This window comes from Silurus aristotelis (assembly GCF_946808225.1).
Source record: "Silurus aristotelis genome assembly, chromosome: 4".
NCBI classification, from domain to species: domain Eukaryota; kingdom Metazoa; phylum Chordata; class Actinopteri; order Siluriformes; family Siluridae; genus Silurus; species Silurus aristotelis.
The window spans coordinates 24186761-24313577 of NC_139577.1; the positions used below are offsets into that span (position 1 = coordinate 24186761).

Here is a 126817-nt window from a genome sequence, read left to right on the forward strand (position 1 = left end):
CTCAGCAATATGTGTATTAATAATAACGTCAAATGTATATATAAGCAATAACTAAAGGGATTGTTTCTGGACAGACATTTTGCCTATATGTCAAGTCAAGTTTATTTCTATAGCGCTTTTCACAACGGACATTGTTTTGAAGCATCTTTATAGAATTTAAGAGTTAAGGTGTTTATCCCTGATGAGCAGCCGTGGCAACTGTGGCAAGGAAAAACTCCCTTAGATGTTATGAGGAAGAAACCTTGAGAGGAACCAGACTCAAAAGGGGAACCCATCCTCATATGGGTGACATCAAGAGTGTGATTATAGTCTTTAAAACAATACAGAACACTGGAGAGTGAGAACTAACACCAGAATGTAAGATTGCGAGTAATGTCCCTTCTACAGTCTTATACAGTCATTTAAGGTTATGGAACTAGGAGCTACTGAGCAACTCAGAAAATAGCTCAACATTTGCGACCATCAAAGATCCAACACCAGCTTCTCCATGCCAGAGCCTTTAAACACTCAAAGAGGTTCAATGTCCAAATTCCACATGAAGTGGGATCCAAATGGCACTGGTACGTCTCTAGATGGTTCGGGATGTTTGCGGGGTCGGCATCTACTTCTTTAAAGGTCCACAATCTTCATGAGGTGGGACGTGACTGGAGCTGGAGCAACCTCAGAATGCCTCAGGGTGGGTAAAGAAAGAGAAGCAGTGGAGAGGAATTAGCGTAGCTGCTTTTAATGATAATAACAAGCACTAGTTGATAAAGCGCACGTGATCAGATGTAATGAAGCACAAAGTTATGATGTGATGAATGTTATGCTTCAAAGATATGTTTTTAATCAGCACTTAAACTGGGAGAGTGTGTCTAAACCACAAACACTGTCAGAAACTATTCCAAAGTTTAGGAGCTAAATGTGAGAATGCTTTACCACCTTTAGTGGACTTTGCTATTCTAGAAACTACTAGAAGTCCAGAGTAATGGAAGTGAAAGTTGACCAAAACTTTACTAAATAATTGTTTAGGGTCAAAAGTTATAAAAAGGAAACAACTGAGACAGCAGGCGCACATTACGCAATACCACCAGCAGCCCACTAGGGGGAACCAACGGCGCAACACCAACTAGTTAGAAAAAGAAGAAGAGGCGGTAACATTCCATTGGATAATTTTTCAATAACTACAAATCTCTTATATAAGTGCACTACTTAGAGTGTAAGAGGAATAGATTTTTACGGCATATCTAGTGCACTACATGCTAAATTGAGATTGTGCCTTTGATTTCTGTATAAATGCTTTGGCAGTATGGTGGCGCTTTAGGAGGCGTTTATGGCGAAAGATATAGACTTTTTTGTTTTTTCATTTTTTGTGAATTTCCATATAAGAAATATCTCAGACGCGGCCGTCGAGTCAATTAGGTAGCTATAACTATGTTAAGAGTAGTATAACTAAAATATTTTGTAATTACTTTGTAATTATATTTACTATTTAGATTATTTTACCCCGGGCGCGAGCTGAGCGGAAGGGAAGTCAGCATGGGGCCGTGGCTAATTAGTAATTAATTAATGAGTGTGCAGTTGATCATCTTCAGCTTTACCCTGGTTGAGACCTGAAGCGGACACCGGACATGGCGTCTGACACTCAGCTGATGTTGAGCGTAGGGTTGATCGGTGAGAAGCAGTTTCTCTATAATACAAACGGACAGATGCTTTAATTGCACGGTTATATCTGATGATTGACTGATTGCCTCTTCCTTAGAGAAGGACGTGAACGCAGACACGCTGTGGGTTTGGTGTTTCCCAGCGGTCAGCGCCGAGCTCCGGGATCTGCTGATGCGGAAGTGCTGTTTGTCGCGTGACTCCGAGGAGCTGCACGCTTTCGTGTTCGGGCAGTACCAGCGCACCTGGTACTACCTCACCTCCACCGAGGTCCAGGAGCCCAGCGCCCTCAATAAGGTATATAATTCACTTTACGGCAGTCTGTTCCGAGTTACACGAAAATGTCGCAATATACAAGACCGTAAATTTGTTGCACAAAGCCGCGTCAGTACCGAAGAATTGATTCCATTCGTCCAACTCTTCAGTTGAATCGATTCGAAAGAGTCGAACTTCTCCATTTTTTCCCCTTTTCTGTAGTGATAAATTATATTTGGACATGCACAGAGTGCATTTCGTCTGTATTTAAATACAGCGTAATTGAGATGTTATTGCAGAAAATGCAAATAGCCGTAGAGGTAAAGACGAATCGATACCATTCGTACGACTCTTAAATTGAATCGATTCGAAAGAGTCGAACTTCTCTCTTTTTTACCTTTTCTATAGTAATAAATTCTATTTGGACATGCACAGAGTGCATTTCGTCTGTATTTAAATACAGCGTAATTGAGATGTTATTGCAGAAAATGCAAATAGCCGCAGAGGTAAAGATGAATCGATACCATTAGTACGACTCTTTAATTGAATCGATTCGAATGAGTCGAACGTCTTTTTTATTAAATACAGTGTGCTTATGAGAGTAGCAGTTAAATTTGTTTGTGAAATATTTGGCTGCATTCAGAGGGTCCCGTTGAATTTTTTTTTTTTTTGTGAGAATGTGCCCAACTACCATAAATATTACCACTCTCACGGGTTGTGTGATTTCAAATGATGCCTAAGCAGAGTAGGTTTAGATTCCTGTTTGGGTACCCAATGTTGAAGCACATTTACCTCAAGGATCTATTTGTTGTGCATTCTGAGATGTTTCTTTTCACCAAAGTTGTGAAAAGTGCCTACTTTTCAATACGTATAATAGCCATGTCTCTGTCAACCATTCATGCAATTCTCCTCTTATTTTCCTCATCATTAAAGTATTTGCACTTAAATAACTGATGCTCACTTATTGCTCTTTGTTTTTCACAACTTTGCTTTTAAACTGTAGAGACTGTTGTGTAAAAAATCAAGATCAGCATTTTCAAAAGAACAGCTTTCAAATCTACATGCTTCTACTGATCAGGATTGCTACCAATCAATTTAGCAAGGATTTGGGGCCGGGCAGGCCATTACATAATAGATAACAGTCCAGACTTCTGTTTACTCTCTAAATAATGCTTACAGGGCTTCGAAATATGCATCAGGTCATTGTCTTGCTGTATGGTGAAGTATTGGCTGCATTTCATGGGGAATTACATGGTGTTGAAAATGGAATTGCATTGTGTTTAATCCGTCTCTAACCTTCCCTGTTCTAAAGCAACCCCAAAATATTTAAGTTTTCACCTCCATGTTTGACTGTGGATGTGAGCCACTCTGCTGACATCTTACATCGGTCTTAAATAATCTTTTTGTTAGAGCTAAAGACTCATTTGTGTTTTTGCCTTTTACCTAATTTGTTGCATATAAGCAAATGGAAAATGCATGTGTCTACAAAAACAAACAACCTATAAAATATTAGGTGTTTTCAAACTTTTGACAGGCTTTTGATTGTACTGATGTATTAAATATGATTTTGTTTTTGCCATAGGTTACACATTTCTGTATAGTTATTACAGCAAAGGATTTTAACCCAGAAAAGTATGCTGCATTCAGCCGAGTTCTGCGTAGGTAAGCTGTATGATTTGGATAAAACAATTATTTAAAATATACTTACACAAATTTGGTTAGTAATATTTTGCCAATCACATTCGTTTGCAAAACATATACATTCATCAGGGTGTACATGAAGCATGGCACTCCAGTGAAGATGATGGAAGGCTACATTGCAGTTCTAACAAAGGGCATTTGTCAGAGCGATGAGAACGGCTCCTTCCTCATCAAGGACTATGATGTTAGGAAAGCCTATTTGGCTGGATCCATTAAAGGTAGATATGAGCACATCTCAACCTAATAGGAAATCTAGTATTTTTGAAGTATACCACATTACTACTTCTTCTTTCGACTTTTCCCATTAGGGGTCTCCACAGCGGATCATCCGTCTCCATACCCCCCTGTCCTCTACATCTGCCTTTTTCAACCCGACTGCATATCATCCTCACCACATCCACGAGCCTTCTTGTCCTTCCTCTTTTCCTTTTTCCTGGCAGCTCCATCCTCAGCATTCTCCTACTGATATATCCCAGGTCCCTCCTTTGCACATGTCCAAACCATCTCAATCTTGCCTCCCTCACCTTGTTTCCAAAACATCCTACATGCGCTGTCCCTCTAATAAACTCATTTCTAATCCTGTCCATCCTCGTCACTCCCAATAAAAATTTCAGCATCTTCAGATCTAGCTCCACCTTCTGTCGTTTAGTCAAAGTATACATTACTATTATTACATATTCTCATTATTCTCTTCTCTTATGATTTATAAGACTCTAAATGTAGATTAGATTTACACCACAATTATTTATTCAGAACATGCAAGATAAGGTTTAGAAAAATGTGTTAAAGTCAGAGAAATTATTTGTTGTTTTGTGTCTAGATGTTGTGTCTCAGTTTGGAATGGAGACCATTATCCTGTACACAGCGCTGATGCTGAAGAAAAGGATTGTGATTTACCATCCTCGTGTCGAGGCTCTGCTAGAGTTTACAAGGTGCTCATTATGATGATTGGGCTACATTTCATTCTAAATTAAATGTATATTAATGTGTTAAAATTACATAATAGGTGTGTAACAGTACACTTGTTCATATCGAACCGTTTCGGTACAGGACTGTAGAGTGTACGAATTCGATTTTTGTTTTACATGCAGAACATTGTTAAAACATTGTAAAAATGTTCCCTTGCAAACATATTAAGTGGCAAGTTTTTTAGCCTTCTAGCACTTGCAAGAATAAAATATATAAAATAGAATAAATCAAATTAATGCAATGCAGTTTATACAAGTTGAATAATTTTATTTAATAAATATAATATATCGCTAGACATTCGTAAAAACTTTGGCAATGACAGGAGTTTTCTCACGCACAGAAAAATTGTTTCCGTTAAGGACCAAGTAGAGCAGTGTCCCTGTCTTGTGGTATGGATATTTATTCTCAATTTAATATTATTAAAAAAATTTAAATGAATCATTAATTTGATTTATTAAATTAGATTTTTATATTTTTTTAAACAAAGCAGGGATTTTTTTTTTTTAAATTGCTTTAAAAAAAAAACCTGTTAATGTTCACAAATGTTAATAATAATAAACAACTTTAATAAAAAAAATAAATAAAAAAAAAAAGACGAGCAATTTTACGTTTTGCATTTCTTCCCCCCTCACTATACCGAAATTAAACCAAACTGTGACTTAAAAACCGAGGTACCTAGCGAAACCGTGGATTTTGTATATTGTTACACCCCTATGTCATATTATCATCCAAGGATTTATTTGTGATGATTAGTGATATTAGATATTTAGAATTGATTCTGCTTTTTCTGGAAATAGAAATGACAATATCCAGTATGCAGCAAAATAAGGGTGTTTGGCAAAAAATAGTTCTTGTTAGAGGGTGTGTAAAACTGCAGTATTCCTAACCTTTACATGAGATTCAAGATTCGTGTGCCTACAGATATGCAGACTAGAGAAGTTGTTCCTCTTCTCTGAGGTGAAATATATAGTTTATATTTGTACTTTTTAACACCAGAGCACTTCCAACCCTGACATGGCATCGGAAAGACTGGTCTATTATCCACCCTTATGTCCATCTGGAGGACAGAGAGTTGGACAACCTCAGATCATGTACAGGTAAGATATGGAAAAACCTCACAGCAGAAAAATGTTTGACATATCGTATCTTTCATGTATTATTCATACACTCCAATGCTCATGGTAGTTATAATCACACTCTATCATCCAAATGAGGATGGGTTCACCTTTTAAGTCTGGTTCCTCTCAAGGTTTCTTCCTCATAAGTTTTTCTTCACCACAGTCGCCCCAGGCTGCTCATTAGGGACAAACGCACATAATTCACTTGTATAAAGATTTTTTGATTCTTACGTTCTGTAAAGTTGCTGAGACAATCCGATAATCATCTTGCCTCCTGTTTCTTGATATGCTTTCAGGATATGTGGCAGGCTTTGTTGATCCTGAGGTCATCAACAGATCAGATCTCTTTGATGTTTTTGTGAGTCTTCCAGACAGCGAAATCACCGTAGCTCAACATGCAAAAGGTAAGACCTTAAAAAATGAGCCTGCTACTAATAACATATACTGTTTAATTAATTCCAATATGAAATAAAAGGGCAATTGAAATGCTCTTTGTTACACTAAATGATTTTTTCCCCCCCTTTATTTTCAGAGGCCATGGCTATGGGGAAACTGCATAAGGAAATTGGCAACTTGATTGTCCAGTCTGCAGAAGATGCTGATCGCACAGACGCTCAAGTTACCAAGGTAAATTTGGATTTAGAGAGAACACTAAGGGAAAAGAAACTGGTAGTTATTCAATATTAAGTCATTCTGTCTTTGACATTAGGATATCTCTGTAAAGACAAAGGAGATCCTTAACAACTTGGCGTCTCTCGCTGAGGAAGGGGACGACACAAAGCTCACGTTGGACTCGCTGAAGCGACGTCATCTTCCTCCAGCGACCGAGAACTTCCTCTTCCACTTGGCTGCAGCTGAGCAGCTCCTGAAGATCTAAATAATCCAGTTCCCTATGAACCAACGAGATCGAGGCAAGCCTAATGAAGGAAATCACCATGTGATCATATGACTTGTAAATGCTTGCAAGGACGAATTCGCAAAACAAGTTTTATAGCGATTTTATGATGTTCTATTCACATTCAGTGACCAAGACCATGGTTGTACATGTACACATTTTTACAGGGTCAATCTAAACTTGAACACGGTCTACATGGAGAGTATTTTGTGGTAGCACTTCATTAAATAGTTTATATAGATTTTTATGCCAATACAAATACAATTGTTTAAAAAAAGGTACCAGGAAGCTAATAATAAAGATAATAGTGATCATCTGTTTCTCACAGCCTTGACAAGCTCTTTATTTTTACCCAAAACCGTTTTTTTTTTTTTTTTTTTCCTTGCCCGACATCTGCCTAAAAGAGCACTTGTGCCAAAAATATTCCTTATGCACTTTCCATATATGTAATTGTTTTCTTAAATGATACTAGTGTCTTTTCAAACAATGAATGTTCTAATGGCGTTAAAATAAAAGCCCGGTGTAAAGGTCTCTAAAGATATTTCAGTGTGAAATTAACAATGTACCAATAGCAATATTTTGTAAAAACCCATTCTGTCTAAAATGCTATTAAATTCAAACATGAATCTGTACCAATTCCCAAAAGTTATGGTTTTATTATGTACTGCTTGTTTGACATTAATTGAGAATATGGCTGTAGACGAGCAGTGCTGCATTAGTGATCGCAGTTCATCTACAGTGCCGAGAACAGTGCAGACCAAACTACCAGCGCAGTCCTGATTAAAAGCTGCTGCGCTTTCAGCAATTCCACTAAACTTTGTATACGCCACTGAAAGTGTAGTGGGGTGTTAAATGTGTTCAGATGAATTGCATGTGCAAAGGCAGCAATCAGTATCCGTACTCTGTGTAATCAGTACTACTTTCAAAATAGTATGTGTGTTTGTCCCTCTCGTGGATTTCTACCACACAGTTTCTTTTTCAGTCAGGTTTCCATACAGAAGCTCATTAGGAATCTAATAATCCTTGATGAACACTTGATATGATATAAATGAGGTGAGTGCTGGTCTTTAAGGTCAGTTAGAGTCCTCTGTGGTAAAACAGCTCCCCATCATCTGTTAAGCTTTGCAGCTCTTTTTCTACGTGCTCCTTTTTAATCTGAAAACAGCAGAAACAAAATGACATTTAACACAGAAAAACAAAACCAGTAATTACTATTGTAATTGTTATTCTAAGGTACTACATATGTGACTAGGATCATGTGGGCACCAGAGGTCAGATATGAAGTTTATGAGTCAACGAATGTTATATAACAAAGCGCATAAAGGCTGATTAGGGTCATCAAGGGTTTAAAAGACTAATTAGTTGTTATTTTGGGAAATAATTTAGGTTCGTTTGGATATCTCTGTTAACCACAGTTGTTAATCTGGTTTGTGATTTATCTGAATTGATTTAGGATATATAATGCAGAATGGTGTAACAACTACCAAGACGGTTTGATGTACTTTACCTTGCCAAGTTGTGGAAACAGACTGAAAGACGCCGGGATCATCAAGCCAAGGACAACTGCAGTGCTGATGTGTCTAACTGGAGCAAGCATCAGTGTGTTTCTCTGGGTCAACTTTGTCCTGAGACAAAACAAACATATATTCACACAGATTGTAGTGTATAAAATACACTACATGGGCAAAATTTTGTGGACACCTGACCATTGCACTTACATGTGATGTTTTTGTATGTTGTAACATTTCTATCTGCTTTTACTTTAACGAAGAGGCTTAAAGCAGTTCCAGCATGACCATGTGCACTAGAGCAAGTTACATAGGAGATTGTTTGACAAATCTAATGTGAAAAAACTTGAGCAGCCTGCACAGAGCCCTAGCCTCGACAACCACTGAACACCTATGAGATAAACTGCGGCTACAAACCAGATACCCTTGCCGATCATCGGTACCTGACCTCATATATGCTCTTGTGGCTGAATGAGATGAAAACTAATGGTGCACATATGTTTATGGCCATATCGTGTAATGACTGAAATAAAAGTATTGAAGTGATCATCACCTCTTGAGAATGAGGACAAGTAGATTAGGAACAACTGCAGTGGTACCAAAAAGAGTTGCTCGAGATATAGCTGTCTCCTTTACGGCCTGAGGCAGAGGAAAGTGGGAAAATAACAGTAGAGTGCACAGTAAGATTTTCAGTCAGACACTTCTAGTTAGCAGTATTATGTATGCCTGAGAGTGTTTTGTATAGGCCAAGTCAAACAGTGAAGTTAATTTACTATTTTACTATATATACTTAAAAAAAAAAAAACGTAATTCCTGATTACAATATTCCCACCTTAAATCCAGCTTCCTTTGAGATTCCAACTGCATTTCCATTGCAGTCATAGACTTTTATACCATTCTCTGATTCCTCACTTCTCACCACGAAGACACTAAAGGCAGCCAAACAAGCTAGAAAGAAAGAAAAATCTATGTTATAAATACCTTATGAATGTTTTAACTGGATGCTTACATTTAAAAACTGAATGTCGTGTCGTCAACCAATCCGATGAACAAAAAAGAAAAAGAAAAAATTAAACAATAAATTGTTTCTTTTTTAATATATATATATATATATTGGGCCTCTTAACATTCATTACCAACCTTGATTCAATGCAATATACTGACATAACATGGTATAATGTTTACATGGCCATTGATCTGTTAAACTGCTGAAATACAATAATGGATGCACTATGGGGTTTGGATGTAAATATACTTACAGGCCACTTTAATAAGAACACCTGCAATTATTCATGCAATTGTGCAATCTGCCAATCATGTTACAGCAGCACAATAGGTTAAATTTTGCAGATACATGTAAAGAAAATATACAAATAATGGTTTACATAAAACATCAGAATGAAGGGAAACTGACTTTGACTATGGTAAATGAATGTATATTATAAATGGTTAATAGGTCATTTAGAACGAAACGAGTTTCACAGAAGATGAAAATTAGAAAGCACCATGATTAAATGTTAGTATAACACAGAAAATTAAGAAAGCACATCAGACAGCTTTACTGACCTGACAGAGGAACAGGCAGCACTGACCTACAGAAGGCCTGAGCTGAACGACTGCTGACTGCCAGGCGCTGGATTAAAATTTGAGGAAGAGCCTACCAAGATACCATTAAAATACTGTTCACGTATGAATCAGAGGGTAGGGTTTTTGGGACTGTTAAAACAGATTATATTGTAAAATGTTTCAATTTAATAAATAAAGAAAGTCTCACCCCTGCAAGTGTTGAATACGCCACTGTTCCAGTGATCAGAAGAGCCTGTTTCATTGAGGGCTTATTGTCCTTAACAAAATCAAAAGACTCTTTATGTTTTTGCTCTTTATGTTCAATGCCCAAATAAGTCATTCCAATGTATGCTGAAAGACCTGACCAAAATTTAGTTTAGGTATGTAATAGATATAATGATTATTATAGATCATAGTGATAGTGATTGACGCAGAGAAATAACATTCTGGATTACCGGCGAGGCTGTTGCATTTCTGTTAGCCTGGTTGAAACCTGCACAGTAGCTCTGTAGCATAAACTGCAAATGGAGAATGAAAAAATATTCTCAGTTACAAAAAAAAAAAAAAATCTTCAAATAATCATAGACAGTAAGTAATGAAATTGCATTACCTGCCAAAACAAGGCAGGTGTCACTCCTTTATGTGGCAAAAAGCTTGCTATGACCTACAGGTTAGGAAAAGAAAGCAAGAATTATTCATTGAATAATATGTTAACAGAGAAAAGTGACATTAAACAGAACATGTTATGTGACAAGTTAGTTTTAATTTTCCCTGATGAAAGAGATACCACTTAAGTGATATATTCAACCAGTTTAGTGGTCATTTCAGAAAATTTATATTAACAATACTGTGTATCATTACTCACCAAAGGTGCCGCTACAGGCAGAAAAGCTGCAAAACAATATGACTGTTATCATAAGATCATGAGTGAGATTCAGGAAAGATACAAAAACAGTTTAGAATAAAAATAAAAAAATTTACAGCGCGAAGTACTACTAACAAGTAAGAGTAACTGTTACCTTGTGGACGAAACACAACGGAAATCGGCTCTCCAGTATCAGCATGCACAGAGCTCTAAAAAGGACAACATATATTTTAGTATTTTTTTTTTTTTTTTTATAAAACAATTGCATTTCTTTCATTGTGGATGATAAAGTACTTGACTTCTGTAAGAGATTACTAACATTATGGTAGTATAGCACTGCTACAGCCACTTACAAGAGAAAGCTTCAAGGCACTGGAGACCTAGAAAACAGACAAAGAAAAATCATGTAAAAAAACAAACAAAAAAAATAAATAAAAAAGAGTAGAATAATATTACTGAATTCCTATACCAAAAAGGCTATACATACCTTTTCATTGTTCTGCTGATTCCCTTCTCTTCTGATCAGAGAACGAGCGTTTTCAATTTGAGCCTAAGAGCAAAAACACGTGTAAAACAGTTGGATGTATAATACTTCACATTTTGATTATAGTCAATTATTTGTAGTTCAACATTTGTCAGAGATTTTTTATCCAATGCAGCTTTATGGTTCTGCAGGTTTATGGTTCTTGCACAAGGGTCCAACCGTGGAGTTTTGCTGGAATTAAAACTTACAATCTTCAGATCAATAGCCCAAAGCAGCTTTATAGAGAATTATACATTTTAAACCTACACATGTGGCATTTCAAAGCAACAAAATCAGTACCAGTTCTGACATTCTGAATATCAAGCAATTTACCCATATAAATATCTCCAATATCTTCCATGCATTATTCTAGACATTATACGTTTTGAAAAGTGTAACACAAAAGCCTTTTTACAACATGGCTGTACTGGAAAAGTCCACGAAGCACAGTCTACAGAGATCAACAGGAACAAGGAAGAGCTCAAGTCAAGTCAAGTTGATCTCTGTAGACTGTGCTTTGTGGACTTTTTCCAAGATCTAGGATTGTACACATGTCCTTAAACATGTTATTTTTGTATTTGCTGCCAACATGACATGTCATCTGTTTAATCTAGAAAACTGATCAGTGTACAGTACATTAGTTGTTGAGTGTGCTATGTGTTTTGTGGGATTTTTTCCCCCCTGTATTACATTTTTAATCTTTGTTCTTATATGATGATTCAATCAGTGAGCGTTCCTGTGCTCAATGTCATAGAGATTCGCCTTCTTCATCACCTACTACGGAGAAATGCGGTTACACCCTTGCTATACAATTCATTCACAAAAATAGTCATTATTTTGCAACCTTTGAGATTTTCAATGGTTTACACCTCACTATGAATGAGCTATGCCTTCCCTGATTGTAGGCTCACACCTGAAGTGAGACTCAGTTGGTGTATTGATGAATTCTTCACTATTCATTCTATATTGATTGTGTGCTGGTTTTATTTGGGAAACACAGAACACTGATTGTAAAGTGTTGTACACTTTAATACACAAGAAATACATTTTATTCCACTGTACAAATGCACATCGATGAGACAACGATTAAATCCTACCTGACATGACCTGACTAGACCTAAATGGGATTCTGGGATAACAATCTAAGATTTAAATTGTGAAAGAATGGTGGATTAGACTGATTTTTGTTTTGAATTGAAAAACCTCTCTCTCTCTCTCTCTCTCTCTCTATATATATATATATATATATATATATATATATATATATATATATATATATATATATATATATATATATGCCAGTTAGAAGTTGTCATATGTTCAAAAGGAGACACTGAGTGGATCCTATACTCACATCAGAGGACAGGAGAGAGCTGGGGTCAAGAATATTCAACCAGATGCGCAGTCTGCTTAGGAAAGACTGAAAAATATTGCATGATTGCACAGAAGTTACAAAACAATCGTATGCAAGTTATAATACAGTCCATAATATCGCTGTATGCACATGTAAATCACCTTCCCGTTGTGATGCCAGTATTCTAAATTTGGGTCCATTTTTTTTAACAACATTACTGATTTATTTTAAGCTTAAAACCAAACTGCCTGCAGAAGAAAAACGTAAAAAGTCGAAAACATATAGCGATGGAGGTCATTCAGGCTACACATGTCTACATCCAGTGGGAGAGCGCTAAAGACTTCCGTGAGTGTGTCACGTGACGCGACGCGCCAGCAGGACTGCGTAGCCAGCGCGCACTTTTGACGCTCAAACTGCAGCGCACTTTTGCACACTTTCAACATGGCCGCCACCATTGGAAGACTTTTCCGGACTTCTGTGAGTGTTTATTTTGGCAAAAATTTGCTTGTTTAGACCGCTTGCATAGTTTGCACTCGAATCGTTTGCGATATTTCTGCATTTTCAGTATGATCTCATTATTAGTGCAGTTTTATATGACGTAGTAAAGGGTGATGGAAATCGCAGCACTCGGCTGAAGTTTAACCTTCCTCGGTCACTGCAGCAGCGCTTTCTGTCAACTGCGCAATTAGTTCATTATAATTATAACAGGTGGCCTTTGTATTTATTACATCGCTAGATTTATTTTTTTCCTTTATCGGAGTTTTAAGAGAATGACCACAGCTTTGGCTGCTTCCTATTCGTATTGAGGGAGAATGATACAGCGAAGAATGCGGATTAAATTTCACTATGATGTATATAGAAATTCAGGGCAGTTGCTATAAAAACATGTGGGTTAATTGTAGGTTTAAATAAAACTCCGATTTACTATCATTAAAAAAAACCTACGTTTATATCTTGCATGATTTTCCAAAATCTCCTTCCTTTTACCATGATTCAGATTTACAGTCATTTAACATTTCTTCAATTTTACTGAGTATATATAGTAAGTGATTGGATAGTAATAATAATAGTAATGCATATTATAAATTATTAGGTTTTAAACATATTTCTTAAACATTTTTAATCTTAGATAAATGCATTTAATTATATGATCAAATTAGAAACAATAAATATTTATTTTCTTGAATTTTTGATTGCTTTTGCCAGTAATTAAACACACACAAAAATCCCAAGATCCTGATTTATTGTTATATTGTTTAAAGAACCGTAACTGGTGCTTAGACCTACAGGTTATTTCTTGACACAATGCAATTATAAATGTATATACTTAAACTTTAACCCTATTCAAATACAAAGATTTTTTTTCATGTCACACTTCAGTACAAGAAGATTAAACAATGCCAAGGTTTAATTAAGCATTACTCAGATGTCCTCAAAATCCACAAAAATATAATACTAGACTTTCCTCAATAATTAAAATCAAACTTTTTAAAAAAGAAATAGGCAGACATAGTAAAAATCTACTTTATTTGGATATTTAATTTTTGAACTGAATGTCAAACTGGCTCTTTGCTGTTAAATTTGTAGGCATTTGAAGACATTTTGCAAGTCATAATGACATAATACCTCCCACCCCTCCAGTAAGTTACGCCCTTGAATGCAAGCACAGATAAAGCTGAGGTGCTGTTGTTGAGGGTCAATGATGACACATCAGGATCAGATTTACCCAAAATCTCAATGACCAGGCACTGAATCTTTCAACGCTTTCATGTGGCATATAAACATGAACTGAACTTGACAGTGGTGAGTGGAGTCACATTTTTGTGCTTGAGTAATAGTGCAAATCCACTGCTTAAAAATGACTCCAGTCAAACTATTTTCCAAAAGTACATGCCATTGGATGCACAAAAGTGTCAAGTAAAAGTACTGCTAAAAACTATATTAAAATTATTCATGCCATCCAATGTTAAATTTTATGCATTCACTTCATTTAGCGATTACACATTAAAATGTAGTAAAGGAAGGTTTCCTAAAATGGAAATGTACAGTAAAAAAACAATCTTGCTACTGTCTAGAAAAGGTACAGATTATTCAGTGCCCCCCAACCCCCTTCCTAATCACTGAACTTTGCACCTTGTTTGTTTGGAGTTCAACATGGAGATCAGCTCAGTCTTTCCTTGATTTATTTTTCTGCAGGCAGCCAGAGCAGCAGTGAGCACACTGAGGAGTGGAACTCCGTCTGGCATCCGAGCTGCTGCACCGAGAGCCTGCTTTTCTATCAGTACGTAAAATACATTTTGTGCACACACTTTTCGAAGAACTAAAATACATATAATGTTAGCTGGTTTATGTACTTCAAACTGCAGGTACTTCTAAATGGGCTCCAGCGGTTACGCAGCATGCCCCACACTTCAAGGGTACCGCTGTCCATAATGGAGAATTCAAAGAGATCAGCCTTGACAACTACAACGGAAAATATCTGGTTCTGTTTTTCTACCCGCTTGATTTGTAAGTGAATTGGTAAAAATAGTAGTCTTGTTGATTGTCGGTTTTAGTTCCCATTTGATTATAACGGTCATATTTAAATGTTATTTGAAGGTTTGTGAAGTTTTGTGTTGCATTGTTCAGACCCCGGTATAAACAGTGTTAAATATGTGAATGATTTTCTTTATGCTATTTTGTATTACTGTGTGATTTTATGTAAGAGTCAAGTAAGAAAAAAATCAAAAATGGGTTAGTTTGAGATTCCTTTAATTGCATTTTCCTCTAAAATTCTACAAACAATACCACATAATGACAATGTGAAAGTTTATTTGAAATCTTTGCAAATGTACAAAAATAAATAAATAAATGCAACAAAAAAAACAATCACATGTACATACGTTTGCACAGCCTTTGCCATGACAAAAAATCGATCTCCGGTACATCCTGTTTCCACTGATCAACCTTGAACGTTTCTTGAATGTTTCTACAACTTGATTGGAGTCCACCTGTGGTAAATCCAGTTGATTGGACATGATTCAAAAAGGCACACACCTGTCTATAAAAGGTCCCATAGTTAACAGTGCATGTCAGAGCACCTACAAAGCCATGAAGTCAAAGAAATTGTCTGTAGAGCTCAGAGACAGGATTGTATCATGGCACAGATCTGGGGAAGGGTACAAAAACATTTCTGCAGCATTGAAGGTCCCAAAGAGCACAGAGCCTCCATCATTTGTAAATAGGAGAAGTTTGAAATCACCAGGACTTTTTCTAGAGCGGGTCACCCAGCCTTAGTCAGGGAGGTGACCAAGAACCTGTTGGTCACTCTGAAAGAGCTCTGGCATTTCTCTGTGGAAAGAGGAGAACCCTTCAGAAGAACAACCATCTCTGCAGCTCTTCATCAATCAGGCCTGTATGGTAGAGTGGCCAGACGGAAGCCACTCCTCAGTAAAATGCACATGACGTCCTCCACCTATAGTTTGCCAAAAGGCACCTGAAGGACTCTCAGACCATGACAAACAAAAGTTTAACTCTTTTTGACTTTGAATGCCAAGAGTCATGTCTGGAGGAAACCAGGCACCACCTAATCACCTGGCAAATACCATCCCTACAGTGAAGCATGGTGGTAGCAGCATCATGCTGTGGGGATGTTTTTTCAGCGGCAGGAACTGGGAGACTCGTCAGGATCGAGGAAAAGGTGAATGCAGCAATGTACAGAGAAATCCCTCAGCACACAGCCTAGATATCAAAGGAATTGCTACGGGACAACTCTGTGAATAACCTTGAGTGGCCCAGCCAAGCTTGTAGCATCATACTCAAAAAGACTTGAGGCTGTAATTGGTGCTAAAGGTGCTTCAAATAAGTATTACACAAAGGCTGTCAATGCTTTATGTACATCTGATTTTTTCTTTTCATTTATACATTTGCAAAGATTTAAAACACAATTCTTTTACGTTGTCATTATGGGGTATTGTATGTAGAATTTCGAGGAAAATAATTAATCCATTTTGAAATAAGGCTATAGCCTAACAAAATGTGGAAAAATCGTTTTACCTTGTATGTGGTTGATAATGATACAAAATGTTCATTAGACAAATTGGTTGCTGTTATTATGTAGAAATGGTCAGTTCCTTATTTGCTTCAAATATGGAGTGTATGCCATACAAGTCCCATTTTTATCTTTTTATTTTTTATTATTACTATAGAGATTCAAACATATGATTTAATACAAAACTGAAAACTACAGTCAGAACCGTGCATTTGAAGAATAAAACCTTCTGTATCTGAATCAAAAAAATCACCAGCTATGTGTAGTATAAGTAAATGCGCATAAACATTCAATATGTGTTAGAGTAGTAATAATTTTAGCACTTATTTATTTATTTATTTATTTATTTATTTATTTCAGTGTCTTGTTTTCATTATCAAGGCAGAACTCCTGTCTGTGTTCTCTGTAGAAGAATAGGGGGATTTCATTAGCAAATGGGCACACAATGTTTTCATTCCTCTTTTTTTGCAGCACATTTGTCTGCCCTACAGAAATCATCGCGTTCAGTGACAAGGCTAATGAATTCCATGATATCAATTGCGAGGTGGTGGGCGTGTCTGTGGACTCGCACTTTACTCACTTGGCCTGGATCAACACCCCTCGAAAGGTATAAACATACACTAATAATGAACAGTGCACTTTTCATATGAACACTTGTTTCGTGTTAAATGGGCTTTAGGACAGAACTAGCAGATCCAAATGATGATCTTCAGGTTAAACTTTGGTGTTCTTTTTTCCTTGTAGAGTGGAGGATTGGGACAAATCCACTTCCCCTTGCTGGCTGATCTCAACAAGCAGGTTTCCAGAGACTATGGAGTTTTACTGGAGGGGCCTGGAATAGCACTGAGGTATTTTATAGTCCATATTTTACAGAATACAGTGAAAGTAACAAGAATTTGGTTTCGTTTTTGTTATTTAAATGCAGTATAAGGACATAAATATTGGAACACCTGATTTTTTTTTTCATCCATATGTAGTTCTCCCTGAACCTTTACCACAGAGTTGGAAGCACACAATTGTATAGAATGTCTTCGGATGTGGTAGCATAAATCTTTTCCTTCATTTTAACTAGAAGACCTGAACATGTTCCAGCATGACCATGCTCCCTTGTACAAATCAAGCAGAAGATATATAATTTGCATGGGTTGAAGTGAAAGATCTTGAGTGGCCTGCTATAGATCTCTGACTCCCAAATAAAGACCTTTTGAGATGAATGTGAAAGGTGATTGAACCCTGACCTTACATTAGGGTTGAAAGGCTCTGGCATGGGGAAGCTGGTGTCTCAATTGTTGAGCTATTTTCTGAGTTGCTCAGTAGCTTCTGGTTCCATAACCTCAAATGACTGTATAAGACTGTAGAAGGGACATTACTCAATCATACATTCCAGTGCTCATGTTAGTTCTCACTCTCTGGTGTTCTGTATTGTCTAAAGATTTATAATCACTCTCTTGATGTCACCCAAATGAGGATGGGTTCCCCTTTTGAGTCTGGTTCCTCTCAAGCTTTCTTCCTCATAACATCTAAGGAAGTTTTTCCTTGCCACAGTCATCCCAGGTTGCTCATCATGGATAAAAACCAGTGCTCACCTTAACTCTTAAATTCTGTAAAGCTGGTTTGAGACAATGTACGTTGTAAAGAGCACTAGAGATAAACTTGACATTAATCCTTGACTTTACTAACACCCATGTGGCTGAATGAGCACAAATCTCCACAAGCACACTCCAAAATCTGGTGAATTATCGCAGAGAAGTGGAGGTTCTTATAAGAGCAAAAGGGACCACAAAACGTGATGTCCATACAGTGTTTTCAGTACATATATCCACGTTTAATGTACACAAAAAATGTCATTAAACTAAACAAAATAATATGAACAAAAAAAGTATATGGTGATCCCCAAGTTGCTTTTGTCTGTTAAGGACTTTGAACTGCATTGTTATAAATTTCATTGTTCTTTCAGAGAATTGCCACACATTTTAAATTGTCTTTGTCTTTTAAATTGCAAGTTCTTTAGTAACCACATCTATCCTCATGTAGGGGGCTGTTTATTATCGATCCCAATGGTGTCATCAAACACATGAGCATTAACGACCTTCCAGTAGGCCGCTCTGTTGAAGAGACGCTGCGCCTTGTTAAGGCTTTCCAGTTTGTGGAGAGCCATGGAGAGGTATGCCCGGCCAGCTGGACCCCAAAATCACCTACGGTAAACATTTTGTATTAAATAAAACTGTCAAGTTTTTTTTAATTGCTCCTTAAATGTGTTTGTGTGTAATATATATATATTTTTTTGTATTTCAGATCAAACCGACTCCAGAAGGGTCTAAGGAATACTTTCAAAAAGTCAATTGAAAGGAACTATGTTAAATTTGCTTCTAGTAGATCGCACAAAACAATGCACATCATTTTTAGGTCGATGTGGAATTGCACTACCCTGATGTTTCAACAGAAAATAATTTCAGTGATCTGTAAAAAAAAAAAAAAAAGAAAGGAAAAAAAGTATGCTCGTTTGTGTTGCTGTGTTTACCAAATAAACAATACTGTGTGGTGTTGGTGAGCCACTACTACTTTTTTTTTTTTTTACACCAAATAGTGGTTTCTTGTTATACAGTATGTCCCAAAAGTCTCCAGACAGAGGAAATTAACACTATTTGGCAAAATGTAACTTAACAAAATAGAGTATATGCTTCCTGCTTAATTCCATCACAATCTTGTCTGCTTCCTGATCCAACCGTGGCAGTGATTTCCACATGCTGCTCTTTTGTCAAAGGCTTAAATTTCTTAAAGCCTGTCAGAAAAAAAAATCCAAGGCATTTTGCTAGTGATACTTTCCTCTTTGGAATACTTTATACCTTCTAGTCAGAAGACACTAAAATAAACCCTATATGCCATATTGCCAATTTAGAACAGTCCAGTTCTTCAGAGCATTAGCGTTACATTACATTTTTGAGGTGACCGGAGTGATAACCTGTTGTGTTGTAGTAGCCACCACAGGATTCTGTGCTAATCACAACTATAAAGAGTTTTGACCTCTTTTAGTCTGAACCAGTCTGGTCACTCTCATCTAACCTTTCATTAACAAGATTCTGCCAAGCAAAAGTTTATATCTGGAGTGTCTGAAACACCCAAAGCAGCCCTTTTGATACCAGCAACCAAGCCCGTGTCAAAGAGCTTGCCTAGATCACATTTGGCCCAAAATTCTGATGTTTGTTTTGAGCATTAGCCAAAAGTCTTGACATGCATTAGCTGGAATATATGCAGTGATTAACTGAATGGATAACTGAATGCAAGTGGACAGTGTTTGTGAATTATTCGAAAGTAGAGCAGAGGATGTATGCCATTTTTTAAAATTTGGTTCCTTAACTTGAGGGCTAGAAGCAAGACTTCACGTTCAGAATTCAAACCATGCCTATATAACCTCTGTACATAAACATCGTTTATTTTTTTTCTCCTTTTTACAACAAGTATAGCATGTTTAAAATGTCTTTTTTAGACATCACAAGGTTCATGACATGAGGGGCCAGTAAGTATCCGGCGTCAGAGGGGGATTAGAAAAAAAAAAGGCTTTGCCACATCTCAGACATCTTTAGTTACATACTGTATACAGCAGAACGAAAAAACACGAGCTATGCCGGAGTGCTCCTGGGGCACTTCCTGTAGTTAGGAAAAAAATTTTTAAAAAAAGTACAAGAACGTCACCCTTTACAGTATGCTTGCAGAAACTCCGCATGTGTCAGACATTCACAATGCTGCTTCTGGTAATGGATGGGGAAATTAGCATGAGGGAGGTGGCTGGTCAGCACATGGAGAGCTGCTTAAAGCTTTAAATCATAAATATAAAAAATGTTTATGATGGGTTATTATTTCCTCTACAAGCAGCTAAAAAGTCAGTGAAGCACTCCAGGTGGTGTTTTTTCTTTCTTTCTTTTTTTCTTTCTTTCTTTGTACAGTTCTACAAAACCGAGGATGTGTTAGGAATCACAGAGCAAAGGGAAAAAAAAGGCAAAAAAAGCAGATAACAAACAGAATTGGTTTATGCAGCAAGATGAAGAGTCATGCACCAACAGGCAAGATGTAACAGTGCCACCCACTCCAAGCTCACAAAATAAAAAGGTGGAAAAAGACAAAAAAAAAAAAAAAAAAAAAAAAAAAAACCTGTACAACCAAAATACATTTTAAAAACTACTTCTACAGTTACATTATTAAGGTTATATACAGGTTTACCCCCATCCATTTATCTTCACACTCAGACTTCATTTAAATCCCAACATTAAAAAGTAAGACTAACCTGGAAACAAAAAAACCCACTCTGAAATAACCTAATTTAAAAACATCCGCACTTGTCACATATGACCGGACTGTATGCGAATTCAAGATGTGAATCAAGATCTTGGCAATTATGCCTCATTTCTATCCTGTATAAGAACTGGAACTATGCAGTGTAAAGTGAAAAATGGTGGTTTGTTAAGTCTGGTGGCAGAAAAGCTAGTAACCAACATTTTTTTCCCCTCCTCAATCGATTGAAAAAGTTAAACTATGCCCTGGTTGACTGCAAACAAAACGTTTAAAACAATACAACAACATTGCTCAACTCGACAATACAAAACTAACAGTAGGAGCATGGACACAATCGCAACCCTCCAACATTCTCCTACAACAGAACAAAGGCTCTCCATACACTTCGGCCTCTTCACTGAAGAGAGCTAGACTACTCCATCGATAAAGGTCTATTTTCACTCATGCTGGATGGGATAGAATTATTGGAGGAGAACCCAAATTTTCTTGTCACACGGCAAATTAAAAAAAGTCTACGCGTTTGCTCCAGAGAAAAGAAATGAAACAGTTAATTAAAAATAAAAAATAAAAATAAAACGTGTTTATTTAATCTTCCATTATATACCTGTGTGTGTACACAATCTTGCAACCTTGAATTTGTTGAGAAAATGGAAAACTAGATTTATACAAGATAAGATCACAATCTCTTCTTGCAACCAAAAAAAAAAAAAGGAACAAAGACTCGTGTTCGCTGGGAAACGTCAGCCGATTGCACCGGAGAGTCGCTAGTCAATCTTCACGTTTGTGTAGATCTTTCTCACAAAGGCACTTGTTCCCATGTAACCGACAGCCCCTGAAAGAACAAAGGACATAATTCAAATAAATAGAAAAAATAAAACAGCTAAAAGATGAAAAATCGTCTAAACAATTGGATAGTAATACACACCACACATTATACCCAGAGCGGTACTGAACACAGCCATGTAGCCGAAATAGAACGATGTTTGAAACAAACCATACATCCTGCAGAGGAAAGAAAGACAACGTTCATCAATTAAATGGCTGTTTATGGTGAAAGTATGATTATCACCACATCACAATGTTTATTTATTCATTTATTTTTTTTTTTATCAAATTTCAGTTTTTAGGAGCTAGCAACCATTGAGCTGAAGTGAAATGAAGTTAAACTTACTTCGTTTTGAAGAAATAGTAGTAAAAGGAATACATGTAAACATAAACTGCAGTGGAAGCAGCAGAAAGAAAGCTTGTCCACTGCCTGTAAAAGAATGGAAAAATACAGTCAGATTTTGAATGTTCTACTTCAGGACAAATAGAATTTGTATTTGTTTACTGAACTGTAAATGGTGCAAAGGTGCTAGGGATGGCTTGATACCATAATTTTGGCTTCTGTATGATACCAGAATGTAATACTTAGATATCGATACCATAAGTGACAAAGATCCAGCCTCCGAACTAAGTAACTGAAGTAATACAATGAAAATATATTCACATCTTATCTTTGTCACGTTTAAAGGTTTCGCAGCAATTTAGGAAGTACTGCCATCTACAGGTACATTTTGAAACAGCAGCATATGAAATACCGAATTCAGCAAAATTATGATATCGCTCCATTTAAAACATAATATATATCGGTATTTTTCCAGTACCGGTATACCGGGCATCCCTAAAAGGTGGCAATGTTACAAAGAAAAAAAGAATAAAAACCTGCTCAATCGTTCTATCTACATTACATGGACAAAAGTTTGTTTGCGCTATTATAATAACCTCCAATCTCTAGGAAGATGTTTTACTAGATTGTAAAATATGTTTGTGGATATTTGTGCTCATTCAGCCACAAGGACTTTAGTAAAGTCAGGAACTGATGTAGGGTGAAGAGGCCTAAGGTGGAGTCAGTGTTCTAATTAATCCCAAATGTGTTTAATTGGGTTGAGGTTACAGATCTACAGCAGGCCACTCAAAAACTTTACTCCAACACATTTAAACTATATGTTCATGAAGCATACTTTGTGCAGAGGGGCACTGTCTTGAGCATTGCCAGCCTCAAAAATTAAACCCATCCACATCACACGAAGTGCAATTATAAAGATCTTTGCTTCTAAGTCCTATATGACCCAAAAATGCAATTGTTTAACCTGAAAATAAATTTTTTTGCCTGAATTCTATTTCTGAAGTCATTAACTGTTCACTGATAAAAACTTCATCTTCATGGTTTTTAGGTACACAAGATGTTAGCTTCCCTGACAGGTAGCTGTTGCATGATAACGTTAAGCTGGCAATTAAATTTGAATTGGCAGGGTACTACACTGGATAAAAAAAAAAATAGGAAAATTTCCAAACAACCACCTGTAAAACATCGTGCCTACACCAATAAAAAAAAAACTAGTGAATTTTTAACAAAAAAAAAAGTTGTTAAACAGTTTCCAGGTATTCTCCATAATTCCCTAGCAAGGGGACAAAAATATCCCATACTGAAGCTAAAATAAAAATGTCACCTCTACTAAGGGTTCTCATTCAAACTAACAAATCTATCATATTGAAACATCATCTCAAATATAGTAAATAATCCCCCTCACCATCTGTAGTCTTCAGCATTAAGGAGGAAGTAGGTGCAAACGATGGTCACGCACACGGTCACAATGCACAAGATCACCAGCACGAGCATCATGAATCCGTACACGTAATAAATCTTATACGCCCAGAATGACGTGAAAATAAAATACCTAAAAAGAGAAAGCAGGTAAATCAAGTGAAATTACTGGAATTGTGCATCCAAATTGTACTAAGAAAAAATGGAGCTTGGAGGCATTACTTACATCTCAATGAATATAGAACCAAATGGCAGGATGCCCCCCAGGCACACAATGACTGCAGGTTCCATGAACCTGATAAGCAAAGCAAAAGAAAAAAATCAATCAATCAATACTAAAGATTTACTTAAGTACAGCCTATAATTAATAAGTTACATTCTATCCTCACACAATACTGATGTTTAATAAGAAAAGTAGGGTACTTCTAGGGCGTACCATTTTTTCTCAGGGATGGGCCTGGGTACGGCGTTGACCCTGCAGGGAAAATTGGGCTGCCCTGAAAGATTCCGACCCAGGATCGTCCCTACCAGGTTAAGAGGCAGGATAACAAAGAAGCAGATGCAGCACACTGCAACCTGATAAAAGAAATCAAACACAGAGAACGCATATTCAGATTTTTCTACTCCATACTCTACATATGTATATCCAGACCACTTATTTCACAAGTTTCAAAAGGCACCCGGTTCAAAACCGGCATAACGAATTGTAAATGATGCGGCGTATACAAGAAAAATACAACCGGAAAAAAAAATCATTTACTTAGAAAGTTTACTATATGATGCCTTTAGGGCACTCAATTGTTGTGGGCAGATAAAAGAAAGCATCTGTTTGTAAATGTTCAACAATTTAACATTTATCTTTAAGCGAGCTTAACGCAAAATAAATCAATAAGTAACCTTAAAACACTTTAGTAACCATCATACAAACAATGACTGATAAACTGAATTCACACTAGCCTGCATTCTTACATGTTGATATTCAATCCCATTTAGGACTCATCATAAACAGACTTCTAATGCTGACATGTTTTAGAGAATCAAACCACATTTTAAGACACTTTGATCCAATTTCTTCTGTATTTACTCACCATTTATTTCATATTTGACCTTTTTTTTTATTACATAGTTAATAAGTTATATAATATATGAATATAAATGAAAGAAGACAAGCTCTGGAAGCTTCCTCTCTCCTTAATTCTTCCAAGACCATTAAGTACTGAAACACATCTAATAGTGGCAGACGTCAATCAATATCTCCGTCGCAAGTTGAAAGATAATTCTGCTTTGTGAATGCGTCGTTTACCATAGTTTACACATCGAGCACCTGACTGGGTAAAATGTAATTTCTGTTAAAAACGTATTGAACTGTTGGTAAAAACATGCACAGAGCTGATTAATCACTCACCATGGTGCCAAACGGAATGGCTCTGGAGGCATGGTAGTAGATAGCAATGAAGTTGATAAAGAAAGCTGTTCCACAAACCATAGCTGGGATCAGGAATGCTCCGATAAACATTTGCTTTATCCATCTCCTTCCTGCTTAAACACACCAAACAGGCACACGGCTGAGCAATTATGAGTTTTAAAATGGCTTTAGTCTTCAAATTATGAAACAGGCAGTGATTTTGCGTGTGACACTGAATACGATATGCTTTCCATGCCTATGTAACGAATAACATGGTAACAAAATGAAAGGAAAATGTATTAACTTCCAAATATATACAAGATATTCTTACCCCCTTGTTTTGCATACAGGCTTCCCCCAAAGTAACCATTTACTGGGGAAGTGGCTGCGTACACAAATATGGCCGTGCTCAGCATCGACCCTCTCCTACAAGAAAAAAAAAAAAAAACTCATTAGAAACATTTTGCCTTTTTAAATAAATAAACAAGAAATAAAAACATTTTTAAGACTTACTCTGTGTACAAATCTTCAAGCATGGCCACAATGATAACAATGAGGGACACAGAGAAGATCTGGCAACCAGAGCCAATCAGTGAAGAGAAGATCAGAGGGTGACTAGAGGGTCTGAACACATCTCCATGGACTTGCTTCCAGCCGTACTCATCCCCAAGATCTCGGTCCTGCATGCATACACACACACAGAGAGAGAGAGAGAGAGAGAGAGAGAGAGAGAGAGAGAGAGAGAGAGAGAGAGAGAGAGAATGAGAATGAGAATGAGAATGAGAATGAGAATGAGAATGAAAATGAGAATGAGAATGAATTAATGTTAAGCCTATACACATTGTACAACTTCAGCCTGCTCAAAACATGCCATTTTCTCATATTAATAAATAATTCAATTATAGTCTTTTCCAGCCGCATGTGCTTTTCCACAAGTTGGTGGCACACAATTGTATATGCTGTATTTGGATGTGGTAGCACATGTGGTAGCATTACGGTCCTCAAATCATAAGCTTTGAAGTCACACCAAAAAAATAATGCTGCTATGTAAAATAATGTTTAACCTCCTTAATAATCTATCACATTAATGATTTCATCCATCAAACCTTTTTCTCCCATTAGATAAGGAGTATAATAAGTGTAGTTTATTTGCACTCACCATATCATCCATTTCCTCCTCTTTGCTGTATCTGGCATAGTCTTTCCTCAGTGTCCTCATTAAGATCATAGACACCAAACCCACCAGGAAGATCACCATCATGAACGAGTTAAATATAGAGAACCAGTGAATCTGTAAAAATAGAAAGTGAATGAATAAAATATATACATACATATATACATATACAGTGGAACCCGGTTATGTCGATGTCCTAGGGGGTCGCCAAAAAGCATCGAGGTAACCGATGATCGAGATAAACGAAAATCAAAATGGCGGCAATATATTAACGTGCTTGAAATTTCTTTATGTACATGATGTGCATTAATAAATGAGAATGTGCATGCACGTGTTTTTGAAGGTTTTTTTTTACACAACAGTGTTGCCGCGATTTGTTTGAAGAAGGCATGCTATAAAAATACATTACATGTACATCACAGTACATGTTTATCTGTCAGGAATCCACCTGCCACGCCCCCTTCAGCGTGTCAGGTGCTTTCTCGGCCGCTTTCTCTGAAGCTCCCGGCTTTAATCGCACACATATGGTGCTCGTTTAGCATCATCACCAGCTCCTATTTAAACTTCCACACTCTCACGGTCCGTTATTGTTGGTATATGTTGGTTCACGGCGGTCGTTGTTATCGCTCATGCGTTTCCCGGTACGTGTCTTCCCACCGGCACTCTCTCAACGGCTGCTCTTTTGCCCAAAGCCGCGCCGCGCTCCTACTAACACTACGAACACTAGCACTAACTAACAGCAGAGATTCACCAGTATACAATACAACACCTGTAACATCTGTAAGGTTTGATTTTTCCGCCACTTCCGCGAGTTCTTCTGCGGCTGCACCGAGATAACCGACGTTATATATATATATATATATATATATATATATATATATATATATATATATATATATATATATATATATATATATATATATATATATACAGTGAGGAAAATAAGTATTTGAACACCCTGATATTTTGCAAGTTCTCCCATTTAGAAATCATGGAGGGGTCTAAAATTGTCATCGTAGGTGCATGTCCCCTGTGAGAGACATAATCTAAAAAAAAAAATCCAGAAATCACAATGTATGATTTTCTAACTATTTATTTGTATGATACAGCTGCAAATAAGTATTTGAACACCTGAGAAAGTCAATGTTAATATTTGGTACAGTAGCCTTTGTTTGCAATTACAGAGGTCAAACGTTTCCTGTAGTTTTTTACCAGGTTTGCACACACTGCAGGAGGGATTTTGGCCCACTCCTCCACACAGATCTTCTCTAGATCAGTCAGGTTTCTGGCCTGTCGCTGAGGCTTGGAGGCTTGGAGGCTTTGGAGCTCCCTCCAAAGATTCTCTATTGGGTTTAGGTCTGGAGACTGGCTAGGCCACGCCAGAACCTTGATATGCTTCTTACAGAGCCACTCCTTGGTTATCCTGGCTGTGTGCTTCAGGTCATTGTCATGTTGGAAGACCCAGCCTCGACCCATCTTCAATGCTCTAACTGAGGGAAGGAGGTTGCTCCCCAAAATCTCGCAATACATGGCCCGGGTCATCCTCTCCTTAATACAGTGCAGTCGCCCTGTCCCATGTGCAGAAAAACACCCCCAAGGCATGATGCTACCACCCCCATGCTTCACAGTAGAGATGGTGTTCTTGGGATGGTACTCATCATTCTTCTTCCTTCAAACACGTTTAGTGGAATTATGACCCAAAAGTTCTATTTTGGTCTCATCTGACCACATGACTTTCTCCCATGACTCCTCTGGATCATCCAAATGGTCATTGGCAAACTTAAGACGTGCCTGGCCATGTGCTTGTTTAAGCAGGGAAACCTTCCGTGCCATGCATGATTTCAAACCATGACGTCTTAGTGTATTACCAACAGTAACCTTGGAAACGGTGGTCCCAGCTCTTGTCAGGTCATTGACCAGCTCCTCCCGTGTAGTTCTGGGCTGATTTCTCACCTTCCTTAGGATCATTGAGACCCCACGAGGTGAGATCTTGCATGGGGCCCCGGTCCAAGAAAGATTGACAGTCATGTTCAGCTTCTTCCATTTTCTAATGATTGCTCCAACAGTGGACTTTTTTTCACCAAGCTGTTTGGCAATTTCCCCGTAGCCCTTTCCAGCCTTGTGGAGGTTTACAATTTTGTCTCTAGTGTCTTTGGACAGCTCTTTGGTCTTGGCCATGTTAGTAGTTGGATTCGTACTGATTGTATGGGGTGGACAGGTGTCTTTATGCAGCTAACGACCTCAAACAGGTGCATCTAATTAAGGATAATAAATGTAATGGAGGTGGACATTTTAAAGGCAGACTAACAGGTCTTTGAGGGTCAGAATTCTAGCTGATAGACAGGTGTTCAAATACTTATTTGCAGCTGTATCATAAAAATAAATTGTTTAAAAATCATATATTGTGATATCTGGATTTTTTTTTTTAGATTATGTCTCTCACAGTGGACATGCATCTACGATGACAATTTCAGACCCCTCCATGATTTCTAAGTGGGAGAACTTGCAAAATAGCAGGGTGTTTAAATACTAATTTTCCTCACTGTATATATATATATGTATGTGTATATATATATATATATATATATATATATATATATATATATATATATATATATATATATATATATATATATATATATAATATATATATATATAAATAATCACACAACTAAAAAATAAATCTTTTTAGGAATTAAACTTTCAGTGAATTATATTTATTTGCACAGAATAAACAGCTTACCCTGTGTTGAAAGAAGGATGGATCCAGGTATTTGTCAAAACGGTCTTCAAATTTCACATCAGACTTTTTCCACTTCACCTACAGTTACGAATAAAGGACACAATAAGTATCAACATTGGGACAATGACTGACATGACTATATAAATTACAGGTCATGTACAGTCTAAAAATTGTAACAGTGCTAAAGATGCAGTATTGAGAGCATTGTGAGGAGTGGTGTAAAAGTACACACCGAGTAAGACATAGCAATTCTTGTGTTCGGCACAAGCTTGACTTTGCCCTCGCTGGTCAAGTTTACATCCACGATTCTGTTACCATTGAAGCCGATTTCAAGCTTTTTATAAGTCCAGAGATAATGGTCTTCCCCGTTCTCGTCCGCCTCACCAACAATCCCTGAGTTGCAATCAGCAAAGTGATTTTACTCTCAGGAAGTAACGTATTTTCGAGGCTTATACAGTTACTAAATTATTGAAACATTAAAATAGTGTCAAATTAACTGTACATGTCCATATATGCAAAAATGTTTTATGGAATTACAGTAAAATAAGATTAGAAAAAGAAATATTAGAAATAATTAAATCATTGACTTTTAACTCAAAAAAAAGTAGTGAGGTCTAACAAAGCTTTCAGAATTTAGTGGCATGCATCCCAAGCATTTTCACAAGGCACAGAATTCCTGGACTACTCACCCCAGATTGGCAGGTCGTCAATGTACATTTGGTACCAGTAGTGGTTTTTGATTGCGTAGACAAAGGCATCTCTTTTAGCTTTGTCCAGATCGATTTCACAGTATGTCGTCTGCATCACTTCATCTGGAAAATGAGAAAACCTCATGAGTTTTTTTTTTTTTTTAACATGAACAAAAGCAACACAAATGTATTCATTTCACTTAATTGATTAATTGAAGCTTTTTTTTTCCATTAAACTCCATTGAACAGCCATTACACTGAAAAATTCTGAATAGTAGAACTTTAAAAATTAGCTTATTCCCTTTGACCTAAAATAAATATATCTCAGCCCACATTTGAAGTTTAGTCCATATAAAAAAAAAATAATAATAATAATAAATAAATATAAAAAACACTTCTTGTGGCACAGTAAGAAGTGCAAAAATAATTATAAGTTTCAACTTAGCCGTGTTTGGTTTTTTTTCCTTCTGCCTTGTTGGCGGATCCAAATTTGGTCACATGACGATGAGAATAAATATCAAAGGTTGTTCAATCTTTTTTTTACACTAATACTGGGTTTGCTTGTCCCTTTGTTATAAATATTTCTTGAAGATGCTGGCTTTCCAAGGTAGAGACCTTCATCCACATAGATGAGCTCAAATATGCCCATGACTGGTTTGAATTGCTTTGGCTGATAGATTGAATTTATTTATAGTCAGGGTAACATTTTTTCTGTTTATGCTAAATGACATTATGCAAGGTCAGTTTTGTGCTCTTGAACTTGAGGTCTTTTATATTTTATATCATTGGGATTTAAACCAAATATACAGTGCATCCGAAAAGTATTCACAGCGCTTCACTTTTCAAACTTTTTATGTTACAGCCTTTTTCTAAAATGGATTCAATTCATTATATTCCTTAAAATTCGACATACAATACCCCATAAAGGTGAAGAAGTGTGTTTGAAATCCTTGCAAATTTATTAAAAACGAAATAATTAAAAATAAATCACATGTACATAAGTATTCACAGCCTTTGCTCAATACTTTGTTGAAGCACCTTTGGCACCAATTATAGCCTCAAGTCTTTTTGAGTACAGCAGGGGAAATAATTGTTTGATCCCCTGCTGATTTTGTAAAATTACACAGAAATGAACAGTCGAGAATTTTTATAGTAGGTCTATTTTAACAGAGAAAAAAAAATATATATATATATATATATATATATATATGAATTAATTGGTATTTGATCCCATACCAACTAGCAATAATTCTGACTCCCACACACACATTAGTCCTGTCCCTTTAGGAAAGTGCTCCTAATATCAATTTATGTGTATAAAAGACTAGGCAAAATAATCAAATTCTTCCATTCAAACCTCTCTACCACCATGGGAAAGACCAAAGAGCTGTCAAGAGACGTCAGGGCTGGAGTGTGCTACAAGGCCATCAGCAAGAAGTTTGGTGAGTAGACCACTGTTCACATGATAATTCGAAAATGCAAGAAATACAAGATAAGTCAATCGCTAAGCTCTGGAGTGCCATGCAAAAGCTCACCTCATGATTCTGAGAAAGGTGAGGGATTAGCCCAGATTTAAATGGGAGGAGCTTGTTAATGATCTCAAGGGAGCTGGGATCACAGTCACCAAGAAAAATAATTGGTACCACACCAAGATCTCTCTGCTTAAGAATGCACATTAACAGGCCCATCTGAAGTTTGCCAATGAACAGCTGAATGATTCAGAGAAGGCTTGAGAGAATGTGATGTGGTCAGATTAGCATATGATAAAACATATGGCCAAGGCAACAATCTGATGGTATTGTAGCCCATTCCAGCCTTGTGCAGATCTACAAACTGTGACATGTCTTTAATTCACATATGTTGATATTAGGACTACTTTCCTAAACCTTCCATAAAAATTCCAGATTGTTTATTACTTTGTAAGGGAGTAAACAAAATCAGTGGGGATCAAATATTTATTTCCCCCACTGTATGATACTACAAGCTTCGCACACTTATTTTCTTCCATTCTTCTTTGCAAAACCTTTCAACCTCCCTCTCAGAAAATCTCCACCTCTCATTTATTTTGGTTGGATGGAGAGCGTCAGTGCACAGCCATTTTCAGATCTCTCCCGAGATGTTCAATCGGGTTCAAGTCTGGGCCACTCAAGGATATTCAAAGAGATGTCCCATAGCTACTCCTTTGTTATCTTGGCTGTTATTGTCATGTTGGAAGATGAACTGTCCCCACAGCATGATGCTGCCACCACCACTGTTCACTGTAGGGATTGCAATGGCCATGTGATGAACAGTGCCTGGTTTCCTCCAGACATGACGCTTGGCATTCAGGCCAGAGAGTTCAACCTTTGTTTCTCATGGTCTGAGAATCATTCAGGTGCCTTTTGGCAAACTCCAGGCAGGCTGTCATGTGCCTTTTTACTGAGGAGTGGCTTCTGTCTGGTCACTCTACTCACCATACAGGCCTGATTAGTGGAGTGCTGCAGAGATGTTTTTTTTCTTCTGGAAAGTGCTCCTCTCCCCACAGAGAAATGCTAGAGCTCTTTTAGAATGACCATCGGGTTTGTGGCCACCTCCCTGACTAAAGCCAGTCGATCCGCTCTAGAAAGAGTCCTTGTGGTTTCATGATGGAGGCCACTGTGCTAATTGGGACCTTCAATGCTGCAGAATTTTTTTTGTACCCTTCCCCAGATCTGTGCCATGATACAATCCTGTTTTGGAGGTCTACAGACAATTCCATTCTGGACTGGATTTACCACAGGTGGAATCCAATCAAGTTGTAAAAACATCTCAATGATGATCAGTGGAAACAGGATGCACCTGAGCTCAATTAATGTCATGGCAAAGGCTGTAAAAACTTGTGTACATTTGATTTGTTTTTTATTTATTTTTTAGTAAATTTGCAGATAAAAAAAATAAAATAATACTACTTTCATAACATAAAATCTGGAAAAATTTAAGCGCTATGAATACTTTACAGATGCACTATAGTGCATCATGACTACAGATTAAACTAAGTTGCCACCTGCTTTTGTAAAAGTAAACATGGCGGATGCATTTACACAAGAAGTCTTCAGTTACCTTTGAACTTGATGTCAAGTCCGCTGAACTCCAGTTCAACTCCCTGCAGAGCTTCTCCCAGCGTCTCATGGTAGTGGCTAATGGTCTTCTTTGAACCCACACAGAAAGGCAAGGAGAAGTATTTATATGTCTCCTGCCTGTTGTGATACGGCCCCACTGTGTTCATCCATAGAACTACCTCCTCTTTGTCATTGTACTAAAAGAAGGAAAAAAAAAAGAACAGCAAAGTAATTAGTTTCCTAACCTAAGTTCATTTGCTGCATTCACACTGACATGAGTGTAATGTCCCTTAACGTGGTAACAACATTCACACAATCACACTATTAGTAATAATGTATCATAAGCACAAATCACATTAAAACTACATTTAGTCATTATATTATTCTATTTAAGCAATTTTTAACAAATCCTCTTGGCCCTCTTTCTATTTGTCAGAGCACTTTACATTAGAGGGTTAAAAGGTAGCATAAATCTGCTTCTAAAATCGGTTAAGCCAAACCACCAAAGTCAAACTCTCTCTCTCAGACAAGTATACACACACACACACACACACACACACACACACACACACACACACACACACACACACACACACACACACACACACACACACACACACACACACACATTGTGAAAAATTTCTGGAGAAAGCACTGTCGGACTGCTTTCAAGACCTTGAGTATTTTATTCTCCCAAATGCAATAACCAGTAACACCCCTTTGACAAACAGCTCAGGAAGAATGTCAAACACAAGTGCGTCAGACCGCCACACCTACAACGGCTGAATGACTTGTCAATCACTGACTTTAATTCTCTTGCCCAGATAAGACTTTGCAGCAAATTTCTATTACATTTCCATGGCTTTACTTATTACTTACCATCCCACTGTCAAGAACAATGGAATTGAATTTTAGAGCTGTAGCGGGAGGCAAAATTGAGATGGTTTGGATATGTGCAGAGGAGGGACATTGGGTATATCAGTAGGAAAATGCTGAGGATGGAGCCACCAGGAAGAAGGAAGACCAAGGAACAGGTTTATGGATGTGGTGATGGAAGACATGCAGGTTTATGGTTTGAAAGAGGCAGATGTAGAGGATAAGGGGGTATGGAGACAGATGATCTGCTGTGGCGACCCCTAATGGGAGAAGTCGAAAGAAGAAGAAGACGACATTTAACAGAAAACACTCTTATCCAGGGAGACTTACAGACATGATTTTTAGTGTCTATCAAAATAGCCTCGTGCTAAAACAGACAGGTCAGAGGATTGTACTACAGTACTTTCAGACCAGGCCAGATTTACAGGAAGGGTCTTAAGTTTGCTGTAAGACAATCTATAATTACTGTGAAAGATTTGCACATATGAAATGTTTAAATGGTTGTTTAACAAGTTCTACACACCCCACTTAAAAACCTTACTGCTCTATGTTTCTTTCTTAAATAGGTCACATGCTAATTGCATTCACTATATAACCAAACATATGTGGACACTCAAACTTTCACACCTATATATGAGCTTGTTGCAAATCCCATTGGATAACTATGAGCATTAATATGAGGTCTAAAACATGGATGAAAAGGGTGAGAGGAAAAAGAGTCCAATACAACAGTCCACCAATTTAACTATGATAGGTAGCATTCTTCTGATGTACACCAGACCCAAATTTATCCATCAGACTGCCAGATAGAGAATTACTTATCACTTCAGAGAACACATTTCCACTGCTCTATGTGCTCAGTGTGCACACCTTTGCAGCTCATACTTGGTTTTGGTTGTGTGCAGCTGCTTGGCAATGGAAACCCATTTCATGGTGCTCCTGTTGCATAGTTTTTGTACTGATGTTGCTTCCAGAGGCAGTGAGAAATGCAATAGTGGGTGATGCAAAAAAGGATAGATGAATTTCAAGTGTATCTGAGTTTTCATGTGTTGCTGACCTGTTCATATTCCTAGATGCTTTCATATCTCAGAAATAATAACTTTAAATGGCACAGATCCAGGAGGCCAGAGGTTTAAACTGAGTTGCGGTAAGGTGGCATCTTAGGACAGTGCCACAATAAATGTTACTCAGTTCTTTAGAATAACCCATTCTACTGCCAATGTTTGTCCATGGAGATTGCCTGGCTATGTGCTTGAACTAGCGCACAGATTAGAAACAGGATAAAACACCCGATGTGTGTCCACATACCTTCAGCTGTGTATTGTATATGTAGGCTTTTCCTCTACTAGGAACCAAAGACTTATCCTAAATACTTCCAGAACTGTCACTTCTCAGAAAAAGTGACAGATCATCTAAAATTGAACAATGCTTGGTTTCCTTTTTGGTTTGAGCAGAAGACAATAGAAAAGAGTGAGTGTTTCCTGGTGTGTATTTACACTGCAGGAAAAGTGCAAAAACTCCCCACTATTCCCTCTGGAAAGAAAGGAATTTTTACGACCATTAACACGAGATACTGTACATTGCCTGGGGTTAGATTTCCTGATCATTTTACTGAAGTCAAAATGCAGCCTAATCTTTAATGACATGTGCATGCTCTTGGCAAAAACCCTGTTAGAAAGGAGTTTAGTTTTAATAAAATGACTAAAATTTCAATTGCCTTCTGCAAAAAAAAAAAGAAAGAAAAGAAACTGGTAGCCAAGACTACACAATTTAGGACAACTCACATTATTGTTTTGAAAGCAGAAACTTTGCCACAGATAGACAGAAAAAGAAGCTAACTTTATATACACCCTTTAAGCAACGCTGCATTGTGACTAGAAAGAATAAAAGAACAATAGTGAAAGACAGGTTACGGCCTTTCAGGTTTTGTCACAAAATTCAAACCGGTCACACTGGTAGTGTAGTGTAGGATATATAATGACAAGGATTGCTGCTTGTCAAGATCTACAACAAAAAACTATGCATTTTAGAAAACTCAGCAAATGACCAGTTAAGAGAGATGCCACCAATCTGATTGGTTAAGCAGGGAAGATAGGAATTATAATTAAAACTGGAAGTGTTTATGTATTAAGAGGTTTGCCTCTTTGATTTTCTTTTGTTAGCATTTGAGGAAGGTGAGATTGTTGAGGTGAGATGGTTTGGACATGTGCAGAGGAGGGACATGGGGTATATTGGTAGGAGAATGCTGAGGATGGAGCCACCAGGAAGGAGGAAAAGAGGAAGGCCAAGGAGGAGGTTTATGGATGTGGTGAGGGAAGACATGCAGGTAGTTAGGTTCAAAGAGACAGATGTAGAGGACAGGGGAGTATGGAGACGGATTATCCGCTGTGGCGACCCCTAATGGGAGCAGCCGAAAGAAGAAGAAGCATTATAAGTTTTTAATTCTTTTGTTGCAGCACCACCCTTAAATCATACACAAAATAAGATGAATCTGGACAAAACACAACTGTCCAAAAATTTTTTAAACAGAGGAAAGAATAAATGTATACACATACATTTCTATATCTATAAAAAATTATCACCTTAATACAGGTGAACTTATAAGGTTTCATTTTTCTTTCAACTAGTTTAACCACAGAGACTAAACTGCAGAACTGAGTGCATATATTTTATAAGTAATATACATGATATAGCACAAAAATCAAGAACATGCCTCGATGAAAATATTTTTCAACACATTCTACCGTGAATTATTTAAATCCCACGGAAAAGAAGTACTTTAACCCTACACAGCATTTTTACATAATTCCAAATCATCATGCAAAATACAGATCGTATGTAGACTACACAAAGTGAAAGAACAATGTTTTAAAAAAATTAAAAAAGCAGCCAAACCTGGTCTACTGTACCACAGCATCACAGCGAAGGGAATCATTAAAAAAAAAAAAAAAATGACTATAAGGTAAACATTTATTTAAAAAAAAAAAAAAAAAAAAAAAAAAAAAAAAAAAAAAAGGCACGTATCAAGTATTGTTGGTAGCCCACAACCAATATTGACCTAACCTGACCCAACAGCTTGACCTGTATTATGGATAATGGCAGAGAGAATTTTAAGGGATTAGTACAAGTCTGACTGCCTGCACATATTTACTAAATGAAGAGAGGATGTGATGGATTGGATCAGAGATTCACACATCGTTCATGCTTCGTATTACAATTTAAAATTGAAGAAAAAACAAAGCAGACTAAATTCTGGGCCATCAATTTTGCATTTTGCCATGAAAATTGAGACGTTATTTAGATTAGATTGTACATAAACATATCCTGCACATACCGTGACTACTAAAGGTCTACAAAGTTACTCGATTGCAAAAATTTTGCATGTTATTAAAGCCTGTACAGCTTCCTGAACATTATTTAGTCAGGCCTGGGTTAGGTGTATGTCCTGCATATGTATCGTATATTTTTAAAGGATTCCAGTTATTGTTTACCTGTTACATTTTTATCTAAGCTTAACCCTAACCCATGCAGCCTGAGACATTTAATTGTTTCAAAGATTGCAATGTAGTTTCATAGATCACAGTATATACACATCAGTGTAGAAAGTATGATGATTTTTCTCCAGTCCTTCCGAAAAGTTAATATTAGCATCATTCATCCTTAATCCAATCATCCTGAAATATACCCATGCTGCACTCAACCACAACCTGCAGGCTTCCTTTCACTAAGAAACTAACAAATTAACTACTGTTGTGCTCACGGGCCCGGATAGCATTTTGCAGCTATTTTTTTTTTTCATCTCAGCGGTGAACATCAATTATGTTGTCACATCAAAAATGTTGTCTACTTCAACAAAAAGCTTTTGGTACACTTTGATGTGCATTAGATGTCCAACAGGAGTACAAGCCACTTTAATAATACAGTTAATATTCTTACTATTTATTGTAAAGCCACAAACAACCTCAACCCTTCTGTCAGGTCATGCTCACATTTACATGAATAGCACTGCTACCAATAGGCATGGTCACAAAGCAGTTCGAAAGAAATGTCACAAATTTTGGAAATTAATTTAAAATTGATGAGAAAAATAATAATAATAATAATAATAATAATAATAATGAGGATATAAAGAAAACTTAAGAGGCACCAAACCCATCCTCATATGGCTGACACGATTGTGCAATTAAACAATTTCTCTTAAATTTACAATTCTACAATACAGTTAAAGTGTACTACAGTTAAAAGGTGTAATTGTTGAACAATTTGCACCTCCTAATTCTTTTTTTTTTTAAACATTTATCCACTATTCCCAGGTAACAACACATGCAATGCCAAAATGAATCACTTCTAACAAAACATGAACTGTCAAAAAAAAAACAGTGCTTAATTACATTTACAGTGCATGATTATAAACAGTTGTCTGAACTATAGCATATGGACCGCTTTCTAACTGTGCGATAAATGATCTAACCACAGCAAAGAACCAGCTGTCTGTGCCCAGCTGTCTCACAATGCTAAAGTTTAATAGAAACTCCAATCATCGAGCAAACTTATAGCAGCAGGTTGTATGGAACTGAATCACTGAAGTTGAGGCGCTACAGTGAGAAAGCTGCTGACAGAGTCATTTTATTTCATCACACATATAAATGTGACATTTTATAAAGTTGCATTTCTAAACTAACAGGAACGTGGCAACTCAGTGGTTAATACGTTGAACTTCTAAACGGAAGGTCGTGAATTAGAATCCAAGCACCACCAAGCTGCCACTGCTGGGCCTTTGAACAAAGTCTGTAACCCTCAACTGTGCCGTGTATAAATGAGATAATTGTAAGAAGCTCTAGGATGTCTGACAAATGCCTGGAATCAAAATCTTAACATGGTGCTTGCTAACACATGCTCAGTTCGCTGTGGCAATAATGTGTCAAAAAAAAACTTCTAAAACATTATTAATGAAAATGAAAAACTTTTTTTTATTTTGCACATTATATACTGGTCAATCTAGCAAAAGACATTATACATTTATGGCATTTGGCAGATGCTCTTCTCCAGAGCGACTTACAATTAATCTCATTCATACAACTGAGCAACTATGGGGTTAAGGGCCTTGCTCAGGGGCCCAGGAATGGCAGCTTGGTGTGGCTAGGATTTGAACTAACGATCTTCAGATCCAAAGTCCAATGCTAAACCAATAATCTACCACCTCCCACATTATAACTAGGTAAAGTTGAAGTCTTTCACTAGGTTTATCCATGGACATGACATTTTACATCACCAAAGGCTATTCATGGACATCCAAACTATGAAAATTGATGGACAACTCATACCCACAGATGACAAGTGTCAAAACATGATTAAAAGAGAGACGAAATAATAACATACATCCTATAGATAGGAAACAGCTTGCAGGACATCTCTGGATATTCCACCTTCAACCAGGTCACTTATTTAAGCACCTCAGCACCTCATAACACACCCAATACCAGGAAGTCAACTCTAATCTTCTAGATAAATACAAGGTCAATGAAACACTACAGAACTCAATGATAACTGGTTGCGTTCGACTAACCATCCTATACCTTTAGATATCCAGAATAAGGACACTTGTGGGCATAGTGTTTTCAAACAATTAGCCTCTAGACAACACTAGAGAGCAGAAACAAATAATTTCAGGTTTTTTTCCCCTGTAAGTCATAGCACACTTCAGCCCTGAGAGAGAATTATAACATTTACACACTCAGAAACACATCTGGGCTCTAAAGTCAAAGAAAGAGAAGTTTTTTTATTAAACAAGGCATCCGTAAACACTACTGGATTCTGCAACTGAAGCTCTGGTTTCTGTACGACTCTCTCAGTGTAGTTTCACACATTGTCCCTGGTGGTTTCTGGCGGGTTCTTTTCTTTCAACATCTTCCATAAACATTCAAATAAGTGAACTGCTGATGCTAAATCACCCATAGATGTAAAAGAGTGTGCGAATGATGCTCTGTAATGAACTGGATCTCCATCCTTCAGATCCACTCAGAATCCAATTTCACTCAAACGTGTAGAGAACGACAATCGGTGTTTAAAGAACACGTTCCTTCTAACACCGGTGATGTGTGTATTCTTTTTTAACTATATTTAAACGTGGTAGCTTGAAGCATCAAAACTTGATCGGCTTTCAACTGTGGATCTTATTTACAGCCACGGACTATTACTAGTTATGGTTAAGTATTGAAATGAAACTCAGTTTAGTCACAATGATATGTAGGTGATCAATTTGAGCTGAACAATCTAACTGTCTAAAGCTAAACTTTACCCAAACAAAATAAAGTTGATTCTGATGCAAACGTGATAAGCAAATTAAGTTACTCCTATCTTGATTCTGCAAGAAAATACTGACGAATACGAAGCAGCAGCAGCAGCAAAGACACATTAAGTTGTCAGGGTGTAACCATAAACTTCTAACTGATGGGTTACAGTACACTCAGATTTGCATGTAAAAAAATGTTGTGCATTTTATATCCTAATGACATTCACTTTGAAATTTAATTAAAGGTTTAATAGAAGCAATTGTATAGTTTGAATGCCCAGTGTTCAGCGGGGAGAAGGGACCTCATGATGGGAACGTTCGCCACGAGAAGACACTCAACATCAAGAAATGAAGATACAAGTCAAAAAAATATCTCAAAATGGTTTATTGGAAACGGACAGACTTTTCCTCTTTGTTTCTACTGTGTGTAAATCCCCTTTAATAGCTTCTAACAGCTCTGGCTGGACTCTATCAAGGTTTGATAGTCAATAACTACAGTTGACTGTCTGCCTGTTCACCCAATAAAGAGATATTGAGACAGTTGTACATGAACTGATGTCCTGTATGACAGGTCTGCAGCAACCGGATACGGCTGTATATAGCCGGATGCATTAACCAGCATGCTAATCTTAAACTAGCCCAATATGATTAGTCCACTTCAGTGATTCTACTCAGAAACTACACACTACTCATTCAAATGCACATAATGTGCCTTTTGTTCACACGGATATACAACTGACAGCTATTTATCCAGCATACACCAATCAACCTGGTGATGATCCCAAAAACACAGTTAATGTCTATAGAAGTGTACTAACAATACTGTATAGAAAGGCTGATACATCCTAATATAAAAAAATAAATAAAAAATATTTATTTGGGACTCGGCCCTCTAGACCACGTAGCTACGGCTGCGCTAGCAAGCTAATTAGCTCGCCATTGGATTTAGCATTAGCATCAGGAAAAGAATGAAGTACTATATAACCTAACTGAATTACATTAACGTGACATTTGGAGCTTTCGGTTGCTTTTCCGTCCTATACACATTCTGCACAGCGGATTAATTCGTGTTCCTTTGTGAAAGCCCAATCCGATACGTTGATCATTCACCCTGTCGGAACTAAAGGCACACCGCATAAGGCTTCTCAGGCCGAAATCATTTTTCTTACCGTGTGCTCATGTTCATCCGCCCGAGCGGGCAAAAATAAACTTATAACAGGCAATAAGAGGAGCGCTGCACACTTCCACCTGGACGACTTCATCATTTTCAAGGAAAGTTTACCGATCGTTTCGGGATATTAGCCCTTTGAAGCTATCCCACCTTCCTTCTTCCTGGTTCTATGACAGTGGTCGTCTCAGGATGCTCTGTGCGGATATGTCGTCAAGTGTTTTTTTTGAGGAATCACCGCACTCGCCTTTGATTGGCTGAAAACTCTCACATGGAGACTTTTAGCCAATGGTGTGGCGCGGCGCTGAAAGTGCGATGAACTGAGAAACACGGCCACAGCGGCGTTCCGCCACCTTCAGCCACGTCATCTGAGAGCACTCACACACACACACACACACACACAAAATGCCAGAACGGAAGAAGGAACTACACATTAATAAACTAAATTTAGTTTGCTTGTGGCTTTTATCCAGTAAGGCTTATTTCCTCATCAAACAAATACAAACGTATGCATGTAACGTAACTCATCTCTCCTCACACACACACACACACACACACACACACACACACACACACACACATATATATATATGTGTATGTGTGTGTGTGTGTGTGTGTGTGTGTGTGTGTGTGTGTGAGAGTGTGTATAAAAACTAAATTAATTATCTGCACATTTCTTTCAGCAACAGAATTAATTCCACAAAGAATAGACAAAGCATGGTTAAGCACTTTAATATTTATTAGTTTATTTTTTGTGCACATCATCATTATTATCATCATCATGAACTTTTGACTTACTATCTAAGCTTTTTAAACTTATTATTGAACATTTACATTAACCTTTTAATAGGTACAGGTGTCTAACAATTGTTATTATATATGCAATCCATGTGAATTAGCTCTGACATTTTTTACTTGTGTGTGTAAATAATAAGATCAAAAAATGAATGAATTTGGGCACACCACTAAAGTTAGCATTGGAGAGTAAAACATATGTGTGAAAATTAAACATGGAGGTTTAACCTGGTCCCACTTTGGAAGCTTGCAGGTTACTTTGCATTGGACTGCACAAACTCCCTGTAAGGGAAATATTGACATTGATTTATCACCATTCTTGAATCAGACTGGTTAGAAGACATTAATTAATTTTATATAGCAAGGCAAGTCACAGATTAAAGTGAATGGAATATATTACATTTATAAAAAAAAATACTTGTTTTACCAAAACTTTAAAAGCAATAAAATAATAAAATTAATAATAATTGATTTTGCATTATGCTAAACATGCTAAACAATAAATAACTTGTATACCTTATAATTTTTGGTAAACGAGGATCCCTATAAAGTCCATTATGGCGGTATCCATGGGATGCCTCAAATGCCACCAACCTGACTTTTTCCTCAGGTAGCACACTTTTAGCAGTTTTGTATAGCTACACATAGAAATATGGTTGTTGACTCTATACTCATAACACAAAACATTTACACATAGTCAACCAAATGTATATATAAATATCCTACCTCCTCAGCCATCCTGATAGGAGTCAAGTGGTCATCTTTTGAATGAAGGATCATAAGCGGCATCCTCATTTGTTTCACACTAATCCAAATTAAAATATTCCAGTTTAGCAGCTTAGTAATGATCCTAACATATATTTTGAAATTTATTCTATTTTCTTTTTCTTTTTAAATGTTTTCACATATATATGACTTTATTCTCACTTTTCAGAATTGGACACCTGAACTTTATTTGCTTTAATTGCATCCTGGGAAAAGTAATACTGTATGTATGGAAATCTCCAGTAATACTAAGAAAAAAAAAAGACAATAAGCATGCTAGTTTATGAAATATATTCACAAAGATATGCGTACTCATTTAATAAAACAGAAGTTTACCTACCCAGAGGAACGGATGGGGGACTCCTTTTGGTACTTTGGAGTCAAGGAAAGAACCTTCAAGTATCACTGCATCAGGAGGGCTTCCTGGCAATCAAACATATGATATGGGAGACATATGACTTCGAACTACAACTTATATACATATAACTTATATATATATAATGTTTTAACATAAACAAACCTGAAATATCACACAACCTGACCCAGCTTGAGAGGATTTGCCATAAAGAATAGCAGAAAATCCCCAAATACAGGTGTGCAGAGCTTGTTGTGTCATAGCCAAAAAAAGACTCAAGGCTGTAATTCCTGCCAAGGTGCTTCTGATATGAGATATATCAGTTTACTATTTTGAGGAATCTTTTGGAGAATTATGGGCATTTAATTTATTATTAATTATTTTTTTCATGTAAGTAGGTTTTGCTGATACATACAGTATATTTCTTTACTTTGGTTAAATATATTAAGTTACTTTAGTGGTTTTTTATAGCATAGCATACCTAATATAAATAACTACATAAAAGCCGCACTTAACAAAAGCCTGACTAGTAGTTTAAGGTAATATTTCTTACCTTGTTCTTGTAGTTTCACTACAGCACTAGTTGTTACCCTGTAAATGCAATAGTTGTGTCTCTAAATAAAATACCTTCTATTTGAAACAGTAAAACATGATCTTACATCAATATATGATAATATTCTGAAAAAACTGATAAAACCACAGCTGATTTGTCCAAGGTAGTATCAGCCCAGACACACTCACCCTGTGCCAATCGAGTGACCCCATATGAAGACCTGGCTGCCCTTGCTATGTGCCCGTACCCAGTGGTACAGGTAAAGTGCATCAGTGACCAGTCCAGGCACAGTGGGCTCTCCAGTGGAATCACCAAATCCTAGCAGAAAATATATTTACTTAATAATCAGCTTCTTTAGTTTACGTTCAGTCATGTAGAAGACTGTTGCAAACATGCCAAATTTAAAATCCTACTTGGCACTGAATTGCTTTATATATATATATATATATATATATATATATATATATATATATATATATATATATATATATATATATATATATATATATATATATATAGGCTGTCAAAATTAATGTGTTAATAATGCATTGATGCAAATTCAACTAAATATTTTTAATGGACCTACAAGCAATTCAGTGTTATGTAGCATCAAGTTTTGCATGTTCCTGACAGTCTTCTACATGAATAATAGCAATGAAAAACAAAGTAGCTGAGATATTTTCGGTAGTTAACCCTTTTTAGCCTGAGGAATGTTAATACCAAGTCGAAAACACTCTTGACAAAATAAACAACCCCGCACTGCACCTCTTTCGATACAGTGAGGTTTTGTTTAAAACACTCATATGTTGCATATACAAACTCACCAATCCAGCTATCTGACACAGCCTAATAATGTTTCACCTTATTATACATTTATAATTGTGTACAAGATTTAAATGTAAAACACTAAATCAAAATATAATTTTTTAAATATAGTCATGCTGTAACCAGAAAATGTGCATCTAGATATTTTAATGTTACATTATGTTAATTGTATAACATATGTATATTTGAGTCAAGTCAAGTCAAGTTTATTTCTATAGCACTTTTCACAACAGACAACGTCTCAAAGCAGCTTTACAGAAGTCAACAGTCAAGGTGAATGGTGTGCATTTATCCCTGATGAGCAAGCCGTGGTGACTGTGGCAAGGAAAAACTCCCTTAGATGTATATTTGTGGAGGAGCAAAATAATGAAACCCACCTCTGTAATCCATTACTAAGACATGATAGCCAAGAGCACTTAATATCTGCAACAATATGAGACACCGGGTCAGTACACCACTGTGCAATAGATTTGAACAGTGAAGATATTCAGATACTCACTTTAGAAACTCCCACACGATGTGGTGGAGATGCTCTGTTTAAATAAAAATTCAGACAAAAATGTCAACAAAAGAATATTTATAACACTGAAAAAAAAAGTGTAGGCATCACTGCATACTGTTACGAGCTGGAGGCATGCGAAAAATGCATAGTGATGCAATTTTTTTTTACAAAAAAGTAAAATACAGAGTACAAAGTATCAACATAATCAGCATAAGAAATAATGCTATTTACCTTTAACAGATATATATATATATAAATAAATAAAAGCCACACTTTTATATATATATATATATATATATATATATATATATATATATATATATATATATATATATATATATATATATATATGTAAAATCCGGCATGATACACAAGCTAGCAAACAAACAATTTACACTATAGCACTTCTATAAAATTTTCACACTTTTTCCTGCTGCTGACCCTGTATTCTTCGCCTTTTCACACGCAGCTGTGTTGTGTTACCGTCAGGCTAACCCATAACTTGAGCAGCCCAACTAATCGATAACAGAATTCGTTGACAACAAATTTCATTATCCATTATTAGGTTTACTGTCCTCTAAAAAGAACCTCGACATACAGCCATTATTGTCAAAGTCGCTAGCAACAAAAGTGAGTGTTAACAGCTGTGCGTCGTGTAACCAAGCAAAGCCACATGTCCAATTCATCATGTTCATGTTTTTGTCTGCTTGACAGGACCATACAAATTTGTGTATCTTGCATTAGAGCAGTTAGAATTTGGTGCTTTGAGTACAATTCTCTCATACTGACCACTGGATGTTTAACATGGAACCTCATGGCAAAGAACTCTCTGAGGATTTAGGAATTAGAAGTGTGCTCGCCATAAAGATGGCAGAGGCTATAAGAAGATCTGTAACACTCTGAAACTGGGTTACAGTACAGTGGCCAGGGTCATACAGAGGTTTTTCAAGACGGGTTCCACTCTGAACAGGCCTCGCAAGGGTCTATCAAAGAAGTTGAGTTCTGTGTTGTGCATAAGATGCAGTAGTGGGCATAAAAAAAACAGATGCATGAGTGCCCCCAGCATTGCTGTAGATGATGCAGAAGCAGAAGGTACACTTGTCAGTGCTCAGACCATACGCCGCATCCCAAAAGGAAGCCTCTTCTAAAGCTGGCTCACAACACACCCGCCAACAGTTTGTTAAAGACAACCTGTCCAAGAACATGAATTGTTGGTAGCATCATGATCTGGGGCTGCATTAATGCTGGTGGTACTGGGGAACTACGGTTCATTGAGTGAAACATGGATGCCAACGTGTACTGTGACATTCTGAAGCAGAACATGATGCCCTCCCTTCAGAAACTGTTACAAACAGCAGTTTTCCAACATAATAATGACCCCAAAAACACCACCAAGAGGACAGCTGCCTTGCTGTGGAAGCTAAAGGTGAAGGTGATGGAGTGGCCAAGTATGTATACAGACCTGAAACCTATTGAGCGCCTGTAGGGTATCCCGAAGTGAAAAGTGAAGAAGCTCCATATTCCTAATATCTAGCAGCTCTATGATGTCATGAAGAGAATCTCAGCAACAACCTGTGCAGCTCTGGTGAATTCCATGCCCAGGAGGATTAAGGCAGTGCTAGATAACATTGGCTATCTAGATCACAAATTATTGACACTTTGTACACAATTTTGACATGTTCACTTGGGGTGTACTCACTTTTGTTGCAAATTATTTGACAGTAATGGCTGTTTGTTGAGTTATTTTAGAGGAAAGTAAATCTGTACTGCCATACAAGCTGCACACTGACTATCCTAAAATATATAAAAGTTTTATTTGTATAGTGTTCTCCCTTTAGAAGATATACTAAAATGGTTGCTATGTATATATACAGGTAGACCCCGACTTACAACATAGATAGCGACCGAAAAACTAGTCGTAAGTCCATGAGGTCGTAAGTCGAGAAGAGTGACTACTCTATGATGCATTCTGATGCAGACATAAAGAGGCACTGTAAACACACACATATATAATTATATAATCATATATATATATATATATATATATATATATATATATATATATATATATATATATATATATATATATATATATATTATATTTTGCCAACATATAGTAAGAAGAAAGAAAAATAATAGCAGTATTTGACTTGTTATTTTGACAGGTCTTTTTTTTATGGATTTATTAACCCCAAGTTATGAAATATTTACCCCTTTGGATCAGGCCTGTAAGGTAATAAACTGCTCTCATACCAGGCAGTTGCTGTTCTGAATTTCGTTTCTCAAATTTGGATGGTCCACTGTAAATTAAATGCTGCCAGCACAGCAATAAGTTTTCAAAGCATTCATTCCAGACTTCATGCATAGGATTTGTGACACAAATCTTCAAGTTTCTATAGCTGTTCACACCTGTTACCCGCATTGCCGTGGTTGTAGATGAAAACAGGTGAACCATTCCCTAAAGACTGCTCATACCATGCCAAACTTTTACCCTGGGCCTCTTTCCACATATGATCAGGAACTGTGTGCCTAAAGAGGTGCCAAGAACAGTAAGAAGAAAATGCAGCTATGTGAAATTGTTATATAAAAATATATGTTGAATATTCACAAAATTGCACAACTGACCATACTCCTAGTGTCACTTCTGCTTCTGAGGTCAGGTACATATTTACCGTGTGATTGAGACCAAGATCAGTGGGATGTCTCAGGTCAACAAAGAATGATACTGAAAAAAGATAAACAAAAATGTGAGTGCAATTAACTGATCAAATAAAATAGATAAACAATAATGTGGGTGCAATAAACTGCTCAAATGACATTTTCTCATGTGTAAGTAAGGAGTCATGTACGCACAGCCATGTTGATAAAAGAGGTATTGTGTGAAACCAGGACAAATTCGTTGAACATATGATGTGGTCACAAATAGAGTGCAAAGGGCTATCAGCCCCCATTTCACCCAATCCATCCAAAATGACCTGAAAAAGACACAAATGAATAGCAAAAATTCTAATGCAGAAAAAAGCCACACCTACAGTGGTGCATTAGCACATAGCTACTACTGTACGTTCACTCAACTAGAATGTAATTCTATGTAAAATTCATTTACTGAAGTTATATTTTATCACTGATATTTAAGGACAGTAAAAAAAACCCTGAGCTTATAAATTCCCCAGACAAATAAAGGTGACTATGGTTTTTAAATGAGCCCTGATTTTACAATAATTTACTGTACAATAAACAAAGAATTGAGCAACCACAACTAGCATTTGGTAAAAGCTATTTTATTTGTGAAAGTGGCTGAATCGGTGCAGACTACCTGAATTAATTGTGGTGGCTTAATTTTCAAGGCTTTAAGTAACAAATAAGTAGGTTCTGTTTTATTTTGCCATCTTTACTGCCAGTACATTACTGTAAAAATATACAGTATATTTTTCCAGTTACAGATGAAGTACATGTATTTGCATAAAAGTCCCCTAATTAAATAATTACTCTAGAAAAAGTACTGTTTATACATATATCTCTTCTTGAGTAAAAGTACAAAATGTTCCAATTATCTCCATATTTTTTTCCTTTCATACTTAAGTACATTCTAAAGCAGGTACCTCTGTACTTTTACTCAACTAGAATGTTGAAGGAGTATGTTTACTGTAAAAATTCTGGTACATTGTCCATAACAGGTATTCAATGACAGTCACCCATGACCTTATTAATTCACCATGCAAATAAAGATGACTTAGCTTTTTAAATGTAACTTATAACCCCTGATTTTTCAATGATTTTGTACTGTAAAAAAACAGAACAAAACAACAACAACAACAACAAAAATCACAATAAAAAAATTATTTTATACACTTTAATATATAACATAATATGAAATAACTGACAGAATTTTTGCCAGTTTGGCTGCACCGTGATTTCAACACAAGACTTTTTATTCGAAACATCTTATCATTAAGATAATATAATTTATGTATTCACTTTCAGAATAGATAGGGTTACTATGTAACAATGGGTAACAATGATTTTCTGGTCAAATGTAATCTATTATGCATTGAAATGTAGTGAAGTTTTTCATTTTAAAAAACAAAAACAAAGATACAGTACCGGAAGAGTGTACTCAGGTACTGTAACAAAGTACAGTATGGTAAAACACTGTCTTACTGTTCACTATTGGCTTCGAGTGGCACCTATACCTGGCCTTTAGAATTTTAATCATTTATTTCTAAATTTGGTATGACCTGAAATTATGTCATAGAGGGGGGAAAAGGAAAAATCTGGACCAAAGTCACTTACCTGGATATCAGTTGCTTTTCGCTTTTCATTGATTTCTCCTCAATCGGTTTGGATGCAACAGTGTCATCACCTCTTCTTCTAATCTCGGAAAAGATTTTAACCAGTGAAGAAAACCTGCAAAAGGGTGAAAAAATGACTGACAGGTTACTGTTTCCACTTACTCTACTTTGATGACTTTGGACTTTGGACTTTATATATCTGAGGTTTTGAAACTCAGTTGTGAAACCGCCCACTGCTGTACACCCTACACATTGCGGGTAGGGTTCAGCCCATGTTATTAATTCTATAACATGTCACTGTGTATATCTACACACGTGTAACCAGTAGAATGTTAGTGAGCACTTTAAAGTTAGGTTAAAACTTTAGGTACAGAAAAGTATTGTGGGAATAATCTATGTACATATATGTGTTTTGGATACAACCTTTGCTCTGAACATTAGGTTCTCATCTTCTGATACATACGCACACATTGCTAGGGTTCAGACTTTTCCCCCCATTACAGAACATTCTGTTCTCGTGGTTATCTATTTTTGCATACCTAGACTGTCGTCTTTTGGTATGTGCTGATCTGCACATACACATTAGACCAGGGGTCACCAAACATTTTAAAACTGGGAACTACTTCTTGGGTACTGATTAATGTGAGGGCTACCTGTCATGCTGCGAACGAACGGAGGAGGAAGCCGGAGCACAGTTCACTTTAGTTTAATGAATGAAGTGAAACACACAAATACATACACGGCAATACAGTATAAATCGAAAGAGAGAGATATCCGTGGTACACCCTGGAGGGGTGAGGTCCACATAGTCCCAGAACGAACGCACGGAAAGATTGGGGTAATCCGGGGTACGCTTTGGGGAGAAAGCGCAGCCGTGGAGAAAGTCCAAAAGGAAGAAAACTTATAGGGATACGCATATCAACAACACACATATAACAGACGGAAAGTGAGTGTGAGTGAGTCCCAGGTGTGTACAATTGAAGCCGGGAGCTTCAGAGAAAGCGGAGGCATGACAGCCGACGGGGGCGTGGCAGGTGGATTCCTGACACTACCAGTTTGATACACACAGTTTTCAGTTTGAGCTGAAATAACAAATTTGCTCAATTTACCTTTTATTATATGTTATTATTAATAATTAATGATATTCATCTATGTGAAGACACTGATCATGTTAATGATTTCTCATAATAATTATCAACAATGATTTAACAAAGTAGGAAACAGCTATTTTAAAAAAGGCCCATGGGCTACTCATGTGGTTCTTGCGGCCTACCTGGCACCATGTTGGTGACCCCTGCCCTAGACAGTTCCTCTTTCTGGTTTCTTCTTTTATGCTGTTCCTCTTTTCGCACCGACACTGACCTCCCTGTCACCTTTTATGTGATATATATTTATGTTAACAACGTTACTAAGAGCGCGGCGAAACATGAAAGCCTCCCACTGCCTACTGCTCCATTCTCTGAATGGCAGATTGACTTCACACACATGCCCCCCCGTGGCCCATTTAAATATCTTCTGGTTATGGTAGACAAGTTCTCAAGATGGGTTGAAGCTTTCCCTTGTCAGCGAGAAAATGCTAAGGTCGTCATACGTATCTTGGCAAAAGAAATTATACCGCGATACGGTGTTCCTCATGTTATTGATTCAGACAAAGGAACCCCATTCACTGCAAAGGTAACGCAGGACTTATGTAAATACTTATCCTTGTCATGGCGTTTTCACATTCCCTATCACCCCTATCAAGAACCAACCGGACGATAAAGGACAAATTGACTAAAGCCATACAGGCTACAGGTAACAAAAATTGGGTAGACTTGCTACCCGCAGTCCTTGCTGAAATGAGAATGACTCCATTTATCACCACACGAAATTAGGGACATGGTTTTGTTTAAATCTCTAAAACCTAGGCCATTGAGTAAATGTAAGTAGGAAGGGCCAGCAGAAATAGTCACGATCACACGTGTATTAACTAATATTTTTCCACAGTGGATCCACGCTACCAGAATCAAGAAATGTCCCATGGGAGGTGACCCCGTTTCAAAAGAATTAATTTGCTATTCACTATTTTTCTTTATGTTACAGAAGCATAGCCCTTTTGACCTCCCTAAGAGTTCTCTAGGAGACATCTATCGATTCCTGTTTCCCTCTGTCAACAGTTCACTATGGTCCAGTAACGACTCCTCAGACTCTCCGGTGTCGGATCTTCGGGCATCCAACTGAAGGACGTCATCACCAGGACGTCAGCAGGGATCCCCGCCCAGGCTCACCCACACGCCAACGCCAACTGGACAGCCCGGCAATACAAGCAATCACTTACTCGTATGCTTTCCAGGTTTCAACCTGTCCCTTGTGTTTCTGAATATTATCCTATTCCTATGTGACATCTTTGATTGTTTTAAATTGTGATTCATCCATTAATAGTTTATCATGGATAAAATAGGGGAATTGTGGGAATAATCTATGTACACAGGAAAAATGGCAGAGTAATTTTTCCAGAGACAATATTCTTTTACTCAAAAATAGTTGTTTTTGCTCTATTTTGAGTGTACAGAGTAAAATGTTTCAGTAGAATGAGAGCAAAATGACAGAGTAACTGTGACTCCTCCCCATTGTCTCCTCACAAAGTTTAATTAATTCGCGGTACCCTACATGGTCATCATGTGGAATCAGAAGAGAAGGCGCATTTCTACTAGATGTAAGTAATTTTTAAGTATAATTATTTATTTGAGTCTCTGTTTTGAGCTCATATCAATATCGGGATCGATTTTAAAAACTTTGCTTAATTTAGAAGCACAGACTTTAATGGACATGTAGGTGAAGGGAACAGAGGTGATGAGGGGGTGATGGGTAGGTATGGCCTTTAGGAGAGGAATGTGGAAGGGCAGATGGTGGTAGATTTTGCTTAAATTATGTAAATGGCAGTGGTGAACATGTATTTTAAGAAGAAGGAGGTTCATAGGGTGACGTATAAGAGTGGGGAAAAGTGCACACAAGGTGAACTATGTTTTATGTAGGAGATGCAACCTGAAGGATATTGGAGACTGTAAGGGTTTGGCAGGGGACAGTGTAGCTAGACAGCATCGGATGGTGGTCTGTAGGATGGTTTTGGAGGCAAAGAAGAAGAGGAGGAGAGTAGGGACTGAAAGAAGAATAAGATGGTGGAAACTGAAGGAGGAAGAGTTTAAGGAGGTCAGACAGGGGCTCGGTGGTGGTGAAGAGTTGCTGGATGATTGAAAAACTACTGCAGGAGTGATGAGGGAGGCAGCTAGAAAAGTACTTAGTGTGACATCTGGAAATAGAAAGGAAGACAAAGAGATGTGGTGGTGGAATGAGGAAGTGCAGGAGAGCATAAGGGGAAAGAGGTTGGCAAAACAGAAGTGGGATCGACAGGGTGATAAGAAAAGTAGGCAGTACAAGGAGATGCAACAGCAGGTGAAGAGGGATGTGGCGAAAGCCAACGAAAAGGCATATGAGGAGCTGTATGAGAGATTGAACACTAAGGAAGGAGAAAAGGATTTGTACCGATTGGCCAGGCAGAGGGACCGAGCTGGGAAGGATGTGCTGCAAGTTAGAGCAATAAAGGATGGAGATGGAAATGTGTTGACTAGTGAGAAAAGTGTGTTGAGAAGGTGGAGGGAGTATTTTGAGCAGCTAATGAACGAGGAAAATAAGAGAGAGAGTAGGTTGGATGATTTGGAGTTGGTGAGGCAGGAAGTGGATAGGATTAGAAAGGAGAACGTAAGAGCAGCGATTAAGAGGATGAAGAGTGGAAAGTTGGTTGGACCAGATGACATACCAATAGAAGCATGGAGATGTTTAGGAGAGATGGCAGTGGAGTTTTTAACCAGATTGTTTAACAAGATTCTGAAGGATGAGAGGATGCTTGAGGAATGGAAAAGAAGTGTGCTGGTACCGATCTTTAAACATAAGGGAGATGTGTAGATCTGCAGTAACTACAGCGGAATTAAGTTCATCAGTCACACCATAAAGTTATGGGAAAGAGTAGTGAAAGCCAGGCTGAGAGAAGAGGTGACCATCTGTGAGCAACAGTATGGTTTCATTCAGAGGAAGAGCAACACAGATGCCTTATTTGCTTTGAGAATGTTGATGGAGAAGTATAGAGAAGGTCAGAAGGAATTGCATTGTGTATTTGTGGATTTAGAGAAAGCGTATAACAGGGTGCCAAGAGAGAAGTTGTGGTATTGTATGTGGAAGTCAGGTGTGTCAGAGAAGTATGTGAGGGTGGTGCAGGACATGTATGAGGACAGTGTGACAGCAGTGAAGTGTGCAGTAGGAACGACAGACTGGTTCAAGGTAAAGGTTGGACTGCATCAGGGATCGGCCCTGAGTTCTTTCCTGTTTGCAGTGGTGATAGACAGGTTGACGGACGAGGTCAGACAGGAGTCTCCCTGGACTATGATGTTTGCGGATGATATTGTGATTTGTGGTGAGAGTAGTGAGCAGGTTGAGAAGAGCCTGGAGAGGTGGAGGTACACGCTGCAGAGAAGGAGAATGAAAGTCAGTAGGAGTAAGACAGAGTACATGTGCGTAAATGAGAGGGAGGGCAGTGGAGTGGTGCGGTTACAGGGAGAAGAGGTGGAGAAGGTGGAGGAGTTCAGGTACCTGGGGTCAACAGTGCAAAGTAATGGAGTGTGTGGAGAAGAGTGACAGGAGTGATTTGTGATAGAAGGGTATCTGCAAGAATGAAAGGGAAAGTTTATAGGACTGTGGTGAGACCTGCGATGTTGTATGGTTTAAAAACAGTGCCATTGACTAAAAGATAGGAGGTGGAGCTGGAGGTGGCAGAGCTGAAGATGTTAAGGTTTTCGTTGGGAGTGACGAGGATAGACAAGATTAGAAATGAGTTTATTAGAGGGACAGTGAATGTAGGACGTTTTGGTGACAAGGTGAGGTAGGCGAGATTGAGATGGTTTGGACATGTGCAGAGGAGGGACATGAGTTATATTGGTAGGAGAATGCTGAGGATGGAGCCACCAGGAAGGAGGAAAAGAGGAAGGCCAAGGAGGAGGTTAATGGATGTGGTGAGGGAATACATGCAGGTAATTGATGTGAAAGAGGCAGATGTAGAGGACAGGGTGGTGTGGAGACGGATGATCTGCTGTGGCGACCCCTAATGGGAGTAGCCGAAAGAAGAAGAAAAAGCTTAATATAGAAGCAAATAGTTAATATCTTCTTCTTCTTTCAACTGCTCCCATTAGGGGTCGCCACAGTGGATCATCCGTCTCCATACCACCCTGTCCTCTACATCTGCCTCTTTCACACCAACTACCTCCATGTCTTCCCTCACCACATCCATGAACCTCCTCCTTGGCCTTCCTCACCTTGTCACCAAAACATCCTACATGCGCTGTCCCTCTAATAAACTCATTTCTAATCTTGTCCATCCTCGTCACTCCCAACGAAAACCTTAACATCTTTAGCTCTGCCACCTCCAGCTCCATCTCCTGTCTTTTACTCAATGCCACTGTCTCTAATCCATACAACATCGCAGGTCTCACCACAGTCCTATAAACTTTCCCTTTCATTCTTGCAGATACCCTACTATCACAAATCACTTCTGTCATTCTTCTCCACCCACTCCACCCTGCCTGCACTCTTTTCTTTACTTCTCTAACACACTCTCCATTACTTTGCACTGTTGACCCCAGGTACCTGAACTCCTTCACCTTTTCCAGCTCTTCTCCCTGCAACCCCATCACTCCACTGCCCTCCCTCTTACTCCTACTGACTCTCATTCCCCTTCTCTCCAACGCATATCTCCACCTCTCCAGGCTCTTCTCAACCTGCTCCCTACTCTCACCACAAATGACAATATCATTTGCAAACATCATAGTCCAGGGAGACTCCTGTCTGACCTCGTCCGTCAACCTGTCCATCACCACTGCAAACAGGAAAGGGCTCAGGGCCGATCCTTGATGCAGTCCAACCTTCACCCTGAACCAGTCTGTCGTACCTACTGCACACTTCACTGCCGTCACACTGTCCTCATACATGTCCTGCACCACCCTCACATACTTCTCTGACACACCTGACTTCCTCATACAATACCACAACTCCTCTCTCGGCACTCTGTCGTACGCTTTCTCTAAATCCACAAATACACAATGCAATTCCTTCTGTCCTTCTCTATACTTCTCCATCAACATCCTTAAAGCAAATAAGGCATCTGTGGTGCTCTTCCTTGGCATAAAACCATACTGTTGCTCAGTGATTGTCACCTCTTCTCTCAGCCTGGCTTCCACTACTCTTTCCCATAACTTCATGGTGTGACTGATCAACTTAATTCCCCTGTAGTTACTGCAAGACTGCACATCTCCTTTATGCTTAAAGATCGGTACCAGCACACTTCTTCTCCATTCCTCAGGCATCTTCTCACCTTCCAAAATCCTGTTAAACAACCTGGTCAAAAACTCCACTGCCATCTCTCCTAAACATATCACGCTTCTACCGGTATGTCATCTGGTCCAACCGACTTTCCACTCTTCATCCTCTTAATCGCTGCTCTCACTTCCTCCTTACTAATCCTATCTACATCCTGCTTTACCAACTCCACATCGTCCAACCTTCTCTCTCTCTGATTTTCCCCATTTATCAGCTGCTCAAAATACTCTCTCCACCTTCTCAACACACTCTCCTCACTAGTCAAGACATTTCCCTCTCCATCCTTTATTGCTCTAACTTGCAGTACATCCTTCCCAGCTCGGTCCCTCTGCCTGGCCAATCAGTATAAATCCTTTTCTCCTTCCTTAGTGTCCAACTTTCCCATACAGCTCCTCATATGCCTTTTCCTTGGCTTTTGCCACATCCCTCTTTACCTGCTGCCGCATCTCCTTGTACTCCTGCCTACTTTGCTCATCACTCTGTCTATCCCACTTTTGTTTTGCCAATCTCTTTCTCGTTATGCTCTCCTGCACTTCCTCATTCCACCACTAAGTCTCCTTGTCTTGCTTTTTATTTCCAGATGTCACACCAAGTACTTTTATAGCAGCCTCCCTCATCACTCCTGCAGTAGTTGCCCAATCATCCAACACCTCTTCAACACCACCGAGCCTCTGTCTGACCTCTTCCCTGAACCTCACACTACACTCTTCTTCCTTAAGTTTCCACCATCTTATTCTTCTTTGAGTCCTCACTCTCCTCCTCTTCTTCTTCGCCTCCAAAACCATCCTACAGACCACCATCCGATGCTGTCTAGCTACACTGTCCCCTGCCAACACCTTACAGTCTCCAATCTCCTTCAGGTTGCATCTCCGTCATAGCACATAGTCCACCTGTGTGCACCTTCCTCCACTCTTATACGTCACCCTATGATCCTCCTTCTTCTTAAAATAAGTGTTCACCACTGCCATTTACATAATTTAAGCAAAATCTACCACCATCTGCCCTTCCACATTCCTCTCCTAAAGGCCATACCTACCCATCACCTCCTCATCACCTCTGTTCCCTTCACCTACATGCCCATTAAAGTCTGCCCCAATCACCAATCGTTCTTTCCTAGGTACACCATCTACCACTACATCTAACTTGCTCCAGAATCTTTCCTTCTCCTCCATCTCACAGCCCACTTGTGGAGCATAGGCACTGATGACATTTATCATCATTCCCTCAACTTCCACCTTCACGATCATCACCCTATCAGAAACTCTCTTCACCTCCACTACACTCTTACTGTACTCTTCCTTCAGAATCACCCCTACACCATTTCTCTTTCCATCCACACCATGATAAAACAGTTTAAACCCACCTCCAATGTTCCTGGCCTTACTCCCTTTCCACTTGGTCTCCTGAACACACAACATATCTACCTTTCTCCTCTCCTCCTCCTTCTTCGGCCAACAGTAGCCCAATTTCCACCGGTACCCTGTCGGCTAACAATACCTTTGGCGGTCGTTGTTAACCCGGGCCTCGACCGATCCGGTATGAAATTCTCATTTGTGATCCGCATATTTGATTTGGCACATGTTTTACGCTGGATGGCCTTCCTAACGCAACCCTCCCCATTTACCCGGGCTTGGGACCGGCACTAAGAGTGCACTGGCTTGTGCATCCATAATGGCTGGGTTAAACAAATAGTTAATATATAGATTACAAATGCAACAAACGTTAAATGACACCAGTGAAATTGCCAACTGTTTATTAAATCTTTGTAAGCTAAATTATTGTGGCGAGGATCGAGTTGTGCACCACATGTACTTTACTCGGTAAAGAGTTAACAGCCTTAACTGGATTGCTGGAGGCCTTTTTGATGTGCATTAGCCCATGAGTTTTATCACTGAGGTGCCATTTGGATTATATATTTATTTATATATATTTTTAGACTGAGAAAAATGAGAAAAATGGTCTGAATCGGGCTAGCATGCTAGCACCATGCATAAACTGTTAAACAGTTATTACAAAATAAAAACACACCAGAAAAGAAAAAATTATTTATGTTGAATGTCATCTTCATCTGACAGTGAGTCATAGTGTATTGTGTTCGTCTTCCTTCAGGATGCAAACCAACAACGTTGTCAGAGTGAAGTTCAAAGATTTATTTTTTATATATTCAAACGTTTTTGTAATGTGGTAAGAGGAGAAACTTTAACATTGTTAATATCATTAATACTTTTCCTTCTAAAAAATTTAATAGTATCAAACTAAGTTTATGGTTGTATCTTATGGGGTATGAAATTAACTAACTTCCTTTGGCATTGCTGGTTTTTGGCAATGGTTTGTCATCCTTCAGTTGGCAAGAAATTTGCTTTTCCTACAATGGATGTAAAAGTCTTTGATGACTCGAAGACAGAGGTTGATGAGGAAGCATTTGAAAACCTGCTGACATGACCAGACCTTGGTGTCCTAGAAAATTTGATCCCAGGCAAAGAATGTTTTTATGGTAAATTGTTTTACATGCTTATACATTTTTGTGTTTATTTTCAACAATATTCACCAATTTTTTTTTGCATAGACTAATGTGTCTATTGTACTAATTCTCAATAGCTGTATAACATGATATAAAAATTGTATGAACAGTTAATCAGACTATAGGTATGGTTTATTATTTATATATGGTTGAAGATTCTTTAAGCTCAAGCTTAGTAGGAGATCAGAGACTGACGACACAGCAATTTTGATTAGAAGTCTTCCTAAAAAAAAATCAAGCAGAGGAACATCTTGCTCAGGTAAGGATCATCAATCTTGTCTCTGAATTACATCTATATAGAATTACTTAAATATTAAAAATATTTGGAACTATATACAGTTCCCCTCCTTGAACTGCCACCTTAACGTAGTGGAGGGGTTTGAGTACCCGAATGACCCTAGGAGCTATGTTGTCTGGGGCTATATGCCCCTGGTAGGGTCTCCCAAGGCAAGCAGGTCCTAGGCGGCGGGTCAGACTATGAGCGGTTCAAAAACCCTTATGAGAAAAAACAGATTTAGGACCGTGATGTCGCCCGGTATGGCGCAACCGGGGCCCCACCCTGGAGCCAGGCCCGGGGTTGGGGCTCGTAAGGGGCTGGTGCTGAGAGGATCGGGCAGAACTCGAAGGCGGGGGCCTCGACAACCCGATCCCTGGACACGGAAGCTAGCTCTAGGGACGTGGAATGTCACCTCGCTGGCGGGGAAGGAGCCTGAGATTGTGCGTGAGGTTGAGAGGTTCCGACTAGAGATAGTCGGGATCACCTCTACGCACGGCTTGGGCTCTGGAACCACACTCCTCGAGAGAGGATGGACTCTTCACCACTCTGGAGTTGCCCATGGTGAAAGGCGGCGGGCTGGTGTGGGTTTGCTTATAGCCCCCCAGCTCAGCCGCCATGTGTTGGAGTTTACCCCGGTGAATGAGAGGGTCGTTTACCTGCGCCTACGGGTCGGGGATAGGTCTCTCACTGTTGTGTGTGCCTACGGGCCAAACGGCAGTGTAGAGTACCAGGCCTTCTTGGGGTCTCTGGGAGGGGTGCTGGACAGTGCTCCGACTGGGGACTCCGTCGTTCTACTGGGAGACTTTAATGCCCACGTGGGCAGCGACAGTGACACCTGGAGGGGCGTGATTGGGAGGAACGGCCCCCCTGATCTAAACCCGAGCGGTGTTCAGTTATTGGACTTCTGTGCTAGTTACAGTTTGTCCATAACGAACACCATGTTCAAGCATAAGGGTGTCCATCAGTGCACGTGGCACCAGGACACCCTAGGCCGTAGGTCGATGATCGACTTTGTGGTCGTTTCATCTGACCTGCGGCCGTATGTCTTGGACACGCGGGTAAAGAGAGGGGCGGAGCTGTCAGGCCATGGAGAAGGACTATCGGCTGGCCTCGAAGAGATTCTGGCAAACCGTCCGGCGCCTCAGGAGAGGGAAGCAGTGCCCTACCAATGCTGTTTACAGTGGAGGTGGGGAGCTGTTGACCTCAACTGGGGATGTCGTTGGACGGTGGAAGGAATACTTCGAGGATCTCCTCAATCCTGCCGTCACGTCTTCCATTGAGAAAGCAGAGGCTGAGGGCTCAGAGGTGGACTCGTCCACATTACCCAAGCTGAAGTCACCGAGGTAGTAAAGAAACTCCTCGGTGGCAAGGCACCGGGGGTGGATGAGATCCGCCCTGAGTACCTCAAGTCTCTGGATGTTGTGGGGCTGTCTTGGCTGACACGCCTCTGCAGCACCGCGTGGCGGTCGGGGACAGTGCCTCTGGAATGGCAGACCGGGGTGGTGGTCCCTCTTTTTAAGAAGGGGGACCGGAGGGTGTGTTCCAACTATAGGGGGATCACACTTCTCAGCCTACCTGGGAAAGTCTATGCCAGGGTACTGGAGAGGAGAATACGGCCGATAGTAGAACCTCGGATTCAGGAGGAACAGTGTGGTTTTCGTCCAGGCCGTGGAACACTGGACCAGCTCTATACCCTCTACAGGGTGCTGGAGGGTTCATGGGAGTTTGCCCAACCAGTCCACATGTGTTTTGTGGATTTGGAAAAGGCATTCGACTGTGTCCCTCGCGGCGGCCTGTGGAGGATGCTCCGGGAGTATGGGGTCCGGGGCCCTTTACTAAGGGCTGTCCGGTCCCTGTACGACCGAAGCAGGAGCTTGGTTCGCATTGCCGGCAGTAAGTCAGACTTGTTCCCGGTGCATGTTGGACTCCGGCAGGGCTGCCCTTTGTCATCGGTTCTGTTCATAATTTTTATGGACAGAATTTCTAGGCGCAGCCAGGGGCCGGAGGGTGACGGTTTGGTGACAACACAATTTCGTCTCTGCTCTTTGCAGATGATGTTGTCGTGTTGGCTTCATCAGACCAGGACCTTCAGCACGCACTGGGACGGTTTGCAGCCGAGTGTGAAGCGGCTGGGATGAGAATCAGCACCTCCAAATCCGAGGCCATGGTCCTCAGTCGGAAAAGGGTGGCTTGCCCACTTCAGGTTGGTGGAGAGTTCCTGCCGCAAGTGGAGGAGTTTAAGTATCTTGGGGTTTTGTTCACGAGTGAGGGAAGGGTGGAACGGGAGATTGACAGACGAATCGGTGCAGCTTCTGCAGTAATGCGGTCGATGTACCGGTCTGTCGTGGTGAAGAAAGAGCTGAGCCGCAAGGCGAAACTCTCGATTTACCGGTCAATCTACGTTCCTACTCTCACCTATGGTCATGAGCTCTGGGTCATGACCGAAAGGACAAGATCCCGGATACAGGCGGCCGAAATGTGCTTTCTCCGCAGGGTGGCTGGGCGATCCCTTAGAGATAGGGTGAGAAGCTCGGTCACTCGGGAGGAGCTCAGAGTAGAGCCGCTGCTCCTCCACATCGAGAGGGGTCAGCTGAGGTGGCTCGGGCATCTGTTCCGGATGCCTCCTGGACGCCTTCCTGGGAAGGAAGAGACTGGAGAGACTATGTCTTCCGGCTGGCCTGGGAACGCCTTGGTGTCCCCCCGGAAGAGCTGGAAGAAGTATCTAGGGAGAGGGAAGTTTGGGCATCTCTGCTTAGACTGCTGCCCCCGCAACTCGGCCTCGGATAAGCGGGAGAAGATGGTATGGTATGGTATATACAGTTGCCAGTTGTTATTTTCTCATCTTTGCTCAATATTATATCATCCCCTCTTTCAGATGATCGAAAATATCCTAAAGACCAGCCCTGGAGGTGAAAAGATTGCAAGTGAATACACTCACAATAAAAGTCTGTCAGATAGCCGAAGACGTGACATGGTGAAAATCTTGGTAACACATTTGACAAATGAACATGGGTAGGTTGTTTATACAGTACCTTGTAAATGAATGTTTCTGATGTTTTGGGTTGTAATTGGTTTATGTTTGTGTGTAGAACAAGGCCTTCCGGGCACTTGAAGGAACAATATGCAAAGAGAATCATCTCCCTCTTCCCAAATTTGGCTGACCCCAGGAGCAAACGTGGCTATGTTAGTAGCTGTTGCCTCTCAATCTATTTGATTTACAGAAGGAGGATTTACTGCATCTTGCAAATTAAATATTATTTACAGTATAATTGAAGTGGTATTTATTTTCTTAGTCTAGTAATGTATAACTTTTAGGTCTGTTTGTTTTGGTCATAGGAGCATTATTACAATGCAGAAGATGGAAGTGGATTTTTGGCATGGAGAATTAAAACTCTGCAAAAAGAAGCATCGGAGGGTCAGATGAAAAGCCCATATATATATATATATAGCCACTGGTATTATCATTTATTTTAAACACCTGATTGCAGAGCACCACAGTTTGTTTAAGCATTTGTTCCCTGATAAGAAATTGTTGCCAAAGCATCATTTTATGGTGCATTACCCTAGTTGTATGCATAAAATTGGACCACTGCTACATTGTTGGTGCATGCGTTACAAAGCAAAGCATAAAATTTTTAAAAAGCCTTTTTCTGTTTTTTAAGTTATGTTTTTTTAAAAACCTTTAAAAACATAACAAAAACATTAGCAAAGAAACACCAGTGCCAAATGGCTTACATTTGGCAAACATTATTTCCTGGTAAAATGGTCCCCTTGAATAAAATGGAAGTTGGCACTGAGATGGCTGAGAAACTTATTGTGCCCATGTGGACTAAGGTCCTAAATGTGAAATGAGTCAAATACTGTGGAAATATATATCGGTCAGGGTTAGCAGTTTGTGTTCAGGTTCAAAATGACATGCCTGTATTTCATGTAATCCAGAATATTGTTGTCAAAGATGAACAAGTCCTTTTAATAACAACTGCACTGAAAACTGTTTGTTTAGCTGAACATATTCATGCTTTCAAAGTTGCACATACCATAGAAGCACCTTGTGCTTTGGATGTTAAGGAAATTTTGCACCACAAACTGTGACATTTTGATGTCTTATGGTTGTGATTCTGATTTGTTTATTGTACCTGTCAGGAATCCCCCTGCCACGCCCCCTTCGGAGGCTGTCATATCCCGGGATTCCCTTACGCATCGCGCTCCTGCTCGCGTGCGTGCCCTGCCCGCTCGGAGCTGCTCGCAATCGGGTTCATGAGGAGCGGCTGAGGCTCATTTCCGTGGCCCATCACACCACCTATATAAACCCCACACTCACGCTGTCCGTTATTGTGCATGTACGTGTGTGTATGCTTCTGTGCAGGTTCCCGGTGGTGCGGCTCTCCGCATATGCTTCTCCTGCTACACTCCGTCCCTTCCCGGACTCCGCGTTCTCTACACGGTAGCGTGCCTCTTCCCCAGCGCACCTCGGATTACCGACGCTTTCCCGTCGATGCCTCCTCGCCGCGCTTCCTCCCTCACGCTCCGTGGATCTAGTATTTACGAAACTGCCGTTTACCGGATTATCCCGCGCTGCGGGTGTTTTGTGTTGGCTCTGCCTTTTTGTTTTCATTAAACACGCCTGCTTCTACTTCCGCCTCCGTCTCCGCATTCGCCGCGTGACAGTACCATATAGTTACATGTAATTTGTCCTGTTTGTCATATCAGAATCATTGTTTTTATTATTTTTCTTTTTTCAAAATAAGCTTGACAAATTACATTTGTGAGTATATAGTTTGTTAATTTTTCTTTTAAGACTGAAAAGCAAGTTTTTAATTTTGTCCTTTTAATGGGGAAACATGAATGGTGTTTTTCAGAAGAATAACTTTGAGAACTTTAAGTTCTTTATAGGTCACTTAGAATTAATGATAAACAACTCTGAGGGTGAAGGAAATTGTTGCAGAGTCAAATTCAAACTGCTCAGAACTGTGTAAAATAGTACAAGAGTTAATTTGAAAAAACACTAAATGGAGTCAAATATCACTTGAAAGAGTAAAATATTAACACTACATTGAGCACAATTGAAGATCATGATCTATAGTGTCGAATGCAGCAATAAGATCCAGCAAAACTAACAGAGAGATGTAGCCTTGGTCTGAAGCTAAAAACAGGTCATTAGTGATTTTAACTAGAGCAGTTTCTGTGCTATGATGGGGCCTGATACCTGACTGAAACTCTTCAAAGATATTGTTCTCTTGTAAGTAGGAACATAACTGGGCAGACACAATCTTTTCTAAAATTCTAGACATAAATGGGCATGGCCGCAGGAAGTGGGGGTGCTGCAGCACCCCCTATTGGCAAGAGAGAGATTTTTTTTTTAAATGTAGGCTATTAAAAATATTTTGCACAATTTATAAATTCCTTATGGATATTTTAGGAAATGATTTTGACACACGTAGGCTATTAAGTGTATTTTGGATTTTAATTTAATTATTTTGATTATTTTAATTATATTGATTTTTCAAGTTCATTTGTAAAGCGCGTTTCACACGCGCGGGTGATTTTAGTTTGGCTTTCTCTGGCAGTGCGCAAACATAGCCTAAATGCCTTGCCCTTGTGGAAGATAAAATTAGCTCTTCATACCTTTTACAACAACATGAAGATATCAGAAAAAGAGATCGATGGTCTCTTTCCTGCTCGTGTTCCACATCCCTCTCAAAGCGCAGAGCGGTAGGCTATAACGCGTCTTTGTGTGGAAATATAAAACTGTTTTTTTTAAATGGATTCAACTTTATTATATTATGTAAGTTTCCAGTATTTACTGATATTTATTTCAATGCTTTACAGGCTTTAGTGTGTTGTTTCTTTGGGTTTTTCTTTTATTTATTTCAAAACAACCCCCCAACCACCGCAACACCGCCGGTATTTGGTCCATTACCACCGCAGTGGTAAAAAAAAAAAGTGCCATCGTCACAGCCCTATGTATTTATTTTTTTAAATGTATTCTAAATAGGCCCATAGGCTCACAGGTTTTTTGTCCAAAAAAAATGAATAAAAAAATTCACAGCACCCCCTGTTCAAAATGACTTCCAGCGGCCCTGTAAATGGGAGATTTGAAATGGGTCTGTAATTTGATAGTGTGTTTGGATCCAAATGAGGTTTCTTAAGAAGGGGCTTAATAACTGCCAACTTGAGGGGTTTAGGGATGTGACCTAAAGACAGTGAGGAGTTAATAATATTCAAAAGAGGCTAACCAGCTGTATGTAACACTTCTTTCAGTAGTTTAGATATTTATAGATATTTTGAAAATTATATATTAATTACTGTATGTATGTACCATTATATACATTATATTGCACCATTCTATCAAAGAGATCACATTTTTTACTCTAATGCTGTAAAGTGAACTAATCGTGCTATAATCCTGGTTTCTAGGTTCCCCTTAATAGAAAAAAGCAACTAAGTTTATCTGTTAAATGGACTTTCAGTCATTGTCTTCTTTCTCTCTCTTTCTCTCTCTCTCCAATATTTCTGTAGATCTGTAACAGTTATAAGAGCAGTATGCTAATAACATACTGTCATGTGAAAAAGAAAGTACACTCTCTCTGAATTCTTTCAGGACATCAGGATATAACAAAAAATATCTGGTCCTTAACCGGTATTGGAATTAAGTAAATACAACCTTAGATCAACAACCCCTGACATGTTACAAAGTAAATGCCAAAATGAGGAAGCATGTATAAAAAATCATGTACACTTTGAACAAAATGCTTGTAGAACCCCCTTTAGCAGCAATAACGTGAAGTACTCGTGTTCTTTATGACTTTATAGGTCTCATATCATTGTGGAGGAATTTTGGCTCACTCATTTGTTAATGCACAGCTCTCCTAAAGTATTACCACAGCATTTCAGTCAAGTTGAGGTCTGGACTTTGACTGAGTCATTACAACACCTTGACTCTGTTTATTTCCAGGCTTTCTGTTGTAACTTTGCTGGTCTGCTTGGTATTATTGTACAACTTTAGCTGTTGAAGCCAAACTTTAGCTGTTGGAGAATTGGCCTCATATTACATTTTAGAATACTTTGTACATGTTGCCAACTCACAGTCTGCAAGGTCTTCCCAGGTGTTGTGGCTGCAAATCATCACCCCTCTTCCACTGTGCTTGACAGGTGGTAAGAGGGGTTTGTGCTGATATGCTGTGTTTGGTTTTTGCCAAGGTGGGGATGTGAATTATAACCGAACATCTCCACATTGGTATCAAGTCCAAAGGACATTGTTCCCAAAGGCTTGTGGTTTGTTCAAATGCAACTTTGCAAACGTATGCTGTGCTGCACTCGTTTTTTTCGGAAAGAAGAGGCTTTCTCCTGGCAACACCAGCGTAAAAAAACGTGCCAAATCAAACATGCGGATGATCCGCTGTGGCGACCCCTAATGGGAGAAGCCGAAAAAAAGTTTTTAGTTTTATATATATATATATATATATATATATATATATATATATATCAGGCAAAATAATAACAAAAAAAATAAAATAATAATTATATATATATATATATATATATATATATATATATATATATATATATATATATATATATATATATAAAAAACTAAAAAATTTATATATATATAAAACTAAAAACTTTATATATATATATATATATATATATATATATATATATATATATATATATATATATATATATATATATATATATATATATATATAAAACTAAAAATGTTTTATATATATATATATATATATATATATATATATATATATATATATATATATATATATATATATATAAAACTAAAAACTTTATATATATATATATATATATATATATATATATATATATATATATATATATATATATATATATAACTAACAACTTTATATATATATATATATATATATATATATATATATATATATATATATATATATATATATATATATATATATATATATATATATATATATAATTATTATTATTATTTTTTTTTTTTGTTATTATTTTGCCTGATACCTTTGACAAAAATAAAGTAATGCCACTGTTCGAGCTTATATTTTGAAATATATGGGTGCACGCGGGCGGAAGTTGCGTGTGGGCCAACTTCCCACATTGCGCTCAGTAACACATGTGAGAAGAGCATGCGAATATGGATTACTCTTGTAAGTGGAGTGGTTTAGCCACTGCTCCGAGCCTAAAACACCTCACCGAGGCCGGATTTGGGTTTCCAAAAGAAAACCAGCATGAAGCCGTGCAAGATCTGGTGAAAGCGCACATCGAGTCGTTTGATCAAGCGGTTACTGATGGACTATGCAGAGTGATTCAGGTCAGTGCTCTTCGCCGAGGCTCACGTGGAGCAGTTCCATCAGCATTACTGTCATAATGACCAGCTCTATCCTGACACGATATTCGTATTGTATTATACCTGAAAGTCAACGAGTTACACGCAAACGCACATTGTACTGCTTTACAGTTGTTTGTTTATCCTCAACTCTGAATGTATGTTCAAATCTGTGCTGGAACGCACCTTAAGGCTTCTTAAAGTTTCCTAATATTGCTCTACACAACTCCTGAATGCAGTAATAAAGTAAAAGTTTGCATGCCCTTTGAATGTTTACATCATATATCCACTATATATTGTCAGATTTGTTAAAGGACTAAACAAGGCCAACATTATATTTTAACTACTAATAGCCTACAGTACTAATAGATCCCCAGTTAATCGTGTTTGGTGCTATGAGGCCATATGCAAAATCTTGAGGCTGTATTACTGTTGAACAACACTTGATATATCAAAATAAATATAAGTACCACATACCACAACGAGGTTGGGTTCTGGATTCACAAGATGCATCTCAAGGTGTAGACTATTGTTGTGTAGCAGCAGCTCTGGCAGTAGTGTTATGGATTAATTCATTCTTCTAATGTTATTTCTGTAGTAAGAGTTTACATAAATTATAGCAGAAGCTCTACGTGAACTCTGCAGAAAATTCTGTGTAATTGTTGATATGGTGAAGCATTCTGTGTGGAAATGTATATTTGACATTATGGAAGGAGTCTCCAGTGTCAGTAGTTTGTAACACCTATAGGTATTTGTTACATTCAACTACAGAAAGTCTTGGGATTTAGACTTTTGTAACATGTTTATTTTTACTGTAATCATTGAAAAAGTTGGAGAGAAATACATAATATATATATCTTTTATTTATTTTATTTATATTTAGTTAATAGGGGACAAACGTACATTTATAAAGAACAGCTTTTTCATTTTTATCACCACATTATCTGTGTAAAGCCACTTTGAAGCAATTCATTGTTTAAAACGCAAATAAAAATGAATTAAATTGAATTGAATTAATGCCATTACATTGCTTCATGTTTTATTATCTTCAGGCCATTCCTCCTATGGAGTTCCTGTTCAAGGAAGACAGAATCAGCCTATCGTTTGTGGAAGCTACAATCCAGAAACCCGCTGTGACCAAAGGAGGAATCTGCAAGGAACTCTGTGTGTATCCTGCTGAGTGTAGAGGAAGGAGGTGCACGTACAGAGGAAAGCTAGTGGTAGGACGGATTGACGTTTGTGCAATAAACCCAAATATCTCAGCAAACATGTTCTTTATTTTACTTTATTTTGTGTTTCTGTGCACAGGCAGATGTTAGTTGGTCAGTCAATGGGGTGCCTAAAGGAATCATTAAGCAGTCAATGGGACAGGTGCCCATCATGGTGAAGTCCAAACTGTGTAATCTTCATGGCCTCTCACCAAAAGAGTTAATAGAGCACCATGAAGAAGCAGAGGTAAAAAATGTAATAAAATCAGTAGTGCTATTCCTGGAGAAAATTTTATTTTCTTTCTAATGATTCTTTCATCTTTTTTCCTTGTCTGTCCTGTAGGAAATGGGTGGCTACTTTATAGTGAATGGTATTGAGAAAGTGATCCGCCTGCTCATCATGCCAAGGAGGAACTACCCTATCGCCTTGTCAAGACCAAAATTTAAAAGCCGCGGTCAAGGTTACACTCAGTACGGTGAGTTGTAACTCTGTGCTGTCATGAATATGAATGCAAAAGTTTGTGTTCCCTTGATCAAATGACATGTATGTTATTTTTATCACAATGCATTGGGTGTTTAACAGGTGCTTTAAAGTAGCAAATATGGTCCTATTGTAAATGCTAAAATATTTATAGTAAAATTAAAGTTTTTTTGAATGTGATATATTTTCTTTAATAACCAATCCTTTGCCTTTCCAGAAAACTCTTCCATATTCTCTTAACAGTTGTGTTTGTCCTTCCATTCTCTCTTATTTTTCTGTAATAACTGTTAGGTGTCACCTGGTTTCAAATTGTTTTTTTTGTTTTTTGTTTTTTTTGTTTAGTTGATTGTATCAATATATTCAACCTTTCTGTTGCATTTCACAAATGCGATCTCTGTGTATTCAGGAATTTCAGTGCATTGCGTCAGGGAGGAACATACATCCATTAACATGAACCTTCACTACCTGGACAATGGAACAGTCATGCTCAACTTCATTTATAATAAAGAGCTGTTTTTCCTTCCCCTGGGCTTTGCTCTTAAGGTAATGCTGATTGCTACACTGCTTATAAAGCATAGGCTAGGTTCACATTACTAGGTCAAAGTGAGAGATCTGATTTAGCTTCTGGTGCATTTTTATGAATGTGAACCATATAGATCGATTTAAAATGGAGAATAAAGTAGCAAGTAATGTAAGCATTACAGTATTACTTCCCTTAGATCCATGTCATATTTTCAGTAATGAGAGTACCGAAAGTGACCACTCATTGCATTCCTTTTTATTTCTTTGTATGATGATGTTCAATATATTTATATATGGTGTCCAGGCCCTAGTCGATTTCTCAGACTACCAGATCTACCAGGAGCTGATAAAGGGCAGAGAGGAAAACTCCTTTTTCAAGAGCTGTGTGTCGGAGATGCTGCGCTTGGTGATGGAGGAGGGCTGCACTACCAGAGTGAAGGTGCTCGACTATTTGGGAGAACGCTTTCGGGTGAAGCTGAACTTGCCAGAGTGGTACACAAATGAGCAGTGTGCTAAATTTCTCCTGGAGTAAGTTCATTTTGTAGAATTGAATTGTTAGTCATGGCAAACTAACAATGATGATAAGTTGCTTTTTTTTTGTTTTCATTGTTATAAGTTCATGTATTTGTAGTGTCTAAACATTTTTCCCCCTTTTGTCCACAGTGAGTGTCTGTGCATTCACCTGAAGTCTGACACTGAGAAGTTCTACATGCTTTGTCTGATGACACGAAAGCTGTTTGCCTTTGCCAAACAGGAGTGTATGGAGGAGAACCCAGACAGTCTAATGTGTCAGGAGGTGCTCACACCTGGACAGCTTTATCTAATGTTTCTAAAGGTGAGCTTGATGGGTCCCCAGCAGTGGTGTTCAGCAGATGGTGTGTGTTTGCAGATGGTGTGGTGTGATTGCTATTATAATATAGTGATCATTTAAACTTAATACACAGTTATACAAACTCCAAAAACAAGTCAGTGACTGCTCCAGCATTCTCTACAGGGCAGACTCATCAGCAGTTAAGAATCAGAAAGCCAATTTGCAAAGAAATGCAAAGATGAACTACAAAGGTTCTGGATTTTTTTTTTTTACCTTAATTAAAGTGATTAAAATAGAATATTATAAAGAAAGTAGAGATCTGTTTAGGATCCAAAGCATAAAAGCTCATCAGCATACTGGAGGTCATGTGATAGCTTGAGCTTGCATGGATGCTTATGGAATAATTTAACTAACCTTTATTAATGATGCAACTCATGCTCGTAGGAGCAGAATGAATTTCTGACATCTACAAAAACATCTGGCTAATTTCCAGTGAAAGTCATCTAACCAAGAGGAACATCATAGTACAGCATGAAAGTGTTAGACTGGCCAAGTCAGCATTTAAGAATTTTGTGTGATTTTTGTCTGTTTATCCTTTTAGTTCATGGCTGACTGGTGTAAAACCCATGTAAAATGGTTTATCACTACAATATAGGGATGCTTATATCAAATTAGACATGATTGCTCTCTCAGAAATTTTTGTACCTATTACAACTAGTACACGCTTCTAATAAAGTAAAGTTTTTCTGTATATATTGTTCAGGAGAAATTGACGGCCTGGCTGGTGTCTGTAAAACTGGCCTTGGATAAGAGGGGCCAGCGAGTTGGTGTACTGACTGCCGATAACCTGACTAAAGTTCTCAATATGGGCACTGATCTCACCAGAGCCTTTGAGTACCTGCTAGCTACAGGCAACCTCGTCTCCAAAACGGGTATCGTGGCATAGCAACCAAAAGCTGAAGCTTGGATTTGTTGAGCTACACCTTATGCTGATTAAAATGTCTCTCTGTCTGTCAGGTCTGGGTATGCTGCAGTCCAGTGGTTTATGTGTTGTGGCTGACAAGCTCAACTTCATTCGCTATTTGTCCCACTTCCGGTGTGTGCACAGAGGAGCAGCATTTGCCAAGATGAGGACCACAGCAGTGAGAAAGTTGTTACCTGAGTCCTGGGGCTTTCTGTGTCCTGTGCATACACCTGACGGAACACCATGTGGTCTGATGAACCACCTCACGGTCCACTGCGAGATTGTGGCTCCTGTTCACTCTACTACAGTGCTCCCTGGCCTTCTCTGCTCACTAGGTAATCAACAGTAATAGGTCATTAACAATAAATTGATTGAGTAGATCCTTTTCTTACTATGTACAATTTCTTTTAGTTCATTAAACGTCAAGAGCTTTTCTCTTTGGCAGGTGTGACTCCAGTGGACGGAACTCCTGGTCAGCCATACTTCTGTTGCTACCCTGTCATACTGGACGGCAACATGATTGGCTGGGTTGAGAAAGATCTTGCACCCTCATTGGTTGAATCTCTCCGCAAGTTCAAGGTTTGTACCACTTGCACAAAATTTTTTTTGCAACCACTGACATCATACAATCCTCCTCTCTGAAACATTATTATTACTATTATTATTGATATTATTGCTATTATCATCATCAATCTTTTGGGGGTCTTTGACACATTATGGAGATTAATGGATAATGCATGGCCAGTTTACATCCTTATAGAATCTAGATTATTATTATATTTTTTTATGTTTATGTGGCTTTTCCTGACGTTCGACGTTTTGCTTCATTTTTAAATGTATCACCTAACATTGCATACATTTTTAATACATTGCTTATTTTATGTGGAAATTCAGCATTTGTGAAAATTGTGACTGAAATATTGAGATAAAGGAAGTAAGTTCACCCTTCTAATTTTATTGTCAAACACATTGTTTCCTCCTTTCACAGGTGATGAGGGAGAAAAAGATTCCTCCTTGGACAGAAATTGTTCTAGTTCCTCAAACAGGTAAAGCAAGCTTGTACCCAAGCCTGTACCTGTTCACTACGCCATGCCGGATGATGCGACCAGTCCGCAACCTCACCCTTGGGAAAGAGGAGCTTATTGGCACCTTTGAACAGGTCCAACACCATACTGTCAAACTCACATGATTTATAATGCATCATCAGTTTTAGGTCATGATATTCATTACTGACTTTTACTACCACTGTTAATCCACCAAGTACCAGCAAGGAATAACATGAGTGCGCTGGTATAGAAAGATTATCAATGACAGGGTGGTGTGATGTTAAATGGAATTACTGTTGCCACGTTCGTGTATGGCATGTCCCGAATCTTATTAAACCACAGCAATTGATTTTATAATTTTCATCTATTTATAGAATTTGTTTGTTACCTATTGTCTACAAAACAAGCTAGTTCTTTGGAGCGAGGCTCTTTAGCAGAAGTTCATAAGAAAACAAATGCAGCTTGTCAGTTTATTTGGAACTGTCAAAACTCTTGAAGATGCTCCCTTTTTAGAAAACGTTGACATGCTGGAGACTCCTTAATGTTAAATAAATGTCTCCTTACATAATGCTTTACTGTATTAATTTTTAAACTGTTGCGCTTTTGTGTTTCGTTTCTTTTTATGTAGCCGATTGTCATAGAAATGGCAACATTTTAGAACGTGCACATTTATATAAACCAGTGCTTTGTATGGTAGCCATCTCTTGTCAGGGTTTCTGTTATAAAAAAGTTAATTGATGCCTTCTGACCAATCAGAATGGAGCATTTAACAGCGTTATGACATAACTAGTGTGTTAGTGTATAACACTTACAATGGAAGAATGGGGCATTAAGCCAGTATTTTTGCTTTGTGTTTTAGCTCTACCTTAATGTGGGTATATTTGAAGACGAGATAGAGCATGGTGTCACCACCCATCAGGAGTTGTTCCCTCACAGCATGCTCAGTGTGGTGGCCAGTTTCATCCCCTTCTCGGACCATAACCAGAGTCCTAGGAATATGTACCAGTGCCAGATGGGTAAGGTTGCTCTACCATGCCAGGTGTACTAGATTCAGCTTCCAACGTTGGATTTACTTATCTAATTTTAGGCATTCCCTATTATTATAAAAAAGAAAAGTATGCTTTAGATACATTTACTATATTTAATTACTTTTTTTTTCTTTTGGCTTGCGGTATGCAGGTAAACAGACTATGGGTTTCCCTCTGCACTCTTATCGGGACCGCTCGGATAATAAGTTATACCGCTTACAGACCCCCCAGAGTCCTCTGGTCCGTCCTGTCATGTATGACCACTACAACATAGACAACTACCCCATTGGAACAAATGCTATAGTTGCCGTGATCTCCTATACAGGCTACGATATGGAAGATGCCATGGTCAGCATTGGTTTATCTTTTGTTATTAAACATGGAAAGCATGACTTATGTCATAAGTGTGCCACATGGTTAATTACCATTTCTTGTCCAGATCGTGAACAAGTCGTCCTGGGAGCGTGGTTTTGCCCATGGCTCTGTTTATAAGACTGAGATAGTGGACCTGTCGGAAAAGGTAAAAGCTGAGGAAGGTGTGGTGTTTGGGTCTAAACCAGATGACCCTAAAGTGTCTGGCAGGTTGGATGCAGATGGATTACCGCCTATCGGAACCAAGCTGAATTACGGAGACCCGTTTTACAGCTACATCAACCTCAACACTGGCCAGAGCCATGTTATCTTTTATAAGTACGTTCTCGCTACTGATTACTCTGAATTAAAATCGTTTATACAGTCAAAATACCAGTACAGTGGCTTTAAAAATGTACATTTAAAAAAAAAATGTAATCCCTACTTCTATCTGTTTCTCTCAGGAGTCAGGAGAGCTGTGTGATAGACAACATCAAAGCATGCAGCAACGAAGCAGGATCAGGGCGCTTTAAGCGTGTATGCATTACTATGCGAGTACCACGCAACCCCACCATCGGAGACAAGTTTGCCAGCAGGCATGGTCAGAAGGGTATCCTAAGTCGCCTGTGGCCAGCAGAAGACATGCCTTTCAGCGAGAGTGGCATGACCCCTGACATCCTGTTCAACCCCCATGGTTTTCCATCACGTATGACCATCGGCATGCTGATCGAAAGCATGGCAGGCAAATCGGCAGCGCTGCACGGCTTGTGCCACGATGCCACCCCATTCACCTTTTCGGAGAAAAACTCGGCCCTTGAGCACTTCGGTACCATGCTGAAGGCGGCAGGTTACAATTATTACGGCACCGAGCGCCTTTATTCAGGTCTGAGCGGACTGGAGCTGGAGGCAGATATCTTTGTGGGTGTGGTTTATTACCAGCGCCTGCGCCACATGGTCTCTGACAAGTTCCAGGTCAGGACGACAGGAGCGAGGGACAAAGTGACCAATCAGCCACTCGGAGGGAGGAATGTGCAAGGTGGCATCCGGTTCGGAGAGATGGAGCGAGATGCCCTGCTGGCTCACGGTTCGTCCTTCCTGCTCCACGATCGGCTGTTTAACTGCTCGGATCGATCTGTGGCTCAGGTGTGTGTGCACTGTGGCAGTTTGCTGTCTCCACTGCTTGAGAAGCCACCCCCACACTGGTCAACCACACGCCATCGGAACACTATCTGCACGCTGTGCAAGAAGAGCGACGCCATTGAAACGGTGGCTGTCCCCTATGTGTTCCGCTATTTCGTGGCTGAACTGGCGGCAATGAACATTAAAATTAAACTAGATGTGAAGTAGACCTGTATTTCAACATGCAGCACCGATTCTTATTCTCATGCATCCTATTTTCAGAGCATTGCTTTGAGAAGACAATGTACTCATCAATGTTGGTTATTTTTATATAGGGACACTGTTGAAGATGCTTTTTTTTTTTTTCTCCCCTGAATTGTTTAACATTCAGAACTTAAACACATCAAAGTGCCTAAGGGTTTTTTTTTTCCCCTTTTGCACAAAAATAGAAAAGAAATAGGAAAAAAGACTGCTATTACAAGATGGCATTAGCACCTACCAGTGACCCCAGTGTCATGTGGACATCGGTTTTGCCGAATCACTTATCTGGAAACCCTGCTGTATATTTCTGTTTGCTAAGAAATGTGATTGCAGGTGGTTAATATGGTAAATATGATATGTATTTGAAGACTGTACCTCATTCTACAATATGCAACACAATATGACTGCTATGAGGAAAAAGTTAGGTTAAAAAATAGTTATTTTATTAAAAAGACCTCAAAATCACCTGCTAATCTATTACCCATCGCCATTTTTGTTGATCTCTATAATGTTTCATATAATGATATGAAAATGTCACATCACCCAAATCTCTGTATTATTACAATAAAAGTATTGGAAAAAAAATCAGTGTCTTACAACTTACACATATATATATATATATATATATATATATATATATATATATACACACACATACATACAGTGGAACCCGGTTATCTCGCCCTCGGTTACCTCGACAACCCTATTAAGTCGACGTTTTTGAAGTGGAACCGCCAAATTCTCGCTTTTTCTAAGCATTTTTTATCGGTTATGTCGCCAAACCCTAATATCTCTAACACAAGGGGGGAAAAATTTGCCTTTTAACGTCGGTTATCTCGGTGCAGCCGCAGAAGAACTCACGAAAGTGGCGGAAAAATCAAACCTTACAGATGCAAATAGGAGCTGGTGATGATGCTAAACAAGCACCATATGTGCGCGATTGATGCCGGGAGCTTCAGAGAAAGCTGCCGTATTTATTTATTTATATATATATATATATATATATATATATATATATATATATATATATATATATAAATAAAATGTATATTTTTAATAAGTAAAAGTAGGTATGCAAAATGACATGCTTAAAATTGTTTAATTTTAAATAACTGCCATACTGTAGCTTTAAAAAATATCATTTCAGCTTCGCTAACACACCAGGCAACTCGAGCACTGAGGGAATGGTGTAATCAGGAGTCACCCAATTCTGTGGAAGAGCATCTGCGTTCTTGCTAATCCACACTGTAGCTCGAACCCCTGCGTTAAACCCACCCTGGATATCGGTATCCAGTGAATCGCCCACCATGATGCAGTCTTGTGGCTTCACTCCCAGTAGCTCGAAGCAGTGTGTGAAAATGGAAACTGCAGGCTTCTGCTCAGAATAGTCTCCTGCCACCACCAGAGCACTAAAGAGTCCCTCACATCTCACCGCCTCCAACTTCTCCCGCTGTGTCTGGGCTTCACCGTTAGTCAACAGCAGCAGTTTGTATGAGCGCTTTAACTCTTGCAGCAGGGCGAAAACTTCAGGAGTTAATGCTAGAGCCTGAAGACGGGTGGTTTTCCATGTGTGGTAGCAATCTGAGGCCAGACCATGGCCACAATCCATACCTTCGGCTTCCTGCAGGGCCTCATGCCAGTGATTTATCCGAACATCATCTATGGTTATGCCTGCAGATGGGTCAAACTGTTCCTCGTAAAGTTTACGGGCAAACCGCTTACAAATGTCGCTGGTGTTTGCGTCCTTAAGTTTACTTCTCAACAGCTCACATACCTGTCAGGTTTATAAAACAAGGTTTAGTAAGTAACAGTATTGCTATTTTCTTAGATATTAAGAATATTACAAAAAAAAAACCTCAGTAAAAAAAAGAAGTGCATAGTATTTAACCATTTTCACCAGTATTTTGTGCAGAGTAATAACCATAATGTTCTTTCTTTAACTTCTTTCACATTTTGCTGACATATCCCATGCAACATTTAAAAGACTTAAAAAAATATATATATCAAGAATTCTGGTGTTTCTTGTGAAACATTGTGAACAGAAGACTTAAAGCACTAAAATACCACCAAATTAAAATAGAATTATGGGATTTACTTGTTTGAAACCACATCCTAACTGCTGCTGCTGCTTTCTCCAGTGTTGACCAGCAAAAACTTTGTCAACATTTTTTTTGCTTATTTTGTATCGGAGGAACTTTAATTAGAAAAGAAAAACACAATGATTTAGGATGACAGTGGGCAAAATTCAAGCAGAGTTCAATGCAGTGTGATGTTGCTATATGATTTGGATAACTGCAATAATGAGCAGATGCAAAGGTATTCATTCCTAATTAAGTGGAGGGAAGTGTGTGCATGGTCTACTGGTGATGATAGTTTTCGTGTAATGTGGGTAATTTAGTGTACCTAATCTACTTACCTGCATGTATAAACACAGTACAGTTCAACTGAAAAACTCTGAGAAAACTCACATAAACACTGGGAGAACATACTAAACTCTGTACAGACACAAACATAAAATCAGGACCGCTTATTAAACCAGTAACCCTGGAGCTGTGATGCATTATTATTATTATTATTATTATTATTATTATTATTATTTAGCTATAAGTCTGCATTTATCTTAGCATTATATATTATATTAATTATATATTGTTTATTATATATAATGAATATAATATATATCAGTATAATCATATTATATTATTCATTATATATTATATTCATTATATATTATATTCATTATATATTATATTCACTATATATTATATTCATATAATATTCAGCTATAAGTCTGCATTCATCTTAGTTGCTATACCTTAAGAGGAAAAACAATACTACTACTGCAGCTACTCCTATTATTATTATTATATTATTATTATTATTATTATTATTATTATTATTATTATTAATAATAATAATAATAATAATAATAATAATAATAATAATCAATCACCACACACACAGATAATAGATATATTTTATGCAAAAAAGACAATTAATAGTAAAATCCTAAATAAAGTATAAATATATAGAGTTCTGTTCCTATCTGGTTCTAATGGCAGAGATTTGAAGAGCTCCAGCATGAGCGAGTTTAATGTCACTGAACTACAACTTCCATAATCCCCTTCCTTTCCACCACCACGACCACAGAGATCTGTCGTAAAAACACTTCCCTATTATTTTAAATACAGCTTTTTTTAATGATGTGTGGGTTGTAATAAATAAATTAATAATCATGCTATTTATTAAATCATGTATAATTTGGTGTCCTCGCTCAGTCTCCTGTCTGAACTCTCCTTACCCTGTGTAAAGCCAGCTGTCCCGCCCCTGCAGTGTCCACCAGAGTGTTGTCCAGGTCAAACAGTATGGCTGATATTCCTCCTCTCTCCATGTCGATCAGGGGAACCTCAGATCCTGCGTTAATACTGATCACAATAAACCATTCAACATTCAGGAAGTGGAAGAGCAGTATCGACACGTCAGCAGGACGTAACCCAAAATACAGGAAGTGAATTTAGCTAAGCATCATGGGAGTTGGATTTTATTTACAGCTAGCCTAACTCTTTCTTTCTTTCTTTCTTTCTTTCTTTCTTTCTTTCTTTCTTTCTTTCTTTCTTTCTTTCTTTCTTTCTTTCAATCTTTTATTTAGTCCTAAAACTATGTTTTCCTCACTTCTATGTACTTATGTGCCTTCATGTTATTTACAGCTGAGGCTCTCAAACTAAATGTTACGCGATACACTTCTGTATATCTAAATATCCTAAATTAAAGGTGTCAATTAAATTTTATATACACTTATGTTAAAGTGTGTTTATTAGTTCCGTTGCTATTTGTGTGTGTGTGTGTGTGTGTGTGTGTGTGTGTGTGTGTGTGTGTGTGTGTGTGTGTGAGAGAGAGAGAGAGAGATATTGCATTTTCATATTCCTAAAAGATGCTATTATTTGTGTTAATATTACTACTAAATGTATGTATACTATTCATGGTCATAAATTTGCAGACATCAGACCAGGACACCTATATTGTGCTTAACTGAACATCGTATTCCAAACGCATGGCTTTAATATGGATTTGGGACCCTTAACAGTAATTTTGACTAGATTTTGGAGCATGGCTGATGGGATTTGTGTTCAAGGCCATAAGCAAGGTCACGTTAAGCGCTGGAAAATCATTGGCATTTCATTTGGTTTGGGGTGTGTTTATTGGGATTGAGGTAAAAAGTTTTAAATGTGTCTTTGCCAAACCATCTTTGCTATACCATGTTCTTTTTGGACCTCTCTATGCATTAAGGGGAATCTTAATACTGAGACAGATCCTAATAACACTGGGATAAGAATAGAAAAAAATGTATTGTGCTGTACGGTACATGTGACAAGTATAAAGCATCTTTTTTTTCTTTCTTTCTTACTATTAAAATAGATTAAATAATGAAGGAAACAATTTACATTGACACTCTTTTTTGCTTGCTTGCTTGCTTTTTTCTTTTCATTTCATTCTTGCTTTCTTCCCTTTCCTTTCCCTTCCATTTCCCTTCCCTTCCCTTCCTTTACTGGATAACTCTAGTTCCAGTTAAGTGAAACAATAATTAGTTCACAACGACATTCTGGACTGTGTGTCTATTGCAGTATTCACGACCTATAGATCAGCGTATAGACCCACATTTTCTCTCTTTTTGGTGGTGTATGGTCCATGTGATTTAAAACTCTTGCAGGTAATTAGATTCACTTTAGAGAGCATTGGAAATATAACACTCATTTGAGTTGCATTAAATGGCTGCCTGACCACTAGAGGGCGGCAAAGCCATTAATTTCAGACCTGGATCGAGAACAATACGAACAAAACCTCTGATATTTATGCACCTTATCACCACTGATGCACCACAATATATTGCTTTCTTTCAGTCTCTATAAGAGCAGCAGCATTTAGTTTCCATCTGCAAGATAATTGAAATTTAAGCCTGATATGTGTATTTTGACAGAGGAGAAAAAGGGTAACAGTGAGAGACAGTGAATGTAACTGGTTGCCATCTGCAGAATATTTGCAATTAAATGCTTATTTTTTTAATGTAGCATTTAAGGATTTTTAAAAAGAATATCTGATCTAAAACTTTTGTCTTCTTCTGTACTGCAAGGATTCCCATGTCATACTTTTTATTTCATTTTACATTGTCTGCCATGGCTTAAGATATTTCTAATGATGACTTAAAAAAAGAAAAGTGTTCACTTACTAAAAATACATACTATATAAAAAAAGAAGGAATATAAAACAACACCAATTATAATTAAATAAATAAAAAATAAATACAAATATAATAAAATAATAATAATATTATAATAATAAAGTTCCCTTCACTGGAACTAAAAAGCCCAAACCTGTTTCAGCATTATGACATCACTACAGACAAGGTGAACTCCATGAAGGATTTTGCAAGCTTGGTGTGAAAGAGTCAAGTGGTCCGTACAAAATCTTTATGCCAAACCCACTGAATACCTCTGGGATGACCTGGAATGCTGATTTTGAAATGGGCTATTGAAAAATAAGTGTGATGGTCTGGGGTGAACAAACATTTGTATAGCTTATCCACCCCTTAACATAATAACAAACTGAATTTCACATTTTGCCTAAACAAAGGCACACACAAAATTGCATCATTCATCGCTGCATGTAATATTTCTAAAAGATGCTGGGAAATTAAAGCATTGCAAGTTTCTGGTTCCCACCTCGAGTGCTTGTGTACTTTATGGTAAACTGAGCCTCACCCGCTAGCGTGCTCTCACGCCTGGCCAGGTGCCAAAGGTTCACACGCAAAAATGTGTCAGTACATACTGCACTCACAGTGACAACTAAGGTCATTTCTCACGCACAAAGATACTGCTCATAGCCCAGATGCCAAGCCCTGTGAAAGCTATTTTATTAATGCCACTGTTAGAAGTGTTCTGTAAATCTTGGTTTCAGGAAACAGGGAGTGTGTGAGAGCTTGTTAACCTATTTTTCAGTGACTGAAAAAACAACCCTAGGTAATGGTTCTGCAGACCAATAAAACACCTATGTAAGAACATGCACTGAACTGAATAGGGGAAATGTTTGATATTTTTTTGTGTGTTCTGTAGGCAGATGCTGCTTATTTTTCTTTTCATCCTGGTGGGTGGCTGGAGCTGCAGGCACACATGCTATCTCATCATGTTTCTCATGATGTTCAAATGCCTTAGATATATAACCCTAAACATAGAAGGAAGCACAAAAAACAAGACCAAATATCATATGCTAGGATCATGCAACTTCAGCTGACACTGAGTGCCTTTTATTATACAGTATTTATAGATACAAATATGATAAATATTTGCATTAAATTATTAATACTTTTGGAATACTTACAGCATATAAAGTCCTGAAAACTAAATTAGCCTTGCTGTTATATTATGGGTGAGAGATTACATTACCTGCAGTCTAAATATGAATGCCATAGCTAGTTGTACCCTTATTGGTTATTGCAAAGAGCATTTATTTGTATTTGTATTGTTTGTATGTACACACAGATTGTCTTAACAATATAATTTAATGTAAGACATCTGCTTGTGTGAAAACTGGGCTTTTCTTTACAGCGGACTACTGAGTCTATCTGATTTGTTTTTATATGCATGTTGGGACTTGTGGTTGATGCATTGCATAACTTAAGCATGAGTGATAAGAAATGGTTTTCAATAAGGCTGCCATTAAGAGGCTTGAAGGTCATTCGAGGTGAAGAATGGAATGATATGTGGTCATGGAGGTTTGCCATTTTTATTTGTTCGTGTCTGGGTCTTAGCTCAGTGACTTGTTTGGCAGATAAGTTAGGCAATGGAGGTTTTTAGATGAAAAATGAATTTGCAGAGGTGCAAATTATGACTATGCACCTCTGGTGAGTAGGTTGTATTTTATTAAAACTTTTATGTTTTTGTCATGTAATTAGACAAATATTAATTCTGAACTGCTCCAGATGATGTAGGTGGACAGTTGCAGTTGTAGTGTAGAAGTTTGGAGTTGTCTTAACTGGGTTTCTTGCTTTAGTAAAATGGTATTCACTCTCCATATGTGAAATGCCTTTCTCTCTCTGTAATTCCACGCGTTGTTATATTGCGTTTTTGTATAGTATTGATGGTTTCTATAATTGCGACGTGATAGTGGTGGTATTAAGAAGTGGAGTAAGTCAGGTTAGTCCCCACTGAAAGCCAAGTACCAAATGCACCGCCCGCCACTGTCTAACACACTCTCCATTGCTTTGCACTGTTGACCTCAGGTACCTAAACTCCTCCACCTTCTCCACCTTTTCTCCCTGCATCAGCATCAGCACCACTCCACGGCCCTCTCTCTCATTCATACAAATGCCACAAATAACAATATCATCCACAGACAAAATAGTCCACAGAGACTCCTGTCTGACCTTGTCCATCAACCTGTCCATCACCACTGCAAACAGGAAAGGGCTCATAGCTGATCCTTGATGCAGTCCCACCTCCGCCTTGAACAGTGATCAGAATTTTTGATTTGGCACGTTTTACGCTTGATGCCCTTCCTAACGCAACCCTCCCCATTTATCTGGGCTTGGGACCGGCACTAAGAGTGCACTGGCTTGTGCAACCCTAATGGCTGGGTTAGTCTCCTTAATTAACCGCGAGAATATATTTACTGTACCAGTAGATATGGAACCAGTGACGCTGGTTTATAATAGCGAGTAGCTTACCAAATATATAGCAATAAAAACAAGTATAAAATCTCCTGCTTAAATGTTGAGTAATAGTGCTTGAATATTAAAAAATCTATAACAAATGAGAAAAAAAACAATACCGCATCTGTTGTATCTACTGGCAGAAAGAAAACTTTGGCGAAGGCACCAAAAATACTTCTTATTGTAATACATGACATAAAAAGTCATCCTCGGTGACAGAAAAAAAGAGGGAAATTCGTGTCTATGTATAGATTACATTTAGTGACTATATCACGAAATGCCACGAGACTGGGGTGGATGGCCACTGAGCCTGACTTGCCTTTAAATTTTGCACACATTTTCTACATCATCTATCATGTCTGAGCTGATCTAAGCTTTTCTGAACACACATAGCACCACAGAAGTGATACCGATGTGTGAGTGATTTTACTGGTGTAAAAAAAAAAAAAGAATCAGGTAAAAAATAACTTCCGCTTAGAGGTATAGTTAGTGATTTTGTTGGACCCTGAAAACCCATCCCTTATTGTATAACATTTTTATATTTATCATATTAAATTAATATAAAAACTTTAATATAATAATACTTTAAAGAGATTTAAATAAAAATTTAAATAAGTAGGAGATTAGCGCTCCTCAACCAGTGCTCAGTCTCCCAAAACTGCAAAATATCTTGAAAATGAGTTGAGCAATACTTCATGGCATACTTCACAACCTGGATAAGATCTGAAATTTAGTGGGCATTTTAAGGCTACTGGTCATTTAGCACCAACTTGTTTAAATAATGTATTTACCAATTTTAATAAAGATGTAGAATCAAACTTTAACTTTTACTTGGAACTCTCTCGATTAAAGCCCTTCATATCAGCCCTTAAAGTCCTTAAAACAAAAGAAATGCATGTAGTTTTGAGTACCAAGTTCAGTATGAGGGATCAGTTAAGGAGTTTTCATATAAATAGCCTTGGTCAGGTCAAGTATCTTCCTGTTGGGAGTTACTGAGAATAAATGACTACAGATAGAGTTATGACTTATTGGGTGTAGAGTTTGGATTGTTAATACACACCAACTACACCTAGAAAACAAGGCTCAGTGTTCCCCAAGATGTTCAGGGCCAAATTAAATATCAGAAACATGCAAGTACAGATACATCACCAACTGTGAATCAACTTACACATATATGTGTATGCATTATTTATAAAGGTTAAACTCAGGAAAACAGATGTCATCATGCCCAAAATACTTAATAACACACTGCATGGTACTATATGGACAAACTGATGCAATAGACAGAGGAAACAACAATTCTCTAGTTGTTATGGTTAGTATATTATTGTCATATTATAGTATTGTATTTTATTGTAAGTGAAAATGTGTTAATTGTAAGTACACAGCACACATGTCCACTCCCTTTCGGTGAACCTTGTTTGTAGTCATAAAATAATCATGCATGAGTTGCAAGTTCAGGCCAGCAGCTATTAATAAAACTGAACACTCAGAATGATTATGTGTGGCTATAAAACTTAATGTGCCAACATCATTCTGAGTTTATATGTACTGTACTTATTAGGACATAAACAAATGATGTCGGAAGAAAAAATATAAACGGGGCATTCAAAGAGGATTTAGGGTCACTGAGCTAATAAGACCTACCTTTCATCTAATGATTATTCTGGCCAACAACCACAACAGTGATAATTATCAGAAGTAGGTTCGTGGTTATTGGAAAAAATGTAACTGCAAATAAATCCTGCTATATTTAAAAAAGTATGCATGGTATATACGAGTGATAGATACATGTAAAAAAATGTTTTTTTTAAATGCTTATGTCAAAAAGAAATTATTATGTTAAAAAGAAAATCATGAGTTAGAATTTTATCATATTGGATACACCTTTGTTGTCTGTCAAATAATTCTTAGTTGGCATATTTCCTTTTCTCTGCTTTCATTTGGCACCCTTTTGTGATTGTTCAATTGAATTTATACTTCTGTACATTAATACCCTGAATGAAGTCCACAGCGGTAGCATGCAAAGCATCTGTAGTATTCACATAATGGATTCACACAAATAAAGCACTAGTCACAACTATTTTTAGACAGACAACAAACAAAAATTGTCAACATCAATAAAATGCACCATCATTATCTTTTCTTTCTTTTACTAGATTAATACATTTAATTGGATCAACACTAACAATGTTGAAATCTGTATGGACATCCAACATTTTGAATCTGCTATTAAGTCACTATCAGAAACACAAGAATGTAATGAATTAGTCAATATAACAAATTTAAAAAAATAAATGTGTTAGGACTAGATTAGCGAATTCATTTAAAATCTCACTAATACTCTGAGCTCAGATACCACAAAATGACCTAAGTAACATTATAGGACATAATATTTAGCACTTGTGTGCAGCGTGCCACGTTAGGTGTTTTCCATACACGTTAATATGGCAGGGTTTACAGTGTCTAGTCCTTACAGTGACATCAGCTTAACGTGTCATGCTATTATTTCAGAGCTAGTCATCCATCAGAGAGACAGAAACACAATGACTAATTTTATTTGTCCACATGTTCTCATGTTCTAATTTTCCGCCATGACCTAAGGTTGCATAGGACTGACAAATTATGGTATGCTGTATTTAGTTAACAGGGTTCAGTTAGAATGTGGGTTTAAAACCCACAGATTCTGGGTTTGTTGTGGTTCTGGAAGACATGCTATTCCGTGTATGCAAAAAAAAAAAGATTAGGTGTCTGTTTTAAACCGAACCAACACACTAATTCACACACTAATAACTAATAACACTCATTTTCATAGAAACTATATACAACATTGATAGTAAAATAGAAATATCTATTGTCATAGATAGTGTCATAGATACATTTCTGTGAAATTTACGAAAGAATAGACATTATCCCAAAAGCAGCTTTACAGACATAAAGGGGTTATAGAATATGAATTTATATGTTAGTGCCTATATGTTTATCCCTAATGAGCAAGCCCTTACTGTCAACACTACATAAATTTCATTTGGTAGAGACTTTGGTGGAGACAGGAGAAAGCACTTTGTATTTCCCAGTTTTTAGGTAAACGGATGTGTATAGATGACATAATTAAGTGCTAAAAGGAACAAACTTTTTTAGGAGATGCTTTATATTAAACAATATTGGCATTCATCAATACATTTACAAACATAAGTACTAATTGAGATTGCTTCGGATTTTCAAGAAATAAAACACTTTAAAAAAGTTTGTCATTAGATTTGAATTTCTGTGGGTCTTGTTTCATTTCTGAAATAGGAAATTGGTTAATTCTCTATGCCATCTTTGAGGCATCAAAATGGTAAAACCCTAAAATGAGTTACTGGAAATTACACTTAATATTTATAATCTGATTAGGAGGTGGCTTTAAAATAATAATAAAAAGTAATATAAAGCTTTAATATAAGTGTGGTGCAAGTGAAGATGAGTGTCTATTGAAGACTAGATGGGAAAAAATGGGAACCAGAGAGAGTCTGATTTTGAGTCTGTGTCTGATAGAGAAACAAAGACAGGGAGGTAGAAAGGAAAAACAAGATCAAAGAAGAAAAAAGATGTTAAAGCCACTAGAATTCTTTTATTTATCAGATCATTTTAATAGTCATCCCACATTGTCCTGGTCAAGAGAGCACAACATTTAACATTTTTGAGGACATAGGGGTTTTTAACTCTTCTACCTATCCCATCCGAGTGATGGAAACACAAGCTAAATCCTCCTTCTCATACTGGTGGTGCATCAGCTGAACAAAGAAGCTGTTGATCCACTGTGAATCAAGTTTTCTTTTTGAGGAAATGACACTTGTTTTTAACTGAGAGAGGAAGTGACTCAATTAGCTATTTCTGGTTTAGTTACCTTAGCGTGCTATTTTGACCCTGTCACATTTGTAAGGTAATTTAATTTGCATATTCTTCCTAAGAATTCCTAAGTACTGATGCAAAGTTCAACTCTCTGAAGTTATTGCAACATGGGTAACAGATTCTGATTTACTGAAAGCCTAAAAATGGATCTTTTACACAATGAATAAATAAATTATTACATGAACATAATCTACACAATACAAACACAAGATGGATGAATGGATGCACATAATATAAATAATAATTCATATATACTAGGAATAATTAATTAAACTGTACACACTGAACTGTCTTTAGAAGTTATTAATGTAAGAATATCCTCTGTATGCTTTCTCAGAATAAGCAAAAGAATTCTAGTCAGTAGGTACCACAAGAATAATGTGAGACGTTTCATATGTCTGTTTTTTTTAAGTATATGAGTCAGTCTGTTTCTTGTGTTTAAAGAAGCTGAAATACCAAAACCTAACAACTGATTTTGTTTAAAATATTGCATAATATATATAACATGGTATTATGCTTACAAAAGGCGAATTTCTTCAGAAGGTTTCAGTTTATTTTTCAAAGCTTCAAAGACACCCTAATACACCAAATATCTAATACACCATGTTTAGGCACTTTTAAATTCGTTATTTAATTAACTTTAAATATCAATGTGTGTAGATGTGAATTAAAAATATGGTATGGAAAGAAATGAAATGAAAGTTTATTAAATAACAAATAAAAATGTGTCAGAATACTTTTTTTCCCTGGTAGATTACCCCATGAGAGGTTTTACACTATGTTAAGTTAAGATGAAACCATTTTATACAATCAAGAATGAAGAATTCACTCAAGATGTAGCAGCAAATTCAGACTTATATTCATAACTCTTGTAACTACATACCTTTCCTATACGTTCCACTCTAGCTACTGAATAATTCATGATAGTAAACAATGTGCTCCACTACAACATTTATTTAAGACTTTAAGAGGTACTTTTAAAGTAGCTTTAAAAAAAATCTTTTCATAGTATTTAGGAACGAATGACAAAAAAATCAACAGATTTTTAGTTGTAATGTCAGTAACAAATGCATATCACTTCTTGAGTTGAACATCTACAAAAATGTATACATTGAAAAAGCAATGAAATATTAAATCAGGTATTACATTTAAATCTTTTATTTATTATTTGTGACAAATTAAAAACAAATTAACTTTATAAAATGCCTGGTGGTTGACACAACATGAAATGTATGCCTTTAAATGTACATGTAACATATGCAACCCCTGTGCTCTGAACCAGTGTTCTAAAAGGGTTCAGTAATGTTTATATCTTCTGTTTGGGGGTCATGGAAAAAAAATTTGTAACTGCAATTTTGAGACACTATTCCTAATTATTTTAGGCAATTTTCATGGGGCCATTACCATGTTATATTATTGGACTATTGTAAAGGAACACACTCTCAGGACTACACCTGGTCCTCATATTGCCATTACTGTGCAATCATCAGACCTAATGACTACCACAAAATGGCTGCCCATACTATCAAAGCTCCATCACCATGTTTGACAGTTGGCAACTGTTACCATGGGTTTAAGGCATCCTTTGGCTTTGTTTAAACATAAACACTATCTGATGTAGGAAAAAAGGGGTAAAAGGCAAGTCATCAGACTTTTTCTTCCCATTACTGAATAGTACAGCTTTCAAATTTTTTTCTTTAATTTGCCAACATTTTGCAGCACACCGTGTATCTGTTTCCATATAAAAAGTGTGAATTGGCCCACTGAGGTGCAGCAGAGGTGGCAAAAGTAGACATATCCTTCACTTATGTGGAAGTACAGATACTCATGTTTTAAAAGACTTTGGTAAAAGTTGAAGTACTGACTACACTTATTCACTCAAGCTTAAGTAAAGAAGTTTGAGCTCTGACATGTACGTAAGTAATGAATAATCATTACTATTGCCTGTTTTAGTGTCATGCTGGTAGTGGTGGACAGTAACAAAGTAAATGTAATTCATTACTTTACTTAAGTAGTTTTTTTCTTGTATCTGTACTTTACTCAAGTATGTCTGCTTGGGGAGACTTTTACTTTAACTTCACTACATTTCAAAGTCAAATATGTTAACTACATTCCATTCCTTATTATTTCGTTCCTTTTTATTTTTGAGTAGATAAAAACGTAGCTGGTCAAATACACAGCAAGCCATCAAACAGGGTAAAGCGAAGCTGTTTTAAACTTGTTTTGATTGCCTGCACTCTTATCTTCACTTCTCTAACACACTCTCCATTACTTTGCACTGTTGTCCCCAAGTACCTGAACCTTCTCCACCTTCTCCACCTCTTTTCCCTGCAACCACACCACTCTTCTCTCTCTCATTTCCTCTTTCATCAGCTGCTCAAAATACTCCCACCATCTTCTCAACACACTCTCCTCACTAGTCAACACATTTCCATCTCCGTCCTTTATTGCTCTAACTTACAGTACATCCTTCCCAGCTCGGTCCCTCTGCCTGGCCAATCTGTACAAATCCTTTTCTCCTTCCTTAATGTCCAACTTCTCATACAGCTCCTCATTATCCTTTTCCTCGGCTTTCGCCACATCCCTCTTTACCTGCTGCCGCATATCCTTGTGCTCCTGCATACTTTTCTCATCACTCTGTCGATCCCAATTCTGTTTTGCCAACTTCTTTCTCCTTATGCTTTCCTGGACTGCCTCTAGCGTAGCTACGTAAACTAGCCTACATCTGTAGTGCATGAAAATGTAAGAAGTAAAAGTACAGATATTTGTGTAAAAAGGTAATGAGTAAATGGAAAAAGTTGCCTAAAAAATAACTAGTGAAGTAAATTACTGATTCCAAAAAAATCGAAGTAACGAAGTATTTGTACTTCGTTACTTCCCACCTCTGTTAAGACATAATGTTTTACAAACATTTTTAAATGCTGCATGCACATAAATAAACATTTGAAGAAAAAAATACAAAAAAGATAAATGATAACGTATTAAAGATTGAGTTATAAGGTTGTGCAAAGTCTTTTTAAAGTCTTAGACCTATTGGGTCTTTAACATAATATGGTGTTAATCCTATTGATCTATCTATTAAAGCAACTTTTTAATTATGTGTTCAAGGTGCAACATTAAGGAGAATAGCAAATGCCTTCTCTTCTTCCTTTTGTCTTTCTTCACATACAAACACTTCCTCCCCCTTCCTCCATCTCCTTCATGGGTCTTTCGTGAGAAGACAGTCAAACAGGGAGCAGCCGGGGTGGAGCCTGCGGTGTGCTGCAACAATAAATGTCTCATCTTACTAACCCTACATGTCCACTGACAAAGAAACCACAATACAGCTACAAAGTACAGTGGTATGAGCAACATGTGTCTGTCATGTGACTATGAGTATTTTTGATCATCTTATGAATTTTCTTTATGTTTAAGTGTACTTATATCTAAGTCTACATGAAGCATGTGTTCATGTTTTATACGTTAAGACAACTATTTTTCTTTATCATTTATTGTTCAAATGATTATATATATATATATATATATATATATATATATATATATATATATATATATATATATATATATATATATATATAAATCCAATGGTAACATCTTTCCAAAGGCAACGAATGACATTGTATGACATTACCTACAGGAAGTGCAGCACTAGGACTGGATTATAAGAAACAAGCTCAGAGATAATAAGCATAAGATGGTAGCGGAACAGACATGGAAAAACCTACTTACAATCACAGCGTAAATAAATGTCAATAAAGCTTCTATAATGTCAATTTAGACTAGAATATATGTCTGTAGACTATGTAGAGTACATTTCAGTTCTGTTCTTTTGTATTTATTGTGCTTCGGGAGATGTAGTGAATACAGTATTGAGGGTTGGCTGCACATGAACATTTAATGATGCACTTGCTGCATGTAGTGACATCTGATAGTGTTTGGGGGTTGAACAGGGACAGTGGGAGGTGTACGGGTATGCGTGCGAGAAGCAAAAGATTATAGAGAACTCACGTGTTTCTTCCTCTTCACCTGGCCAATCCAGTTTGGCATGCTTCATTGACACTGATACATCTTCCATTACCAGGTTACATAAGTCAGTGTAAACTACAAAGAATGTGACAAGTCTAGTAATATACACACATTCACAAAATCTCTCCTTTTTGTTCACTCTTTCTCACACAATGACATGCACACACACACACACACACACATACATACACACATGCATACAATCCCCTCATCTCTCTCTCTCTCTCTCTCTCACACACACACACACACACACACACACACACACACACACACACACACACACACACACACACACACACACACCTTTTATCAATGGAAACAAGAGAAAAGTTCCTTTCATTCATAAATCTCCTCTTTATGTTCATAGTCTTATTTAAAACCCTCTTAATGTGGATACAAGCATGGAAGCTGGGTCATGACAATCTAACAACATTCCTACCAGTTGTCTTGGTAACACAAGTACATTGTATAAACTTGGCATGTGATGCAATGCCACTATCTGTTTATGTATCTGATTATTAGTCCATGTATTGGACTCTACATGTGCATAACGGATGGGCCTTTTTTAAATTGTATTTAATATTAACTCTACCCTCTATCTATGTCTCCAGAAACACTACGAAACACTGGGGAAAAACCCAGAGGTAGAAATGCCAGAACTGTCATTATGGTTTGTGAATTCTATCCAATTCATGTGAGTTTATAATTGGTCTCAATTATTGAAGTTCACAGAACTGCTTTCTAATTCATGCATGTGTTATGGTTTTTCTATTTGCCTGCAATATTTTTTTAATTTTACAAATTTAGTTTATTCAATGTCCTCAACATATGAACAAATTAGTAGCCTAATATTAACCACTGCATAAGATACTTTGTTGGATTAGTTTTTATTTTTCCATTTTTTTTCTTCCGCAGCAGTGAGAGCGCCGCATCCTAACCACTAGACCACCAGGGAAGAGAATACTATTACAAGTAAATTAATATTGTTATAGTATCTTGCCATGATAGTCCTGGAAAAGGCTCCATGCATTCTCACATATAAAATATACACAATGGGTTGGGGAATTATACAGCCTCTAGTCAGTTAAACGCTTACTAAAAGTTTGTAAATGAACAAAATTCCAGAAGTACAAATAAAACATAACAATTTACTCTTTTCACTTCTTTCTTTTCCTACAATGCTATACATAATTTGATGCTAGTTAAAAAAGACTAACAAATGCTGAGTTAAGAGTCTCTAAACCACTTTGGTAAATAATTGAGTATTTCGTTTCTGATTAATAACCTACAGTTTTGAATTTTTGTAAACTGTAAGAAAATTCTCCAACACTCTTAAGGGATGAAATGTTATTTTCTATGTCACTAATTAAAGAAATTCTTAATGAGACATTTTCCATTATATGAATATATTATATTCAGTTCTATTTACAGCTCTACATACAGAGCCATTATGTATTTTTGACAGGCAATAAAAAAAATTTAGATTAATTGAAGATATTTGGTTTTATTAATTAGTTTGTTAAATTAATAAAATATATCAGTTGTAAAGTAAGGAAAAAATTAATTGTACACCAATGGTCAATGTACATTTCTAATACTTTTATTTAAATGGTCAATGAAATTGAATGTAAACGTGATTAACATTTATGTATTTCATTATATTTTATGGATGTTGATTGGTCTTGAATAAAATAAAGTATTGAAAACAGGTCAATGTATATGTATTGAAATATTCTCAGAATGTAAATTTGTGTCCAAAAATAAACCCCCCTACATTTAATGTAAATGTAGTTTTAGTGGCCAGCATCACTAACCCTTCCAGGTCCAGAGGGGGCACTTCAGTATACTTTCCTTATAAATATTACTTTCCCAGTGACAATGATCACAAAAACTGTAAAATTATTGTTTATTGTTTTTATTTTTAAAGAGTATGAAGATGAATGCTGGATATGTGTTTTTATTCCAACACTGGTTGCAGTGCTAATCCCTTTGACTCTAAATCATGCCTGACATCTGTCCATAATAACGTCTACGTGAGAAGCTGTGACATCCTGGCTATGTTGTGGCAACACAGAGAGCATCATGGTTGAGCAGTTCAGCTTCTCACATCTCAGTCGGTTTGGCCTTTATGTGTGTGAAGAGTTTCTGTGAGGATTTCGACAGCAGTGAAGCTGAACCCTCATTAGTGGTATTTAATCAAGTGGATAACAGGAACAAAAGCTTTGGAAAGAAGCAAAAGAGATTATGTTGTATACTGTATATACCAGAGGTGCCGAATCAAAGGCCAAAAGAACCAAACCTTATTGTAGCCATGGACTTAAAATAAATGTTGCACTATACCAAACATAATATTGAAATTAAAGTTGCCATGATTCCTCTCATTTATGAGAAAAACAATAAAAAATAAACAAAGAGATAACATTACTTTGTAATCTGTTAACTTATGCATGTTCTAGCTCATTAAAACTTCTAAATTTATTGTAGAATGGAGTTCAATGCCATTCTGTGATCTCTGGTCCTTATTTTTGAAAAGTTTTTGAAAAATGTTTCCAAATAGCACTCCCTTTTTTTTTTTTTTTTCTTTTTTTACTCCTCACATATGTGGCATGGCAAGCAAATCAAAGGTCACCATAAGTATGTATATATAGTATGTATATACTACACACACACTGCAATCAAAGTATCTTATCTCACATGACACATTTGTAATAGGTTGCATCCTAATGGCTAAATGGCTACTCTAAAATTAGCAGCAGACAGAATAATAATGGACTAAAAAGTTTCCTTGTTGGCTAGACACACGATATCCGTGACAGGCTAAATACAATCTGATTAGGTATTGATATATCACTGTTGGTGATTTTTTTCTAATGTTCCCATTCAAAATCCCCCGCATCTCCTCCAAAATATATAGCGCTCTCTTCCTCTCTTCACCCTGTAGCCGTTTATTTTGGAGCCAGACTTCCCATTGCCCTCACGAAACCATCTATTTATTATTGTGGTTAAAGGGGACATGGGTGGAGAGGAAGTAGCTTGTTTTCAATGGGAATGCTGGAAATCCTAGGAATATGCCGGTGGATGAAGATTGTACGTGCCTGCAGGACCATTCTGTGATAGACTGCACTTGACATTTAAAGGTTTTAATGGTCTCACATTTCCCCTTTGGAATCCAAGTATACACTTTGCTTTTAAAGTCTGAGACAACCAGTGAAAATGCTTCTATTTTGCATTATTTTACAACAATATTTAAGTTTAATAGCATTTTTTTAAAATTATTATTTGGTATGTCTTCTTTTTGCCTTAAAAACAGTGTGCACTCAAGCCAGCATGGACTCAAAAATATTTTAATATAAAACAAAATAAATAAAGATACTAACTATTTAAAAAAATATATATAAACCTTTCTGTTTAAATAAAAAGAAAATCAACAGTTCCACTATGACAACCATCTAACTATATTCAATGACAGTGGCAGAAACTAGGAGTAATAGACACTTGATTAATTACATGAAGGCATTTTTTTACTTTGTAATTCTGCAATTTCCAACTCAATGCTCAGAATGCTCAGTTTCTGTGACGTCTCTCTCTGTTCACAATGAATGTGATATTAGTAACAACGAAAAGTCTGAAGGAAATGATACTAATTCTCCTGTAAAACAATGTACTCCAAATATACTGTATCTTAAAAAAGATTAGCTGTAGGGGACTTTCACTACTATTGCAACTCAGTGAATGGGGATTTCTCCAGTTCCTTCAAATACATTCTTTCCATGCACGCAATATTTCTTTCACCTTAGAAATATTGCTAAAATAAGAAATATGATGTTACAGGATGCAGAAAAACTAGTTGATGCTTTTGTTACATTGAGATTAGACTATTGTAATGCTTTACTGTATGGTTGTTCTAGGCCAGAATGCAGCAGCAAGAGTCCAGGAAATATGACCACATCACCCCTATTTTAATTAGTCTACACTGGTTCCCAATAAAATCTCACGTTGATTACAAAATACTACTAATGATGCAGTATTTCAGCAAACTTTTATTTAAATTATATATCTAAATGAATTATAAACCCCCCACACCTACTTAGATCAAAAGGTGCACTTTGTATGTTGGTACATAAAATAATGAATACTACAGCAGGGGGCAGAGCTTTCCAATAGTGTTCGGGACTAAGACACGGTCTCAGTATTCAAGTCTAGACTGGAAACACATTTATTTAGTCAAGCCTTTTGTCAGTAGGTCATCCTTAGGACTTAGATCATTCCTCTATAGAGCCACAAATTACACCCTGATCACACTGTATAGTGTCCTTAAACACTTAACCAATTAGAATGCTTAACGATCCTTATTTTCTCTCTCTCTCTCTCTCTCTCTCTCTCTCTCTCTCTCTCTCTCTCTCTTTCTTTCTTTCTCTCTTTTTCTCTCTGTCAAGTAAACATGCCCCTGAGGTTCCAGTGACCAAGGTTCTTGTCCTTTCTTCTCTTTTCGGATCCTCACGTCCTACCTCTCAAACGTGTTCTTCTCAATTGAGACCACTCTGTGCAGCTGGGGATGGTTCCACATATATAAAGCCTAAAGATTAATGAAGCCGCTGAGCCATGCAAGAACTTTGAGGAGTAATTTGGACTGTAATTAATACCAAGAGTCTACTACAACTGCTCAGGAACACAGGTTGCATGAACTAGATCTGCATTTATGCATGTAATACTGCACACCTGAACAATGTAACTACAATGAATGAACATTCACTCAGAGGTTGGGCTCCGTTTTGAGTTTGGTTCCTCTCAAGGTTTCTTCCACATACAATCTCAGAGAGTTTTTTCTTGCCACAGTCACCACTGGCTTGCTTATCAGGGATAAACAATTCTAAGGAACTAACTTACACATTCTTTATTATAACTGTATTAACGCTTTATCTGTGTAAAGCTGCTTCAAGAAAATATCCACATAATTACATAATTTTAATATGTAAAAATTAAAGGACACACAAATGCTACACAAGTGTGTTACACAAAATGAGCACATACCAGTAGGCCATCAGAATGGAAAAAAAATATTTTTACATATTTATGTTTTCTGTTTAAAGGCTTTTTTTTATTATCATATCACCACTAATTAAAAGCGAACACACAAAACAGACTATGAGTCAAGAAATTTTTTTTCAATAATCACACATTAACAAGAGTCTTATGTATATGACTCAATTATTCATGAGCACATTAGGTATTAATGCAGTAAACTCATGTGAACAATATTGAACACTAGTGAACACTTCTCTTTCATCACATATTACAACATTAAATAATGCTAAATATGTTTGCTCATATAAACAACACATGGAAACTTCATTATTTGATAACCTGTCTAATAAGCAATTGATGCAAAGCTACTGTACTTTTATGCTCCATTATATAAAACTGCACTGAAGACAGGGCTGTTATCTTTTAATGATTATTATTTAGTCCTTTTCAAGCAATAGCAAGAATCTAGGCTCTGGAAGTAGAATAGGATGTTTCTACACAAAGAAAAAGAATAAGTAGCATAAACCTTAACTGAAAACTGATCATTTTAGTGAAACTTATATAGTGTTGATTTTACAAATATTTCAACACTGTGAGATGTGAACAGTGTGTGTAGTGTGTGTAGCATTCAGAAGCAGACGTTCATTTTAACTGTGGATTCAGTGATTTTTTTTAATAATGAGAAAAGGCTTAGTAGATACTAAATGGCCATTTTATTTTTAGTATCATTACCATTATTATTATTACTATTATTATTATTACTATTTGCAAATGTAACAGATCTAAATGAAACTATATAGCTATTAGAATTTGTCCCACAGGCTTTAAGTTTGATGTATTGCCTTACGTATTGTAAGAAAATTAAAACTTGTTAGCGCGCTGCACAAATTTCCTTCCTGCTCTAAACTTTCCCCATTTGTGCTGGCCTTGCGTGACTAGCTCCAATAGAGGCTGCTACCATTCAAGCATGGCTGTCAATCATCATTACCTGCTTGTGAAAACACTGCAGCTGGGTTACAGATTGGGAGGACAGCATTTCCCTTTGAGCTTCAGCTGACCTCTGATCTCTAGCAGTGGGGCTGGGTAAACACAGGGGGTTTGGAGATATGCTCCAGTAATTCTGTCTGAAGAAGTCTGTTTAAGGATGACTGAGAAACATTATCAGTGCTCCAGGAAGTCATTCCGATGAGGCATTTGTGAACAGGGGGTTAGTAATGAAATCAAATATAAAATTGCAGTAGATTTGGACATTTGGAATGGAAAAACTAAAATGGTTCACAAAATTTTTTGTACATGTTATTTTATATTCGGAAAGTGTGTGTCATATATAGGATTTAAGATTTAATTTCTATTTGACCATAAACTGCACAATTCGTTTTTTATTTTTTATTTTAATAAAGCATTGTTTTTGTACAATTGCTGACTTGGTATGTTTTATTATGTGGATTATCAGGAACCAAACATTGCAAGTTTTTCCTTTTCCTTATGTTTTAATTTTGATAAAGCCATGGTTATTTTAATAAACTGGACTGTTGGTGTACTTCATGAATATCTTGGTTAAGAAAAGCACTATGAATACAGATTTTTCTCCTCATTGTTATATTACCCCACTTTTCTGTATTGAACCATTATGCTTCATTTTTAATCTGTGTACCTTGTATTCACAGATGACAATGACAGTGATGCTATTAGATGGAAAAAGATTTCATGTTATAGGGAATAGGGAAATGGGAAATAGGCTACAGCTACAGCTTCCCAAACTAAAAGCGCATTCATGCAATTGATCACGTACCCCCATATGGCTATGCTCCCATTCTTTCCAAAGCCTTCTTCTTTGCTACAAAAGTTTCTCCACCCCCGATCACAAAAAGAGAATGAAAATTCGACATCAATTCAGTATTCCGGGGGAAAATGACATCTTAGGGTCAGAAAAAGCGAGACGCCTTCACGGGCTACTGACTACGCTTTGGCAAGGGCCTCTGCAACAGTTGGGTAGACAAAGAAAAGAAGAAATGGCCTGTTAGAGAGAAGTGCAAGGCCACTAGGCCATTAGGAGTTGAAAAGAGTTGTTTTTATTGCTTTCTGGGAAACATGAGGGTTGCTATGGAATAAACCAACATTTGGATTTACTGAGTGACAAAAGTACCAGGGCTTTGTTTTAGTGCTAATTGTTAGTTGCCTTTCAATTATAGTTATGAATATTATAAACACTTCAAAAATTAATGTACAGGACAAACCAACCCTACAGCTGAACAATTCATGATTAAGTGCTGATTGATTGGCTATTGTGTGTAAAGTTAAGGCAATTTGAGATATATCCCAGTAACCATTTGAAGAAACAGTGTATTTTGTTTAGGACAAATATACATTTATAAAGCATACTGTCCAGTTAATAATGAGATACACAAATCAGCTATTCAATTAAAACCACCTTCCTAATATTACATAGGTCTTTCTTGTGCCAACAAAACAGCTACAAAGTGTTGAGGTGTATACTCAAGCATCTATCAGCATCAAGATGTTAGCAGCATATTATTATGTCTTATAAATTTCAGAGCAGGACCCCCATGGATTATCTCTGTTGTTTGTTAAGAACATCCCAGAGATACTCAAAGAGCTTGAAATTTGGGAATGTGAAGACTGAGTCAACACCTTTTCAACTCTTTTTTTATGTTACTCAAACCTTTTCCTAACTATTCAGCAGGAGGGAAGCAGCATTACCCTGCTGAAAGAAGACACTTGCTTTAAGGAATCCGGTTGTCATGAATTTGTCCTACAACACATTTTAGGCTGGTTGCTGCTCAAAGAAACATCCACTTGAATGCCCGGACTCAAGGTTTCCGAACAGAATATTGTCCAAAGCATTACATTGCCTTAAAGTGGTAGTGTTCTTAAAACTCCAGTGTATGTGGGGTGGAGGAACCTTTGTGTGTGAAAGTGTGGAGGCAGGTGGAATTTTATCTAAGCACCAGGCTTACAAGCTTTTGGTCTACATAGTTCAATGCACTTTTAAAAACTTCAACAATACAGGACACATTTGCTTTTTAAGTTTCAAGTTCACGCTCCAGGCATGAAGCATATGGGTGTTACTAGATGACAAAAGAAAGATAAAAAAGTAAATCCTGTAAGATACCCTGTGTGACCATCAAATGTCTCCCATTACCTGTATATTTATCTTTATATTGACTGTAATGCACACTGTAAAACATTTAACCCAAAATGGTAGACAGGTCTGAGGCATGCCGAGTGTGTGTCGTGACAGTCTCACACAAGTCAATGACTGAGTGTCAGAAGAATTTGATAAATTGCTTGTGCGTGACTGGTGCACACGGCTCAAATGCCCCAAGGCATTGTCCTCTGTTTGTCTACTTCCACAAGTCCAGAAAACTGTTGAAGTAACAAAGATTAGACAACTGTTAGTGCACACCCCTTTATTGTATGTGCATGTGCACTGCCTTTAATCACTCCCATAAATCTTCTTCACCTGACACAAAGAATCTTAAATAATCTAAGAAAAAACTTGCTGTTTTAATGATTTTAGGCTTTGAGGCATTGTATTCTGAGACATGGGTATATTTAGATGCATCAAGACACATGGGTTATTAAGAGTAATAATTATTGGTATATGGTAATTGAATGTTTGTAAATGCTAAGTAAAATTCTCTTTCTATTTTTTTCCAGCTCATTATATGAGTATGTAACCATATCTAAGTATTGTCTGCATAAGGTGTATGCATTCAAGGATAGAAAGACCTGCTTCCTTGCTTCTTTCTCTGTGGTTTTCTCTCTCTCTCTCTCTCTCTCTCTCTCTCTCTCTCTCTCTCTCTCTCTCTCTCTCTCTCTCACACACACACACACACACACACACACACACACACACACACACACACACACACTCACTCAGCTGTCAGATTGTGATTGTATAGGTTTCTTTTCTTTTTCTGCACTCAGACATGCACATTTTTTATTTTGCTGCTAAGTACCTGTCCTATTAAATATGCAGAAATAAAAGAATATAAATATATAAATATATAATAAAAATGTAAGTGTACAATAAAAAATGAAAATACTGTATCTATAACATATTTCTGTATTTTTGCAAATGTGACTGATTTTTAAAACTACAATTGATGCAGGTTGAAAATTTGAAAAACTTGTTCCTGTTCCTCTTGTTCTTGTTGTTCATCTTCTTCTTCTTATAATTATTGTTGTTGTTTTTTCTACTGTCATTATTGTTAACTAAGCAGATAGATCTAATGCATTGCCAGTAAGTTGAAGCTATAGTCAAAAGCTGTGCACTGGAATAGTGTGTAGGTTATGATTTGAATTTATACTGAAAGAAACATTACACATGTTCAGTATAAATCGGTACAGCAGTCTCTCCAGCGCGCACTTATTAAAGCAGCACGCTGTCACAGCTATAAGAAAAGTTTGTACATCAGGTTAGAGACTTTCACTATCATATGATAATCGGGTTTAGGACAGGGTCACTTATAATAAATGGTTCTTGGAGGTCCAAGAATTCCACTGCAGATTACTTCCTATTCAAATCCAGAGTCGAAGTGTTTAAACACCTCTTCATTGTTCAGGGTAAATCAGAGGCGTATGCAGATGTGTATTAGTATATTGCGGTAATGAGGTATATTAATAGAGCAGTTTTTTCGGGGATAATATCACATGAAAGAAGAAGCTTGGTTTCGATTTAACTAGATTTAAATTTAGATTTAGATTTTACATATGTACATTATGTGCTATGCAGTGCTGCACCGAACTGAGGTCGACATTGCTATAATAATAAAAATATTATAAAAATATCAGTAGATCTAGGAAATATGACCAAACCACCCCTGTTTTAATCAGTCTACACTGGCTCCCAATTAAATCTCGCATTGATTATAAAATACTACTACTGACGTATAAAGCACTTAATGGTCTCGCACCGCGAGATGAAGACTACAGCAGGGGGCAGATCTTTCTCTTATAAAGCCCCACAGTTATGGAACAGCCTTCCAATTAATGTTCGGGACTCAGACACAGTCTCAGTGTATAAGTCAAGGTTGAAAACGTATTTATTTAGTCAAGCCTTTGATCAGTAGATATTTCGTAGGTAAAGGAGCAGATCTGGAGTGATCGTGGATATAGAGTGTTTGGTGAACTGGGATATTTGTATGCTGTCGTCCCCTCACATTCACACGTTCACTCAGGTCTGTTGACGGTGGTGTGGTGGGTCGTCTCTTATCCCAGAGATCCCTCATGTCTGTGTTACCTTCTGGTTCTCCCTTTTAGTTATGCTGCCATAACGAGTCTCTCTCTCTCTCTAAACATGCTCCTGAGGCTCCAGTGACCACTGTTCCTGTCCCTCTCCCCTCCGTGGATCTTCCCACTTCGTCCAGGCCTGCCTCTGGATAGTGTTCTCTTCGACTGGAGGCCACTCTGTGCAGCTGGGGTAGGTTTCTCATCAACGCCTTGGGTGGTTCCATGTAATTCCGGAGTAAGAACGGGCGCTTTGAGGATGGATTGGACTGTAGTTGATGTCAACAGTCTTCTACACTGACTCAGGATACAGTTAGCTTCTGATCATCATCACTGTACCCCGCAATATTGTATATCTGCTTCAAATGGACATTCGGTGCAACCCAGATGAGGATGGGTTCCCTCTTGAGTCTGGTTCCTCTCAAGGTTTCTTCCTTATGCCATCTCGGGGAGTTTTTCCTTGCCATAGTTGCTCATCAGGGACAAACTTACTTACAAATAATATATTTACTTTTAATCACCACATTATCTGTGTAAAGCTGCTTTGAGACAATGTTCATTGTTAAAAGCGCTATACTAATAAAAATGAATTGAATTGAATAATATAATAGATAATAATAAATATGGGTGTAATTTGGGAAATATTAACAGTAGATGGTGTGGGTGTTGAAGAAAATATTGAAAAGGTAAAATAAATATCTAAGTTTTTTCCAACACAAAACAATTATAGTCCAGCTATAGATACAGATATTTTCCTGCATTAGTACTTTTTGTACTTTGTACTTTTTTTTTTTTAAACGCACATCACGTTTATTATTATTCTATTTTCTTTTCTTCGTTCTTTTATGGTATAAATGCTCGTATCCTAAACAATCTAGCATAAAACTAGTGTCACTGGTTATAACCCTTTAAAATATAATTAAATTGCTCAATGCATTTTTACATCAATTTGACAGAAATATATGCGTCTTTACGCGTAGCGTTTGGATAATGTAATTTATTTATTTTGTATTTATTTATTCCCTTTATATTATTTCCTATTAATTTCGGGTTTTTTTTATAGCATTTGTTACAATAATTAACTAATTTGCTTAAGATTCTCTTAGCTTGAGTGAAGAAGGCATGAAATACATAAACATTTTTCACATAAATTACATAGATTAAAATAACTGAATTAAAAAAGCAAGAAATGTGTTTCTTATTAATATTATGTTTGTTGGTGAAGGGGTCTCTGTCTGCAAGGAATTTTTAAATAATATGAAGAAATCGTATACATAAAAAATTAATGGGAATCATTTGAAACAACTGGAAAAAAACATCCATGACCTTACGTTGGTCGCTGCTTTGAAAGTCACAGGTCACTGTGTTAAGTTTTTTATTTTTTTTTACAATAATACACAAATAAAACGTACGCGTTTAAACTAAGTATACAAACTGTTCTATTTGGATGAATTATAACTGGCATGCAGAAATAAACCTATGTCAGTGACAATTTATTAGAATGTGCATAGAGGCGTGTTAGTGTTCAGTAGACAAACCATTGTGTGTCTGTGCTGAGTGTTTGGATATTGTAATAATATGGATATTGTACATCGGGCACAGAGAAATATATTTGTTGGTGTGTCTGTTTTTGTGGGTATATGTGTGTTCTTCTCCCTTGTAGCCAGAGGTGATGCAATACAGTATAGGCGGCCAAATACATTGAAAGAAACAAAACAAAAAATATAGATAAACACGAAAACAAATGTTTGTTTCACACACTTCCAATATGAAGGAATGCAAAAGCTGAAATACTTAACATAAACATAACAGGCACTATGATGTTCTTTCATTTTCGAGCCTTGCTACTAAACTCCACCTTTGGACAGTAGATGTGATCTTTTTTAACAAATTGCACAGAAACCCGCAGGATATGCATATATGACCACTTCTATCCACACAGGCTGCTCAGGTGCTTGTTCAGTCTCTTGTCATTTCAAAACTGGACTACTGCAGCACTCTGCTGGCAGGTCTTTCTCTGAACGCTATTCGTCCACTGCAAATGATCCAAAAAATGGACCAGCACCCTCTTACCTCAAAGACCTCATCACACCTCGCACTGCACCATGCTGCATGAGATCCTCCAGCACTGCTCGACTGGTACCACCTTCTTTCAGGGGAAGAGGTAAGTATACCTCAAGGCTCTTCTCTGCTCTGGCACCGAGGTGGTGGAATGAACTTCCCCTAGAGTCCCTGGCTATCTTCAAGCGACGGGCGACGGGACGACCTTCTTCTTCCTGAAGCACTTAAACTAGCACTTTTTTTTCAGGTTTGCTTTGTTAAAAAAATAAAAATAAAAGAAAATACAATAGAAAAAAAACTCTTAAGAGTTGTAGGCTGATTTTTTATTAAATTGTAATCTAGTGTATCAGGGTAAATGTATTCATTGCTAGAGACTCAAAGCACTTTTGTACGCCGCTCTGGACAAGGACGTCTGCTAAATGCCGCAAATGTAAATGTAAATACAGCAAGCTGGGGAGGCATCAAGTGTGTAAAATACACATCCGTCACCACTGAACCTTTTTTGTCTGACAAAAGCACGACTGCTACCAAATATGTGAAAAATTGTAGTTATTAAAAAAAAGTAATATAGTATAGTAATATTGTATTCAATATACTGCACTATAGAATGATATTAGGAAAACATTAACAGCCTTTTTAGTAGTCTTAATTAGTTTATAAATTAAACACATTTAGAAATCTTTTTAATTAAACGCCTAACTCACCGCAAAGTCTCACAGCTTTTAATGAAAAATAAAGATCCAAACCTTTGCTTAAAGAGATGATTACCAGCAAAAACATAGATATACTATTTTTTTTTAAAAAAAGAATACAAAATTAAGGTTTTACAATACATTTAAGTTCTGAAAATTCTTTATTTTATTTACTTTAAATAATAAAAATTCTAATTAACTTTCAGTGTTAGAGACACCAGTTTGGCGCATGCGCTGTCCGTGGTACTGAAGAACCGCTGCAGAACTGCTGTAGGATTTTTCCACTAGTTTCACTGTTAAAATGTAACCCGTGTTTATGCACTACCCAGATATCACAGCGAAGCTTTGGGAGACGTCTGGTGGAGTGAAATCTACCTATACCAAGGCCACACTAATCTTGTTTTTTTAAAATTATCTTTCACTATTGAGAAAACCTTAAATCATGTTTATATGATATAACAATATTAATTATTTTAAGCCTCTACCACGATTCTCTGACCTTGCTCAGTATCCACGACGTAAAATGTAGCACAATAATATCGTTTACAAGAACAAATATTTTTTTTATTTAATTAGATTATGTTTTCTAAATTTAACTCAAGGTTTTCTATGGCTAAACAAGTAATATCTATATACTGTTGATCAAAATGCACATCCACTGTGGTGGCTCCTGCTGCGTGTAAATTCAACTCTATTTTTTTTATTATTATTTTTTATTTCCAGGTTAATTCCAACAAATGCACTGTCGGGAATAAATGGATAGTGTCATCTTAGTGGCAAAATAAAGAATTATCATTGTTTCTTTATTAAGCTAAATCAAGAATGATTATTGTTTCTTTAATGACGATTTGACAATGGTTTAAACATAAAATAAAGCAGAATACATAAACAGAAAACAGCAAACCAAAGCGATACTCAGTGTACAGCCGCAAATAAGAAAGATAAGAGTTACCTTGAGCTTTGCACATTTTTCCACACCTGGGTGAATGCCTTGCTCTCTTAAAAAATGCCCTCCCATTCAAAAAAAAAAAAAAAAACAACATATAATTTTCACTTATACTATAAAGAATCATTATCTAATATAATGTTTAGTATGGTTTTGGAGGATAAAGTAAGTCAAGGCAATATTTATTGCTCCTGTAATGATGAAAAATTCAGAGCAAAACATGAAACGCTTCTGAACTTGTATTTTTATTTTGTATTTTATATTTTTTACAGTTATGGCAGCGGTAAATTGTAGATTTGTTATGTTTCAGAAAGCAGCCACACTGTTTCAGTTCACTTTGCAACAGGATGCACTATAGTTTTTCCTAATTAATTATGAGCTGCTTTTTGTGTTGCAGATTCAAAAGATTCATTAAAGTCATGCTTTCACAGTCCCACTGGGGTAAATACAACGCATTCCCTTTTTTCAAGTACTCAAACATTATATCTAAAGCATTAGAGTCTAAAAATGAACTAAACCTAATGCGTCTGTAACATTGATTTATTCGTGTCAACCCGTTTTTTTACGAGCTGAACGAGCTAACAGGCTTTACTATGGTACCGCCGCTGTAAGAGAAGCCTCTGCGTTGCCGAGTGACGCCGCATTCACACGCAGAGCACACGTCTAACTCACAAAACCAGCATCCAAGCCGTTGCCAGATCGTGCGTTTTTACCCACCGACCAGAATTAATAGGGACGCTGTAGTGCAGAGATCGCAAAAGTACACCCATCGTTCATTCAATTTGAAGTACAGATATTAATGTTTTAAAACACTCTAGTAAAAGTTGAAATACTGAATACACTTTTCCAAACCAAGTTAAAGTAAAGAAGTCTCATCCACTTCAGCCCCATACTTATTGTTGTCTTCTACCTTGCTTGTCGTTAGCTTCGTAGGCTAGCCAAAGGTAGGTTAGAAAAGCTATGCAATGACAAGAACTAGGTTGATGGCCTGAAAAAGGCGCGCAATGAGAAGAAAAATATTGATTAACTCACCAAAATAGATCAAAACTAAAGTAATGAGCCTGTTTGGAAAAATGTAGTAGAAAGTGCAGATATTATTGTAAAATTTAATTAGTCAAAGTAAAAAGTTGTCTGAAAATAAATAGTGAAGTAAAGTACTGATACTAGACAAATATGCTTAAGTACAGTAATGAAGTATTGTTGCATTAAACAGGTAAATTTAACCAGAGGTTAGTGTGAATCTTCCAAACTGGCAACCCGAGTTCTACTGATTTTCTGTGTGAATATGTGAATGGAGCGTGTGAAGCAGAGGATAGGACGAGACGGAGGAGGAGATGGAGGAGGAGGTAAATACTTAGATTGTGCATACTTATAAATAATTCCCTCAGATCTCAGTCACAGCTACAAACCGAACTGCACGTCTGAAGAGACTCAGTGTATCTGCTAATCTACTGATGTCTGGAAATATAGAGAACTTCATGTGAGGGTTTTTTTATTGCACGTTTTTGGATATAATGTGTTAGTTATATATTACAATTAGTTTTCTATTCTTATGGACGCTGCAGGAAGTTTTATATTTGGAAAATATTTGTGGCAATCTTGACGTGCTGAAATAAGGGTAAAAATTGTATACTAGTTGTAATATTTGAAAGGGGTGTTTTGTAAACTTTGTGCACCTGTGAATGCATAAACACATTCATAAATGTCAAACAATACAAGACTTTGTGACATATTGGAGGCAAATATTGATTTTTATTTTACTATTGTTAAAGACATTAGAATGGAGTTACCAGGAATTATAACGGATTTTCTGCAGCTATCGAAGGGGAACATTTTGCTGTTTTGCCTTGGGGTCTCGGTCGCGGTCCACTTGCTGGCCGGTTTGGTGCGCCACTGGAGCGTGCGGACTTTACCGGGGCCGTTTTCGTGGCCGATCGTCGGTAATGCACCGCAAATGGGCAACTACCCGCACATTTACTTCACGCGCATGGCGCGGCAATACGGCAACGTGTTTCAGATCAAGCTCGGCAACCGGCCTGTGGTGGTCCTTAACGGCGACGCCATCCGACAGGCGCTCGTGCAGAAGGGTGTGGATTTCGCCGGCAGACCCGATTTCGCCTCTTTCCGCTTCATCTCGGGCGGTCGCAGCATGGCATTCGGTAATTACAGCGAATGGTGGAAGGTGCACCGACGGGTAGCGCAAGCCACAGTGCGCAAGTTTACCACGGGAAACCCGGACACCAAGAAAGCCATCGAGAACCACGTCGCGAGTGAGGTGAAAGAGCTGATCGAGCTGTTCTTGCGCGAAACGCGCGCGCACGGCTACTTCCAGCCGCACCACTACCTCGTAGTGTCCACGGCGAACATCATAAGCGCCTTGTGCTTCGGGAAACGATACTCGCACGACGACGTCGAGTTTCAGCAGGTGGTGGGGCGCAACGACAAGTTCACGATGACAGTGGGCGCCGGCAGCATCGTGGACGTCATGCCGTGGCTCCAGTACTTTCCCAACCCCATCAAAACACTGTTCGACCAGTTCAAGGAACTCAACGAAGAGTTCTATGAATTCATGCTGGCCAAGGTTGTGGAGCACCGCAAAACTATGGAGCCGAGCATCGTCCGGGACATGACGGACGCGCTCATAATGACGCTGGACCGCGGCAAGTCTGGGCCCCCCGGCGTCCTACTGGATGGGAAATACGTGCCCTCGACCATCGGGGATATCTTCGGCGCGAGCCAAGACACCACTTCCACCGCGCTGCAGTGGATTCTTCTGTTGCTCGTGAGGTAAATGTCATGGTGTCTTTTTAGTCTCATTTATTCATATAGTACTGGTGTCATAACCACAGTTTTGGTATTTTTTTAATTTCAAACTTTGGTCAGTCATTTTCGAATCCAAGTAATATTTTTTTAATCACTCCGGTCTCTGCACTAATGTAAACTCTTCCACTATAACTAAGAATTGTAATGGTTTAATTAAGATGAATTTTAATGTAAAATAATTAAAATTTATAATAAATAAATAAATTAAATAAAAGAATAAATAAATTGCTGGTCAAAATGCATCATGGCACCAAAGAACAAGTGAATTGAGTACTAGATCAATATAAATATGTCTGTAAATAAAAAGCAGCTAAATTAACTGATCAGAGAGCGCAATGTGAAAATGAATGCTTCTGAAGAATAATGTTTGAAAAGTCGAATCTTACATATATGTGTAACAGGAGGAGAAGAGAAAGGCGGCTACAGAGCCCATGCCTGGGAACACTGAAACAAGAGCTTGCCAATCAGAGCAAGACGAACAGAACACACTAGAGCAGTGTTCACAGACATCCTCTTTTTCTTTTCTTTCTTGTTTTTACCTCTAACACATATCCATGAATGAACAGAGTAGAATCATAGAGACACGTACAGCAATATCTGTAGTGAACACAGTCTCCAGGAAGACTCAATTTAGTGCGCGCTACAAGAGGTTCATCATGTTGAAATAATGAAACACTGTTTTTGTGCACTATTGATAACGTTTGTTATTGGAAATGGCAGTGTCATTTTTATCCAGCTGTGCGATTCATAAGCTCCGCTAAAAAGTAATTGATATTTATATATGATTTAAAAACAAACACTTCACCACAGAATTCTTGAAGAGTAAATATTGTTTGTGTCCCCTGAGTAAATAAACATTAGCCAAATATACATTTTATAACATTTTATAGCCAAAAATTGGTTCCATTATATCCCTCTTTTGCTTGTTCTGTAGTGGAGTACAAGACAAGTTCTACTTTGGTACTACAAAGCTTAACAAGAACACACTATGCCCACTAATATAGCCTGTTTCTCAATTTATAGGTATCCAGATATTCAGAAGACACTTCAGGAGGAAGTGGACAAAGTCGTAGGCAGAAATCGTTCACCTTCCATCCAGGACCAACCGAATCTCCCATATGTGATGGCTTTCATCTATGAGATGATGCGTTTCAGCAGTTTCATCCCTGTGACAATCCCTCACAGCACAACTACAGACACATCCATTAATGGATATCCCATTCCCAAAGATACTGTGGTTTTCATCAATCAGTGGTCACTGAACCATGACCCAAGAAAGTGGGATCAGCCTGAGGTCTTTAACCCACTGCGCTTCCTGGATAAGGAGGGGGAACTAAACAAAGATATGACTGGCAATGTTTTAATCTTCTCTATGGGAAAGAGGAGGTGTATTGGAGAGGAGCTGTCCAAAATGCAGCTCTTCCTCTTCATGACACTCCTGATACACCAGTGCCACTTTACAGTAGATAAACAACCCACTATGGACTGCATGTATGGGCTAACGCTGAAGCCCAACCCATTCAAAGTAGCCGTAACTCTGCGTGACTGATTGCATGGAACAAAAAAGGAGAGCTGATCATCTTCTTGAGCAGTGTTTGAATGAAGATTATGAATGAACTATGAACACTAACTCAACTAAAAACTCACAACCATTGTTCAACAAAATAGCTAAAAACTGAACATTTTAACCAGCAGATTAGGTTTTAAATCTTTAGTATCAGTTTTAGGGGAACACATTGCTAATAGCATCTAACCCTTTGTACAAAGATGCTGTGTAACAGGGTTAAAAATATCCCGCAAGTGTGATCAAACCATACAGCAAACATTACACATTAAAACCATACACATTAAAGAGTGCAATCCCATCATTATATATTTATACACACATTAACAGTCAGGTTTTAAACTGAAACAAATGGGTTAAAAGTTTCATAAAGAAAAGTAAAATCAGAGAATATTCACATCATTGCCTCCACATCATTAATTAAGATCTTAGCAGTAATTTACATTTCCAGCATTTGGCAGATGCCCTTATCCAGAGTGACTTACATTTATCTTATCTCTAGTACAACTGAGCAGCCATGGGCTAAGGGCCATGATCAGGGGCCCAGAAGTGGCAGCTGGGATTTGAACTCATGACCTTCGGATCCAGATCCAATACCTTAACCACTAAGCTACCACCTCCAAATTTAGCTTAACTTTAACTTTTCCTTTTGTGCCAAATTAAAACTCTAATCCTTAGTTTGAGAACAAGGGAAAATATAGGTGTTATAATAAAAACTAATTTGTCCACATGGAACACGAGAGATGCTATAAAAGATTTACCTTTTTTATTGAATAGAACACAGATGGCAAATACACTTTTTTTTCCTCTAAGGTTGTCTGTATGGTTACATTATAACCTAGAGAGAAATTTGAGCTAACTTAAAAAGTCCTAATTGGTGAACTCCTTCTAAGTCCTCATTTTAAGTCCACCAAGCAAACAAAAAGTCCTTGTTGATTCAGGAATAAAACAAAAGCATTATAGACCCTGCATCGATTTACCAATCAATACAATGCACTATTCATTCCCCTAAAAACATTGAGACATACCCCAATCCTCACTCAAACTAATGCCTATGGTTTTAACTAGGCACATTTGTTTAATGTATGAAACATGAAGGTGGCCTAAGGTAAAATAAACAATGAAGCAGACTTTTTTTTAATCAAGTAAAACATAATGTATGTGTATAATAACATGTTAATATATTTATGTAATAACACTCTGGCAATTCATTGTGATTTAAAGTTAAACTATTCAACTATGTCATTTGTGCCATGTAAACATAAATGCACTGACACAATATAGCAAGGCAAAGTTTAAATCTATTGTAGAGCCCATGCCTGTCCACCTGTTATCACCCGTAATCATGCTTGTCCACATCTAATCATGCCTGCATTCTAATAGACACCTGTAGCATCTTGTAGAATGCAGTAGTGATTAGAGATGGTAACGGGTGTGTCAGGACTCTAAAGATTGTCATTGTTCTATGTTTTTTTTATTTTTTTATTTTTTTATTTATCCTTTATTTAACCAGGAGAAGCCCATTAAGATTAAAAATCTCTTTTGCAAGGGAGACCTGGCCAAGATAGGCAGCTGAATTACATCACATCATTACATACGTACAAAGACACACAAAAAACATGAAAATAAAGACAAATAAATTAATAGAAACAGTTTGAAAGCCAATTATGCACTTACAATGAAATCTCAATTAAAAACATTGACATGTGAGGGAGTCAAACTCAAAAGATCTCATTCTTACCTTAAAAACACTCAAAGGAATCAATTCACTAAGTTTTAAGTTGTTCTGCAGCAAATTCCATGTAAAGGGAGCAGAATAAACAAAGGCCTTTTTACCCAGCTCAGTACTGACATGTGGGACAGAAAGCAAGACAACAGCCTGAGAACGGAGAGAGTAATGACCAGCACTTTTTTTCATAAGAAGTGAACATAAATAGGATGGAAGCACACCAAGAATAGCCTTATATATAAATGTGTACCAATGACAAAGCCTCCGTGTGGCCAGAGCAGACCACCCTACACGAGAGTACAGCTCACAGCGGTGGCTGCGAGCTTTACAATTAGTGATAAATCTCAGCGATGCATGATAGGCTGCGTCAATCATTTGAAGGCATTGAGCAGATGAATGCATATATAATATATCACCATAGTCCAGCACAAATAAAAAAGTGGATGACACTAACTGTTTTTTTACATTAAAAGAAAAACACAGCTTATTTTGAAAGTAAAAACCCAATTTTAGCCTCAGCTTTCTCACTAGACAGTGAACATGAGGCTTAAATAATAGGCAATCATCAATAACAATACCAAGATACTTATAAGTTGTAACAGTCTGTATTTCACGTCCGTCAAGAGTAATCAATGAGGGAACATTCAGTGGTCTATTCCGAGGGCCCGTGAAGATCATACATTTGTTTTTTTCTGCATTGAGCACAAGTTTCAGCTGTAGCAACGTGTTTTGGACCACAGTGAAGGCATTCTGTAAATGTGCAATGGCTTGTTTAAGAGAGGGTGCACAACAGTAAATAACTGTGTCATCTGCATAAAAATTAAAGTTTGCATCAGACACATGCTGACTAAGGTTATTTATATAAATATTAAATAAAAGAGGGCCTAACACAGAGCCTTGTGGAACCCCTTTAAGGATTGGTAAGATACCAGATTGAACACCATCATACTTAATGCACTGGGTTCTGTCACTAAGATAGTTTGAGAACCAAGAGACAGTATTCTCTGAAAACCCCGAATTAAGAAGCCTAATCTTTAAAACATCATGATCAACCGTGTCAAAAGCTTTTGACAAATCAATAAAAAGTGATGCACAGTGCTGCTTTTTGTCACGAGCAACAGAGATGTCATTTATCACCTTCATTGCAGCTGTGATAGTACTATGTTGTTTTCTAAAACCTGACTGAACTGGGGATAAAATGTCCTGTACATGCAAGAAATCTTTCATCTGATCACTCACCAGGGATTCAAGCGTTTTGGCCAAAACAGACAAATTAGAAATTGGCCTGTAATTATTTAAATTTGACGGGTCACCCCCTTTCAATAATGGACAAACAAATGCAGATTTCCATATTTTGGGAATAGTATTGCTCTCTAAAGTAAGATTAAAAAGGTACGTTAGAGGCTGTGCTACACAATCAGCAGCTATTTTTAAGAAGTAGGGCTCTATAAGATGAGGTCCTGGAGGTTTTTCAGGAGCCAGCCCTTTTAGGGCTTTTTGAACGTCGGCCACTAAGAATGGAGTGAGATCGAAGACACTTGTAGAGACTGGTACATCTCTACAAGATGTCACAGTGTAAGGACAAGCAGTGTCAAACAAAGAACCAGACTGAATAAAATGCTCATTAAAATGGTTCAATATCTCCAGCTTGTCATGAACTACTACAGATTCTTTCATAATAAAAGAAGGAACATTAATACTATCTTTGTTTAAAGAAAGTAATTTTATAGCCTTCCAAAATTTTCTGGGATCATTTAAGGTATTAGTAGTGGCTGACAGATAAAAGTCAGATTTTGCTTTTTTAATAAAAGAAGAACATTTATTTCTTAACTGCCTAAAAACAAGCCTATCAGACGAAGAGCCCGTTTTTCTTGCTTTGGCCCAAGCTAAATTGCGGTCATGAAGAATATCTCCAAGCTCAGAGGAAAACCAGGGATTGTCCCGCCCCTTAACTCTGAATCTCTTTAGTGGGGCGTGTCTATTTATTACTTGCAAAAAACTATCCCGGAAAAAGATCCAGGCTGACTCCACATCGGGAATCAGCTCTATTCTACTCCAATCACAATTAAACAAATCATGGCAAAAGCCCTGTTCATTAAATTTTTTGAGATTTCTCTTACATAATACGCGAGGTTTACATTTAGGCATCTTAGTATTCCTTACAGCAGCAACAACACAGTGGTCACTTAGGTCATTGCAAAAAACACCAACAGCAGAAAATTTGTGTGGGACATTAGTCAAAATTAAATCAATTAAGGTGGATTTGTCATGGCACTTAAGATTTAAACGAGTGGGAGAATTGATTAACTGTGTAAAATTGACAGAATCACAAAATGACTTAAATTCATCTGAACAAGGTTTCAGCCAGTCCCAGTTTAGATCACCTGCTAAAATAATTTCGGAGTAGTCCAATCTGGATAAGAGTTGAATAAGAGTCTGAAATGCAGTACTCAGGGCAGAAGGAGGCCTATAACACCCAACAACAGTAACATAAGGGCCCTTGGCCAACTCCACCTTCACTGCCAAAAATTCCAGCTGCTTACCGATTGATTCTGAATAGACTAACTTCACATTAAATTTAGATTTGACATAAATAGCAACCCCACCACCCTTCCTTGGTCTGTCAGCACGAAACACGTTATAACCACCCATTCCAATATCTATATCAGTGATTGATTTTGTCAGCCAGGTTTCAGATAGCACAACAATATCTGCATCTGTTAAATTCACCCAAATTCTAAGCAGATCCATTTTGGGTAACAAACTGCGAACATTAAGGTGAATTACACTCAAACCAGACATGGATTTCACATCAGATGGCAATGGAATACACTGCAACTCAGGGCCTGGATTTGGCTGCACATTGCCAGATAAAAGCAGCAATAAAAATATTAACCATCTCTGTTTACCATCAGTATATAAAAAATCTGTAGAGTTTTTAAAATGAGAGTCCCAGTAATGTCTGCCATCAAATGCAAAATAGTCATTTAAGATCAAAAGATTTTGAAGCTGAAGAATATCCCTGGGTAGCAACCAGGCTGCATTTAAGTACTCTGCCAACCTTTTGGCATTTGAGGGGAATGCATAAAGGCTGAACAGTTAAATCCATAGGCTATGTCCAAAGAGCCACAAATGTTGTAAGATGTACTCACCCAGTATAAATCACTTGATCTTAGATTCTGTACAAACAATGAACAAAGCAGCATTAAGAGAAAAGCCATGTTAGCAGAAGATGTTAGCAAAACCAGGAGGAGCTGACAGGGCCTGGAAAGATCCAAGTAGAGCCTGGAAAGGCTAGCAGAGCCTCAGGATCCAAACAGAGCCTAGAGACAGTAGCTGGGCTATAGGGCCTGGAGCCTAGAGATGGTAGCTGGGCTGCTAGGGCCTGGAGAGGCTAACAAAGCCTCAGGATCCAAATAAAGCCTGAAGATGGAAACTGGGCTGCTAGGGCCTGGAGCCTAGAGATGGTAGCTAGAGAGGCTAACAGGGCCTCAGGATCCAAGTAGAGCCTGGAGATGGAAGCTTTTCTGCAGCAAAGTAGTCCATAATCCAATAAAAATTATTTTATCTAAAAACCAAAGAGCTCAATCATAGAATATGCTAAAAATTTTACTCCATATATGAGCATAAAAGCAAACAAATGAATATAGATAAGAGGACAAACACACATCAGACCATACATGCCGCCATCTTGGAACATAAAAAAAGATGTTGACATTGGATTGTCTACATTTCCTCAGAAGTTGATAGCTGAGCCCTGATTATTTTCTGGGTGCTGCTGACTGTTGCAGGGCATGTCTCTACATGGTAGTGTAGCTGGTGTTTAGTCGTTATAATAATGTAGAAGAAGATAAAGAGCAATTCTCAAAAATCAGCAAATATATAGACAAAGAGACTGATCAGCCATGAATCCTGGAAAAACTACTTAGGAATCTTTTGGAGATTCTCTGACTCAGTCATTTAGCAGGTCACCTGACAGGTGCGACTGCAGCGAGAACATTAATGTTATTTAATTCTCCTGGCAATGGCTTTAATATTAATGCAGATTATTGTATATTAATCTACACATGTACTACTATATTTTTCAATTATTCCTTCTTGTTTTTTACTTTCTGTTTTTCAATCTTCAAGCGTCAGCATATTGGGCTAATAAGTATTAATTAATAAGTGTTAGCATCATAAATCATTCACTAATTGAATTACATTAAAATTTCTGAGATACTGTAACTGCTGTAGCTAACATATTTGAATAAAATATTCCTATACGTTTATTGTAATATTACCCCAATTCCAAGAACGTTGGGATGCAGAGTAAAATGTAAATAAAAAATAAATATGTAATGATTTGCAAATCTCATAAACCAATAGTTTATTCACAATTGAATGTAGAAAACATATAAACGTTTAAACTGATGAAATTTATAATTTTAAGAAAAAAAAAGGTAATTTAAATTTAAAAAAGGTAAATTTGCAACAAACTTAGGAAAATGTTCAGAATAATGTTCCTCCATATGAAATTGCAAAGACTTGAATATCTCATCATCTACAGTGGAAATCATCCAAAGATTCAAAGTCAAAAGTGTCAGTGGTGATGATCCAGATGGGCCCCTCTTCTTTACCAGAGATGCAGTGTCCATGGGTTCCAAAAACATTTTACATTTCCATTGGTCTGGAGTTTTACTACTTTTTTAAAATTAGGGTTGTATAGATATTTAATAAAAGAATAATGACATACTAAATTGTATGATCATATTCAAAATTATATATGTAAAGCATAGCATTCTTTAAAGTTTTAACACACAAATGCCATTTTGCCTAGTGAGTCTCAACACTGAAGAAGAGAAAGACTTTATATGCAATTGTACAAAGGTGCTTATTAATTACAGTTTGCCAATGTTCCCTTTGTTTTGTGTACAATTGATTGTAGATCCTACAGGAGAACTTATGCATTGATAGATCTTTTAAAGTCATTTTAGCAGCTGTGTTGGTAGACTCACATTTTCTCAACCATAGCTAATAAATCATTTATATTTTAACCTTACATATTCAAACAACCCACTAATAATACCAAGCCAAGGATGAACAACATGCTTATATCCCAATAGTGGCTCTTTATAATCCTTAAAAAACAATCTTTTATCATTAGCTCTAACTTGGCACTGCCACATCCATGTCAACTATTCAATTACAGTCAAACATATAATTTACAATGTGGGCACTTTACATAATTTTTGGCAGTTCTTTGACAGGGGAAACTGTCTCTAAACATTTTAAATATGATTTTTAAATCATATTTCATGAAAATCATGATCTTCAAAAATGTTTAAAAGATACAAAATGGCTCATTTAGATGTTTGAGATTGAACTCATTTTGGCCACTAAAAACCATCAAAAGATAGATAGATAGATACAACTTTATTGTCATTGCATAGTACAGGTACACAGCAACGAAATGCAGTTTGGCATCTACCAGAAGTGCAAAATGTAGCAGTCATGCAAAAGTGCAGATAAATATCTAGCATATTTACAGCAAGTGGTATATATGAAAGTATATACAGTGAATAAATATAAAGGCTATTTCAGTGCAGAGATGTGTGGACATTCAGAAGTACAGTGAATAAATATAGAGGCGTACAGTAATTAAGAAAAATGTGCAGAAATGAAAGGTTACAAGATCATATATATATATATATATATATATATATATATATATATATATATATATATATATATATATATACACATACATTATATACACAAATTAATGTGAAATGTTGGGCAGAATGTACAGTAATAATAAAGATACATACAGATATAAAAAGTGCAGATGTACTGAGGAGTAAAAAAGATATACTATGTAGTATATACATGTATTGTACAGAGGTTATATATCTTTTGTTTGTGTTTGTTTTGTAGTGATTTAGCGGTGTAGTGTTGAGTTCAGTAATGTGATGGTGGATGGAAAAAAGCTGTCCCTGAACCTGCTGGTTCTGGTGCATAAGTTCCTGTATCTCCTTCATGATGGAAGGAGGTTAAACAGTTTATGACTGGGATGTGAAGAGTCCTTGATTATGTTGTGAGCTCTGCGCAGACATCTGCTGTGGTGAAGGTGTTCAATGGCAGGTAGTTGGGTGCCAGTGATGCGTTGGGCGGTTTTGACCACCCTTTGCAGTGCTTTACGTTCACACACAGTGGAGCCTCCGTACCATACAGTGATGGAGTTGGTCAGGATGCTCTCAATGATGGAGCGGTAGAAACTCGTTAAAATCCCCGGCGACAGATGAGATTTCTTGAGACTTCTCAAGAAGTACAGGCGTTGTTGTGCTTTTTTTTTTACCAGAGCTGACGTGTTCTGCTGCCAGGACAGATCCTCAGAGATGTGAACTCCCAGGAACTTAAAGCTGGAGACTTGCTCTACCTCAGTTCCATTGATGTTGACTGGTAGATGTCTCCCGCTGTTGGATTTCCGGAAGTCCACAATGAGCTCTTTGGTCTTTGTGGCGTTGAGAGTCAGGTTGTTGGTGGCACACCATGCAGCATCAATGTGCCCTGGATTAGATTTTGCAAATCCCTGGAACTGTACTCAAGCAATAAGCATCATTCATCCATCAATTTAGATACTATACACTGCAAACCAATACAATTAATATGACTGATAATTTTTATTATATGATGAAGTATCTAAGTAGCTTTTTTATAGAATGACCCACACCTCAGGGCACAAGGATTAGATGCAACAAGAATATTGGGCAACAAGGCATTTGACAGCAGCATAAATGTATGAGTGTGCTGCTGCCAGTTATGTGCTTTTTTCTTCATTATCTATGTGGTGTTTACAGTTCATGACAGGTCCTTTGATATGTGAACACTCAAGAATGTCAAGCTTGCACGCTAACATGCCTCCATTAATGCAGATTATAGCATTACCTCTGTCACTTTTCCTGAAGTCAGTGATAAGCTTCTTGGTCTTGTTGGTGTTGACAAACATTTAGATTGCATTAGAGGAGAGCACTACATAAAGCATATGAGTCAAAAAAATCTGCCACATGTGTTTGACCTGTGCCTAAGTTGAGATCCGGTGACTGTGAACACCTGTCACTGTAAATGCACTCATGTTTTAAACAATTAAGCCTGAACTTAAACTTGCAGAAAACTACCAATCAGGGTAGAGCGCACGTCCGGTTTTGAACTTGATTTGATTGCAGCTTGGTGGTATCTATTTAGCACGAACATACAGTTCAGGATCAGTTTAACAGAAAGCATTTGAGAGTAATAAATGATGGAAGAAACTTTCAAATCTAACTTGCCATATCACCTGTGGTCATGATAATTTTAATAGATATCAATCAGTGTTTGACTCATTAATATCATTCTATTAATAGATTGGTGTACTAAGAATAACATTAGAGTCTTTTTACATACACTGAGTTGATTAAGAAAGAGTCATGTGACAAAAATGTTAATAGGACATTATAGCCATAATAAATCATAGTACTTTAAATTCTTTAGTACATTTAAATATTTAAGTACATTTGTACTTTTACTCAAGTGAAAGTTTAAAAGAAGCACTTTTACTTTTCCTGGATTAATATTTCTAGTGTATTTCTACTTTAACTCAAGTACATGGTATGTGTACTTTGTCCACCACTGCTGACTAGTGTGCTCTCTGACCATCCAATCAAAGGACATGAAAATGTTGATGTTACTGTATGCCTGCTAGTTGGCCTCAGTGTTGCCAACTCAAAATCTGATTGGTTAAAGCAACAGCTACAAGCAACATGTACTTTACACTACAGGTGCCACCACTGCTGATTCTGTAGGCCTCACAGCAGAATTTCTTTGTACCTGGCAACATGTGATGTGATTGCTGAAATTTAGAGAATAGATTAATGGGCATAATTGAATACACATTTATGGACAAAAATATATTAAAATGTTCAGTGTGTTTAGGACAGCAGAGAAATCCTTCCTGGCCCTCACAGCCGACCACTGTATCATTTCATATAAATATCATAAGTCACTTCAAAAACATACAATACAATCAACATAATGCATCTATATGAGCAAATATATAATTACATTTTCCTTCTGCACAGTGATGATGATTGTTATTAAGGTAAACATTTTGCAGCTATGTACTAAGCAAGACAAAATATATACATTTTTAAATATACTTTAATAAAAAAAGGATCAATAACTAATTAATCTATCCACTGTATACAAAATAAAATCTCTAATTAATATAAATTTTTATGGAAAAAAAAAAGGTCTTTATAAACTAATAACTTCCCTCACAAAGGGAGGGGCTGTATCAAGGGGGTCATTAATTTCTAGAGTTGACTGTATGCTAGTGAGTGTATTTTTAAATGTGCTGTAATGGTACTATTATAAGTAGCATTTATATACAGTGTGCTCAGATAAAAAAGGAAGCATTTAGGACAGACCTTTCCCTGCTCTGCAGCTTATCTTGACTCCCAGCATATCCTGTTCTTGATCAACCAGGGACTTCCAGCCAGGCTGCCAATCCTTAGTACGTGACAATCGCAGATAGAGCCAGCTGATTACTGATGCATCAACAGCCCCATGTCTTGCCCTCTCTACTGAATGAAAAATACAAAATAAAACATTTGCACAAGAGAGGAGACATTGATATCTCTAGATAAAAAAAAAAGGCACATTTGCTTTTTGCATATTTGGCTTTTTTACCTAGAGATAGCTACCAACTATTAATTGGTACTGTATTATTACACGGAAACTCGTGTTTATTCCTATGATGCAGTGCAGTGGCTTGCTCTTGGGTTTGTGTACAAGAAGGCACACCTCTTGCACATATGCACTCGTTCTTGAATCAGTGCAGAGAGAATCGAATGTGATTGCTTAGGATGGGAATTCATGTCGAGAAGATAAAACTCTGATTAATAATTTCATCTGGAAAAACACACAATGTATGCCTGTCAAATACTGTAGTTAGGCAACCATAAAATAAAGGATCTAAATACATGGTGCTTGTCAATAATATTCATCTAGTTATTGATTGACCTATATCTGTAAGACCTATATCTGCAAGGCTGTATGACACATTGGCTAATTGAAAACCTGCATTAATAAGCAAATGCACAAGTGTGCACAAAAAAACAAACAAACAAATAAACAGTAACAGACCACAATACAATCACCTGCTCTTGACATCTTTCTTTTTCTACATACACAGCTGCAATATAAGTTTAATCAAAAGAAGCAAATTCATGATCTCATAAACTCAAGGTGTCTTTCCATAATATGCATATGGATCAATTCTGGAAAAGTGTAAAATGTAATGTATTATGAAATTAATGTGCCAATCCTTTCTATAAAAGCTAAACAATACATTTTTAGTAAGATTGTTACATAAAAAACATAGCATTGCCACATAAAACATTACAACCTGCAAGAAAATAACATTTATCTAAATATTTGGCCCGGTGACAGTTGTCAAGGGTGCAATTAAACCATAAGGAAAAATCATGGACAACGCCTATGACATTTCAACTGACAAAAATATAATTACAAAAAAAGCATATCCTTTAATGGAAAGTGCTAGTGGAAGCTTAACTGTGACACTGATTAACTTTAAGCCGTTTGAAGTAGTGTCCATATACTTAGCCACTTGGGGAAAGTAGCTGCACAAAGGTAAACAGGTCACTTCCCTTTGGAGCTGACAGCTAGACAATGATGGCCTCCTGTCAGCATGCTCTGTAATTGCTTCCTGTTCATATGTCCATTGCGTGAGAGAGAGAAAGGCAGGGGAGAGAGAGCGCAGCAGAGATTCGACTGCTATCAGCCAGCGATTCAAACAGTTTTGTTTTGTATATAAGATGTATATCAGGCCTTCCTTTTGTGGAGGGAGGAGTGAGTTTATTTATCATTTTCATTACAGTCCTGGGAGTTACAGTAATAAATCACAGGTTAAGTAAATAAGTAATTATGTAAAGACAAACATTATGTGTGTATGTATATATATATATATATATATATATATATATATATATATATATATATATATATATATATATATATATATATATATATATACATACAGTGGCAGGCAGTCAGGGAAGCCCTCTCTGCTGGCCTAAACACAGAAGCACTGACCTACATTTACAACCTAAATTCTAATATTTGTTCCATGACATTGTATTAATTTATTCCCAAAAGTTTATTCTCTTCATTTCATAGTATTTCTCTTGGCTGCACTGCTTCCAGTACGTGTATGTTAGATTTTTTTGTCCAATCAGATTTCAGCCTCTATGTGCTGCCATGTCAATCTAATCTGACTAGGGCCTGCAAAGTCTGTTCTGTTGGCCTTTTTTTTTTAAACCATAGTCTCCTTTATAAATAGCTCTGTTTCTTTAACAAAAATTTTTTTTTTCCTCACAGGCCCAGCTAGCTGGCCGAGAGTAGCATCAGCATTTTTCCGTCCTCTAATTGGTTGGTCAGAGGAAAACTATTACAGCCAAGTTCGACTGGCAAAACTTCATACTATGCTGTCCTCTACATCTGCCCCTTTCAAACCAACTACCTGCATGAATTCCTTCACCACATGCATAAACCTCCTCCTTATCTGCCCTCTTTTCCTCCTTCCTGGTGGCTCCATCCTTAGCATTCTTCTACCAATATACCCCATGACCCTCATCTGCACATGTCCAAATCATCTCAATCGGGCCTCTCTTACTTTGTCCCTAATTAACTCGTTTCTAATGTTGTTCATCCTCATCACTCCCAATGAAAACCTCAACATCTTCAGCTCTGCTACCTCCAGCTCTGCCTTCTGTCTTTAACTTAATGCCACTGTCTCTAAACCATACAACATCGCAGGTCTCACCACAGTCCTATAAACTTTCCCTTTCACTCTCTCAGATACTCTTCTATCACAAATCCCTCCTGACACTCTTCTCCAACCACTCCACCCTGCCTGCACTCTTTTCTTCAATTTTCTAACACACGCTATTACTTTGCACTGTTGACCCCAGGTACTTAAACTCAGCCACCTTCTCCAACTCTTCGCCCTGCAACCGCACCACTCCACTGCCCTCACTCTCATTCACACACCTGTACTCTGTCTTACTCCTACTGACTTTGGTTTCCCCTTCTCTCCAGCACGTACCTCCACCTCTCCAGGCTCTTCTTAACCTGTTTCCTACTTTCACCACAAATTACAATATCATCCGCAAACATCATAGTCCTCGGAGACTTCTGTCTGACCTCGTCCGTCAACCTGTCCATCACCACTGCAAACAGGAAAGGGCTTAGAGCTGATTCTTGATGCAGTCCAACCTCCACCTTAAACCAATCTGTCATTCCTACTGCACACTTCACTGCTGTCACACTGTCCTCATACATGTCCTGCACCACCCTCACATACTTCTCTGCCACACCTGACTTTCTCATACAATACCACAACTCCTCTCTCGGCACCCTGTCGTACACTTTCTCTAAATCCACAAACACACAATGCAACTCCTGCTGACCTTCTCTATACTTCTCCATCAACATTCTCAAAGCAAATAATGCCCCAGTAGTGCTTGTTCTCCGCATAAAACCATACTATTGTTTTACAGATGGTCACCTCTTCTCCGCTGAACCTGCTCCTTACTCTCGCCAAAAGTCTCAATATTATCTGCAAACATCATAGTCCATGGAGACTCCTGTTTGCCTCGTCCGCAACCTGTCCATCACAACTGCAAACAGGAAAGGGCTTAGAGAAGATCTGTGATGCAATCCAACCTCCACCTTAAACCAGTCTGTCTTTCCTAGTGCACACTTCACTGCTGTCACACTGTCCTCATACATGTCCTGCACCACCCTCACATACTTTTCTGCCACACCTGACTTCCTCACACAATACCACAATTCCTTTCTTTGCACCCTGTCGTACACTTTCTCTACATCAACAAACACACAAGCTGACAAGCCAATTCTGACCTTCTCTATACTTCATTAACATTCTCAAAGCAAATACTGCATCTGTAGTGCTCGCTCTCAGTATGAAATCATACACAGATTGTCAACTCTTCCCTCACCCTGGCTTCCACTACTCTTTCCCATAACTTCATAATGTGACTGATCAACTTTATTCCCCTGTAGTTACTGCAGGTCTGCACATCTCTCTTATTCTTAATAACTGGCACCAGCACACTCCTTCTCCATTCCTCATGCATACTTTCACCTTCCAAAATTTTGTTAAACAATCTGGTTATAAACTCTATTGCCATCTCTCCTAAACATCTCCACGCTTCTACTGGTATGCCATCTGGTTTTACTGACTTTCCACTCTTCATCCTCTTAATCGCTGCTCTCACTTCGTCCTTACTAATCCCATCCACTTCCTGCTTCACCAACTCCACATCATCCAACCTTCTCTCTCTCTCATTTTCCTTATTAATCAAATGCTCAAAATACTCCTTCCACCTTCTCAACACATTTCCATCTCTATTCTTTATTGTTCTAACTTGCAGCACATCCTTCCCAGCTCGGTCCCTCTGCCTGGCCAATCGGTACAAATCCGTTTTTCCTTCCTTAGTGTCCAACTTCTCATACAGCTCCTCATATGCCTTTTCCTTGGCTTTCACTAAATCCCACTTTACCTGCTGCCGCATCTCCTTTTACTCCTGCCTACTTTTCTCATCACTCTGTTGATCCCAATCCTGCCAAACTCTTGTTGAATGTAGATTAATGAGAAAAAATTTACGTGCATCAGGTTGCAAAATAAAATTAAATATAGTGAATACTTTCTGAATGCACTGTGTATATATGGTGTATAATAAATAAATAAATAAATAAATAAATAAATAAATAAATAGGGTGTGAGATATACCATATATATATATATATATATATATATATATATATATATATATATATATATATATATATATATATATATATATATATATATATATACAGTGGGTACGGAAAGTATTCAGACCCCCTTAAATTTTTCACTCTTTGTTATATTGCAGCTATTTGCTAAAATCATTTAGGTTCATTCTTCTTCCTCATGAATGTACACATAGCACCCCATACTGACAGAAAAACACAGAATTGTTGACATTGTTGCAGATTTATTAAAAAAGAAAAACTGAAATATCACATGGTCCTAAGTATTCAGACTCTTTGCTCAGTATTTAGTAGAAGCCCCCTTTTGATCTAATACAGCAATGAGTCTTTTTGGGAAAGATGCAACAAGTCTTTCACACCTGGATTTGGGGATCCTCTGCCATTCCTCCTTGCAGGTCCTCTCCAGTTCTGTCAGGTTGGATGGTAAACGTTGGTGGACAGCCATTTTTAGGTATCTCCAGAGATGCTCAATTGGGTTTAAGTCAGGGCTCTGGCTGGGCCATTCAAGAACAGTCACGGAGTTGTTGTGAAGCCACTCCTTCGTTATTTTAGCTGTGTGCTTAGGGTCATTGTCTTGTTGGAAGGTAAACCTTCGGCCCAGTCTGAGGTCCAGAGCACTCTGGAGAAGGTTTTTGTCCAGGATATCCCTGTACTTGGCCGCATTCATCTTTCCCTCGATTGCAACCAGTCGTCCTGTCTCTGCAGCTGAAAAACACCCCCACAGCATGATGCTGCCACCACCATGCTTCACTGTTGGGACTGTATTGGACAGGTGATGAGCAGTGCCTGGTTTTCTCCACACATATCGCTTAGAATTAAGGCCAAAAAGTTCTATTTTGGTCTCATCAGACCAGAGAATCTTATTTCTCACCATCTTGGAGTCCTTCAGGTGTTTTTTAGCAAACTCCATGCGGGCTTTCATGTGTCTTACACTGAGGAGAGGCTTCGTCGGGCCACTCTGCCATAAAGCCCCGACTGGTGGAGGGCTGCAGTGATGGTTGACTTTCTACAACTTTCTCCCATCTCCTGACTGCATCTCTGGAGCTCAGCCACAGTGATCTTTGGGTTCTTCTTTACCTCTCTCACCAAGGCTCTTCTCCCCCGATAGCTCAGTTTGGCCGGACGGCCAGCTCTAGGAAGGGTTCTGGTCGTCCCAAACGTCTTCCATTTGAGGATTATGGAGGCCACTGTGCTCTTAGGAACCTAAAGTGCAGCAGAAATCTTTTTGTAACCTTGGCCAGATCTGTGCCTTGCCACAATTCTGTCTCTGAGCTCTTCAGGCAGTTCCTTTGACCTCATGATTCTCATTTGCTCTGACATGCATTGTGATCTGGAAGGTCTTATATCGACAGGTGTGTGGCTTTCCTAATCAAGTCCAATCAGTATAATCAAACACAGATGGACTCAAATGAAGGTGTAGAACCATCTCTAGGATGATCAGAAGAAATGGAAAGCACCTGAGTTAAATATATGAGTGTCACAGCAAAGGGTCTGAATACTTAGGACCATGTGATATTTCAGTTTTTCTTTTTTAATAAATCTGCAACAATGTCAACAATTCTGTGTTTTTCTGTCAATATGGGGAGCTGTGTGTACATTCATGAGGAAGAAGAATGAACCTAAATTATTTTAGCAAATGGCTGCAATATAACAAAGAGTGAAAAATTTAAGGGGGTCTGAATACTTTCCGTACCCACTGTATATATATATATACACACAGCTCCCCATATTGACAGAAAAACACAGAATTGTTGACATTGTTGCAGATTTATTAAAAAAGAAAAACTAAAATATCACATGGTCCTAAGTATTCAGATCCTTTGCTGTGACACTCATATATTTAACTCAGGTCCTCTCCATTTCTTCTGATCATCCTTGAGATGGTTCTACACCTTCATTTGAGTCCAGAAATGTTTGATTATACTGATTGGACTTGATTAGGAAAGCCACACACCTGTTTATATAAGACCTTACAGATCACAATGCATGTCAGAGCAAATGAGAATCATTAAGGTCAAAGGAACTGTCTGAAGAGCTCAGAGACAGAATTGTGGCAAGGCACAGATCTGGCCAAGGTTCCAAAATTTTTTTTGCTGCACTTAAGGTTTCTAAGAGCACAGTGGCCTCCATAATCCTCAAATGGAAGACGTTTGGGACGACCAGAACCATTCCTAGAGCTGGCCGACCGGCCAAACTGAGCTATCGGGGGAGAAGAGATTTGGTGAGAGAGGTAAAGAAGAACCCAAAGATCACTGTGGCTGAGCTCCAGAGATGCAGTCGGGAGATGGGAGAAAGTTGTAGAAAGTCAACCATCACTGCAGCCCTTCACCAGTGGGGCTTTATAGCAGAGTGGCCCGACGGAAGCCTCTCCTCAGTGCAGGACACATGAAAACCCGCATGGAGTTCTCCAAGATGGTGAGAAATAAGATTCTCTGGTCTGATGAGACCAAGATAGAACTTTTTGGCCTTAATTCTAAGCGGTATGTGTGGAGAAAACCAGGCACTGCTCATCACCTGTCCAGTACAGTCTCAACAATGAAGCATGGTGGTGGCAGCATCATGCTGTGGGGGTGTTTTTCAGCTGCAGGGACAGGACGACTGATTGCACTCAAGGGAAAGATGAATGCGGCCAAGCACAGGGATATCCTGGACGAAAACCTTCTCCAGAGTGCTTTGGACCTCAGACTGGGCTGAAGGTTTACCTTCCAACAAGACAATGACCCTAAGCACACAGTTAAAATAACGATGTAGTGGCTTCACAACAACTCTGTGACTGTTCTTGAATGGCCCAGCCAGAGCAATGACTTAAACCCAATTGAGCATCTCTGGAGAGACCTAAAAATAGCTGTCCACCAACGTTTACCGTCCAACCTGACAGAACTGGAGAGGATCTGCAAGGAGGAATGGCAGAAGATCCCTGAATCCAGGTGTGAAAAACTTGTTGCATCTTTCCCAAAAAGACTCCTGTCTGTATTAGATCAAAAGGGGGCTTCTACTAAATACTGAGCAAAGGGTCTGAATACTTAGGACCATGTGATATTTCAGTTTTTCTTTTTTAATAAATCTGCAACAGTGTCAAAAATTCTGTGTTTTTCTGTCAATATAGGGTGCTATGTGTACATTAATGAGGAAAAGAAATGAACTTAAATGATTTTAGCAAATGGCTGCAAAATAAAAAAGAGTGAAAAATTTAAGGGGGTCTGAATACTTTCCGTACCCACTGTATATATATATATATATATATATATATATATATATATATATATATATATATATATATATATATATATATATATATATATATATATAATACATATATACATACAGTACAGACCAAAAGTTTGGACACACCTTCTCATTCAAAGAGTTTTCAAATTGCAGAGTCACACTGAAGGCATCAAGGGCTATTTGACCAAGAAGGAGAGTGATGGGGTGCTGCGCCAGATGACCTGACCTCCACAGTCACCGGACATGAACCCAATCGAGATGGTTTAGGGGTGAGCTGGACCGCAGAGTGAAGGCAAAAGGGCCAACAAGTGCCAAGCATCTCTCGGTGAACTCCTTCAAGACTGTTGGAAGACCATTTCAGGTGACTACCTCTTGAAGCTCATCAAGAGAATGGCAAGAGTGTGCAAAGCAGTAATCAAAGCAAAAGCTGGCTACTTTGAAGAACCTAGAATATGACATTTTTCAGTTGTTTCACTCTTTTTTGTTATGTATATAATTCCACGTGTTAATTTATAGTTTTGATGCCTTCAGTGTGAATCTACAATTTTCAAAATCATAGTCTTTAAATGAGAAGGTGTGTCCAAACTTTTGGTCTGTATATATATATATATATATATACTAGCTGAAAGTACCCGTGCTTCGCTACGGAAGGCAGAACGCTAAGCAATATGGCAATAAGCAGTAAGCACTGAGCAGGACTGGATGATCAGAGATCAGAACGTAACATCAACAAATAACGAACTACCCCTTTGTAGTACCGATACAGGGCAAACTACTTTGAAAATAATTTTTATCGTGCATCCAACATGTAATAAGAAACAATGTAGTAAGTTTCATGAGGATCCGTACTGTT

At 37.7% G+C, this 126817-nt stretch overlaps 8 protein-coding genes across 13 annotated transcripts; 4 read left to right on the forward strand and 4 right to left on the reverse strand.

The window, feature by feature from the left end:
* Positions 1–308: 308 nt before the first annotated feature.
* On the forward strand, positions 309–7211 carry dennd10 (DENN domain containing 10). 2 transcript variants are annotated; one of them, XM_083538452.1, is made up of 10 exons: positions 309–1401; positions 1476–1653; positions 1742–1938; positions 3479–3558; positions 3667–3815; positions 4418–4529; positions 5563–5663; positions 5981–6088; positions 6217–6311; positions 6394–7211. In XM_083538452.1, the coding sequence occupies exons 2-10, from the start codon at positions 1611–1613 to the stop codon at positions 6559–6561; spliced, it is 1053 nt and encodes a 350-aa protein (XP_083394578.1). In that variant the 5' UTR covers positions 309–1401; positions 1476–1610; the 3' UTR covers positions 6562–7211. The 2 variants fall into 2 exon arrangements, with proteins under 2 accessions (XP_083394578.1, XP_083394577.1); XM_083538451.1 differs by having other exon boundaries at positions 309–1653.
* sfxn4 (sideroflexin 4) lies at positions 7212–12696 on the reverse strand. Its single transcript, XM_083538457.1, has 14 exons — positions 12557–12696; positions 12396–12461; positions 11006–11068; positions 10872–10898; positions 10673–10727; positions 10519–10544; positions 10264–10317; positions 10109–10171; positions 9862–9930; positions 9654–9744; positions 8920–9035; positions 8641–8726; positions 8087–8204; positions 7212–7734 (listed from the first exon to the last, which is right to left on the reverse strand). The coding sequence occupies exons 1-14, from the start codon at positions 12608–12610 to the stop codon at positions 7657–7659; spliced, it is 966 nt and encodes a 321-aa protein (XP_083394583.1). The 5' UTR covers positions 12611–12696; the 3' UTR covers positions 7212–7656.
* Positions 12697–12752: 56 nt separating this feature from the next.
* prdx3 (peroxiredoxin 3) lies at positions 12753–18882 on the forward strand. The gene is made up of 7 exons (XM_083538469.1): positions 12753–12872; positions 14592–14676; positions 14762–14903; positions 16897–17032; positions 17170–17273; positions 18460–18625; positions 18721–18882. The coding sequence occupies exons 1-7, from the start codon at positions 12837–12839 to the stop codon at positions 18769–18771; spliced, it is 720 nt and encodes a 239-aa protein (XP_083394595.1). The 5' UTR covers positions 12753–12836; the 3' UTR covers positions 18772–18882.
* Positions 18883–19833: 951 nt separating this feature from the next.
* Positions 19834–41112, reverse strand: tm9sf3 (transmembrane 9 superfamily member 3). 2 transcript variants are annotated; one of them, XR_014533056.1, is made up of 15 exons: positions 40728–40947; positions 32392–32587; positions 29314–29436; positions 28857–29017; positions 28625–28702; positions 25867–25998; positions 25221–25387; positions 25039–25133; positions 24708–24838; positions 23739–23878; positions 23529–23597; positions 22777–23435; positions 21887–22573; positions 21641–21717; positions 19834–21547 (listed from the first exon to the last, which is right to left on the reverse strand). XR_014533056.1 is itself a non-coding variant. In XM_083538378.1 (15 exons), the coding sequence occupies exons 1-15, from the start codon at positions 40821–40823 to the stop codon at positions 21480–21482; spliced, it is 1764 nt and encodes a 587-aa protein (XP_083394504.1). In that variant the 5' UTR covers positions 40824–41112; the 3' UTR covers positions 19834–21479. The 2 variants fall into 2 exon arrangements, 1 of the variants encoding a protein (XP_083394504.1); XM_083538378.1 differs by having other exon boundaries at positions 21887–21970; positions 23289–23435; positions 40728–41112.
* Positions 41113–41442: 330 nt separating this feature from the next.
* On the reverse strand, positions 41443–49004 carry LOC310724423 (lysophosphatidylserine lipase ABHD12-like). Of its 2 annotated transcripts, XM_083538453.1 has the most exons (13): positions 48815–49004; positions 47375–47496; positions 47147–47246; positions 46931–47050; positions 44519–44552; positions 44397–44442; positions 43383–43512; positions 43195–43232; positions 42627–42709; positions 42449–42534; positions 42248–42326; positions 42038–42159; positions 41443–41803 (listed from the first exon to the last, which is right to left on the reverse strand). In XM_083538453.1, exons 1-13 carry the CDS (start codon positions 48841–48843, stop codon positions 41776–41778), a joined length of 1017 nt encoding a protein of 338 aa, XP_083394579.1. In that variant the 5' UTR covers positions 48844–49004; the 3' UTR covers positions 41443–41775. The 2 variants fall into 2 exon arrangements, with proteins under 2 accessions (XP_083394579.1, XP_083394580.1); XM_083538454.1 differs by lacking the exon at positions 48815–49004 and having other exon boundaries at positions 47194–47246.
* A 17045-nt stretch (positions 49005–66049) lies between these two features.
* On the forward strand, positions 66050–74597 carry polr1b (RNA polymerase I subunit B). Its single transcript, XM_083538298.1, has 15 exons — positions 66050–66339; positions 67407–67574; positions 67663–67809; positions 67906–68038; positions 68450–68586; positions 68870–69093; positions 69229–69400; positions 70140–70308; positions 70394–70675; positions 70786–70919; positions 71329–71499; positions 72246–72402; positions 72566–72762; positions 72854–73104; positions 73230–74597. Exons 1-15 carry the CDS (start codon positions 66163–66165, stop codon positions 74110–74112), a joined length of 3402 nt encoding a protein of 1133 aa, XP_083394424.1. The 5' UTR covers positions 66050–66162; the 3' UTR covers positions 74113–74597.
* A 603-nt stretch (positions 74598–75200) lies between these two features.
* On the reverse strand, positions 75201–77676 carry nanp (N-acetylneuraminic acid phosphatase). 2 transcript variants are annotated; one of them, XM_083538462.1, is made up of 3 exons: positions 77447–77676; positions 76241–76339; positions 75201–75919 (listed from the first exon to the last, which is right to left on the reverse strand). In XM_083538462.1, exons 1-3 carry the CDS (start codon positions 77534–77536, stop codon positions 75284–75286), a joined length of 825 nt encoding a protein of 274 aa, XP_083394588.1. In that variant the 5' UTR covers positions 77537–77676; the 3' UTR covers positions 75201–75283. The 2 variants fall into 2 exon arrangements, with proteins under 2 accessions (XP_083394588.1, XP_083394589.1); XM_083538463.1 differs by lacking the exon at positions 76241–76339 and having other exon boundaries at positions 77447–77666.
* A 27470-nt stretch (positions 77677–105146) lies between these two features.
* cyp1b1 (cytochrome P450, family 1, subfamily B, polypeptide 1) lies at positions 105147–114204 on the forward strand. 2 transcript variants are annotated; one of them, XM_083538405.1, is made up of 4 exons: positions 105161–105224; positions 105517–106531; positions 107591–109598; positions 113569–114204. In XM_083538405.1, exons 2-3 carry the CDS (start codon positions 105525–105527, stop codon positions 108114–108116), a joined length of 1533 nt encoding a protein of 510 aa, XP_083394531.1. In that variant the 5' UTR covers positions 105161–105224; positions 105517–105524; the 3' UTR covers positions 108117–109598; positions 113569–114204. The 2 variants fall into 2 exon arrangements, with proteins under 2 accessions (XP_083394530.1, XP_083394531.1); XM_083538404.1 differs by having other exon boundaries at positions 105147–106531.
* Positions 114205–126817: the final 12613 nt, after the last annotated feature.

Coding starts and splice junctions, on each gene's coding strand:
- nanp (XM_083538462.1), bottom strand. CDS start 77,536: ATGGAGAGAGGAGGAATATCAGCCATACTGTTTGACCTGGACAACACT. Junction 76,340..77,446: donor GACAGCTGGCTTTACACAGG/GTAAGGAGAGTT, acceptor TTCTAATTAAAG/TTCCTCCGATACAAAATAAG. Junction 75,920..76,240: donor TAGGATGTGGTTTCAAACAA/GTAAATCCCATA, acceptor TAAACCTGACAG/GTATGTGAGCTGTTGAGAAG.
- LOC310724423 (XM_083538453.1), bottom strand. CDS start 48,843: ATGAAAAGCGAAAAGCAACTGATATCCAG. Junction 47,247..47,374: donor CCTCTTTTATCAACATGGCT/GTGCGTACATGA, acceptor ATCTTTTTTCAG/TATCATTCTTTGTTGACCTG. Junction 44,443..44,518: donor ATCGTGTGGGAGTTTCTAAA/GTGAGTATCTGA, acceptor ATATTGTTGCAG/ATATTAAGTGCTCTTGGCTA.
- cyp1b1 (XM_083538404.1), top strand. CDS start 105,447: ATGTCAAACAATACAAGACTTTGTGACATATTGGAGGCAAATATTGAT. Junction 106,532..107,590: donor ATTCTTCTGTTGCTCGTGAG/GTAAATGTCATG, acceptor CTCAATTTATAG/GTATCCAGATATTCAGAAGA.
- dennd10 (XM_083538451.1), top strand. CDS start 1,611: ATGGCGTCTGACACTCAGCTGATGTTGAGCGTAGGGTTGATCG. Junction 4,530..5,562: donor GCTCTGCTAGAGTTTACAAG/GTGCTCATTATG, acceptor TTTTAACACCAG/AGCACTTCCAACCCTGACAT. Junction 6,089..6,216: donor CGTAGCTCAACATGCAAAAG/GTAAGACCTTAA, acceptor CTTTATTTTCAG/AGGCCATGGCTATGGGGAAA.
- prdx3 (XM_083538469.1), top strand. CDS start 12,837: ATGGCCGCCACCATTGGAAGACTTTTCCGGACTTCT. Junction 14,677..14,761: donor GAGAGCCTGCTTTTCTATCA/GTACGTAAAATA, acceptor TTCAAACTGCAG/GTACTTCTAAATGGGCTCCA. Junction 17,274..18,459: donor GGGCCTGGAATAGCACTGAG/GTATTTTATAGT, acceptor ATCCTCATGTAG/GGGGCTGTTTATTATCGATC.
- polr1b (XM_083538298.1), top strand. CDS start 66,163: ATGGATTACTCTTGTAAGTGGAGTGGTTTAGCCACTGCTCCGAGCCTA. Junction 69,401..70,139: donor TTTATCTAATGTTTCTAAAG/GTGAGCTTGATG, acceptor TATATTGTTCAG/GAGAAATTGACGGCCTGGCT. Junction 72,403..72,565: donor TATGTACCAGTGCCAGATGG/GTAAGGTTGCTC, acceptor TGCGGTATGCAG/GTAAACAGACTATGGGTTTC.
- tm9sf3 (XM_083538378.1), bottom strand. CDS start 40,823: ATGATGAAGTCGTCCAGGTGGAAGTGTGCAGCGCTCCTCTTATTGCCT. Junction 24,839..25,038: donor CCTGTATGCAAAACAAGGGG/GTAAGAATATCT, acceptor GTGTTTAAGCAG/GAAGGAGATGGATAAAGCAA. Junction 23,879..24,707: donor CCATTCCGTTTGGCACCATG/GTGAGTGATTAA, acceptor TTCTTTTATCAG/GTTGCAGTGTGCTGCATCTG.
- sfxn4 (XM_083538457.1), bottom strand. CDS start 12,610: ATGTTGTTAAAAAAAATGGACCCAAATTTAGAATACTGGCATCACAAC. Junction 10,899..11,005: donor ATCAGCAGAACAATGAAAAG/GTATGTATAGCC, acceptor TCTGTTTTCTAG/GTCTCCAGTGCCTTGAAGCT. Junction 8,205..8,640: donor CTTGTCCTCATTCTCAAGAG/GTGATGATCACT, acceptor GTTTTGTCTCAG/GACAAAGTTGACCCAGAGAA.